The sequence below is a fragment of the Capra hircus genome, chromosome 14, assembly GCF_001704415.2.
Source record: "Capra hircus breed San Clemente chromosome 14, ASM170441v1, whole genome shotgun sequence".
Taxonomy (NCBI): domain Eukaryota; kingdom Metazoa; phylum Chordata; class Mammalia; order Artiodactyla; family Bovidae; genus Capra; species Capra hircus.
In genome coordinates, this window is record NC_030821.1 from 73,802,938 (window position 1) to 73,945,514 (window position 142,577).

The following is a 142,577-nucleotide window of genomic DNA, read 5'->3' on the forward strand; positions in this document are numbered from 1 at the left end:
GAATGAGACGAGCAGCATGGGGCCCACCGAGGCTGAGTGCAGAGCAGAGGAGGGAGAGAGGCAAGAGAAAAAAAGAGATCGGGGAGGCAGCTGGCCCAGAGGCCACGCCAGGACTGGGAATTCCATGCTAAGTCAATGGGCAGGCTTAGGGAGGCTGGCACTGGGAGAATGCCATCACCGTAGTCCTATTCGCCAAGGTTCGCTCTGGTGGCTCTGAGAAGGGTGGTCAGTAACCAACCAACAGGAGTCTGTGGCTAAGGTCCACGTGGGGGTGAAGGCGCTGGACGAGGGCAGACCAGGCTCCAAAGGAGACGCCCTTACTGGTGTGGCAAGTGTGCTACAGAGCATAACGGCCAGGCACCCCGAACCCACCAGGGACAACAAGCACCCAGATGCAGAGAGACAGCCCCAGTACCCAAGGGTGTGTGTGTGAGTGTTAGTCGCTCAGTCATGTCTGGCCCTTTGCGACCCCACGAACTGTAGCCCGCCAGTACGCAAGACTTCAGGCTAAGAGCAGGGGAGGGAATGCCCACAAATTGAAACCAGGGCTTTAATTAGTGGAGGGGGTAATGATGGTATGACGGGCTCCAGTTCTGAGCTCATTGGTGAATTCCTACCATTTCGAGATCAGTGGACTAAAGCCATCCTCCTTTCTTGCAGCCAGAAAGAGAGAGGAGTGAAAGACGACAAATGCAAACCAGAAGCAGAAGCAGCCGGAGGGAACGGGAGGGAGTTGATTTTCTCCACTGGGAACGCTTTCAAAGCCCCTGCCAGCTCCAGGCCCTGAAACTGGATCTCCGCCTCCACCCAGCACCCTCCACTGGCTCCCCCTCCCCACCTTTGAGAAATGCCCAGGGAGGATGACCCCGGCTCCTTCTGTGAGGTTTTACCACCCCCGGTGTGAAATCACAGCCCTGTAACTTTCCCTTTAAGAGCTGTCAGAGCCGGGGAGGCTGGCCAAGCTTGGATTGGAGGTGGGGACAGAGGGAAGAAAGAAAAAAAAAGAGAGAGAGAGAGAGAGAGAGAGAGAGACAGGAAAAGTTTTTCAGAGGAAAATGCAGGGTTTGTCCTTAACCCTGACGTCAGATCTTACTTTAATAAAACCCCCTGAGGGCTGCGGGAAGAGGCATATCTGGCACTTTTGATGGGCCAGGTCAGTCTCGGTCCAACTCCCCCGAGAAGTGGCCGAATCCTTTGGGCTACTCCGTAGATGCCTTGGCCACCGACCTCCAGGCATGAGGTGGTTACTGCCCTGGACGCTGGTGGCAGTGGCAGCAGCAGCTGCAGCGGGCAACACCTTGGCCACGGTGAGTCCTGCCCCGAGGGGCACCGTCCCCATCGGCCCTGCTGTGCGGGTGGGTGGGATGAGAAGGGCTGAAATGTTGGGGGGCAGGCAGGGAAGTGTCCACTGAGGAGCCAGGGAGAGCCCCAGGGTGAGGAGTCAGGCTGCTGAGGACAGCTGGTCCTGGCAGGAGGGGAATCACGGCCAGTACCTTGGGAAACAAACCAAACAGGACTTCTATGCCCTTTATTTCCCACCTGAAATGCAGTAGAAAGGGGGTCCTCGGAGGAAATGGGAGTCAGGGAGCCTGGACTCCAGGCAGAGGTCTGCCCAGACTCGCTGTGTGGCCTTGGGCTAGTCACTCATTCTCTCTGAGCAGCATAAAGTGAGGAAGATTGTTGTTAGACTTCTAGCCTTTGGGTTTGGAAAATGAGTCTCCAAGTGTTGGAGATACTACAAGATGGGGTGGAAAGGACCAAGGAAAGTTGGAAGGAAAAGGCTAGCTTTCAACAAAAGGGCTCACATGTGCCACAGGACTTGTGATGATTCTCCAACCACAACTGCCTTGGGCTTGCACAGCTCTCTGCAGTTTATGAAGCATGCACGTTTGGGTCCTATAGAAGATACCCGCTGGTTCCGGAGGACCCGGAGGGCTCTCTGTCTCCCACCTCCATCCTGGGGCACACCGAGGGGAAGGGAGGAAGGCCTGCACCTCCGAGAAGCCAGGGAGCGAGACACGTGGCAGCACGGAGCCAGGCAGCGGGCTCGGGGCGGGGAGCAGGCACAGGGCGGGCAGGAGGTGGGCAGCTGCAAAGAGCTTCTGAGTCCAAGAGCCCACGGCCCCGGGCCAGGGCCTGCTGCCAGGAGTGAGGCCAAGAGGCTGGCGGAGGGCGGTGGGAGGGAGTTCATTACCCACTCCCACAGACAGCTTTCTTGGGATTTGATGTGCCCCATTTCCAGATGAGGGAACTGAGGCTGGAGGGGGTAAGCTACTTGCCCATGGGCTCAAAGACACAGGTTCTGATTCAATGAGATCTGAGGTTCAGAGCTGACCATAGGCCAGTTGCTCATAGGCGCTAGGAGATGGGTGTTCCTCCAAGCACGGTAGAGTGCATGATGCGGGCAGGTATGGCTGGTGACTCGCTGTTGAATCCTCCCTGCCTTGTGTGGCTCTTGCCTAGTAATTGGTGCTGAACCAAATAAAAAGGACATTAATTCCACTTTACAAATGAAAGAAATAGAGACAGGGCAAGCCGGGGGCTTGCCCAGGGTCTCACTATCAGTAAGTGGAAGCGTTCAAACTTAGATCTTTTTTTGCCAAATGCCACTCTTTCCTGCAGACCCGAGCAACCAGGAGGTGCCACAGGCACCTTTATTTCACAGCTGCTGTGTCTGGGAGGACAGGGGGTGGATGGAGAAGAGGTGAGAGGGGTATGGTAGTGAGGTCTGAGTGAGGAGGCGGAGAGAGAGATGTTGGCGGAGAGGGGTGTCCAAGTACATGGGAACCCCGAGCACCTCCTCAGAAGGGAAGTACTTTCTCCCCTGGGAAAGAGGGGCTACAGGTCCACAGGCTCAGCTGAGGGGACGTGCAGCATAGGAGCTGGGAATCCAGCAGCAAGACGGAGAGAGGACTTCCGAGAGGATACGGGGTACCTCTCCTCTCCCCCTGACCGGGACCTTCTCTGGGGATCTATGGTAATCCCCTAACACTGCTGCATGATTCAGGAGCTCCCCAGACAGAGCCTTAATGCCCCCAGCAAGGGCTGGGAGACACATACTGTCAACCTGCACTTTGCTTTAGAGACAGGTTCCAGCCATGCTCATCATCCCCAAGCTCACATATAAGGGCACTGTGAGTCCACTCAGGGTCCTGGGGGTGTTTAAAGAAAAAAAAAATGATGATAAATGTTTATATAGAAGAAAAAAGTTGGTGAGAACTGCCAAGAAAGCTTCACATCAGAGAGTAAAACATTATCAAAGTTCTGTAATTGAAGGAGGAAGAAGCCAGCGCAGGAAGAGATAAATCCAGGAGCTGGACATGGCGGAGAGCTCAGAAACACAGCCAAGTGTATTCGGGAATGTAACATATGATAAAGGTGAACCACAGGCAGGCCTTGTTTCTCCATCTCTTTGCTTCCCCCCCCCTTTTACATGTATTGAGGACTTCCCATGTGCTAAGAGAAAAGGCCTACATTGTTGGGGGTGGGGGGCATTGCTGCACCAAATGCTATCTATTTATATACATAAGACCTTCCTCAGTTATTTTAAATGATATTTTTTTAAAATTTAATTATCTTTAATTTGAGGATAATTGCTTTACAATAATGTACTGGTTTCTGCCGTACATCAACACGAATCAGTCATCAGTATACATGTCTCCCCTCCCTCCTGAACCTCCCTCCCACCTCCCACCCCATCCCACCCCTCTAGGTTGTCACAGAGCCCCAGTTTGAGTTCCCTGAGTCATACAGCAAATCCCCACTGGCTCTCTGTTTTGTATGGTAGTCTATATGCTTCCAGTCTACTCTCTTATGAGTCTTTATTAAGCATCTCCTAAATGCTCATAGCAACACTGTTAAGCAGATGTAATCATCCTTCTTTGTAGATTAAAAACTCAAGCTCAATACAGTATGGTAAAGTAATTAACCTCCAATAAAAAAAAATAAATTTATATTTAAAAAAAACACTCAAGCTCAGAGAGGTTCAGTAACTTGCCCAAGTCACACAGCTAGCAGTCAGTGGGACTGACATTTGAGCCTAGGTCAGCTCTCAGCAGTGCAGCCTCCTGCCTCCCTGGCCCGTGTCCTTGTGCAGACATGAGAAACACAGGGTCCGCACCCCTACTGAGCCTACTTGGCTGGAGAGGCAGGGAACAGCCTCTCCATGGGAACGAGAGGCGACAGGGGTGATGCCGTCCAGGAGAGCAAGGCTGGGTACAGGCCGTCCACTGGCTGGTCCCTTAACCACTTGGACATCCCCGTCTTCTCTTGTTAATCGCGGCTGACAACCTGAGCCCCCTGCAAGCTCCCTGGGGCCGAGGAGTGAACACAGAGCTGATCGAGGGAAGTGTCTCAGTGGCACAGTACACAAAGAAACTGAAGTCGCTCAGTCATGTCCGACACTTTGAGACCCCATGGAACCTGTAGCCTACCAGGTTCCTCCGTCCATGGGATTTTCCAGGCAAGAAGACTGGAGTGGGTTGCCATTTCCTTCTCCAGGAGATCTTCCCGACCCAGGGATTGAACACAAATGCTGTGCTAATAAATTCTGGGGCACATGTGAGGTCTCTGATAGTCTGTGTAAGGCTGAGACTCACATCTCTTCTCCCACAGAAATGTGTGTGGGTGTGCACAGGGGTACAAGTGCACGTGTGTGTGTATAAGTGACTGTGGCTTGTCTGAAGGTATAGATCCCCATGGCGTCAGGATGCTTGAGCTGGGTGTGAAACGCAAACCTACCCTCAGCCTCTGGAATCGACTATAGGACAATGTGGCTCCGGATAAGTGGCACATTTCCTTCTAAAAGATTGTAGGAGCATCGAGATGCCTTCTTTATACCCCCTGTCTATAGCAGGGACCTGAGCTAGCATTTCAGATCCCACCCCAGGCCCCACACCCGCCAGCTCCCTGCCCAGAGCCCCTTCCAGCAATTTGGATGCTCTGCTCCTGGCTCTGAGCCCCTCCTGCTCACCACTGGCCCAGGATGCTGGCAAGAGTGTGTCTTGGACAGACCCTTCACACCTGGGCATGGCCCTTGGCCAGGGCTCGCCCTTTGGACTGGGCATGAGAACAGTGCTCCGTGGGAGACCAGATCCTGACCTCGGGCTGAGCAGCACCCCCCAGGCTGTCTGCGGACTCCCCTCCCCTCCCCAGGTTTCAGGAAAGGCCCTTGCCCTGTGCCAGCAAAGCAGCCAAACGCCAGGAGGCTGTCTTTGTACAAACAGAAACCCTGGAATTCCTCCCAGGAACCTTTGCCATCTCTCTGAACGCGGGGAGGGGCTGCTACACACCCCGTAGGTTACATGTGGGGGCGGGGAAGTGAGCCAGCCGTGGCCCAGGGTGGGATCCCCGGAGGAGCCGGGAAGGATGCCAACCGCAAACCGGGAATTAAAGCAGGCTAAGAAGGCCCGCAAGAGAACCCTGCAACTGCGGATATTTGGGGCGGGGCTTCAGTGCGTCGGTCAGTCATTCAACTCCTCCCATGTCTCAGAAACATGAATGATGATGAGAGCTGACCCTGACCCAGAGCTCACTGTGTTCTAGGCACCCAATCCCAAGCATCTACATACATCAACTCACTTGAAAACCACACACCTACAAGGCGGGATCATGACAATCTAGACCAGGCTCATTACATCGTCCGACCAGTAGCCACTTGCCACATGAGGTCCTTGAGCCCCTGAAATGTGGCTGACCCCAACTGAGCTGTAAGAGTAAAATCCACAGTGTGAATGTAAGACTGCAAAATTCTCATGGTGATTTTTTCTATTGACACCGTGTTGAAAATACTGATAATTATATTGATAATAATGATAGTACTGTTACTATATCAGGCCAAATGAAGTATATTATTAAAATAAATTTCACCTTTGCTTTTTGGTATGATTGCTGGAAAATATACAATTCCATCTGGAACTCATATTATGTTTGACCAGACTGTTTTGGCCTGAAAAAACACAAGGGTACATAGAAAGGTTATAGTGGGGAGGGGGAAATACTGAGCTCCTCTCCTTCCAAGCTGTGCACCCTCAGACGAGTAACCTAGCCTCTCTGAGCTAGTTTCTTCATCTATAAAAAAGGCATAACGTTAGTACCTGCTTCTTGGGTACTAACCCTCTTGGCATGATTAAAGAGTGAAAGAGAGGTAAAACACACGAAGACCCAGCACAGCCAAGGGGGAGCGGGAACCGACCCTCCTTCCAAACAGCAGGGGAGGGGCATCCCGTCTTAAGTGGGAGCACCGGCTGCAGACAAGAGTGCAGATCCGAACGAGTGATCAGAGGTTTATCAAGGCCCCAGGCTCAGTACCGGGTGGGCAAGAAGAGGGGCAGAACAGTCGGTGGACGGTGCTGGGTTCACTGCTGAGCTGATCTTCAGAAGATCTCAGGGTTTCCAAGTCCTGGACAGCTTCTCAGCACATGTAGAGGGAGTCAAGGAAGATTTCTGGGTTATCAGATAGGAGAGGGAAATACAGATAGTGATGGTGACGATGGTGATGGTGATGATGGTGATGGTGCTGCTGGTGCTGCTGGTGATAGTGGTAATGATGATGGTGATGGTGCTGCTGCTGATGGTGGTAATGATGGTGATGCTAATGGTGGTAATGATGATGGTGCTGATGCTGCTGGTGCTGCTGGTGATGGTGGTAATGATGACGGTGATGGTGCTGCTGCTGATGGTGGTAATGATGGTGATGCTAATGGTGGTAATGATGACGGTGCTGATGCTGCTGGTGCTGCTGGTGATGGTGGTAATGATGATGGTGCTGATGCTGCTGGTGCTGCTGGTGATAGTGGTAATGATGATGGTGATGGTGCTGCTGGTGCTGCTGGTGATGGTGGTAATGATGATGGTGCTGATGCTGCTGGTGCTGCTGGTGATGGTGGTAATGATGACGGTGATGCTGATGGTGGTGCTGCTGATGGTAATGGTAACATGATGGTGGTGATTAAGAGGATGATAGTATGAGATTTGCGTCTTCCAACCCTGAGTCAGGTTGACAATGACTGAGATTTCCTTAGCTCGCCCATTCACTTGTTCCATGGATGCTAACAGGCCTGCTCTGTGCCCAGCCCCATCCTGTTTCTAGAGAAGTGATCATAGTCTGTCAGCTCAGTCTCTACCGTCAAGGATGGCTCATGTGTTGCAGACAGACTTTTAGTTCAGAGGAGTGTGTTGAAAATCTGATAGGGAAGCTTAGAGGACTGCGAGAGAGGGAGAGAGAGAATCAGTTCTGGGGCCCTGAGCCTGAATCCCTGGGGAGACCTCCCCACCCTCACCAGCGTACATGAATTAACAACCTTGATAATTCTTATGCACACATCGTTTCTAAAACCGTTGAACTGAGAGACTCTGGTCTCTCCTCCAGCCTTGACTTCCTGATAATCTGCCAACTCTCCTCCTCCTCCTTCCATCCTGTGGGGCAGGGGTGGGGGAAGAGAGACAGAAGCAGAGAAGGAACAGGGCCTCTCGGGCGTGAGTGATGGGCATTCCAGGGGAGATGATAAAATCTACTCGCTCTGCCCCCTAACCAGGAGGCAAGTCCAGGCTTGGGGCATGGACCGTGACTCTGCTCAGCCTTGGTGGGGATGAGAGCGGGGAGAGAGGGAAAGAGACTCTGGGCCGGAAGGACAGGAAGGGAGGGGCTCTCCCTCCCTCTCCCCATCCCAGAATCTGTGTTGAGTCTCAGGGTGCAGAGAAAGGCCATGTGCCCTGATCTTGCCTAGAGCTGAGTGGGGAGAAGGGAGGAGCTGGTCTGAGGGGGGAGGGAGCATCCTGAGAGCGCTGGAATTTGGATCCTGCTCTTGGAGCAGAAGGATGGACTTGTCCAGGGAGTCAGTCATCCAGTCATCGCTGTCACTTTAGACATTTGATAATACTGAAAATGAAGAGGTTGGACTTGACCCCAAACTTGCTTCCAGCTAGAGCCACGACCTCATCCTAGGGCCACACTCATTCACCCCGGGCCAGGAGTGGGGCTCATTGCTGTGATTCTTAGGGGGGGACTCATGCCACTGCCCCTCCATTAGGAGCACTGCTGGCCTGGCACCCCAAAAGCAGAGGTTCTGGGATGTCCCTCTAGATGTATTTCTTCCCTTCAAGGTGTCTCCAGATATTCTCTCTTTGGCCCACATCTCCTTTTTCGACCCTTAGAGTGTACCCTCTGGTTTCATTAAACTGGGAAACGTACCACCAGCTGAATCTCCCAGGGTCCCACCATCTCAGTGGTACCTGGTCAGGCCTGGTCCCAGATGCTGCAGCAAAGACCAATGCCAGCTCCCCCAGCGCTGCTGAGTGGGCTGTGCAGGTGCCCAGGACTCCAGAGTCTTAACGCTTTTCACCACACTCGATCCTTGAGGTCTTGCAAGCTTGAGAAGCATCCTTGTAAATACCACTGAAGAGCCTGGTACCACCTGCGTCCCCACCTCTGTGAGTAATACCTCCATCTGCCCCCTGTCAGAAACCTGGGGCTGTTTTCCACCCTAACCTCCCCACCCAGTGCCTCCAGCTCCCCACTCCTCCCTGCTGCCAGGAGAAGCTAGACCCTCTTTCGGCTGAGCCCCCTGTCCTAACACCTCACAGGATTCCTGCTGGACCACAAGTGCAAGTCCATACACAAAGCTCGGTGGGAAGAGAATGGATTCTGCTCTTGGAATGAGGTGGAGTCAACCACAGAGTTTGAATTCAGACAGGAGATCACCTTGAGCTTTCTGAGCCTCAGTTTTCTCATCCATGACCCCAGGACACCCACCTCTGAATGGGTCGTGCTGAGTACAGACTGGAGCAGCCTCCTCCAAGACCAGCCTAAGCGTGGTTTCCAGCCTCACCCTTTGGGACCGCCCTCCTTCACCTTCTTTCCAACTTCAGGGGCCATTCTCCCAAACACTCGAGTGTTCCACCTCTGTGTACTTGCCCCTGCTGTCCCTTCTGCCTGAAATGCCCTCCTCACCTTCTCGGTTCGTGGAACAACGTCTTCCTAACCGGTACCCCTCTGAGAAGCTTCCTTCGGCCTCCCCCACCAGCTGGAGCACCTGGCATCCCACCGTGGGCCCCACAGTCCTTGTTCTCACTCGGGGGAAAGAAGCACACCACTCTGCTGGAGCACTCAGCCAGCCCCGCCTCTCCCATGAGCTGCCTTCCAACACCCTCTCCTCCTGCAAGACCAACCCCAGGGCCTTGGCACGTGCTGTGCCTGCCCCCGGCTGTGCAGCTGCTTTCTCCCTTCGGGACCTGACACTGTCTCTACTCAGCTTGCTGTCACTGTAACACTCGGTATAGGTGCCCAGTGCACGGATGAATTAATAAACAGAACCAGAGGCCAACCTGGGTGACTGGGTAGGATGGAGGGGAGAGCAGAGCCGTACCAGCCTTTCTAAGTGGAGGCTTTGTGCTGGGAGGGGGAAGAAGGGACTCTGACAAAGAGGCCTGGAGCTGGTTGCTGAGAGGACTGACCGAGTGAGCTGCAGCCACAGGCTTGCTTCCTGAGCCCAGAACGAGGAGTCAGAAGACTCCGCTCTAGTCCAGGCTTGGGGTTTGGTCTCTGAGCCTCTATCTCTTTCCCTGAAAGTGGAGTCAGAAAGCCGCTCTGCCTGCGCCCTCAGCAGGATGCAGTGGGGGCCCAGGGGCGGTGGCAGCACACAGCCCGGGGCTGAGGCCCAGCTCCCCGCTCCCTGCCTGGCCTCAGCTTCTCATCCGCACAAGGGACCCAAGAGTCCCACTCGCGGAGCCGTAGGGACAGAGGCAGACCGCAGGCCGGGTGCTGAGTGTGTGTCGGAAAGGAGCCTGGGGTCGCGATGAGAGAGTGACGATGGGGGTACTTTGGGGTTGCAAATGTGGCCTTCTCAGCTTTTCTGAGCTCCTGGACCGCAGAAGCTGGTGGGTGGGTGCTGCATGGATGGTGGGGAGTGGGGGGGGCGGCTGTAGTCATCTATCTGTCCTTCCTACTGCTGCCCTTGGTGTTCAAATCTGCCTCCCCCAACACACACAGACACACACAAACACACACATGTACGCACCACCTGTTTCTAGCCCCATACTTCAAGTAGCCGTGTCCTGACACAGGCAAACTTCAGCTCCTAAAGGATCAAAGCGCCAGCCCTCAGGGGGCCCTCACAGTGAGCTGAGGACCACAGCATCGGAGTCACCGGCAGGATCCTGTATCATCCCCACTTTACTGAGCTGGAAACTGAGGCACAGTTTAATGACGTCCCTGCGATCCAGGCTTCAAGAACACACCTGAGCTCCCCACACAGGGCCGGGTGGGGGGTTCACCCCTCCCCAGGGGGTCCTGTGGGCCAGCCCCTTGCCCATGTCCTGTGCTCCCTGCCTGAGTCAGGGCCTCATCCAGGAGGAGGAAGGGGGTGGGCTCAGGCTCCATCCGTGGAGGGAGGGGAGACCTTATCTGAGGCCAGCTTAGCGAGCCGGCGACATCAGAGCCGGATGGCGCCAGAGGGTTGCCTCATCCCAGCCTGCCTTGTCGGGGAGCAAGTGGCTCGCCTGGGGCCAGTCTCAGCATGGGGGCTGGAACCCAGGGACCCCCACTGCAGATCTGAGGGCTGGAACCCAGGGACCCCCCCTCCAGATCTGGGGGCTGGAACCCAGGGACCCCCACTCCAGATCTGGGGACCGGAACCCAGTGACCCCCACTCCAGATCTGGGGGCTGGAACCCAGCGACCCCCCACTGCAGATCTGGTCGTAGGAGCTGAAGATGGTCACCTCTGTTCTACTGGACAACTGGTGCCTCCTCCCTTATATTAAGCAGAACAGGCCTGAACTCAATGCAGGCAACTTCTCCTGCCCATGTCTGTCCTGGCTATTGCTCCAGGGCTGGCCCCTTCCCTGGCTGGCCCATGGCTACCATCACAGCCAGGCCTGGGATGACCGTTCTCCGTTCTTCCCAGTGAGATGAATGCACGGGAAATTGGGCGAGAATGGGTCCCTTGGAGCTCATAGGAGGACGAGACCCACAGTCAGAGCTGAGTGTGTCATTTTCTGGCTGTCTCTAAGCTCGGTGGACATCAGTTTCCCCGTCCATCAAACGGGGACCACCAGTGGCCCTCGAACGATTGTCCCGTGGCATTGGGGATGGATTGACTGACTCAGGAAAAACACCCATCTTCCCCCAGCAGGTTCACACACCCCTCAGGTCCTCTTGCTGTGGCCCCTATCTGCCTTATCTGTGTCCTTGGACCCTAACCCCAGCAACGGTGGCCTCTGGTCATTCCTGCACCATGCCACCCTGCAGCTCCTGCTCACTCCCTGCTCTTGCCATTCCTTGGCTTGGACCCTCTCCCTGCCTTTCTGGTCTATTCTCAGTCATTCTTTAAAGAAGCAGAGCAAATGGTTCTTCCTCCAGGAAGTCCTCCCTGCTTCCACGGCCCCACCCCTTCCCTCCTCATCCAGCTCTTGTAGCCTCTCCTAGACTTTGCTGAGAAAACCCACAGTGGGGCTCCTGAGTGTGATGCCTTGAGAGACTGATATTGGGCTCAAATCCCAACTCTGCCGCTTGTGTGTGGCCTTGGGCAAATGATCAGACCTTTCTGTGGCTCAGTTTACTCATCTGTAAACTGGGGGAGATGACTATACAAACAGCCTATCTCAGGGTTGCCACGAGGATTAGATGACTTAGAGCAGAAACTCATACAAGAGGCGTGCAAGGCACAATGCGGACCGTGTAGGCTTCATTTTGCTCTTGATTCAAAGAAACCATCCGAGTGTTTTTGCAGCTTTGAGACAGTGAAGTTTGATTGTGGACTAAGTATTCGCTACAGAGAAAATTCGTACTGGTATGAAAACTGGTAAATTTTAAAACTCTCCGTAGAGACACTGTCTGAGGAATTTCGGGTAAAATCATGAGGTCTGAGATTTGCCTTGAAATCCTCAAGAATGAGAAAGTATGTGTGTAGGCAGGAGTAACAGGAAACAAGATTGACAGAGGGTTGATAATTACTGAAGCAGAGGTAGGCATGTGAGATTCATTATATTATTCTCCCAAATGTGTAAATGTTTGAACACACCTCTGGCAAAGAATGAACACTTCTAATGTCTGATTATACGTAACCCTGATAGAAACGCCCGTCACTTGCTAGGGTTTTAGCTTACTTATAGCTCTGCCACTGTATGACAGATGTTAGTGACTACTTCCTTCTTTGTTTCAGTTTATTGGCTGCGCGGGGTCTTGGTTGCTGCGTGCTGGCTTTCTCTGTGGGGTGAGCGGGGACTGCTCTCTGCAGCCGTCCATGGGCTGTGCTGGCTTCTCTTGTTGCAGGGCACAGGCCCCAGGGCACGTGGGCTTCAGTAGTTGTTGACGCACAGGGTTTAATTGTCCCGCAGCATGTGGGATCTTTCTGGACCAGGAATTGAACCGGTGTCCCGTGTATTGGCAAGCAGATTCTCAACCACTGGACTACCAGGGAAGTGAGCATTCCCTAAAAAGACCAGATAGTAAATATTCTAAGCTTTGTGGACTATAGGCTCTCCATGGAATATTCTTTTTTGTTTTTTACAACTTTTTAAAAGTGTAGAATCCATTCTGCTACTGCTACTAAGTCACTTCAGTCGTGTCCGACTCTGTGTGACCCCATAGACGGCAGCCCACCGGCTCCCCCGTCCCTGGGATTCTCCAGGCAAGAACACTGGAGTGGGTTGCCATTTCCTCCTCCAATGCATGAAAGTGAAAAGTGAAAGTGAAGTCGCTCAGTCGTGTCCGACCCTCAGCGACCCCATGGACTGCAGCCTTCTAGGCTCCTCTGTCCATGGGATTTTCCAGTCAGGAGTACTGGAGTAATGCCATTGCCTTCTCCAGAATCCATTCTACTTGGTTACAAAAATGCTGTGTGGGGGGATGTCCCAGGGGGCTGGTGTCTGGTCCTTTGCTTTGTAAGGCAGTTGCCTTCTTCATGCTCCTGGCTCCCTGGAAGGCTGGCCGCTCCCTCTGGCTTTGTACTGAGAACTCCGCAGATGCTTTACATACATTTGATAAATGAAAGAATGCCGGAGAGTTTATCGTTTGGAAAGAACTCTGGCTTCTTGCCGCTTCTATCTTCTCCATATAAAGGCTACTTTCCCAACCAGAAGCTCACAAGACTGCCTGTTGATAAAAACCAATTAGCAGAAAATCTCAACAAACCTTCCATCAGCCATGACAGGCAGCCTGGCCAGCGCTGAGTCAGTGCCTGGGTCTCCAGGTCCCTGGAGATCCTGCCGTTGGTGTGGCAGTGAGCGTGGAAGACTCAGCAGGGCTGGGTCCTCTGAACACTCAGGCCAGGTGTCCTGCAGGGGCTGAGCTAAGAGCTGCCCAAGACAGAGGCTCCACTGCAGGGCATCCCTACCTGGGCCCCGGGTATAGATGCCGGGGGGTACATGCTGAGGAGGAGGAGCTCAGAAAATGTGCCCACCAACCCACGTGGTAGCTGCCTGTTACTTACATCAAAGGATATAAGATATAAGGGAAGGGCAGGCCACAGGGTGCCCCCAGCTCTGGGCTCTGGCCTGGGTCCACATCCTCCCACTGCCCCCAGCCCTCTCTTATCAGTGAAGGAATGAGCAGAAACTGCTTCCAAATAGGGAACCCTTTCCTTAAAGCCCGCAGGGCTCAGCTGGGGCCGGCTCAGGCCATTCCTGTCTCAACCCTGCCCCCTGGTGGAGCATTGGGGTATGGCCGCCCACACGTGAGCAAGCTAAACTCTGGACTATTCTGTTCACGGAGCGCTTGCCCGGGGCGTGCCAGGAGCAGCGCTGGGCACTCGGGCGTTGAGAAACAGCATCCTGTCCCTGAAAACTCCCCAAGAGTCTCCCATATCCTCTTTAGGGGACCCCCTGGCAACTTGGGCTCAAGTGCATTGCAGCTGTCACCACCCTACGTTGCAATCTTATAAATGTGTCTGCACTGTGACTGCCTTGGGGTAAGGACCACGCTGTGTCCATCTGAGTACCAGCCCAGCCATGCAGGAGGTGCTTGGTGCATGTGTGTGATGGGAGGATGGAGGAATGAATGTGTGAATACTAATGTGAATGAATGAGGGGGTAGGGCAGCCTGGTGACAAGTCCCCTGAAGGGACATTCTGGGGACACTTTCCCAGCTTCAAAACCCTGAGCAAGTTACTTCAACACCCTGAGCCTCAGTTTCCTCACCTGTGAAATCGGGGTAAGGCTATAACTGCTCATTAGGGCTGCTGGAGGATGTTGTTATCATTACTGCTTTTACACACGAGCACACAGACGCTCAGAGAGGGCGAGTCCAGACCCAGGTCACACAGCCTTGGGAAATGGGTTCTGCTCACTGCAGACGCCCCGCCCTTACCTCCTGGTCCCAGGGCCCCACTCACCGATGAATTGCACACACCTTCCAAGGATGGTGGGGTTCAGCTCCCTCATCTAGCAGGATGATTAAGGTCTCCTGGGTGGCACCCCACCACCGCCAGCCTCCTACTCTCTGCTACCATACCCACCACCACCCATTTGTGTAAACATGAAGTGAAACTGTTGGTAAAAGTCAAAGGATGGATTTACATGTTCCTGGATCTATTTTCAGGGAGTTGGAGAACATCAGAAAATTCAGTCACTGCCCACTTCTAAACATCACCCCCAAATTATACACGCAGGGTTTCCTGTGGGGTCTTCGATTGAACATTCTTCTAGTTTTTCCCTTCTTAAATTTAATCTGCTTAAGTTTGTCCAGTAACTATGACTGAATTGATTGCTTTGAACCTGCCCACCGAGTGCCCGCCTTATCCAGAGGGTGCAGTGTCGGGCACGGTCTCGGTCCATGTGGGTTGCTGTAGGAAAGCACCACACACACTGGGCGGCTTACAGACTCGTTGCCCACAGCTCTGGAGGCTCGAAATCCACGGTCAAGGCCGGCATGGCCACATCCCAGTGAGGCCCCTTTTCATAGCTGGCATCTTCTTGCTGTGTCCTCAGATGGTGGAAGGGATGAGGCACTCTGGGGTCCCTTTCATAAGGGCACTGACCCATGAGGGGTCCACCCACATGACCCAATCACCGCCAGAGGCTCCACCTTGTGGCTCAAATGGTAAAGAATGTGCCTGCCAATGCAGAAGGTGCAGGTTCAGTCCCTGGGTCAGGAAGATCCTCTGGAGGAGGCAATGGCAACCCACTCCAGTATTCTTGCCTGGAGAATCCCATGGACTGAGGAACCTGGTTGCCTACAGTCCATAGGGTTGTAAAGAGTTGGACATGACTGAGCGCACACATATACACCCTAAGACCACCTTTAGAGCAGTTAGAATGCCAACATAGGGATCTGTGGGCGACATAACATTCAGTCCCCAGCAGACATTTAGGGGTCTTACCATGGGGAGCCAGTCTTTTTTTTTTTTAATTTATTTGTTGTTGTTGTTGCTTTTGAGTCTTTCTCACAAAACATGAAAAGCGAAGTAACCCATTTTCAGTTACGGAGCCCAGTGTCACCCCACGAAACCACAGAATGGCGTGTGTTCCACGGGTCGGCCTGGGCTGTTTCGTGTCCAGGCTGATTAAGCTGCCAGTGGGTTAGGCATGTAAGTGCAGTTCTAGAAAAGCCACACATTAAGAAAGGAAAATGGCCTAGAACCTCCCCGCCCCTTACACTCCTCTGGCCCAATTCCCTATGACACGGTTCCCATTCCCACAAGAATCACCAGGGATGCAGGATGAATAATGGATTCCGGGCCCAGCAGAGAAGAGTTGAACCTGAGGATTCCAAGTGGACTCCAGGCACCTATATCTTACAAGGTCCTGAGGTCAGTGGTTCTCACCCTCAGCCACATTCAAGGTCCCGGATCCTGCCCGGGCTGCCTCAGTCGGTGGCCAGGCACCAGTGTTTATTAAAGCTCCTGGGTAGTTCTGACAGGTGGCAACACTTGGGAGCCACATAGGAAGTGACTGTTAGAGACGCTGCCCTGAGGTCAATGCTGATGGAGGCGGCGGCTGAGCGGACAGAACCAGGCAGGGCCTGAGCCCTGGGTGCCTGACCCAGGAAGCATCAGGGCACAACCCCACCCCCTGTCTTCCCCATAAACACAGTGGCATCCTTGGGGAGTCTGCCTTCAGAAGCACATCATAAAAGTGACTTTCATTTGAACAGCTGCGGTTTGGAAGTAGCCCAGGCTGTTCTTGACTCTCTCTGGCCTCCCCGGACGATAGATACTCTCCTTGCTGTTTGGTTGTTATCCTTCCCTTTTTTCACCCTTAGCTTCTGCTGTTAGAAAAAATGACATAAGCCCCACACAGCAGTGAGCTTACAATGGTCCCTGTGCCGAAGCCAAGGGCAAGCGGACGTGCAATGCCATCTTGGGCACTCAAGATGGTTGATGTTTGTGTGTGTGTGTGTGTGTGTGTGTGTGCACGCGCACTCACTTTCCCTGGGATGTGGGTGCTAGACAAGGCGGTCGGGATTCAGAGGGTCATGCACCTATCCCAGGAGACCTCAGGCCCTGCATGTAAAAGGCCTCCCACCCACAGCTCTCATCAAAGACCTCCTAGAGCTGGGAGCTTTCCTACCACTAGATGGCGCCAACTGCAAGGGCTTGGCTCAGAGGATCCCGCCCCTTTCCCTCCAGCGTCCCAAGGCTGCCCTCACCTGCTTCACTCCTCCAAAGAGGGGTTTCCACTGGGGCTTCCCTTGAGAAGCTCTGTGCCTTGGGGCTCCCGGCCGGTAACTGCAAAGCAGGCTTCCTTCTGGGGAGCTGTAACTTGGTATGGAGACAGCAGGAACCCACCCCAGCTCAGCTCAAAGGGTCCAGACCCCCAGGCCCTGCAATGGGCCCTGTGGGTGAGGGAGGTGCGCACAAGCATGGCAGTGCAAGCGCAAAAGTCTTGCTTTTGAGTGTTTGCACACACAGTGCTTCTGTGTACACAATGCCCCCACCCTCCCGACAGCTTCCCCAAGGGGGCATTATTGTGGCCAATTCACAGACTAGGATGTTGAGACTCGGGAAGGTCAGGAACTACAGGAAGGTCAAAACTACACAGAGGGAACCCTCTTCTGACTGTTTTGGATCCCATGCTGTCTTCTTGACCCTCGAACTTGGAAAAGAAAAGGCCCCAAGATGGTAGGTCCTGAAAAGTCAAGGAACTGGTACCAAAGTCCTTTGGAGTCAACAATCCCCCATCCCAGCAGGTGACACCTCCACAGCCCTGCTATGGGTTGTGCACCATGTTTCAGGCCCACAGAGAGGAGTAAGGCGCAGACACTGCCCTTTACAAGCTCACATTCCTGCGAAGGAAGCACTACTTCTAAAGCAACCTGGAAAAGGCATGGAAGCCTTCCTGGAAGAGAGGGCTTTTTTTTGGTCTGCTGTGCCAAGAATAGGTCTCTAGGGTCTAGGAGCTGTCAGAGATGGCCCGGGGGGGGTCTCATAAATCTCCGGGCCTCCAGTGTCACAGTCTGACTAGGACAGGTCTCTCTCCATGGAGTCAGAAAGAGGAGGGGTGTGAGTGCGTGCCTCTGTGTGTGTGGTTTCATTGATTTACGGGTTTGATGTTTTTCTGCCATGTGTTTTTTGAGGAAAAGCAAACAAGTGTAAGCAAACTAAATGACTTCCAGATGAAAACGGACCAGCACTGCCAACCTCAGAGCAATCTGTCCCCCCGCCAGCACTGGAATCCAAGCATAGAGGTGACAAAAACCTCAAATCGAGGTTTGCGTTTTTTACTTTCAAAGGCCCTTTTGCAGATCAACATTTACCGCACTTGTCTTGTGCCAAACCTAGAACCCAGAGCCCAACTAATCCAGCCCTTCAATCTGCACCACCTCTTCTGGCTTCTGGTTCTTACAGCCAAGGGCGCAGGGATGCGGACCACTCACCTCAGCAGAGAGCTTCCTGCGCTGGTGGTCAGAGAGCTCCCGGGGCTGCCCTGGTGCCCCCGCTCTCCACGCAGCCTCACGTCATAATAAATCACCTCTATCGTCGGTCTCTCCCATGAGCCATGGTCCTGTACACACAGGAGATGCTTAACTTCATCTTCAAATGCTTTAAACAGAAGCGAGATGGTGAACTAGCTCAGCAAATGTTCACTGAGTGACTGAAAGAGAGGGCAGAGGTCCAGGGTGCAGAGATGAAAGCTGGGAGCGTCACTGGTTTCTAGGCCGTGATGTGGGCATGTCATTTTGGACACCCTCTGCCTGTTTGGGTCTTGGTTTCCTCTCCAGGAGAAGGAAACAGCAACCCACTCCAGTGCTCTTGCCTGGAAAATCCCAAGGATGGAGAATCCTGGCAGGCTACAGTCCACGGGGTCACAAAGAGTTGAACACGACTGAGTGACTTCACTTTCTTTTTCTTTCTTTTCTTCTCCAGGAAGAGGGAAAAGAATCTGTCTAAATAGCTCAGCATCTGTTTTGTTCAAAGAATGAAATGCAGATCTATAAACCCACAGAACAGGGTTCCTCTGGTTCAGGATGGAGGGGATGGTCTGTGGGGCCCCCCACCTCTGCTAACCTCAGAATTCAGGAGTCAATGCTGAGAAGCCCCAGACAGGAGCCTCTCCAGCAGGGACCACCAGCCTGGGGGTGGGGAAATGGCTGGGAGCTGCCTACAGTCCTCACTCTCCATCCTCAGGCAATTCTCTCTGGGCCGAGGTTTCCTCCAGGGTAAAGAGTGAGGGGCCAAGATGGAGGGGCTAGGCAGATGACTGGATCTCTGAGATACAAGCAGTCTGAAGCTGGTAATACTGGCCCCAGAGCTGCCTCCCTTTCCATCAGTCTCATCTGAAGCACAGAAATGCTCTTTGGGGCTTATCTCCCATTCCCCACGCGCTTGCTGTCTTGTCCATCATATCTGCCAGGATATAGACAAATACATTGCCTGTGGATGGGAATGGGGCTCTGGGAAGGAGCACGGGTGGAGGGAAGTGGAGTGGGTGTCCACCACGCTCAGCACAAAATCAGACCCCTCTCTGCAGGGCTGGTGCTGGACATAGGATCAGTCCTCTCCCCGCGGGGGCACAGCAAGCCAGCAACAGGAGCCACGAGGCTGGACACCTGCTGCCACCGCTGCCCCCTGCAGCCCCTTCCTGGTGCTCAGAGGGGAAAGTAATTAATAATAATGATAATAGGATGACAGGCCGGCTGGCCGAATCCTGGCTGTACATATGCACGTGGTCTATATGTGGAAGCTGTCAAGAAGATACAAATGAACTTATTAACAAAGCAGCAATAGACCCACAGGCATAGAAAACAAATTCACCATTACCAAAGGGAAAAGAGGGGGGGGGGATAAATTAGGTGTTTGGGATTAACAGGTACAGACTATGTACAAAGGGCTTTCCTGAGGGTTCAGCAGTGAAGACTCTGCCTGCCAATGGAGGAGACACAGGTTTGATCTTGGGTCAGGAAGATCCCCTGGAGAAGGAAAAAGACACCCCACTCCAGTATTCTTACCTGGGAAATCCTGTGGATAGAGGAGCCTGGAGGGCTAAGATCCAAGTGGTGGCAAAGAGTCAGACATTTAGCCACTGATCAACCAACCAGCCGACCAACCAGCCTACCAATGCATTAATATGAATCACTCTGTGTAACTGAATGTGTACACAGTATACACATATGCATAATGAATAGTTAATATATATAACTGAATACACGTGAAACTAATCCAACAGTGTAAATCAAGTATAATTAAAATACATATATATGAGTCACCTCTTAAGGACCCTTAGCACAGAGAGGGTGGATCCTTAGGACATAGAGAAAAGGGCGATGGGGTAAAGAGAGAGTCAGGTTTTGGGGCTGCGCCCACAGCGCGGCTCATCAGAAGGCATTTCCTCAAAGCCACAGCTCTCTCATCTGCAAAGGAGGCCGACTCACTGACTTCCCAGGTTGCGGGATGATCAGAGCGGACGGACACACCCATGGGCTCAGAGAGCTGACACGGAGGCTGACCCAGCACGCCCAAGCAGGGGAGTTCGGGCAGCTGGCTTCACGTCTGCTAATGCCAGCTCCTCCATGCTAGTGAGGAGACAGGCGGTGTCTGGCGACCGAAAGCAGGGCCGAGAAATGGAATGTGATGTAAACCTCTGGAACCCCGTGAAGTTGGGGAGGCGGCCGCCAGCCTTTGGCCTGGGACCCCTCTTCCGGGCAGCCTGCTTCACGTCTCCCCTCCCCCCGCAGGCCCTCCCTCCAGCTCCCACAGCCGCGGGCCCCACCCCGGCCCCGCGGGAGGACACCTCGTCACGGCCCCAGTTCTGCAAGTGGCCGTGCGAGTGCCCGGCGGCCCCGCCCCGCTGCCCGCTGGGCGTCAGCCTCGTCACCGACGGCTGCGAGTGCTGTAAGGCGTGTGCCCAGCAGCTGGGGGACAACTGCACAGAGGCTGCGGTCTGCGACCCCCACCGGGGCCTCTACTGCGACTACAGTGGGGACCACCCGAGGTACGCAGTAGGAGTATGTGCACGTAAGTGAGACCCCCCCCACGCCATCGGCCAGCCCCAGACCCCCAGCTCTGGCCCACAGCACCCCGCCTGCCGCCCGTAGCCCTTCCTCTGGCCAGGCTCGTTTCTGCAGGAAGTACCCAATCCCGCTCCCCCTCCGCCCCAGTCCATGATGACGGGCCAGAGGCTGAGCAGGGAGGGATGCGGCATTCCTCCTGCACCTGGACCTTGTCTCCTCTGGCCTATATCCGTGGATGAGTCCAGGGAAGAAGGATCCACCAGGAGAGACCTAAGCCTGGTTCTGTTCTCCCTGGCGTAGAACACTTTGCAGGCCGCCTGTGACCTCCCAGGGGCACCAGGACCCTGCGGAGCTCCAGATAGTTTAGTAACATTGTCAATGAACGTAATCTGGTATTAAAAAATTCAGTAACCTTGAAAGAACAAAAAGCAGCGGCTTGAAACCATCTCTTCCTTCCACCCACCCACGTTCCTCTAGCTCACTGCAGTCACTTTTAACTTTCTTCTGGAAATTGCAACTATTCAATGCATCTCTTCTGTTATATCTTGATCAGCTTAAAATACCAACTGTGTACAATCTATAACTGTGCCTGATCCTATATGATAGCCGATGACTTAGCTCCTTAATACTGCCTGACACCGCCACCCCAGCTTCCAAAATCATTGTCATATTTTCTATTATAAACCACTATTTGACCACTATGTACAATATTAGGACGATGTAAATGGTTTTTGCTGAAGCATGAGGTAGTAAACTTGATCGAATTTCCTTTATTATGAAGTTGTTTGTTTTTCCTGGAGTTTCTACTTGCTTTTGTTCTTTCTTTACTCTTGGTCTTTGTAATAGCCCCATACTGGGGGAGAGGCTGCTGCTTTTTGTTATTTGTTTGCTCTTCAAAGGGTTACCTCATTTCCTTTGTTGTTCCCAGAGACCTCCTTTCTGAGGCTTTCTGGTCTCCTGATTCTGTCTGGGCTGGCCTTGAATCATACGACCTTGAATCATATGAGCATTTATTCAATATACATGACCAGTAGGATGAAAAGAGGTAAATTGGCATCATGAAGTGATGTGAAAGTTGCTCAGTTATCCAACTCTTTGGGACCCCATGGACTATACAGTCCATGGAATTTTCCAGGCCAGAGTACTGGAGTGGGTAGCCATTCCCTTCTCCAGGGGATCTTCCCAACCCAGGGATTGGACCTGGGTCTCCTGCATTCAGGCAGATTCTTTACCGTCTGAGCCACCAGGGAAGCCCAAACAGGCATCATGGCAGCAGCTTAACTTCTGAAAAGTTACACAAAGCCTCATACACTCAAGAACTCCTTCCCTTAAGGCTGAATCAAGGTTTCCTCATGCCTATGACCCTGCATGTTCACACACAGCAGACTCTCTTATCTTCAGCTAACTCATTATATTTCCTGAAGTGTCATTGATGAGGGTTATACATATAATTTCAAGTCAAGATACTTATGGATTTATGGTTAATCTATGAGCACTTTCTACTCTTTTGCCTGCTTCAACCTTCATATCACGTTATCTTGCGTTCCAAGTAACCATCACTGATTCTCCCATCTTTCCATGTTTCCCCCCTTTACGGAGACTTGTTATTAGCCCCACAAACTAGTGTGTTCAAAGAGAAGTTGCAGATTCCTTCTGCAGAGAATCATCTGACATGTTGGTTAAAAATGTTTTTCTGAGCCCCACCCCACTCACTCCAGTTCTTTGGCAGTGGGGGTGTTATCGACAACTTTCAACGAGCTCCCTGGGTGACTCTCATACTCGGCTCTGAGACTGATGGCCAAAGTATACAGTCGCTCACATACTCTCTCCCCACACCCAGGTGAGGATACCAGGCTGAGCCCTCCTACACCTCCACTTCGAGACTGTTTCCTTTCTTTCCCCTTTTACAGCTGTCCTTCAAGGCAACTCACTGACTATATGAGTCTCTAAAGTTGCACTGACACCTCACCACATGCCAGGCACCACAATTTTATAGACATTCTCCCATGGACCCATAGACCCTGCAGACCCACAAGTGCCTCTCCTGCCTGTCTCCTCTCCTGCCTGTCTCCTCTCCCGCCTGTCTCCTCTCCCGCCTGTCTCCTCTCCCACCTGTCTCCTCTCCCGCCTGTCTCCTCTCCTGCCTGTCTCTACCGCCCAGGACCTGGAAAATCACCTCTTTCTACTCCATTCCCCTACCTCCTTATAAGTCACCTCTTTACTCAACATAGCCTCTCGGTTCCCCCTTATCATGAGTCTCCATGTAGCTTCTTTCCTTGCAATTGGAAAGAAGACGGTGGTGGATTTCAGGATACTGGAATAAATATGACATGGGCCTAGGGTTCTCCAGTCACAGAGGTCTACAGACATTGGAATAAATAAGGTTCAACAAGGGGAACACACATTTTCAGAAGTGTTAAATGTCCACATCCATTGTGAAATTCCAAAAACAGAGCTATCATAGGAAGACACAGTGAAAACTTCTTTCCAGGCAGATTTTTACCCAATCACCCACATACATATACACACAGACACAGAGACACATACACACACACACACACACAATTCCCCCATGTTCTATGGAACATCTTCTCAGAAGTACTGCCATAGTGTCTAAATTAATGGAACCCTAATGAAATAAAGAAGAGAGTCCAGGGTCTGAAAACGATAGAGAAGGAGATATTGGGGGCCAGAGGGGAAAAAGAAAGAAGAAGTTATTTACATAGAAAAATCTGTTAGCAAATGGCCAACAACCAACGGACATTCCCCAGGACAGGCTAAATCTGTCCTTAGAGGTGTGCTTGTAATTAGGCCAGGACAAAGCAATAAAAAACAAGTTGCAACACTGCCGTAAATGACTCAAAGAGGGGATGGTGGGGACTATGGCAAACTAATGAATGTAAACTTTAGCCACTGAGGTCAGGCAGAAGAGGGAGCTTGATCTGGTCTAGTCTACTTACCTTTCAAGAGAATCCAGAAAACAAAATCCAGGTTCATGTATGATTTGTAATTCTTGCAACACATTCAAAACATTTTTAAAAAAACACTCTGTGGGCCAAGCTAAATACATCTGTGGGCAGAGAGTGACCTCTGAATTAAACTGTTTGGCTATTTTGGTTGTGCAAACATGAGTCTGCATTCAATGCAGCTGGGTTAGGATTGAGGGCAGTGTGGTTTGCTGGAAGGATCATGAAATTTACAGGCAGACAGACTTGGGTTTTTGAATCCTGGCTCTGCCACTTGCTGGCTACGTGACCATGGGCACATCACTTAAGGAGCTTGATCAAACCAACTCTGTATGATGGTTGAGGCTTAACAAAGAATTTCACAAGAGCCTAAAATGTGATCAGTTGCTCTTGAATATTCCTTCAGATTTCCTTTGTAAATGTTCCCTTAGCTTTGTCCAGGGTTATCCTCAGAGTTTGGGGGGCAGGGCTAGTTTCAAGCTCTGATTCTCCCGTCTGATGAGTAAAGAAAACCCATGCATTGTGTTTGAAGCTAGACAGCCTAAGTTCAAATCTCAGCAACATAATTAACTAACACAATGGGTTTAGGGAAACTGCTTAACCTTTTTAAATGTCAGTTTCCTCATCAAGGAAAATGCAATGAATAATGCCTACCTTTTTGGGTGGTTTGGATGTCAAGTGCCTGATACATGGGAGAAGCCCAATACAGAGGAGGGCTAACCCCACCTGATATCCATCCCTCTGCCCACTGATTCATTCACTCATAATGAACATAGGTTAGTGATGGCACATCAGTGGGGTTACAACAAGGCATGGCCCACTGTCCTTGCTCCCAGGAAGCTGACCAGGGGTGCAGCGAGAAGAGTAAAGGTCTGGATGGCACAGCAAGGCGACTTGAATTCCCAGAAGTCCCTCAGTAAGAGGAAAGCCCACCAGGTCATGCTTGAATGGACCCGAGAGTCTGAATGGTGAAGGAGGCTCGGCCAGCTTCCCCATCTGATCAGAAGCTCGTCCTTCAATCAGCTATAAAGAAATTGAATAAGGAAGGGGTGCCAGAGTCCGCTGGTGGGGCCATCACAGCCACCCACCATCCATCTTTGCCCCCACCTCCCAAACCTCCCAGGAGACTGTGAACAACTTCTGGAGGCAAATGGTCCCAATCTTGGCTGCAAACTGGATTCACGTGCGGAGCTAACAAGGTCAAAAAATAAAAAGCAAAAATACCCAAGCCCAGGTCCACCCCCAGGTACTGGGGTGTGGTGTGGGCATCATGATTTTAAAGAGCTCCCCTGGGTAGTGCCATTGTGTCGCTGGCAATGAGAGCCACTGTGCTAAGGCTCCCAGCACCCAGCAGTGCCCTCGCCACCCAAAGGTCCCACACCCAGGGGCAGAGACTGGCTTCAGCACTCCATCTCCCATCCACCCACACACACGAGCGCGCTCTCTCCCTGGAGTGAGAGGGTGAGGCCAGGCTGACTCAGAACAAAAGATGAGTGATTCACTAGGTGATTCACTCACTGTTTTGCTTTCCTATTTCCCCTCTTTTATTGGTATCCGATGGAAGGAAATGGACAGTGGAGTCAGAGCTTGGGGGGGGGGGGTGCAGCTTCTTCAGACACCAGCTGGGGGGCCTTGAGAAGATAAATCACTGTTCCCCTCACCCACCCAGCTCCTTCCCCTCTCTGCCAAAGAAAGAAAACAAAGCTCTTCTAGGACAGTCACCGAGAGACTGCTTGAGATTACTTATCAGATGGTGCCTGGCTCCAGATCGGACGGGCAGTGTTAGCGCCCTTCCTGTCGGTCCCTCCTCCCCCAGATCAGTCACCTCCCAGGAAAACCAGCAGTCACCCCAGCATCCCCACAGGCTGCAATCCTGTCCCCTCTGCTCCGCTGAGCTGAGCGCTGTCACTTTAGGTGTGTGACTCAACCTCACTGAGATGCAAGTTTGCAGCAGGTGAAAATGCAGGTGATGACATGGTCCCTCTTCCTTCTGGGATGAAGTCAGCAATGCAAGGAAGCCTAACACAAAGCAGGTCAGGTGACCAAGCACCTTCCCTCCTGTGAGATACAGAGATGATGGTGGTGGTGATGGTTCGGCTTCGGGTGAATCCAGGAGATACGCCAGGACTACTGGCAGACAGCCCCTCCTGGGGTGAGTACCCTGGCTGCCCTGGGCTCTCTGTCTGCACTTCTAGACACCGTCCTCAGAATGGGACTGACATGGAAGGCTGGGATGCTGGTCGGAGCCCAGTATCCCCACATCTTTCTTGGAGCTCCAAGCTTGCAGAACCGGCTCCACTCTGAAGTCAACAAGGCATCTCGACTCTAGGGAAGAGTTTGAGGCCACCCACCCCAACATTGCTCTTCTGAGGACAGAGCATCCCTCTCCTTCCAGGCCTCAGGACGTAGAACTAGGAGTCCTTCCCGATTCTCCTCTCATCCTCACATCCCACCTGCCAGCGAGTCCCTCCAAACAGACCCAGAAGCGGGGCCCTTCTCCTCCTGGCAGCCCATCTCTGGTCCGAGCACCACCGCCTCCTACCTGGATTCCCCAGCATGACCTTCTGACTCATCAGGAACCCTGTCAGTCTGTCCTTAACTCAGCACCGTCAAGGTTTTTGTGAAGCATAATTCATATCAGCGATTCATCATTACTCACTGAGCACATACTGTGTATCAACCGGAGTTCCAGGCTCTAAGAGTTTGCGTTTTCCTCTGAGCCTGCAGGGAAGCCCTCTCTCTCTTGCCTTCAGCCCTTCTCCCTCCCTCCCCTACCCTTTCCCACCTCAGGCCTTCCCACTGCCTGCAGTCCCTTCCCTGCCTAGAAGGCTTCTCTCCCAGCACCTGGGCAGCTCAGCTCCCCGCCTCCCTCCCATCTTTGCTGAATCATCATCACCTCTGTGAGGCCCTGGCTACCTGCCTTGTTTACATCTGCAACCTTCCCCCTCCCTCTCCCAGCTCCCTGCTTTCATGTCCCCATCAGTGCTCTGGATGGTCCATTTCTTCTCTGGTGGTTCAGACGCTAAAGAATCTGTCCGCAATGCATGCAGGAGTGTGAAAGAAAAGGCAAAGTGAAGTCGCTCAGTGTCGACTCTTTGCAACCCCATGGACTCTAGCCTACCAGGCTCCTTTGTCCATGGGATTTTCCAGGCAGGAATACTGGAGTGGGTTGCCATTAATGCAGGAGACCTGGGTTCCCTGGATTGGGAAGGTTCCCTGGAGGAGGCATGGCAACCCACTCCAGTATTCTTGCCTGGAGAATCCCCATGGACAGAGGAGCCTGGGCTGCAGTCCATGGGGTCCCAAAGAGTGGGATCCGACTGAGTGACAAGTTCACTGAGGGCGAGGCTTTGGTCTCGTTCCTTCACTACTAAATCCCCAGCTCCTACCACACTCCACAGACAGGCACTGAATGAACCCAGTCTCTTCCAAAGTGTTCTGACGGGTTTCCCATCGCCTCTGCCTCCTCTCACAAACTGTGACCCTTGAGCCGGATAACTGTCAGGACCAGGCTTTGTGCCACTTGCTGGGACAGGACACTGGGCTAGCTGCCCAAGGTCCCAGTCCTGGCCAGGCTGTAGCCTCCCACCCCTTCGTCCAGCCCTCCAGAGGGGCACCGGGTGTTTCTGCGCGGGTTACATGGGCTGCCACACCCTCCGCTCAGGTCCCACCAAACGGGCCAGAGCAGCGGGCCCAGCCCTTCTCCATGATGGGGACCCCTGGAGGTGGGGTGCGGGGGGCGTGAGGCAGTGGCAGGGGGCTGCCCTGCGGGGCCCGCCCAGCCCCTCGGCAGGCCTGACCCTCGGCGCCTGTGTCCGCAGAGGTGGTCGGCGTGGGCTGCGTGCTGGACGGCGTGCGCTACAACAACGGCCAGTCGTTCCAGCCCAACTGCAAGTACAACTGCACGTGCGTGGGCGGCGCGGTGGGCTGCACGCCGCTGTGCCTCCGCGCGCGCCCCCCGCGCCTCTGGTGCCGCCGGCCCCGCCGGGTGAGCTTGCCCGGGCGCTGCTGCGAGCAGTGGGTGTGTGAAGACGACGCCAGGAAGCCCCGCAAGACAGCGCCGCGCCACACGGGCACCTCCGGTGGGTGCGGGGCGCGGGCGCGGAGCGCGGGGAGGGCTGGGTGCGGGGCGCGGGCGCGGAGCGCGGGGAGGGCTGCTCCAGCCCGCGGAGGAGGAGGGGATAGGGAGCGGAGGAGGAGGGGATAGGGAGCGGAGGAGGAGGGGATAGGGAGCGGAGGAGGAGGGGATGGGGGGCTCGGTCCGTCCCCAGCGGGCCTCCTAGAACAGCCGCAGGGAGGGGCCGGGGTGGGGGCGGCGGCGGCTTCCCCACCGCGTCAGTGTGTGTGGCCCAGTGACCTCCTTCTGACCGAGCGCAAGCAGAGCGCCTGCCGAGTGGGTGACCTAGAAACCAAAGCCTTTCATCCTCCTCGGCAAATCCTTCCCCACCGCCGCCTCCCTCCCAGCCCGCCCTCCTCGCTTCCGTCTGTCCTCAAAGGCCTCTGCTGTCTCCCGTCTCCCAGCATCCTCTTCTCTCTCTCTTTCATTCCTGCGCTCCTTGATCCATCTCCCCTGCGCACCTGCTGTCTCTCGGTGCAGGTTCCCCTCCCTGACTTCTGGGTTTGTGTGTTACCAGGAAAGGACCTGCTTCCTCTTCCCAGTCATTGCCTTGTGTATCTTGCTCCGTCCCTCTGTGAGATCAGTCCTTGGTCTCTCTGGCTCTTCACCTGTCTCCACCTCTCAGCTCACTCCCCTTTCCATTTCTCAGACACTTACAACCACTCGCCCGTGTTCTGCTTGCCAGGATACATCCACTGAAAGAACCAGCCAAGGGTTGGGGTTTAGTTCCCACTTCCTGAGGGCTTACTAAGGATGGGGACAGCTGTTGAGCCCTGTCACGTGCCTGAACCTGTATTTTCTATCCACAACCAGGGACAGGAGGCAGGGAGGTGCTGTTGTCAACCCCACTTACAGGTGGGGAGCCTGGGGCTCGGAGGTGGGAGCCAATTTATTGGAAGCTATCCAGATGCTAAGGGGCGGTGCTAAGAGCTGAACTCAGACAGTTTGCCCCTGAAGCCTGCATGTCCCCTTAGCCAGGATGCCCTGAGCATCGCTCAGATGAAGTTCTAGTACTGGGGCAGGCACTTCCCCTGAGCGTCCCCAGATAATGTCATCTCTGCAGGGGCAGGACCGGTATCTTTTACCCTTTTATCCCCAGCACCTTGCAGATGCCTGATGTGTACTCGGTCAATATCTGGACCCTTTTATTGCCATACCAGCCCCGCAGGGCAGATGTTATTGTTCCAGAAAAGAGCCTGAAGCCCAGAGTAAGTTGTCTAGAATCACACAGCCTGTAGGTGGTCGAGCAGGGATTGGACTCAGGTCACCTGTCTCTAAAGATGGTCCTCCCTCTGGAGAAGTATGAGGAACTCATGACAAGTTCTCGTCTCCCTGGGGATCCATGCTAGTTAGAAGCCAACTTGACCTCCAAGCGGAGGGACTGCCCACTCGCTGAGGTTCAGGGACCCCAGCCCTTAGGGTTGTGACGGCAGGGATTGGGGGGCTGATGGAGACTGGGAAATCACTGGGCACCTGGTCCCCATCCTCAGGGAGCACGGGTGAGATAGAGCCATGGCACAAGAACTGCATTGCGTACACCAGCCCCTGGAGCCCCTGTTCCACCAGCTGCGGCCTGGGGGTCTCCACCCGCATCTCCAACGTCAATGCCCGGTGCTGGCCTGAGCAGGAAAGCCGCCTCTGCAACCTGCGGCCGTGTGACGTGGACCTCCGGCCACACATCAAGGTGGGTCTGCCTCCCAGGGAGGGGCAGGCGTCTCAGGTCAGGAAGATCCGCTGGAGAAGGGATAGGCTACCCACTCCAGTATTCTGGCCTGGAGAATCCCATGGACTGTATAGTCCATGTGGTCGGAGAGGGTTGGACACGACTGAGTGACTTTCAGTGAAGATAGCTCTCAGACTGTATAAGCTTCAGGCCCACACATTGCCTGGATCTATTCTTACCCTCATTTCAGGCAGGGTGCTGGTACATAGTTGACCAGAACAGCCATTCATTCAATGAGTTTAGTATGTGCCTACTGGGGCTTCCCTGGTGGCTCAGTGGTAAAGAACTCACCTGCCAATGCAGGAGACATGGGTTCGATCCCTGGGTTGGAAAGATCTCCTGGAGAAGGAAATAGAGACCCACTGCAGTATTCTTGCTTGAGAAATTGCATGGACAGAGGAGCCGGGTGGGCTACATCCCATGGGGGTATCAAAAGAATCGGAATCAACTTAGCAACTAAACCAGAGCCATGTACCAGGCAGAAAGCTAGACTGTAGGGATGCAGAAAGAGCCTCGCCCTTGAGTGGCCCATAGCCCCACAGAGCTCCCTTTAAATAATGCCAGTCCAACTGAATAAGTTGCGTGAAAAGTGTGTGTGAGAGTCTATGGGAGGCAGAGGAGGAGGAGTTTAGGATTAAATGAGTCCAGTCTTGGAGGCCATGATGGCTCTGCCCCTCACCAGCAGGGGGCGCTTGGCAGGCTGAAGGAGCCCACAGAGTCATCCTGTGTTGGAGAAACTGACCTGGGCGTTGGCAAAGCAGAAGGCAGGGAAGAAGGGAAATTGCAGGTTGAGAGAGCTGCACTGCGGCCAGGCAGTCCCTTTGTGCGCTCCGTTTCCTCTTGCATAATGCAGCTGGGTCTCTTTGTCTTTGGGGTGATCCTTCCTAGTTTGAAGATGCTGCAGATCCGAAAGTAAGGTGGGGTGCATGGCGAGTGAAAAGGGAAGAATTGGGGGCTTGGAGGTGAAAATGTTGATCCTCTGAGCATCTCAACTGAAACCTCCTTTCCCGCAGGAAGGGAAGAAGTGTCTGGCCGTGTACCAGCCAGAAGCGCCCGTGAACTTCACGCTGGCCGGCTGCACCAGCACACGCACCTACCGGCCCAAGTACTGTGGGGTCTGCACCGACAGCCGGTGCTGTATCCCCTACAAGTCCAAGACCATCAGCATCTCCTTCCAGTGTCCCGATGGGCCCAACTTCTCCCGCCAGGCCCTGTGGATTAACGCTTGCTTCTGCAATCTGAGCTGTCAGAATCCCAATGATATTTTTGCCGACTTGGACTCCTACCCTGACTTCTCAGAGATTGCCAATTAAGCAGCCACAGAACCTGGGCTCGAGGCCGACCCAGAGCTTATAAAGCAGCCAGCCTTCTGAGGCCCCCACTGAGCCTTCTTTTGTCCGCTTTCCACTCGTTTCCAATGACCCAGATCCAGGCCCAGGCCCGTGACCCCTTGTCCTGTCTCTGCCCACCCAAAGCACCCATCATGGCACGCTCAGGCCCAGACAGTGGGTCTTCTCCTTGGCAGCAGTCCACATACGCTCCAAAGAAAGTGCCCGGCTCTGGACAATACCCGAGCCCGATCCGGCCTGTCTGAGTCCCTGGAAGTCCTGCTGGATCTCGCCCAAGTCCCAAGGAACAGAATCAGCTAGATCTTCAGTATCATTAATTCCTTCTTTAGATACCAAACCACCAAACTCTCTGGGTCCATTCAGAAGGATAGAGGGGATTTAGGACAGTGGAGCTGTCCATTCTTCAGGCCAAGGAGGACCCTAATTAGCAGTTTTGACCACTGCACACCAAAGCTCTGTCTCATTCTAAAGACCTGTGCCTACCATGGTCACTGAATATTGCTAAATGAGGTGAATGGTTGTTTGGTTTTGGTTTTTGGATGGACAGTTGTGTCCATGAATCTGGGCATTGTTGCAGTTAAGTTTCTGTTTACCCATTTCAGTTAAGTTTCTCTTCACCCCTGCACTGTGAAGGGTGTGCATTGGGTTCATCCCACGGAGAAATGCAAGCTGATAAACTTCCTCTTGTTCCTGGGAGAAGTCCCTGGTCAATACACCAGGGTCAGAGTATGGTCAGTCTATTTTCAGAAGGAGCGATTGAGCCCTGCACCGAATCTGCTGCTCCCGGACAAGGCAGGGCACTGGGCAGTCAGCCAGCCTCCTCCTCACTCCTGACCATCTGCGTGCTGGGGGCTCGTGGGACTTGCTGGGTCCCCTGGGACCACATCTCTGACCCCTCAGAGTGGTGTCCTGTGATAGCCTTCTGCTCTGAGGGAGCCTTGGGTCCAGGTTGAGTGTGAGTCAAAACAAGAAGTGGGTTCACAAACCAAGAAGTGGGTCCAGTCTGTGTCCCCCTGGGGTGGCAAGAGTCCCTGGGCCCAGGGCTTGTGTCTTTCTGCCTCGGTGACCCATTTCGCAGACTGATCCATAAAGCTCAGTTCTGGTACAAAGACAGAAGTTTACCGATTGTTTCAAAACCGCAGGATATGTAACAGGGATGAAAAGCCAAAAGGGTTTGATGCTAAAAGGAAGAGAAAGTCGTTATTAATGGAAATGAGGCTATTATTTATTTTATTAGTAAAGTATAAATATTTTCTGCTACATTTCTTTTATTTAGCACCTTCTACATGTCAGACGTTGTTCTCAGCGCTTCATGTGCACCGTTACACTAGCTCGTGGAAACTGGGAGGTCGTGTTGAAAAGTGCCCGTTATTATTTCTGTTCTTACAAATGTGAAATGGAAGCTCAGTAAGGTAAGGGAGCTTGACCGAAGTCACCCAGCTGGTCAGTGGGGTAGTCAGGATGCAAATCCAGGTTGGATTGACTCTCTAACCCGTATCTTCCCTCAACTTCTAGAGCTTCCCTGTGCGTCAGAGCAGGAAAACATGTCAGGATAAGCGACTTCTCACTGTCATTTTTGGTTCTTATTACTGTTTCTCCAGCTTCTTTCCCAAGAGAAGAGTGTATCTGACTTTCAGATTATTTAGATGTCTGAGCATCAGACAGAATGTAGGATAAACCGAAATCCCTGACTCCCGGCCAGATCATTCCCTCCTTCAAATCAGAACCAGCTCTCACCATGTATTTAAAGATGGTTTTGTTACCTGATGCTGCAGACTGAAGGATGGTGCCTTTTTCATGAGGGAATGCTGAGTGGCGAGCAGAGGGATTCCTAGAGAGGGAAAAGGGGTTGAAAATGTGTCCTCCTTACTGTGACCTCCTGAATGCCTGGTGCAAGGCATACAGTGGTGCTCAATGTGTATTTGATGAATAAAGGAAATTGTGTACGTGTCCCTACGTGCGTCCAGAAGATCTCTTTCTTCCAAAGGTACATGACAATCTAATTTTTATCAGCCAAATCTGAAATGCTGTAGAAAAAGAGACATTTAATATCAAAAGAAAGGCACGTGTTCGTTAAAGAAAGAAAAAAAAGCCCAAGAGTTCTTTTGTGAAGAGAATTTTGTTGTTGTTCAGGTGTTCAGTCGTGTCTGACTCTTTTTCAACCCCCATGGGCTGTGGCCCACCAGGCTCCTCTGTCCGTGGGATTTTCCAGGCAAGAATACTGGAGTGGATTGCCATTTCCTTCTCCAGGGGATCTTCCCAACCCAGGGATCGAACCCATGGTTCCTGCATTGGCAGGCAGATTCTTTACCACTGAACCACCAGGGAAGAGAATTTACTCCATGAATAATCTTTCCTGTAGGTCCACGTGGATCATGTTGGATTTTTGTAGAGTGAAATCACCTGCCACTCACAGCTTTCAAGGACCAGGTGAGGGCTGACCCCTTTTGAAATTCAGCAGACACCCAAGAACTAGGTTCTTACTGAATTTGCTTCCCAATTCAGGAAAGTGAACGTGGCTTCCAAGATCATAGGAAGCCTGGATGAGGGACTTGGGGCTTTCATCCCCGGGATGGGTGGGATGGGTGGCCAGAATGCCCTGCTTTGAGAAATGAATCTGTCCTGTGCAGGCCCCGGAGAGGAAGTCTCAGTTTCACATTTTGAAGTCACGGGGAAGGAGACAGAGCCGTGATGCGACCTGCTCCAATAAAAGTTACCAGTCATGATGAAAAAACACCTCTTTATTGAATGCTTACTTGGTGCCAAGCTCTCTGCTAACTTTTGAATTATCTTACTAATCATGGCAGCAATTTTGAGCAAGCATGTCTTCCCCATTTTATAAATGGAAAGTCTGGGACTCAAAGAGGCTGGGAATCAGCCCTCAAAAGTTGAAACCCAGATCTCTGCTTATTCCACTCTGGGCTTGCTATGAGAGATGGTGAAGGACAGGGAAGCCTGGCGTGCTGCTGTCCATGGGGTCAGAGATGCAAAGAGTCAGACATGACCGAGCGACTGGACAGCAACAAGAAGTTGATTTTGGGGAGGCCTCCAGGCAGAGCCTGAATGAGGCCTGTTGGAGTGTCCACTTCTCCAGTCCCTTGTAACCCCATGTCCTGGGATAAGGGAAAGGTAAACGAAAGAATAGTCAACCTTTGGTGGAGAAATTCACATAAGTGCTTAGAGTAACTATCTGTTGCGTGCATAGATGAGCGAGAAAAAGGAGACCTGAATTTACCATGCCACTAATGCGTGCTAACCCTTAGCATAAGCATTTGGTGAGCACTTACCAGGCTTTAGGCTAGGTGCTTTACTGCGTGCCTAATTTAATCCTCAGAGCAAGCCTAAGAGCTGCGGCATTATCATCACTTCCCATTTTAGAGATGGAGCTGAGGCCCTTAGAAAGTATTTGCTCATTGTCTTCACAGCCAGTGAACTGCCGACCAAGGTTGCAGACCGAGGTTAGCCTCAAACCTGAGCCATCTCTCCTGATGCCAAGCCTGGTCAGCCTGCCCCCACCCACCCCTGCAAACCAAAATCACACCTGAGCCATCTCTCCTGATGCCAAGCCCGGTTAGCCTGCCCCCCAACACCCCTGCAAACCAAAATCACACCTGAGCCATCTCTCCTGATGCCAAGCCCGGTCAGCCTGCCCCCACCCACCCCTGCAAACCAAAATCACACCTGAGCCATCTCTCCTGATGCCAAGCCTGGTCAGCCTGCCCCCACCCACCCCTGCAAACCAAAAGGCACCAGGCAAAGGCTTACTGGCACAGCCGCAACATTAACTTTGAAAATGATTCAGAGAGTGATCAAAGAAAGCAGATTCAAACGATATGATTATCTAGGCTCTCATTAACATTTAAATACTGTGTATTCCTACAAATTGCGGGGAAGTAATGCAACCTGTGACTATTACATTAAATTAGGTCACTGATTTTTAAAGACTTATTTTGACCCAAAGTAACTGAAGTAATAACTCTGCCCAGCTGGGAGTCCTGAATGGTCAGAATGGCCTGCTGTGTATTTCTGCATGTGTGTGTATGTGCATATATGTGTGTGTGTGCGTGTGTGTATATCTGTTTTCAAACTATGACTTAATATTTAAGGATTCCGACTGCCATTTTCAGGCCCCCTGGTGGCTCAGACGTTAAAGAATCTACCTGCAATGCAGAAAACCCGGTTTCGATCCCTGGGTCAGGAAGATCTCCTGAAGAAGGGAATGGCAACCCACTCCAGTATTCTTGTCTGGAGAATCCCATGGACAGAGGAGCCTGGTGGGCTACAATCCATGGGGTCACAAAGAGTCAGACACGACTGAGTGGCTAACACCCACACACACACTGCCATTTTTGTAAGTGACTAAAAAATACATGTGAAGAAATGTCTTAGAATTTCCCCATAGAGGGAAAATAGCACTTGGGCAATCTGTCATGTTTTTCAGCATTCCTCATTCTTCTCATGATTTGTGTCGCACAGAACATGTTTATCCAATGTGAAGAGTTTTCATTGCTCTAATTCCCTGTTTATAGCCTTTTGCCTTGAAGCAATAAATCATCAGCAAAGTGACTTACTGGACTGGGTGAGTTTTCCTGTATTTTCCGTTATTATGAGGCAATGATGGAACACTGAACACTTTCAGTAAATGTGCAGATGGTGGACATTAGGCTCCCAGATATTTTATACATGGCAATAAAAATGGCTAAAAGTTTGAAAAAGCACTGAAAAATGGGAATTCTGACATACAGAAAAGACCAGGGGGACAAATGTGTTGAGATTGGAAAACATCTCATGTAAATATAAAATGAGCATTTGGCATTCATTCACTTACTCATTTATTCAATGTCTTTTTATATTCCCAAGAACCCTGTGGGTGGGCTTCCCCGGTGACTCAGTGGTAAACAATCTGCCTACAGTGCAGGAGCTGCAGGAAACTCAGATTTGATCCCTGGGTCTGGAATATCCCCTGGAGAAGGGAATGGCACCCCACTTTAGTATTCTTGCCTGGAGAATCCCATGGACAGAGGAGCCTGGAGGGCTCCAGTCCATGGGGTCCCAAAGAATTGGACACGACTGAAGCCACTTAGCATGCATGTATCCTGTGGGTACCTGGAGGTCTAGGACCATGACTGCATCTTCTAAGCCTAGTACATATCAGGGCTTGGGGAGCAGGGGTTGATGGATGGATAGAGATCTACTGCGCTTCCCTGGTGGCTCAGATGGTAAAGCATTTGCCTGCAATGCGGGAGACCCAGATTCGATCCCTGGTTCGGGAAGATCCCCTGGAGAAGGAAATGGCAACACACTCCAGTATTCTTGCCTGGAAAATTTCATGGACAGAGGAGCCTGGTGGGCTACAGTCCATGCGACTGTCACAAAGAGTCGGACATGACTTTTCTAGAGATCTATTGCCGGGTGCCTTGGGAACCAGGGGAGTGAAATGAAGTGTAAGGAAGTTTGCATAAAGAGGAAGAGGAAGCTGCTAAAGGCTGGCTTATTGATAGCAATGAGAAACATATCACCCTGCCAGCAAAGGAGACAGAATTAAGAACCAGATAAAACAGTAGAAGCAGTTCACTGCCTGGGTGGGACTAATTAACAGGTGGACAAACGTCCCTGCAGGCAATAAAAGCGGTAAGGTCCTCCATGTTGTTAGCCCCAGGAACTAATCCATGTTCTATAATTTGAAGATGCCAACAGGTGGTTGTGTGAGTTATGTGCTCAGCCAACTGTTTTCAAAGGTGAGAGTGATATAGTCCATTTTAGAAATGGCTGCAGAAGCCATTTCATCTCTGTGAGCTTTTTATCTGTGAAGTAAGGATAACTCAACCTCACAGATAAAAGATAAAAAGGGGGAAAGAAACCATAAAATATGCTAAATATGACTTATTAGTGATACCATCTCTGTAGGCTGTCCTTATCATGAAGTCACATGGTCGGTGCTTTCTGCAGAGGGCGGGGGATTCAGGAAATTTTTCAGAGCAGGAATGAACTTTTCTTCAACAGTGAGTTTACCAGTCAATGGATTTAATTTCAAAAGACATAGCAATTCACCTGCTACAACCACATCTATTACTAGGAATCCCTGCCGTGTGTACGTGGGGTAGGGGCTGGAGTAGCATGAACTAACCTCTAACCGCAACAGAGCAGTGACCCAGTTCTATCCCTGGGCCAGGAAAATGCCCTGGAGGAGGAAATGGCAACGCACTCCAGTATTCTGGCCTGGAGAATCTTATGGACAGAGGAGCCTGGTGGACTCCAGTCCATGGGGTTGCAGAGTTGGACACGACTGAGCACAGCATGGCAGGGACCCAGCCAATGACCAGTAGTGAGGTTGTGTCAGCAGTTGTGTGTGAACATAGTATTTCCTCTGACCTAAAGGTGGGCCTCCTAGTTGGCGCTAGTGGTAAAGAACCCACCTGTGAATGCAGGAGACACAAGAAACACAGGTTCAATCCCTGGGTGGGGAAGATGCCCTGGAGAAGGAAATGGCAACCCACTCCAGTGTTCTTGCCTGGAGAATCCCATGCACAGAGGAGCCTGGGTGGTTATAGTCCTTGGGATCATAAAGAGTCAGACACAGCAGAGCATAGCATAGCAAAAGTGGACCAGTTGAAGTCATCTGGATTTTTCTTATCACAGTAGTGGCAATTATCTCGAGATGCTATTATGTTAATAGTTGATTGGACAGTGAATAGACATCTGAATCAGGCTGATCCCATTCTTCTCATTAAGAGACACAAAGACTTGATTGGTTCTGGGTCCCAGAACCAGAAGGTCAAGCCTTTGGGTTAAGACCATAGTTTTATGCTTTAGAGACACAGGGAAATCTGATATTAGAAAGCAGGAGGCTCATCTCCTCACCAATCCCATCTTCAACTCAGAAAGCCACACTTCCCCCTTCTGCCCTTGGATTCCATGTGGGACACAGTTGAAGAGTTTTCATGTAGCCTGAGAAGTCCAAGATGGATTTAGGCTACATCTAGGGCCTCCCAAGTGGCACTAGTAGTAAAGAATCCACCTGCCAATGAAGGAGATGCAAGAGACGTGGGTTCCATCCCTGGGTCGGGAAGATGCCTTGGAGGAGGAAATGGCAACCCACTCCAGTATTCTGACCTGGAGAATCTTATGGACAGAGGAGCCTGGTGGACTGCAGTCTATGGGGTCGCAGAGTTGGACATGACTGAGCACAGTAGGGCAGGGACCCAGCCAATGACCTGTAGTGAGGTTGTGTCTGAGAAGGGGAAGGATGAAGGGGCAGATGGAGGCCTCTGTTGTCCCCTACAGAGCCTGCACGTGGTTGGTCTTGGTGTACACTTGGTCTTCCAGCTGCTGCTGAAACCCAAGGGTCCGGGAATCAAAACCAAAACAAGCAGCTAGGAGAACAGAAATAGGTCCCCAGCTGGCAAACCATCTCTAAATAGCATCCAATACACGCAAACACCTGCAAGAGTTCACTGCTCTCGATGGAAGCCTGAGCTCCCGGGAGCTGATCGTGGGCGGTCTAGGGGGCCGTGTGCCACGTATGGGCCCACTGCGATGGTGATTTCCTGCTGACCCTTCTGTGCCTGCGTTTCCTTTGTTCCTGTCTCTCAACAGGACCCGACACAGAAAAGACATTTACTGTGAATGTAGAAAAAGCATGAGCCTATGTGCTTCTCCTCCAGTGTCTAAAGCAGGGCCCTTAAGCTAGAGGTCCCTGGGCCAGGGATCCCTGGATTAAATCCAGGGGCCGTGTGCTCAGATGAGGGGGAGATGCATCTTTGCTTTTGTCCTTGTCATTGTTCAGGAATTCCGTTGTGTCCAGCTCTTTGCAACTCCAGTGACTGCAGCATGACAGGCTTCCCTGTCCCTCACTCTCTCCTGGGGTTTGCTCAAGTTCACGTCCGTTGAGTCGGCGATGCTATCTAACCATCTCATCTCTAATAGCAATTTAGCATTTCTTCCTACTTAAATGCGGTCCACAAACCCTAACACTGCCAGCTGAAATCACATGCATTTTTCTTATCACAACTGGGGCCATTTTCTTAAGACGTTATTATGCTCATTACTACCTTGAAATTATATTGAGACCTGCCTCCACATTGCTATTTCGTTTATCAATAAAGAAACGCATGATGTTGTCACAGTTGGAACATTGGGAGAATTACACTGCAAAGTGTAAGCAGTGTCTCCTGCAATGCCATTCGCTGGATTTATTGTATGCATTAAAGCTCTTCCTGCCTCCCTGTCTGACATGTGCAGCACACACGGTCACCCTGCCCCCCTTCTCTGCCCCGTCACTTGCTCCATGATGGTGGAGACTGCGAAAGTGTTGACAGCTTATTACAAACGCTAAGAAACTCTTCAAGGCATGTGCAGAAGAGCCAGTATAGAGAAACAAACAGCATGCTCGCTATTTAAAAGGGAGGAGGGTGTTACGTGTGGGCTGCATTTAGTGACTTGCTTCAAAAGAACAAGCATGGAAAAGCAGAAAAAGTGATTCGATATCGGAGACACCTAACAAACATGACCTTGGCCAGGTGATCAAGGTCAACCTCATCCCTGTTAAATCACGTTGACCCGTCATACAGACAGCACAAGGCGAAGAGGATGCCACTGAGTGTCAGCGTTCTTCATTCCCAAAACTCAGAACCCCAAGTGAACCATGAGAACATCAGGCACACAAACCTCAGTCCAGGGTTGTTGGGCAGCTTCTCAAAACCACCAAGGCCATCAAAAGCAAGGAAAGTCTGGGAAATTCTTACAGACCAGAGGGAACAAAGGAGGCAGGATGAAAACAGACAGTGGGGAAAATGGTGAAGTCCCAAGAAAGTATGGAGTTTAGTTAATAGATCAGTGTTAACGCGTTAGTTGTGACCAATGAACCGTAGTGACAAGCGACGTTAATAATCATAGGGGGACCTTGGGGTGGAGTATATGGAAACTCTCTGTACTATCTTTGCAACTGTTTATTTGTTAAAAAAATTTTTACTTTTTGGCCACACCGCACAGCTTGTGGGATCTTAGTTCCCTGATCAGGGACTGAACTCGTGCCCCCTGCCTTGGAAGTGCAGAGTATTGACCACTGGACCACCAGGGAAATCCTCTGTGGTATAAATTTTAAACTAATCTTAAATAAAAATAGAAGATTGTAGTGAAACCTGTTAACATTTTCAAATACAAGCGCAACCAGCATTACAAGCTTATCACTGGTGGTCTTTTCACACACTTTCCTATAATAAAAATAAAATGTAAAAAAAAAAAAGTTTCCTTCTTAATTATAGGCTGAAAAGCTTGATTCCTTTGTCACTGTGTTATTTGGCTACTAAAGTGCCTGAAATGGGGCTGGTCTGAATTGAGATGTACTGTGATGTAAAATGAGTTTCCCAGGGGGCTCAGTGGTAAAGAATCCACCTGCCAAAGCAGGAGCTACAGGAGACATGGGTTTGATCCCTGGGTGGGGAAGATCCCCTGGAGGAGGAAATAGCACCCCACTCCAGTATTCTTGCCTGGGAAATCCCATGGACAGAGGAGCCTGGTGGGCTACAGTTCATGGGGTCCCGAAAGAGTCGGACACAACTGAGCACAGACATGAATGAATGTGATGTGAAAATACAGCCTGGATTTCTCAGTAGGAAGAAAAGAATGCAAGGCACCTCGTTAATTGTTATATTGATTCCATGTTAAAATGTTAATATTTTGGATATCCTGGCTTACATGTATTATTAAAATTCATTTCACTTGTCTCTTTCTACCTTTTCTAATGTGACTACTTGAAGATTTGAAGTTACATCAGTGGTTCGCATGGTATTTTTATTGGACAGTGATGCTCTGAAGAATTCCAAAGGTGAGGGGCATGTGGGCAGGAAGCCCCAGGTAAGGAAAGACCCACCTCAATGCATGATCTCTCAGGTAGGGGAAAAAGACACAAGCCACTGCAAAGTTACAAATTTATTGGTCTGGAAATAAATACAAATATCTCATTAAGAAACTATTCTGGAAAGACTTGTACATAACAGCTTCTTGTTCTGATTCAGCCATTTCTGCCTCCCAGGTGGTAGGTGACAGGTAAACTGAGTCATAAATCCCCCAAGCTGCCTGGAAGGCTTGACTACTTCCTCCCAGTAACCACCAGGCCCCGGTGGCTGATGCACGCTCTTCCATTCATCCTGATCAAAACTTGCTATACGAAGATCCATGGTTAGCCAAAATGAGATCAAAAGGCAGTAAGTAGTACAGGAACTCGACAGCTATGTTGACATTGCCCAGAAATGTCAGTGGTGCCACCCTGCTCAGGGAGGAGTTAGAGGGGCAGGGAAGAGAGGAAGGTGGGAGAGAGAAGGAAATCCCATGGAACACACATTTCAGACTCCGCACATCTTTTGGGCCACCACTCCCCATGTGAATCACACCCCCTAGCTGAAGATTCTGGAAGGTCACCAGGTCAGAAACCTTTGGCAGTCAAGTTCAGATTCACCCCCACATTGTCAGAGATTGGAAGCAGGATTTAACTTAATCACACATGATTCCTGGGAACCAGATGGGATCGACTGAAATCACAACTGCACTGGATTCCATCACAACCACAAGGAATTCCTTACGTCTAATCACCAAAAATGCCACCCCACCCCAACGCCCCTGCCCCGGTGCTGCTGCCTGGAGACACATCACAGCCAGGCCCAGCTGTTTGCAATCTTTCTCTCCATTTCAGAGAAAACAACTACAAATCTACACACTCTTCCCCATGAATGAAATAACCACTCGTTCACGTATTAGGGGTGGGAAGTAGGGCGATGGAGGGAGAGGCAGGCAGCTGATTCAAAGCTTTAAACACACAAATACCAAATGCCTGCCAAGACCGTTTCTTTGAAAAACTGGAAGATTTTGTCCCCTACTTTTGTTGTCCATTAAAAAATGCCAGGAAAACAGGCTTGTAGGCGTCAACCATAAAAAGTGTATATATGCACAAACGTGTAAAAAAAAGTCTATTTCTTCAAGTTAACTATGGAGATTTGCTTTTTCCAAATACTTCGGAGCCTCCATGTCAATTCCACCTCTCTCCCTGCTTCCTGTTTGGCTTTTTTTTTTTTTTAAAAGAGCTCCCCACCACTCCCTGCTCTCCCCCTCCCCAATCAGAAAGGGCTTGGTTTCCAGAATCTGGGTCTGTTTTTTCTTTAGTTGGAGAGGAAACAGGAAGTAGGCGGGCTGGGCTTCCAACGAGGTGTCCCTTTGCGCCAGGATGCTCTGGCCAGGCTAGCCTTGGATAGATCGAGTGTTTACTCTGCGCTGGTTTCTGGCAGTTTGGCGTCTCCGAAGGAGGGTAGGAGGGTGGCCTCTCAGCCCCTCGTTTGGGGGAGGGGGGCACTGAGGTGCATCTTTCCCTTTGGTCCACCCCGCCCTACCCTCACCAGAAAGGGTGACCCCACAAACACCCAATCTCACCGTGTCGTCACCAGAGCTCACTTGTACAAAATAAGCTTTGGATTAATACCGAGTTACGAGTTAACGTGCGGTTGGCAGGCAGGGGTGGGGAGGGGGGCCAGAGGAGGGGCAGCTACAGCGATCGGTCCTAGAGTCCAGGGGCGGCCGGCTGGCCCCGAGGCCGCCTAGCAGGACACCTCCGTGGAGTTGGGCCCAGCACTGCTCCCGGGGCCGCCAGAGTTGGGGATGATGTCCAGCCGCGTGCCCTCGCTGGTGTGCGAGCGGCTGCGGGCGCCCTCGCTGGTGTGCGAGCGGCTGCGGCCGCCCTCCAGGGACGTGACGCTGGAGCCTGACGCTGTGCGAGACCTCATCAAGCGGGTCATGCTGGCGGAGGGCACTGGGGAGAGAGGAGAGAGCTCAGTGAGGGGGGTGGGCGAAGGCTGGAGGCGCTCGCACCTCAGCGACGCAGCCTGCCGCGTGCCCCGCGTGCCGCCTGCCCTTGGAAACTTTGCTCCTGTTTGTCGTTAAGGCATCCAGGTGCTGGGCCCCCTGTCATTTCCGTGCCTACTCACAGAGGTGAAGAGCCAGGCTCAGGCTGGGTGAGGACTGACGGGTCCCACCCTGGCACGAACCCACCAGCTGAGTCTTGATCGCAGCTGTCTGCCACTCGCTTACCAGCTGTGGGACTTGAAAAGTGTCCCTCTCTGAGACCCCGGCCCCATGTGTTAAATCAGAATACTACCATGGACCCCCAGGTATCAGCGCCCAAGTGCGTGCCCACCACCCTGTGATGTCAACAGTCTCTAGAGTCAGGAGGATGTTCATAGTTGGCCCGGCTAATCCCTGCAAGCCACAGGCTGGAAACTGAGGCCACACGGAGCGGTCAGCTGTCACCTCTTCCTGTGGGCAACCTGTGAGCTTCCAGGAACTCTTAATGGCACCATCCATTCCGAAGGACTTAAAATGCCCTTAAACATAGCAGGTGGCTGAGAAGATGGGATGAAGAACCCCATCTGTGCTGGGTTGAAGAGCACTCTCCCAAGTTCATGAGCACCAGAATCTCTGACTATAACCTTATTTGGAAATCGGGTCTTTGCAGATCTGTCTAGATGAATTCATCCTGGTTAGGGTGAGCGCTAATGCGATGGCTGGCTTCCTCCTAAAAGGAGACAGATGCACAGGCGGGGAGCAGCTGAGTGAAGACAGGGCAGAGGTCAGAGTGATGCAGCCACCAGCTAAGGGCTGCTGGCAACCACCAGAAGCTGGGACGAGGGATTGATTCCTCAGAGAATCCTTACAGGGAGCATGACCCTGCCTGCATCTCAGTTTTGGACTTGTAGCCTCTAAAACTGGAATACTGTGAGAGAATACATTTCCGTCGCTTTAAGCAACGGAGGTTTGCTATGGCCACCCTAGGAAACTACTCCATCAGCCGACTGAAGCCTCTTTGTCAAGATCACATTGAATAAAAGACGCCACACACTGAGGCAGTGATAAGTACAAATGCATGGAGGGGTTATGTTATTGGCTCAGTGGGCAATGTTACTGGCTCAATTGGCTCTGTTGGCTCTTTGCCACAGACACTGACAAACAGAATTTATCCTTGCGTACTGAATCTTCTTAAAGAGCCAGCTCCTGAATCCAGGAAAAAATCAGGATCAATCCCACACCTGTTGCTCACATACTTTCTCTGAGCACCCCCTGTTCCTTGATCCCACATCTGGGGTCTTACTGACCCTGCAGGCCTCTGGTGACCCTAGCATGGAGTCATGGAGGCTAAGGGCTTGTCACACTGGCCCGCGGCTGCGAGCAGGCACTGGGAAAATAAACGATTCCTTCCCTCGTCTTTGGTGGATGCCTCTAGCTCTTTCTGTTGTCTTTCCCTATGATCTGCAGGCTGCTTTCTGGAAATAGAAGCCGACATAGCGGGTGGGGGGCAAACAAGGTTGGCCTCCCACTTCCTTTCTCCCCAGAATGCACTTTCAAAGCAGAAATCCAAACCCATGGCAGGTTCAAGACAACTGAGTTGCAGTTTATGCCTGCAAGGAAAACAAAGCCCTTCTCGAGTTACTGCCTTTCCTGCACACTTTCCCAGAGGGGCAGAGACCCACAGGCAGATGTTTTCTGTTGGAAGAGGGCTATTTGGGACATGACTCCTGCCTGGAGCATGAAAATCAGGCTTGCCTGCTCTCAGCTGTGCTAGAAACTAAATGTGGCTGAAGCCAATCTGAAGACTGCGGTCAGTAGACCAAACATAACATTACTATTTTAAATGAGCAAACAGTTTAAGCCTCAGGAAAATAAAGGGAAGAAAAAGGAAGTGACTAGACATTCAGACTTCTTAATTAAGATGGGCACTCGAATTAGAAATCCAGGCAGCAGAGAGAGAGAGCAAAACCAACCACATCGGGGCTGAAACCGTGGCTGACACACCAACATGTACCAACAGTGGATGGTGCCCAGGAGTGTGGTTGAACTTAGGGTTGTCTGTCCCGGTCATGGGACTGCATTGCTGAAAAGGGGCTGTGTGCGTCTGTGAATAAACTGGAACCATAACGCAAAGAGGCTGCAGGCTCTTAGTTATGCTGCTCTTTATCCTTAAATTCTCAAATCTAATGATTTAGCAGACATGCTCTGCCTTGATTATAAGTAACTTTATCACCCATTTGCTCAGAGCTTTGCAGTTTTCGAAGAACTGTCACAGATCCCCACTCTGCTTCTTGCTTAATTTCTGAAAGCCTGTTTCATCATTTGTAAAATGAGGATAAGAGTATCTCCTAGGATTACTGTGATCGTTAAATGAGAAAAAAAAAAAAGGACTTAATGATTCTTCATCACCACCACCACCATCACCACTATCTCACCCGGCACCATCCTCACACCACCACCACCATCATCACCACCATCACCACTATCTCACCCAGTACCATCCTCACACCACCACCACCATCATCGCTTCCAGCACCATCACCGTCACCACCACCATGCCCACCACCACCACCACCACCATTATCATCGCCACCATCCATCCTCACGTCACCAGCACCACCACCACCATGACCAGCATTACCATCCTCACGACAAGTCTCTTAGGGAAGCATGTAATCAAAATTAAAAAAGATTTTCATGGTTTCATGGGCTGTTGTCTTCTTGGTCCTCAGAGGGCTAGTCCTCACCCACACCTTAAAACATTCCCTGGTGTGAAACAGCTTGTGTTCACCAATGGAGGGAGAATGAGCCACTAGGGTATGAGGAGACACTGGAAGCTCTGCATTGCAGCCCACCCTCCATGCCCCTAAATACTTCTTCCTGGACGTGCCCGGCGTGCGAAAAGCTAAAGCTGCCCACGGTGACTCAGAATCCTCGGCCCAATCCGTTTCCAGTTCCCACCGCTGCCCCTAGGTCCACCTCCTGCTGGGAAAGGCCATACTCACTGTATCCCATGCCCTGCACGAAGTACTTGAAGGCCTCGGCCAGCTTGGCCGGCTGCAAGAGAAAAGAGCAAAAGTGCAGTCAGTCACCGGAGGTCCGGATCACTCGGGGCCATCGGGAGCCAGGCCTATGGTCACCTTCATTAAGGAGCTTGGCAAAAGACGGAAACACCACGTGTTGACAGGACAAAAATACAAAAGGAAAGCAAAGAACGGGATGATTATGGAGGACAAACTTAGCTTTGGCCAGGAAGAACGTTCAAATTCACTACATAGCTGGAGGAACTTAGTCAAGTTACATGACCGGTCTGAGCCAGCTTTCTCACCTATATAATATGGGTAGAGTGCTACACCTGCAACTGAGGATTTCTGTGAAGAATATATCATTGGATAAACTGATGTGTCCAGAACAATGACTTTATGAGGTTAGTACCATCTTCATATACATTCCATAGCTGAATAGATTTGGAGAGATAAACAATCCATCCAAGGTCTTCTGGTTAATTAGCGGGCCTGCACATTAATCCAGGATTTTCCAATTCCCAGAGCAGCTTACTCTCACCCCAGTAGCAGGCAGGCTGGTGGCTGGCTGGATGAAAGGATGGTGGATACATGGATAGGTGAAAATGAAAAAAGGTGGATGGAAAGAAGGAGGGAAGATGGATAGATGAATAAGAGGAGGACGGATGGTCTTAAAGAAGGAAGGATGCAAGGATGAAAGGAAAGGAAAAATGGAAAGGAAGAAGGATAGGATGAGAGGATGGATGGATGGATAGAAGGATGGATGAACAGACAAATCTCTTAATCAACTGGGCTACTTTAAATAAAATGAGTTGGGACTGCTGCAAACATACCCCAGTTTGACCAATTACTCTCAAAGTTTCACTAAACCAGGAGGTGATGTTTGGGTAAAGGTCATATTTGAAGGCTAATTAATACTCTCAAATGTAATGTCCTGGGTCTATTCTCACACCCTTTCACTTCACTGGTAAGCCATCATCAGAGTGGCCTTGCCCACCTCCACCAACTCCTGTTACTGTCCTCAAAGAGCCAGGTGATATTTAAAGAAGAGTCTGTGCTAAAAGTGCCCTCTAGGAGTTGCGGGATGATAAGATAAGAACTAGAGTTGCTAGTTGGAGCTGCAGGAAGCCAAGGGCATCTGTGTCAACATGGCAGACAAAACAAGAGGATGGGCTTGGAAACGAGATCTCGGCCCAAACTCAGCTCCCCTGCATGCCCATAGGCAATCTCTGCCGTCTGATAGCCTCAATTCCCCTTCTGTGGCTGCAGTAGAAGGCACGTTCTTCCTCTCTCTAAAGCTTATTGCAGGGATTGAGTGGAATGAAGGATGGGAATGCCCTTTGTAAACACACCCGACTTGCAAGGGCAGGAGAAGGCAGGATTACAGAGCCATTGGTTCTTGTTGGGCTGCTCTCCTGAGGGGCTGGGCTAGTTCAGCTCCTGCCATGACATTTAAAATGTGTTTTGGGACTTCTCTGGTGGTTCAGTGGTTAAGACTCTGCGCTTTCACTGCACAGGCCACAGGTTTGATCCCTGGTTGGGGAGCTAAGATCTCACACCAAAATAAAATAAAATAAAACATGCTTTAATTATGGCTAGGGTTAGAGTCTTCTCATTTCAAATAGAGAAAGGAATAAAGGAGGGAGACAGGAAAGAATAATGGTGCCCCTTCTCTTCAGCCAATTTAAGTTGCACTGTCTCAGCAGGGTGTTGAGCAGGCTGCGTGGATAAATAGCCCATCATAAAATAGTGTGCAACTATTATCTAAGCAGGCTCTACTGGGAACCCATCTGTTCCCTCTGAAACTGAACCATCCCATCCTTCTCTGGCTACTCCCAGCTATAAGTAGGCAAAACCCAACAGCAGATACGAACGTGAAAATACTTTGTTCTTTGCCAGTAGAAACAGAGAGGGACACTGGAGAGGGAGGCTAAGAGAGCCACACAAGGCCACTTGTGCCCCATTACTGCTGCGTGCACACACAGACACACATATGCACACAAAGACACACATACATATACACGTGTATGCACACACATACACATGTGCACACGTGCACACATGCATGCACCCACAGACACATACATATGTGCACGTGCATGCACACACACATATACACATGTGCGTGTACACACATATATATGCACACAGAGACACATACATATGCACACAGAGACACATACATATATACATGTGGGTGCCCACAGACACACACATGCATATACACGTGTGGATGAACACACACACACACACATGTGCACACACACATAGGCACGCACACACACACTTTGGCCCATCTCCTCTCTGTGCTCCTTGCTCTGGCCTTGGGCTCCGGCAGCCGATGGCTACGGCCTTTGGTCTTTGGGGTCAGGCACACCTAGATTCTGGTCCATGACTGCCAAGCTATGTCTGCTCAGCAAATCCCTCCCTGCCTTGAACCCAGTGCCATCTGCTCCACAGAGGCTCCTGCAGGAGGATCCGATACGTCCTGACGTGCAAGCACTTTTACAAATGGTAACAGGTCTACAACGTGTCATCAGACGTCACGGTGCGGGGTCAAGGGGGAGCAGGCAGTGAGGGTAAAGGGGGTAACAGGTCCCAGAGACCCCTGCCCTCCACGTGGGGAGTGGGGACAGGTGTGACTCACCTGGGAGATCTGCGGGAGGCCACCGCAATCTGCCATCTAGGGGAGACAGGGAAACCGGTCAGTGCAAGGCCTAGGTGGAGGGCATGCCGACTCTGTGGACTGGCTACAAGTGGGCATCCACTCTGCCTGCTGCCCTACCCTGGGTCCTGCCCTGTGAGGGGACCTGGGTAGGTTGTGGGTGGGGAAACCCCCACCTCACTCGGCTAGGCTGCTCTGATCACTAACCATGTCGGCATTGAACTCTGCCTTCTCGGCACCATTACTTGCAGCTTATGACACGCCAGGCGCTGTGCTAGGCCCTGTAGGTGGTTTCGCTCTGCCCCTCAAGAACCCTGGAAGGGATGGCTGTCCCACTTTAGAGGCAGAAACTGGGCCAGAGAGAATTGGAGGAACTTGTAAAGTCCTGAGCGGCGTCTGTCTGACCAGAAAGCATTCACTGCACAAGACCCCATATACATGAGGTCTTTAAAGACCCCTCGGAAGGAAAATGCAACATTCAAGGCTTCTGGTCTGATGAGGCTCCTGGTTGGTCATCCTCGGTAAATGCTGTCGCTTCTGAAGGTCCTATTAAATCACCACATCCAAAGTCATCGCTGCCTAAAGCCATTTCAGGCACGTGTGAATATTTATCCAAAGCCTAGGACTCTGGAGCACTTGGGGAGGAAAATGCGGATGGGATGAGGATGGAGAAACAGAGCTGGAAGGTCTTTTCCAGTGAGAGTGAGTGAGGTTGTGGCCAGCCTACAGTCCAGGCTCAAGGTCAAAGTCAGCTAACCCGGGGAGGCCGGAAGGATGTAGTGACAAGACAAGGGAATTGAGCTCCAGGGGCCCATGAAGCAGGGCGGGGTGGTGCAGTGGGCAGAGTCTGTCTAGAATCAGGCCCTGCCCACACAATTCCTGTCCATCCCTCTCCAGAGCACCTTGGCCAGCTGCCCATAAGCTCCTGGACTCCCATACATAGATCCCTTCAACTTTGCAGTCTTGGGTTACCAGCCAGCACTCAGTCGGTGTTGCTGAACAGACAGTCATCATTTCTGTGGTTTCTGACCACCAGTTATACTATAATCAGGCACAACTCAATTCTGCAGAAAATTTTTGGTGTTTCTGAGAAAGAATAAGTGCAACCCCCCATCGTTTTCCCTGTACCTTGAGGAGAGTGGTCTTCGTTGGGTCTAGTTTCGAGTTGCATTCCACCTGGATGGGAAGAAGGAGAAGAAATTTCTAATTTCCTACCTGAAGCCAAAGTTATAAACTTTACCCCCTCGCTGCCACTCTGCTACCACCATCAGAAATTCCAATATTCCTACTGGTATGGAAGAAAGAACACAAGCTGTGGCATTAAACAGATGGCTTTAAATTCTAGCCCTGCTACCATGAGCTGTGTGCTCTTGGACAAGTTACTTAACCTCTCTGAGCCTCAGTTTCCTCATCAGTAAAATAAAGATAGTATCTTTTTCAAAGGGTTGTGATGAAGATTAGCTAAACTGTAGAAGGTGCCACAGAAACAGTCACTAAATAAATGGACTTCTTTAACCAGCTGCTGCCAATGATTCTTCAGATTCAACATCCCCAGTCCTGACAACTATTCTTCACATGAAACCACATCCACCAAACTGGTTTCTTTCTTCAGTTCCTCAGTGACCCTCTTAAAAGTGCATCCAGAAGTGGGAAAAATCCTCACTTGTGATGTCCAGGGTGCCTAAAGTAGAATTATCACCTCTCTTAATGTAAGCAATGTATCTTTACTGATACATCCTACGATTATGTCCAGTGGACTTAAGGTTAAGTGTTAGTTGCTCGTCGTGTCTGACCCTTTTCGACTCCATGGACTATAGCCCTCCAGGCTCCTCTGTTCATGGAATTCTCCAGGCAAGAATACTGGAGTGGGTTGTCATTTCCAGTGGACTAGATTGCATGGTTCATTTGGATACCCCAGGTCTTTACTAAATGAACATTTGCAGACCCTGGACTAGCTCACCTCTCAAAGCACATCACAATTCTAGACTTTTCCCAATAGCCCCTAAGTCTCCCATGTCCCCAGCTGTAGTGACGTTGGAAAGATAGAATCCTTGTTTTACCTTTACAACATCACAGGTGGGAATTAAGGGGTGAACTGAGCCCTTCCTAATCTCTGCTCCCCAGGTCCCTCTCTGCCCTGTCAGATGATAAGGCTCCAACCAGGTCTGAAAGTGCCACCTGACTCCCAAATGGGCAGAGAGTCTCCTGGCCAGGAGTTCAAGTGGCAGCATGCCCATATAAACAAGCCAGTGGGAGGCAGCTCGGCAGGTGAAGGGGCCTGGGAGACGAGTTAGAAGGCCCACTGCCAAGTCACCAGGGAAGGAAGCTGGTGGCTGGGCCCTCTGCCCAAAGTCCAGTATGGCATCCAGAAGATGTCACTTGCTCTGATGGGAGCAGAGGAAGGGCAGAGGGCGGGCAGAGAGACTTCATACAAAGTCAACCAGATCTGGACCATAGATTTAAGCACAAAGCTATTGGTGATTTCTACGTACCACAGCATCCACAGCAGGAGAACTGTCCCCAACCACCAACAGAGCAGGACACCTGGGGGCAGGGAGAGACGGGGAGTTAACACAAGGTTCATTTAAAGATTCTCATGTTCCCAGACCTGCCAGGCTGGGACCAGGATTCTTAAAAAAAAAAAAAAAAAGAAATTATTTTGTTTTCCCCGTACTCTTCTCTCTTTTGCTGCCTTCTTTCTCCACCCTCTGCTTTATTCTTAGGATAAAACGGGTAAGTAGTCATTTACACCCTAGTATGAATTTCAGCCAGAGAATTTCTATGCCCTGATATTTTATTTTTAAGTACTCCTCAAGGAAGGATGAGTAGGATTTTGCCAGTCTTCAAAAACAGAGATAAAAAGGACATACCTAATTAAGGAAATTGCATGTGCCAAATTCAGGTGTCAAATAATATGGTTCATGTAAGGAACTATAATAAGACATAGTCATTACTGGTGGAATCCAGTTGGTCATACCCAGGACTGTCTTTTCCTTCTAGTTTTATAAAGCACTTCAAAGTGGGTCCTGTGCCTTATTTGTCTCCAGACTCTGTGAAGCAAAGCCTCAAACGGTTGGGCGTAGAGTAGGTGTTTCATAAATTCTGTCGGGTGTGGTTATTAGCATGACTTGTTTGAGATCTGAGGTCCCCCCAACCCTAGGTCTCAGGGATGCCCTACAAGCCAAACTCCTGCACAAACAGATGAGTGAGGCTGGGTCATGCCCAATCCCTGGCTAGAATCCACCCAGGTCTTGCCAACTGGGCTGTCCTAGCACCAGGCAGGCAGTCCTGCCAAGCTCAGGGCTAAGATGCTGCCGGCAACGGCCAGCAAAGCTGAAGAGACAGCGCAGAGGGGAAGGGCAACTCACTGCAGGGTGACCGTGTGGGCTCCAGGCATCGGCCGCTCGATCTCCAGGTCCCGCCGGCTGCAGACAGCAAACAGATGCACCATTATAACAGCGTACCCTCCGCTGGAGGGAGCCCCCTTCCACCCAGGCAACCCCCGGAGTCCTGCACTGGCCCCTCTGGCAAACAGCCACCCACATCCCAAGCTGTGTGGGGTCCCACCCCAGCCCCTCTGGGTCCACAGAACTGGCTTCAGGGGCAGCAGGACGCATACATTTCCTGTGGACTCCACCTTATTGTCCTCTGGTTTTTTTTTTTTTTTCTTTTATGCACAAATCACATCCTTCTGCGGAGGCTTCCTCATTCCCACCTGTCCCCCAAGCCACAGCCTTCACCTCCCAAATGCTGTCCAGGGTCTTCTTTTAGTCTGAGTCTTACTCTCACGCCTAACTCGGAGTCCTCTACATAGTAACCAGACCATCTCTTTAGAACTCAGACCTGACCCTTTCACTCCCTCCTAATGCTCCTGTGGTTTCTCACTGTACAGATGGCCACCAGCCTCTCCCTGCCTGGCACCTCCCAGCATGAGACACCCTTTCCCAGCACTCAGCCCGGAGCTGGTCTGGCTGGATTCAAATCAGGCTCCTCCGCTTGCTAGCTGTGTGGCCTCGGGCAGGGTGCTGAACCTCTCTGGGCCTTCGCTTCCCCAGCAGGAGATGACGGTGAGGGCACCCTCATCATGGAGTTTAGGAGGCATCAGTTCTTTCCTGCAGCATGTGGGGCTGTGGGAGCTGCTGCTGGTCTCCTCAGTGCCCACCGCCCAGTCAAAAGCCTGCCCACCCCAGTCCTCGCTAGTGTTTGCTGAATGAATGGGTGCTCAGCCTCCGTGTCTTCAGCTACTCGCTGCGAGTATTACCTGGCCCTCCATCACTGAGAGGCTGGGAGGAAGGTAGGTGGGAAGGGACACAAATGCCCTTTGTAAAGTTGAGTTATTAACATGTGAGGAGACACAGAGCCCAGGAGGCTCATCCCTGACCCCTCTGTGGAGTGGCAGACTGAGTTCCTTGGGGATTCTAGAACCTTTGGCCAACATCAGTGGCCCCAAGCTGTCCCCTTCCCTAGCTGAGCCCCAGACTGTCACCCAGGTATGTTTGAGAGGGCTGCACCCTTGCCAAAAGCCAGGCTAAGTTGCTTCTTACCCTTGGAATGAGTCCCTCACCTCCCAGTAGCCTTTCTGTATTCTTCTCCATGTCCCTCTCAGCTCTCCTCACCTCTGGTCCTTCTTAGGGTCAGCCTCAGCACAGGCACATACGTAAATCCACATGCAAATCATTTGCCATGTGACTGCATGTCACTCGTGCTTGTACCCCTGGTGATCTGGAGTGGAGTTAAGCTCCTTGCAAAGTACACATGTGCTCACTAAGTCATGTCCGCTCTTTGCAACCCCATGGACTGTAGCCGGCCGGGCTCCATTGTCTATGGGATTCTCCAGGCAAGAATATTGGAGTGGGCTGCCATTTCCTACTCCAGGGGGTCGTCCCAACCCAGGGATCGAACCTGTGTCTCCTGTGTCTCCTGCACTGGCGAGGGGATTCTTTACCAATGTGCCACCTGGGAAGCCCCCTTGCAAAGAATCAATACTCAAAACTCCGGGAGGCACCTGACTTCCCGGGGCCCTTACTGGGAACCCTTGTTCTGTTCATCTATATGCTCCAGGGCTGGTATTGACTTTATGCTCCCCGCTCCCTTGCCCCATCTTAGTTCTGGACCTACAAAAGCGGCCATCGTGTGGCTGAACAGCACCGGGTACCTGTTGTAGGCGTTGATGAACAGGTGCAAGTTGCCTGGGTTCATGTCGTTCACGATGTGGTGGCGGTAGGTGTGGACTACCTCCACGTTATTCTGCATTTCCTCCTGCGTAGAGAGAGGAGAATGTCGCTTGTGGGAACTATGGCGCTGGCTGGTCACTACCCTCGCCATTCTTCATCTTATTCAGGTACAAAGTGATGATGGCAATGCCTAATCCATAGGCCTGCTATGGGCCTGAGGGAGGCTTTGTGAAAGTAGAAGCTATACCCAGAAGCAGACTGATGTCTGAATATCAACTGCGAGGAGAGCGATCACCAAGCTGGAGGGGCAAGCATGCCTTTCTGGGCTCAGATTTTGGGAGTTCTGATCTGAACTCAGTCCTTCTGGGTCTGAACTTGGCTCCATCACTGTCCTTTTACTGTACAAGTGTTTTACCTCTCTGAGCCTCAGTTTCCTTTAATAATTAAAAAAAAAAAAGAGTGGGAGTGACATCACCTACTTCAGCAAATTGTAGGATTTAATAAAGGTTGGGCTGTCTAGGAAGCCCATTGTAAACACTGATGTGACTTTAGCAATTACTATTATTTTCTTTTTAATGGAAATAGATGAAAAGAAGTTTTTCATGTTTGCAAAACAAAACTAACCCATGCAATGGGAGTTTGCCGGAAAGAAGCTCAATCTTGATTCCCAAGAGGGCCAACCAGACCTTTGCAGAAGGCCAGCCTCAGCCTTCTCTCTCCCTGGTTCCTTTCTGAATGTGATTTGAGACAAACAAGTTATGAGCTTGTTCTGTTTCTCATTTGTACAATAGAGGATGCTGCAATTTCATGAAAGGGCCTAATGTAATTGACGACAACCAGATCAAGAGTGGGAGGGAGCAAAGAGGGGCCAGTGTCGGCCCAAGGCTGTGTCAAGACAGTCCACGATCACTGAAGCAACAGGGACCAACTAGCTGTTTTCCCAGAAAGAAATCAGGAAAGTCACACTCTGAGGAACTGTGCTGGGGTTACAGATCAAAACAACTGCAGTAAGTTGGGGGCACCAACAGACACCCCAAGTAATTTCAGGTACAGTCAGGCAAAGTTCTCACTCTATACTTGACACCCTCCTTCCAAGAAAATACAGACAGTGGCTCTGATCTTTCCTATATTCCTATGAGGTGCACATTATACACTCAGGGTGGAGAAATGTAATGGAAACTGAAATATAAAAAAACAGGACTTTGGCAGCCTGAAAGGTTGTCCCAGTGATGTGTTCATATCACATTCCTGGACCTTGTGAAGTTAACTTATTTGGAAAAAAAGGTTTTTGCAAATGTAATTAAGTTAAGGATCCAGAGATGAGGTCATCTTGCATTATCCTGGTAGGTTCTAAATCCAGAGATTTAGAACCAGCGTCCTTGTAAGAGAAAGAGGGAGATTTGAAACAGATACAGAGAAAGCTGTGCAGAGATGGAGGCAGAGACTGGAGCGAGGGACTACCCGCCAAGGGATGCTGAAGCTACCGGAAGCCGGAAGAAGCAAGGAAGGACCTTCCCCTAGTCCCAATGGAGGACTGAGGCCCAGCCGACATTTGATTTCAGACTCCTGGCCTCAGAAGTGAGAGAGAATATATGTCTGTTGTTTTAAGATATCCAGCTTGCAGTGCTTTGCTACAGCAGCCACAGCAACGAACACGAGGACCAACACAACGCACGCTGCAGCAGCCCAGCAAACATCCGCTTCCCCGGGGGTCATAAGGTCACGCTCTCCAGCCGCGGAGCAGGCAGTGGTGTGTAGGCCACACACAGGGGACAGAGCACATCACTCCAGGCTGAACGGACAACGAGGGGCACTTCAGACACACATCCGGCCCTCTCCCTCAGCAGGAGGAACAAGGCCAGAGACAGAGGCCACGCTGGCCAGGGGACAAGGCAGAACTACACAGCACTCCCGTGTCACCAGGGGCTTGGCTCAGACCAGCCTCAGTGCACAACAGCCCATCTGAGAGCCAGGTACCAGCGGAGGCACAGGTGGCCAGCATCCTGCATCGGTTACGGGAACCCACGTTGGAGCCAGACTCATGGGCTCCAATCTCAGCCCCTCTCGCTGGCTGTGAGACCTCACACAGGTCACTCAACCTCACTGGTCTCAGTTTCCTCATCCACCACCGGGGGGGAACGTATATATATATATACATATCCATAACTGGGAATAAAAAGTCTTTCTCTCACGAATCACAGAGTCCCTAAGGACTGAGGCTAACACAGTCCGTAGATGTGCTTGCTGTTGGCTTTGTCATAGCCCAGAACTAAAAAGAACCCAACGTCCATCAGTTGGTGAATGGAGACGCAACCTCTGGTCCACCCACACCACAGAACACCACTCAGCACGACAAAGGGATGAACTCTCAATACGCCCATCAACACAGATGGGTCGCAAAATAATTAAGTGGACTGAAAGGAGCCAGATCGAAAAATTAAGGAGCCCACACAGTGTGATGCTGTTTACATAAAACTAGGGAATTCTGGCGAGTCTGCATCGACCCAAAGAGGGTCAGAGGAAAACCAGGAGAAGGCGGCCCCGGGGAGGTCCTGGGGGGAAGCTGTGTCGTTAGTCACCAGGGCTTCAGTGGTGGTTTTTACCGGTGTATACGAATGCCAAAATCTGTCACATTTTATAGCTTCAACATGTGCTGTACTTCAATAAAGCTGTTTTAAAACACTTTTTTAACACTTCTTTGAAGGGAGAGCGAGAGAGAAGGAATGACCTGACGACTGTGGATGAGTCACGACTCGCTGTTTGGGGAGGGTCGGGGGTCGTCCCCTCGCTCCGCGCCCTCTGCGCGGGGCAGCACATGACTGAACAACAGAACGCCAGGTCACACGCTCACCTTCCCGAAGAGGTGCGACACCACCATGTCTGGAAGGGCTTGGGTCCATCCGGAGATCTGGGAGGACAGAAGCGGGCGGGATTAGATCGCAGGCGTTTGTCGCAGCAGCCAGACAGGGTCAGCAAACCCCACTGCCCTGGGGCGGAGCAGCGGCATGGGCTCCCCCGCATCCAAGTCTGGGGTCACCCCCGTGATGGAAGGTGGTCACCCGTCTCCAGTTACCTACGGGGCCTGGAGCCCTGGCAGACGTGGCCTGGCCCTCCATCCATTCCTTATTCTCAGAGCCCGGGGCACAGGAGACATGCAGAAAGTGTGTCTGAACAAAGATCTCACAAGTTCCCAGCTTTCACCTGGCCACAACTCACCGAGTCCTCAGCAAGAGGTGGCGGGAGGTGCAGAGTAAGGTGTTCTCTGTTGCTTCCAAACACACACTAAGTTACTGGTCTACACGACAGGACCCGTGTATGCCCCGCTATCCTTTCTTTCTGTGTCATCCTCCAGATTTTTCCCTCTCAAGCTAGTTTCCTCTCTGAATATTCTGACCTTCTCTTCTTTACCTGCTCCCACTGACAAAGCTAGAGTTCTACAAATGCTAGGCATACAGCAAGAACTCCATAAGTGCTAAGTACACTAAGTGTAAGTGTACATACAGCTAGGTATAAATGCTAAGTATACAGTAGGAGCTCCATAAATGTGTGTTGACCAACTTCAGTGTCAGGCAGGGACTGGTAGGGGAGAGAAGCTCTAGACCTGGGTGTTCCAGCTGTGTGACCCTGGGTTTGGGGGTCGCATCACAGAGCCGCTGGACCTCAGACCTCTCATCATAACCAGGGTGCCGGGAAGCTCAGAGTCATGAGGCCAAGGCGAGGGTTACAAGAGGCAACTACACATGTCCCAGGATCTGACCCCAGTGTCTGACACACACTAGACCCCCAAGAGAGAGGTTTTCTTCTACCAGGGCTGCAGCTGAGAAGGAAAGATACAGCACAAACAGTAGAACCCACAAAAAGCGCTCAGGCCCACATCAGCCAATGGTCAACGGCCCAGCCCCACGTCTGGCACAGGACAGCTACCAAGAAGCCAAACCAGCCCCCTGCAATGTCACTCCCTTTGCTGGAAAACAAAATAAAAAACAGGGAGTGTGTTCTGCTCCTGAATATCATGCCAGCGGGAGGAAAGGGCTCCCGTGTCCTGGCAGAATGTTCCAGGAAGAAATGAAATATCAGAGTGGCCAGGGTGGGGTGGGAGGTTGTGGAGGGGCACAACCCCTTCACACTCCCTGTCCCCAACAGCCACCCCGACCTTGGCAAAAACACACTTTCCAAATGAGAAGCCAGGATAACCCCGGCTTGAAAGTCTTTGTCCTGTTTCCATTGGAAGAGTTTCCCCTTCTCCTTGGCCTTTATGAAAAAAAAAAAACAATGATCATTTTTAAAAGATAAACAAGGAACCAGCCAGAGCTGAGCTTCCCGAGACAGCAAGGGCCCTTGCCTGGGCAGGGATGTGCCTGTTCTCTCTGTGTTTCCTGCCCTGTGGAGATTGGCTCAAGGTGGGCACCTGGCACCTGCTGATGGAGGCGGGGCCCACGGTGAGCCCAGCTCAGGGGTGATCCGAGGACCCCAGAGTCCAAGGGGTCCTCTTCGGCCCCAGTTCTCTCACTGCCCGGCTCTGTGCAACCCTGGACAACATCCTAACCCTGCAACCCTCAGTTTCCTCCTCCATAAGATGGTCACAACAATCCCCACTCCTGGGGTGACTGAGGATTGAATGAGGTCATGCAGATATAGCCACAGAGCGTAGAAAGAGAACCTGATAAACACTCAACACATGTTAGCTAATTATTATTGGCGTAAAACTAAGTGGCATAAAATATATATATATTTTAATTAATCATATGTGGGTGACTGGGGTGGCAGACATTTGTCTTTTGTTTTGTTTGTCTTTTTAGTCTCAGCATCTTAATATAAACCCAACATATGCTACGTCCCCAGTAGATACATCTTAACCCAGGCTCTCCTTATCAAAGCTGGCTGGAGACCCACATCCCACTGGTATTATTGACTTGGACAGTAGTGTCTTGTTGAAATCCAAATGGCACATGGCTGAGATCATGTTCACTATTCAAAGCCAAGCAGAGGAAAGCAGCCTTCTTTGCTGGGGATGGTGGAGGGGGGTGCAAGGAGAGGTTCCTTGCAGTCTGCCCTCCAGGCAGAGTTGGGCACACCTGCCCCTCTGCAGGCAGGGATACCCCTGGCTGACCCAGACCCCCAGGCTCACCTTGGAGGCAGCCCAGTCCATCCAGCCTTCCGCACACGGGTTCACGTTGATGAGCACAAGGCCCTCCACCATCTCGGGGTTGTTGAGCTGCAATTCAAGGCACAAGGTGAGAGAGACAACCCAGCCACAGGAGACTGTGAACTTTAAAATCAAACTAAAGACAGAGAAAAGTCCAAGAGGGTCCGTGTGGACCCCCAGAGCAGGCTGATGCTCTGGATGTGCCCCCCCAACTTCCAAAACTGAGGTTCCAGCATATACTACATGGGACTTCTGAGAGAGCGCAAAGAGGAAACTGTGGGAGGAGTCGAAGCACACAGACTTGGCAGACCTGCCTGGGACAAGTCACTTCACCCCGCGGCCCCTCAGCTTCCCCAGCTGTGAAATGGGCGCATCACACCACGGATGTCATAAATCAGACAAGGTACTCAGCTCTTCAGGAATCAGTAAGAATCCCCTTACTTCTCAGAGATAGAAATCTATGATAGAGTTGAGACTGTATTTTGTGGGCTCAGAGCCTAGACAGCCAGACCATTTTGTATTCATGCTAGCATTCCTAACCTCTAGAAAGTCCAGCAAATAATAGGCCATCAGATTACATATGGTTGAATACAATGTCTGGTCAGGATACAAAGGACCTGAGAGCCTCTGATGTGGACCCCGAGTAATGTCAGTGACGCTCAGTGATGTGAGGCCCTGGTCACAGTCAGGACGATAATAAAGCATCTGTCTAGTGAGGCACTTCAGTGAAGGGGAAAGGGCCACTGCTGTGTACCTAGGGGCACAGCCCTCACATGCCAAGGGCATACAGAACTCTGGACCACACAGCCTCGTGTGAACTGTGGTTCTCCCTTGGGAAATGGAATTATGGTTCATTTCTTTTTCCCTTTTGTGATTTTTTTCTTTATTTGTGGTTTTTCCAATTTTCTGCCTTAATCTTGAATTAATTTTATTTAAAACATATTTTTAAAAAATGTTTCTTTTTAACCAACAAGGACCTACTGCACAGCACATGGAACTCTGCTCAACATTATATGGCAGCCTGGATGGGAGGGGAGTTTGGGGGAGAATGGATACATGCGTGTGTATGGCTGAGTCGCTTAGGCTGTTCACCTGAAACTATTACAACATTGTTAATCAGCTATACTCCAACAGGGGCTTCCCGAGTGGCTCAGATGGTAAAGAATCTGCCTGCAATGTGGGAAGTTCCCCTGGAGAAGGGGATGGCTACCCACTCCAGTACTCTTGCCTGGAAAATCCCTGGACAGAGGAGCCTGGCAGGGGCTATAGTCCATGATATTGCGAAAAGTCGGGCACGACTGAGCAACTAACACACTATACTCCAATACAAAATAAAAAGTTAAAACAAGAAAACTCACAGCAAAGCGAGTGAGGATGTAGGCACCTGCTCCAGTTCCCATTCCAATGATGCTCTTCAGCCTAGAAGCAGAAATAAAAATTCACATCCCAGGCAGGGGAGCGATGTGAGGCCGTGCTGTCCTCGCCCCCTGCCCTGAGGAGCCCCATCTCTCCCAGTGTCTGTCCTGGGCATTCCCGAGGGTGGCTGGCACCACGCCGCCTTACGTGCCCTGGAGGGCCTGCGATGCCACGCACTCTGTGGCCTCACAGAAGACCACAACCTCAGGAAGACTCCTCCCCTCCCTTCACTCTGCTCTTGACCGCGGCCGGGCTCGGACAGCGCCCGATGGTCATTTACGGGAAGGCCGAGTCCCTGGACTGCCTCTCCCCACCCTTCAGCTGTATTTTGGGTTCTAAAATTTGGAAGGCAAGTGAACTGGGCAAGAACTCTGAGGTGTTATCATCACATGAAAGGCTCAAGGAAGAAGGAAATGAGCACTGAAGAAATAAGGGCCTGCAACCCATTCCAGAACATTCCATGGGAAAGAAAAAGCAATAAGAGAAGAGAGGTGAGGAAAGGGTGGGTTGAGTGGCTGCCATCATGGGGTGGATTCCTCAGGGAGAAGAGCCCGACTTGCAAGAAGCACATCGGAGTAAAGAGACTGTGAGAAAGACACTGTCTGCAGAGTGTGACAAGCTGATTTCTTCCCTATCTTTAAACATTCACCTAGAGTTCAGTGGTGGGGCCAGATCAAGGCCCCAGGAGAGACAGAAGCTCGAGGTCACCTTTCTCTGCAAGCTCTTACCCAAACTGCTGCAGGACTCCAGGGAGCATTTCAGCCAACTGGTCCATGGAGGGATACATGTACCTTGGGAGAAGGCACACAGAGGCAGTTAGCGAGAGCTCGGACCCCGGCAGGAATAAACGGTGCAAACTGGGACACGCTTGAAGGGCAGGGACGGTGTGACAACTTGCCTTGTGCACCCAGACTCCTCAGTCTAGTCCCTCCGTGGCCCCTATTCCAGGTACCCCCACAGTGCATCAGCCTGTTCCTCTGAGCAAGGATGCTCTCCATCCTAATCCCCGCAAACCCTCTGCTTTGTAAAGTGGCCCTTTACAAACTGCTTCCTATGTCCCAGGTCCCACACTGAGCATTAGATGAGCATTGCAAACTCATCTGGCTTCCCAGGTGGCGCGGTGCTAAAGAATTCCGCCTGCCAATGCAGGAGACGTAAGAGATGCAGGTTTAGTCCCTGAGTCAGGAAGACCCCCTGGAGTAGGAAAAGGGCAACCTGCTCCAGTATTCTTGCCTGGAAAATTCTATGGGCAGAGGAGCCTGGTGGGCTACAGTCCACGGGGTCACAAAGAGTCAGACACGGCTGAACGACTGAGCACAGCACACAGGCTCATTTAATCTTCACAACAAATCGCTAAGGTTGCTATGGTTTCCTTTGTATAAAGATGATCAACATCACTGAAGCTAAGAGAAAAGTGACTTGGTTTCATAGGTGAACAGGGACTTGGAGCTCAAAGGGTTTCAAAGGAGGTTCCCTGGCAGCCCTGCCGGGAAGTGTTCCTGATCTTACGGAAACCCCCTCTTAACTTCTCTCCCCAAGAGGTGCCCGGGACACAAGGTGGAGAATGCATACCACCCTAACGGGGTGGACACAGTGGGCTAACTCAGCATCAGGAAAGGAGGCCTGGGGAGTTCAAGGCACGAGACGCCTCAATTCACACATCCTCTGGGACCACAAACTTTGCCGACAGAGGGCTGGAGGAGCTCCCCTCTGTTCCAAACTGGCCCACGACAGCAGGTGCACTGGAGGGTGATGGTGTGAGGGCTCACACTGGGGTGGTTAGCCTGCTCCACCTGACACAAAAAGCCGACTCACTGGAAAAAACCCTGAGGCTGGGAAAAACTGAGGGCAGGAGGAGAAGGGGGCGACAGAGGGCGAGATGGCTGGACGGCATCGCCGCCTCGATGGACATGAGTTTGCGCAAACTCCGGGAGACAGTGGAGGACAGGGAAGCCTGGCGTGCTGCAGTCCTTGGGGGTCCAAAGAGTCAGACACAACTTAGGACTGAGCAACAACAACAGCAGGGAGTCTGCCGGCCGCCTGGGTCTGACTTCAGGGCGAGGGCGTCCCCTCTGCCGGATGCAGGAAGCAACAGAGGCTCCCATCACCAGCTCCTCAGCAGGGCCCGGAAGGGATCTCTTGCTCCCACTGTGCCCGCCTTTCCAACGGCGACACGAGTGGTCCAACCCCCAGTCCCACGCGGAGCCACTTCCCCGCCTGGCTCCTTCCTCTCAACCAGCAGCAACCCTATCCACCACGTCACGCTGAACCCAGTTCTCCTTCCCAATCATCTCCCATTTCTAGGCTGGTTCTGCCTCCCCAGAGCTCCATGCCCACACTTACTCAGGAGGCCCCCACGTGCAGGAAGCTGACTCCAGGGTAGGAGGACCAGCCAGGCACCCCCGCCCCCCATCCCTGCTTTGCCAGCTCAGCCTCGGGATGAAGGGCGTGTGCCCTGGAGGGCCAAGGAGACCCCCAACCACAGGAGGCAGACAGGAGCCAGACCTATCCCACCCCCCACCAAGCCAAAGGCTGGAATCGCATGGTGACTTTGAGGAACAAAGACCTGGCACCTTAAGCTCTAGGTCAACTGAATAAAAATTCCTGGGAGTAGAGTCAGGGTTTCAGAATATTTTTAAAATGTCCCCGTCAGGAGCTAAGAGCCACTAGGTCACCCTAACTCTTTCAGTCTGGCCAAGTAAAGATATGCTGACAGACCTTTGTCTTCATCTGCTGCTTTACTAAGTTTATAACATGTATGTTATATCTCTGGGTGTCCCTTCCCTTCCTCTCTGAGAAAGAGTAATGATTTAGGATAAATCGGTGGATACATGTATATGTATGGCTGTCTCTTCACTGTCCACCTGAAACTATCACGACATTGTTAATCAGCTATACCCTGGTACAAAATAAATAGTTTAAAATAAAATAGAATAATCTGAAATACGATGAATATATGTAGATGTATAACTGAATCACTGTGCTGTACACCAGACACTAAGTCACTCAGCCCCATGGACTGTAGCCCACCAGGCTCCTCTTGCCATGGTATTCTCCAGGCAAGAACACTGGAGTGGGTAGCCATTCCCTTCTCCAGGGGATCTTTCCAACCCAGGAATCGAACCCGGGTCTCCTGCAATACAGACAGAATCTTTACCATCTACGCCACCAGGGAAGCCCCAACACAATACTATAAATCATCTGTGCTTAGTTGCTCAATCATTTCTGACTCTTTGAGACCCCATGGACTATAGCCCACCAGGCTCCTATGTCCATGGGATTTCCAAGGCAAGAATACTGGAGTGGGTTACCACTTCCTTCTCTAGGGGATCTTGCCAAAACAGGGATTGAACCTGTGTCTCTAGCATCTCTTGCATTGGCAGGCGGATTCTTTAACACTGTGCCACCTGGGACGTCCTGCAAATCAACTATATTCCAACGAATTTTTTTTTTTTCAGTTAAAAAAAAAACAAAAAGAAAGAAAAGGATAATTCAGAACAGTAACCAAAAAAACGAGATCTCTTTGTGGAGACCAAGAAGGCCTTTTCTGGGAGACTTTAAACCCAAGAACCTGTTCCCACCTTGGTTCGATCACACCGTGGCAGGATTCTGCCTCTCCTGTGTGACCCTGACTGTCCGGTACATTCATTAAGCCTGGCCTCAGTTTCACAGCCAGAACTGAAAGGCTGTGCCAGTCATACACCGCGGGGGAGCAGGAATTGTAGACACCCACGAATAAGGTAGCCTGATGTTCCCAAGAGGGGATGAGCCTTAGATTCAGCAGACTGGGCTCAAATCCGATCACCCCCCTCCTCCAGTTAAAACAGTCGCACAGCCTTGAGCAAGGCAGTCAACCCCTCCATGCCTCAGTTTCTCCATCTAGAGAATGGAGCTAGAAGCACCAGTTATATAAGGATTAAATGCAAATAACATTTGCAAATAAAGATGATTAAGCCTGGACACAGGACGTACTTCATCAATATTACTTCCAACAATGATCTCCCTTTTTCTGCCCAACTTTCTAGTTCTCTCTGCTAACCGTTTCATCTTGTCAAGAACCTCTCCCACTTCAGTCCTGTCTCGATCACAAACACCTATTAAAAAGTCAGCGTAAACGGGCTGCTGTGAGGCCAGGGACAGGGTGTCCAGAGCGGTGGGGGATGGGAGTTAGTGTATGATGCTTGTGGGGCTTCAGTTTAGGCTCATAAAAAAGTCCTGGAGATGATGGTGGTGATGGCTGTACTACAGTGTGAATGTACTTAATGTCAATACACTGAAAAATGGTTAAACACAGTTAAATGTAAGTTATATACATGTTATCATAATAAAAAAGAATGAAGTTAAAACCTAAGGCCTCCCCCCACTGCCTGTTTCCACCCTGCACGGCTTTCCGGCCCCCCTCCCGGGGCCCAAGGCTCTCTGCTCTTACCCCGTGGGGAAGGACGCAGCGCCGTCCTGCTGGCCGGGGGCGTCCACGTGGCAGACGGCAAAGTGCTGGGTGATCTCCTGCATGTCCTCGGAGTTGAAGAGAGGGTTGTAGCAGGTTTTGTCTGGAGAAGAGGCAGGCGAGAGAGCAGAGGAAGAAGTTAGGAGAGAACGAAGTCTGTGTCTGTTCTGTTTCACACCTACACGGCAGATGGAAGGAACTTTCAAGAATGGTCACCTCTTCTTTCCCACTGTCCTCTGCAGATAAAAGGCTAGAAGCCCGCACACCACAGTGAAGAGTAGCCCCGCTCTCTGCAACTAGAGAAAGCCTGCACAGAGCAACGAAGACCCAGCAGAGCCAATAAATAAAATTTTTAAAAAAAGGACCTAGCTTGGGATCTGGTACAGATGGTTATGGCTATGCGGAAGACATGTTGGAAAAGGAGAGATTGATAAAAGAGGAATCAGAGTGAAGGAGGAAAACAGTTTTCGGTGACCGACATCATTCCTAGCCTCAAGGTATTAAGAAGCTATAGCGGGAAAAAAATGTCAGTCAGGCAGTCTGCTGATCAAGAATTGAGCAAACACCTAGCTTGCAACACACACTAGACTAGGAAGGCCTATATTTTCCTCCATAATCATCACAGTACCATTTCTGCTTTCTGTAACTGTAATATTAAGCTGATCTTATTCCGGGCCCCCTCCATCAGTAAAAAGCCCACCTTTGGTAGCACTTCCTGGTAATCATAAGAATCCACAGTCTAAACATTCACAGCAGCAGCATGCAGAATAGTCAAAAGGTGGGAGCAGGGCAAATGCCCAACAGCTCAGAACAGATAAGTAATCCGTGATGGGTCCACACCTCGTGGTCTCATTCAGAGGACAGTACTAATACATGGTACAATGTGGACAAATTACAAAAAAAAAAGCCAGACAGGAAGACCACATTTTGTGTGATTCCACTGATTAAAAAAATGTCCAAAATAAGCAGATCTTAGAGATAGAAGGTAGACTAGTGGTGGCCAGGGGTTGGAGGGTATGGGAGATTGGGAGGGTGACAGATAAAAGGACAGGCTTCCCCGGGGGCTCAGACAGTAAAGAACTTGCTTGCAATGCAGGAGTCCCAGGTTCAATCCCTGAATCAGGAAGATCCCCTGGAGCAAAGAATAGTTACCCACTCCAATATTCTCACTTGAAGAATTCCATGGACAGAGGGTATAGTCTAGGGGGTCACAAAGAGTCAGACATGACTGAGCAACTAACACTTTCACTTCACTTTTCAAAACTGCTCTAAAACGGTGTTGGTGGTTACACAATCCTGTGAAAATATTAAAATCTACAGCTTGCTTTCGTTAAAAGCAGTCCCTGTCACACAGACTGACGCACAGGGTTCCTGAGTTCCCAGCCTCTCCAGGCCCCTGGGCAGCACACTCCAGGCTTGTCCAGTCTGTAGCAAGAATTCTTCCCAGAACATCTCCAGGAAGTCCCCTGCATGCTAAGTTGCTTCAGTCGTGTCCAACTCTTTGCGACCCCATGGACTATAGTCCTCAGGCTCCTCTGTCCATGGGATTCTCCAGGCAAGAATACTGGACAGGGTTGCTACTTCCTGCTCCAGGGAATCTTCCCCACCCACGGACGGAACCTGCATCTCATGAGGTCTCCTGCATTGGCAGGTGGGTTCTTTGTCACTAGCACTACCCGTAGAGAGAGTTCTTCCCGGAACAGCTCCAGAAGTCCCAGCAAAAGAGAAAGAGCTGGACGCCGCCGCACCCACCCTTCCTAGCTGACCGTGTCCCCCAGCCCTAGCGGGAGCTGGCTCACCCAGAACTCCTCGGAACTTACGGTTCATCCCAATGTCGTGGTAGGTCAGGATGACGGGCCGGTTCCCCTTGGGGGTCCCACACAGCGTGACGTGAATGGAGCCATGCAAAGTCTCGATGTCCTGCTCCTGGGGAGAGAATAAACAGACCAGCCTGTCACGTGGGACCCGAAGCCACGGCGTGGCTGTAATTACTGACTACAGACACCCAGCGCGTGCCATTGCGGTTTGCAGAAGCTTCTCATTTGGTCCTGGGCTTTGAGTGGCAGAGCTCTCTCGTCACAGAAATCACTCGCAAAAGCAGAGGTGGATGAGGGGTGACCACAGAAACCCACCCTTCCCATCCCTTGTGGTCAGTGGTCGCCAATCTGAAGACCTTGACTCAAAAATAAAGAAATACACCCAAATTCTCAGGTTCCACCTTGAGAGCGGAAAAGCTCATTATCTGTGCTTTTAACAAAAACTCTCTCCCTTCTCCATCCATCCCTGGCTGAGTGATGCAAGGTCTCATAAGGCTTCCTCTTTGAAGATGCCTGAAGCATCTCCTGGGCTTTACCCTGCTTCTATGAAATAGGAATAATAATAGAGCCTTCTGGGGAGGGTGAGTGCTTTACAGGGGATGATACGGGGTGTATCAGGATCCCTCCTAGTGCCCAGGCCCACCCTCAGCACAGGGGTCCCAGCCTTATGCCCCCCAAAAAACGAGTCCCTCATTTCCCCAGCCCTCTCTTCCTCTAAGTGCTTGCATTACAAGAGCTGGAAAAATCCACAGAGGATGCAGTATGGTCCGGCCCCCACTGGGGGCCACAGGTCATCTGCCAGGCCCAGCCCTGGCTCTAAAGCCACCGTGGGAACAATGGTTCATTGTGGGGGCTGCATTCTCCATTGTTTCTTCAGCTGACCCACACGGTGCCCTCTAAAAATAGGCCAGGCCGGGCAGTGTCCCCAATGGCTTGGGGCATCAGGGTTCAAACCCAAGCTCGGCCTTTTCCCAAGCCCTCTGAGACCCTGGAGATCCATCTATAAGACAGGAGGGAGCCGCCCACCCTGGGTTCCTCAGCAGAGGAGATAACCTTAGACAAGGAAACAGCGCCAGGTGAGAGGGGGCTGTCCTGGACAGGACTCAGGGCAGAGGAGTTAAAGTCCTCTTCCTTGTCGCAGCTTCTCCAGTGGCACAAATCTGCTTCTTAGCCACCTCCCCAAATGGCCTGCAGATTTCCACGGAGAAAGGGTGACTCTGCCCTGCACAGGGTCTGGCCTGGAGGAGGTGCTTAGAGATTTACGCAAAGGAGGTCAACCCAGTCAATTCTAAAGGAAATCAACCCTGAGTATTCATTGGAAGGACTGATGCTGAATCTGAAGCTCCAATACTTTGACCACCTGACATAAACAGTTGACTCACTGGAAAAGACCCTGATGCTGGGAAAGACTGATGCTTGGAAAGGGCAGGAGGAGAAGAGGGTGACAGAGGATAAGATGGTGAGACGGAATCACTGACTCAATGGACATGAGTTTGAGCAAACTCCAAGAGATAGTGAAGGACAGGGAAGCCTGACGTGCTGCAGTCGATGGGGTCCCAAAGAGCTGGGCATGACTGAGCGACTAAATTGAACTGAACCGTAGCCAAAGGTGGACAGAAGATTCAGTTCTGGCTAACGAGATGTCAGCAGAAGTTTCTGGGGCTTTGAGAAGAAATTTTTTTTAAAGAATCAGACTTGGCCTTTTGAGTTTTTCCTTTCACCCATCTGCCTGCCTACTACTTGGAACACAGATGTGATGCTTGGGGATTCAGCAGCCATCTTATGAGCTTAAGGACAAAAGCACCATGCTCAGGATGACAGAGCAGGAAGCTGGAAGAAGTCTGAGACGGGTGACATTTGTAGCCTGCTGTACTAGTCCTCTGGGTCAGCACAAATATCACACCTTACCCTGTTTAGGGCACTGTGCGCTGGATGACATTAATGCCAATGCTACACTCACCCTGTGACCCTGGCCAAGTTACCAGACTCCTCTGAGAATTCCTTCCCTCGGCCATAAACTGAAGTCAGTAACAAACCCATCTGCTTATGGAGATGCTCCTGAGACTAAAAGCGTGGTAGGCACTGCACATTGCAACGTCTCCCTGCAGGCTGGCTGTTCCAGTTGCCTCCCTAGAGACAATTACTGTCAAGCTACAAAGACCAGCTCCCAGGGTTTAAATCAACTGGCTGGATGATCTAGGAGAGCTCTGAGATCTGCTGCCGCCACCTCCCTCCATAATCCGCCTGCTCAGCAGGCCCTGGGGAGACACTGAGCGCGCTGGACTCAAAGAGGATGACACACTTACCCAGGCTCTAAGTCAGCTGGCGCGCTAGGCTGCCCCTCCCCTCAGTCTAGCAAGCCTCGGTCAAGGCACGGCCTGCGGATGGAGGGCACCCTTGGGAACAACAGGCAAAGAAAGCTGGCTTGGGGCTCATAAGATGTAGCATTAAGTCAAGGCTTGTTGAGGCAAGAAAGCCAGATCATGAGAACAGAGGCTCAGGAGAAAATGCCTAGGCTGGCCCCACCACCATCTTTTTGTGAAATAAGGTACCCTCCCCTCATCTTCCCGGTCCCCCGCCTGGGCGCACAGTGGGGACGGGTGGGCCTGGCTGAGCCACTGATCTCGCTCTGCCCACTGGGTAAGGAGCACGTGAGTTATGAAGACTGACAGGAGAGGGGTGCATTGCGGAAGGAATGCAATCGTATTTGCACAGAAGGACACCATCCACTTCTGGGAAAGCTCTACAAAGCCAGGTCTGGACCCTGTGCTCCTAGGACAGCCATTTCACAGAGGACAAAAGCCAGTCCCGGGGGCTGAAGCCTAGCACCCAAAGGTACACAGCTGCAGGTCGTTGAGTGAAGATTCTGAACAGACCCCTGGGCTTCTAAGTCTTGATCTCTGGCCCACTGGGACATCTAAAAGAGAAGGAGATCTCACAGAGGTCATGCCCCCTCCATTTCTCAGCTTTCTTCAATGTTGTCATCACATCGAGAAGCAGTCAAGAAGTCACAGTCAGGAAATGATCTGCAGTGGGTGAAAGGGCGACGGCCTGGGAATTCAGTTGGAGTCTCCAAGGAGGACAGCCTCTCTTGGATTACAGAAAGAGGAAGCGGGGAAGAAGGGCCATACATGGAGCACAGGAAGGGACTCCCCTCATGGTCCAGTGGATAAGAATCTGCCTGCCAAAGCAAGGGACGAGCGTTTGACCCCTAGTCCCAGAGGATCTCACGTGCCAGGGGGCAGAGAAGCCCGTGTGCTGAAACTACAGAAGCGTACAAGGAGGAGCAGCCCCTGCCTGCCTCAACTGGAGAGAGCCTGCGTGCAGCAAGGAAGCCCTAGCGCAACCAAAAACGTAGGATCAGTTCAGTTCAGCCGCTCAGTCATGTCTGACTCTTTGCGACCCCATGGACTGCAGCACGCCAGGCTTCCCTGTCCATCACCAACTCCTGGAATGTGCTCAAACTCATGTCCATCGAGTTGGTGATGCCATCCAGCCAGATGATACGTAAAGCAAAAAAGATTCTAACACATCTCTTTTCAAAAACATAGTCAAACAGAATCCTTGGAGTTGGTTCTTGGACATGAGTGTGCCTTCTCTCCAGATTGCTGGATTCCTGAATAAAGTAATCTTTCCTTTTCAACCAACCCTTGTCTCTCAAGGACTGGCTTTGGAATGGCAAGCAGCCGAACCCAGGGTGCCGAACCTGTCTTCAGTTAACAGCATCACAGCAGATTTTTAAGAATTGATTTACTGCTCTGTTGCTCTCCTATTCTCCCCAATATTCAGAAGTTAGAAACATAAATTAATTTAAAAAATAGCTTATGTAGTCACTAAAAGAAAAAAAAAGATCCTAATGCATCTTTAAAAAAAAAAAAACAGGAGGCGTGCGTGCTGAGTCTGAAGCAGTGACAGTGAGACTGTCATGACCCCTTGGGGACAGTGCTTCTGCCCCCATTGTTACAGATGAGAAGACAGAGCCCCTGGGAGGTCAGGCGATGGGCTGAAGACACAGGGCTACCAGAGGCAGAGCTGACCCGCACCCACCCTGTCCAGGACACCTATTTATTCCTCAGGACCAGGAGATGGGCGTGTACACGAGGTCAGTCTGATGGCCTGGGCTGGACAGACCTGGCGAGCCGATCGGAGCCCCACCACGGGGCTGCTGGCAGGCGAGGCGTTCCCCACCCCTCCACCAGGACAGTGTTCCCAGGAAACCCGGGAGGAGGGCAGAGAGGTTAAGCCTCACTTGGCGCTGACCCAGATGCGTGCCACCGCCATCTGTCACGCTCAGTCTCAGCAGCTTCCTCGGAAGTGAGGCTAGGGGCAGGCAGGGACGGGAAACGGTGGGTTGAGGATTTCCAAGCCTCTGAGTTCTGCCCACCTTCAGTCAGGGGGCAGGAAAACAAGAAGCAATTGTGTGCAAAGAAAGACATTCATAAAAGGTCACCGTTTCCATTTTCCCTGTGAGTTGATCTGCTTCCAAGAGATGGGGGGGCGGAAATCAACGTCCCTACAGGTGGGAATCAGACACCCCCCACCCCTCCGCAGGCCCAGCTCCACCAGACTGGGAGCTCCAGAGCAGAAGCGAGACCCCAGGAGACCCTCCAGCCCCCACCCCTCCTGCCCAGCCTCCTCCATCCCCTCCAACCCCAGGCCCTGCGGGTAACATCAGCTCATTGCCCGGAGATCCCTGGTGAGCACACAAACACAGATTCCCATGGAAACCACATCAAATCAAACCATCCAAATAACTAAAGATCCAGGTGGAAGGAATTAGAAAGAGCAAATCCACCAAGAGGGGCCAAAGGAAGTGACCCAGCCCCTGGGCGTGGGGAGCTACGAGCAGTGAGCTGAGATCTGCCTGTCCCCACCAGCTCGAAGGACTGAGTCAGGCTTTGCCATCTAGCTTATCATTGTGTGACCCTAGGCAAATCCCTTACACCCTCTCTGACCCTGTCCTTTCAATGAGGATGCCAACAATACCTCTTGTAAAGGACTGTTTTGAGGGTTAAGTGAGATGATGCAGGAAAAGAGGTCAGCACAGTGTGTGACATACAGCTAGTGCTCGAGACGTCAGCTCTTACAGCACCCGAATAGACAGAGGGACCACCTTTAAGACTATCACAGTAGTACCCTCTGACCAGTTTCTTAATATCTCCAACACTGGTCTCTTACCTGCAAAGGAAAGGTCACTTCTCACCTTAGCAAGAAAACCCTGAGACAATGGGCGGACACACCAATACCCCCCATCAGGGGCTTTCCACAAAGCCTCCCCACCTGCAGCAGAAGGGGCAGGTCTAGATCATTAAGAATCTGCCAGCTCTGATAGTCCCGGATTCTAGAATTCTAGCCAAAGAAAATAAACCAGAACTCAAAATACTTCCACTTTCCCTACTCATCAAATTTGCAAACACTACGGCTTAGGCTGATGCCAGAACCTTCTCTGCCGAGCCAGATCAAACCACTTCCTTCCTGCAGCCCCAGCACCCCAGGCCAGCAGCCCACCCAGCTCCATGCTCTGAGGGCATCAAATCTCAAGAACTGCTGGCAGAACATCACATGCCTGGCCGGGCACCCATCGACCTGCCGTAAAACAGCACCCTGGACAGAACAAACTGCCCATTTAAGGTGACATCAGCCAGGATGAGATAAGACCCAGATGCCATCTGCTCTGGAGGCTAAGCCGTCTCCTGAGACAGCAGCCATGAGGCTATTTCTCACTGAGGACCTCCGGGCTAACTGCATGTATTTTGATTCATGCACACACATACACACAAAGTTCTTGACCACTTTGGGAAAGGAAACAAGTCTGCCCCCATTTAGCTAAAATGCTGAAGCACCAAATATTCCTCAAAAAATAACACTGGCTGCTTTGGGACACTCACAGTGAAGAAGAGCAGCCTCCTTTAACTCAGCCCCCAAGATCTGCCCAGAAGGGACTGCATTCCATGAGCCTTAAGGACCAACTAAATGAACACGTAAAAGTGGACTGCTATTAAGGCAGGTCGATGGTCCAGTCCTTACATCAGGACCCCATCCAGGGTTTAAACATAAACCCACAGGAGCACTGTTTGGATTACCTACCTGGACAGGTCTTTTCTGATAAAAAATTGCAAAGGTGTACTGACACCTAGTCCATAAAATGTAGATTGGCCATTCTAGGGGTTAGTCCTGCAGTACATGTCCTGGTTGACAGAGTCGATCTGGGGCAGAGTTGGGTTCAATGGGGCCCCTTCACAGCTCTTGGCCATGGGAAAGCCTTGGTTTCCTCATCTGTCAGGCAGGCATGAGGGTGCAAGTCCCAAAAGATTCCAACAAAAGAGCCTGGGAAGGCCTGGGCCTGGCCTGGCTCATCAGAGAAGCTGAGGCCCACCGCAGGCAGGAGCCCCCGTGTGAAGCTGAGGTCAGGGTGTGCAGGCGAGTCCCTGGGCTGGGACGCCCATCAGCTACCCTTGAGCAAGCTGCTGTCAGTCTGCTCCTGGCGCTGTGAGCTGTAACCCGTCAGGACCCAGAGAACATCAGCCTTTACAGTACGATGCATCTTCTGAAGGATGCCCTTCAGAAGTGACTCACACCCACGGTTTTAGAGACTGCTGGAAATCTGCGGGAAACCTTCATAAACATCGTGAGTCAACCGGATGCAGGAGCCAAATCCAAATGAATATAGTTTTATCCAAAGATCTTTTCGGAAGCAACCTTGACAAAGCGTCACTTGGTACTTGGGTTTAGCTCAGATATTGTGGATGCCCCACTCCACCCCACCTCGGCTTCTAAGGACTCAGGAGGAGTGGCTGCAGTCTCAGCTTTATCCCCAATCCCCCTGCCCCGTGACCTCAGGCAAGTGACTGAACCTCTGTGCACTCAGGCTGTCCATCTGTCAGAAGCAGACGGGGTTCGTTGTGAGCAGCAGGAACGCCAAATGGGCAGCTCACTCAGAGCGGTGCTGAGCAATGTACTCCTTTAGAACTGACTTCCCTGGGAATGGGGTCACTGCCTGTCACACTCGCCCTGTATCCCCAGTGCTGAACATGATGCCAGGCACAAAGCAGGCATTTATGAAAGGGACAAAGGCAAGCACAGCTGGAAAAATGCCTCCAGCTCCCAGGAGAGCTCTGGGACCCAGTGGGAGGGCTCGGCCCAGGCTGGTGACCCTCATCCTGCCTCCCGGGCCCCTTGCCCAGGCTTTCGTCCTCTGCGGTCTTCAGGTCCTCACTCTGCTGATGTCCAGAGGATGTAGAACCCCACCCCGACCCCGCCCTAGCCACCCTCAGGTCCACTGGTGCAGACGGGTGGGTGCAGATGGGTGGGTGCCCACGGGTGGGTGCAGACAGGTGGGCATCTACCCTTGTTCTCCGCTCTGCCTCCCACCTGTGCCAGGGATGGGAGCAAGTGGCAGAGCTCTGCAAACGGTCTCGAGTGACACAAAAGTGACGAATTATCTTCACAGGGAACAGGTAAACTATGTCTTTGAGGTTCCTCCATGACCAAAATTTTAGAAATCTATGGCCCACAAAGAGGTCAAACCAGTCCCTCCTATAGGAAATCAACCCTAAATATTCATTGGAAAGACTGATGCTGAAGCTGAAGCTCCAATATTTTGACCATCTGATGCGAAGAGCCAACTCACTGCAAAAGACCCCGATGCTGGGAAAAGACTGAGGGCAGGAGGGGAAGGTGTCGACAGAGGATGAGATGGTTGGATGGCATCATTGACTCAATGGAGCTGAGTTTGAGCAAACTCCAGGAGATAGTGAAGGACAGGGAAGCCTGGTGTGCTGCAGTCCATGGGGTCGCAATGAGTCAGACAGCACTTAGCGAATGAAGAACAAAAACAATAACCAGAAGACCCAATAATTTCACTTTTGGGTACGTACGCAAAAGGACTGAAAGCAGAGTCATGAACGGATGCTGGACACCCGTGTTCACAGCAGCACTAATCACAACACGCAAAGGACGGAGGAAGCAACCCAAATGTCCACTGGTGGATAAAAGGATAAGCAAGATGCAGCCTAGACATAAAACAGAGCAGGACTCAGGCTTAAAAAGGGATGGTGTGCTGGCACTGGCTACAGAATGGGCGAAACGTGAGGACGTTACATTAAGTGAAACAAGCTAATCACAAAGGACAAACCCTGCGTGATGCCACTTACATGGGGTACTGAGAGTAGCTGAACTCCTAGAAACAGGAAGCAGAATGCTGGCTGTCAGAGGATGTAGGGAGGGGGAGGGGGAATTAGTATTTCACAGGGACAGAGTTACAGTTTTGCAAGATGGAAAGAGTTCTGAGGACTCCCCTGGTGGTTCAGGGGCTAAGACTCCACATTCCACGCTCCCAATACAGGGGGCCTGAGTTTGATACCTGATTCAGGGAACTAGACCCCATGTCACAAGTAGGAGTTTGCGTGCTGCAGCTAAGACCCAGCATAACCAAAGTCCATGGGATTTTTCAGGCACGAATACTGGGTGGGTTGCCATTTCCTCCTCCAGGGGATCTTCCCTACCCAGGGATCGAACCAACGTCTACTGCATCTTAAACAAATAAATATTTAAGAAAAAAAATGGGAAGAGTTCTGAGGGTTGCCAAGGGGTAGGAGGTGGGGTGAGGGATGGATTGGGAGTTTGGGGTGAGCAGACATATACGGTTGTGGATATAATGGATAAACACCCAAGGTCCTACCGTATAGCATATAATGGATAAACAGCAAGGTCCTACCATATACCGTATAGGGAACTATACTCAATATCTTGAGCGAAAGCATAATGGAGAGGGAAAGAAAGTGAAAGTCACTCAGTCATGTCTGACTCTTTGTGACCCCAAGGACTATACAATCCATGGAATTCTCCAGGCCAGAATACTGGAGTGGCTAGCCTTTCCCTTCTCCAGGGGATCTTCCCAATCCAGGGATCAAACCCAGGTCTCCTGCATTGCAGGCAGATTCTTTACCAGCTAAGCCACCAGGGAAGCCCAAGAATACTGGAGTGGGTTGCCATTTTCTCCTCCAGGGGATCGTCCCAACCACACATCTCCTGTATTATAGGAGGAGTCTTTGCAGCTAAGCCACCAGAGAACCCCTACGTTACATATGTATTTCAACACAAAGAAACAGTTGGAAAAACCGGGTGTGTTATTGGGCCAGCACTGACTGGGAAACATCACACCAGGTTCCCTCTACACAAGCTGGAGTCTTGGTCCCCATGTGGCAGATGGGGAAACTGAGGCCTGAGGGAGGTGATGCACCTGCTCTGGGCCAGGCAGCCAGGAAAGGGCAAGCCTGGCTCTCGAATATGCCGAGTCTGGTGACTCTGTGGCCTTGACCCTGGGGGAGACGGACATCACAGGGCTGCAGGAAGACAAAACCACAGACCTGATGGCTGCTTCCTGCAGAGGGCGGGGACAGGGACAAGAGCTGCCATTTCAGTGACAGAGAAAGTAGATTCATCTCCCTGCCCAGGGCCCCGCCCAGCCCCGCCCAGCCCCGAATGATCAGCTAGATCCTGGGACTGCCGCCCCAGCCCCACGGCCCTCGGAGCCCACCAGACAGCCAGGGCCACGGCTGCCGTAGCTGTCGTGTCTTTCCAGCCTTTCCACCCTGGGACCCTATTTTCACGATGGTGGGAAATGGCCAGACGAGGATCCGATGTCATCCCTGTTAGCTCCCCCACCGCACAGCATTGCACAAGCGATTCCCCTCTCTCTGTCCTTCAGTTTCTCCAGCTGCAGAAGGAGGGTCTGGATGAGCTAAACCCGAGATGCCTGGAGACAGTCTATCTACCTCCCACTATCCCTGGTGCCCCCACGTGCCCAGTGTCCCGACACAGAGACCAGTGGATGGAGCTCTGACCTGAGGGTGGGGTAGACAGAGACCTCGGCCTGTGGACCACACAGTAAGAGCACAAGCTCCCTCTCTGCTTAGACAGATTTGGGAGTGATGCCCAGTCCCACCCTCCAGCCTCAGTTTCCACTTCTGCTTATGCTATTGTTGAGGTGTTAAGTGAGATACTGGCTGGGGAGCCCTTAGTAGAGGGCCTGGCTCACAGGAAGCATCGCTAAGCCAGCGGCATCAGGCGATGCAGAACAGGAGGCTCTCAAAGCTGGGAGAGAGAAGGCCCGGGGTCTGGTGCCACCTTCCTCTCACTGCAGGGGGACCTCAGGCAAGTGACCAGCCCAGATTCTCCTCTTAAACCAGTGCTATAAAGAGCATGACCGGAGGCCATGTCCCATGAGACCATGCACTCCTTGAGGACCAAGGGCTGTGTACTGGGTGCTAAAGCAGCCAGTGAAGTGAGGGGTTCAGGCCCCCCACCCTCTGATGGCCTAGAAGGGCAGGGAGCTGATAGTCTGCATCACAGTGGGACAAAAGAACCAGACACAGTGGGTGATGGTGGGGGTGGGTGACTAGCCTTTGTCCCAGGGCCTGAGTTACTCACAGCCTCCACTCCTGGCTCAAGTCTCAGACCCTAGGGAGCAGCCCCACTCATCCCATGGCCTACTCTAGGTTCCTCTGCACAAAAGGTGGGCTGAGCCCACCAGGTGGCCCAGCTTCCAGCTCTAGAGGGGCTGCAGATTCAGCCAAGACCACCCCGCTGATGTTCCCACCCGCAATGACCCCAGAGGAGAAAGTGTGCCTGGAAGTCTATCACATTTCCTCCCATTCCCCAGGTACCTGTGCTGGAGGAAGCTGGTGGCTCAGGAGGTCCCCACACCCCGGAGTCTAACGGTCACCTCCACACATCCATCCATGCCTGTAACCTGCATTCTTGCAGAGAGCATGGCCTCTGCTTCCTAAGCAGTAAACACAGCCCTGAACAGCACTTGAGTCTGAGTTACATCCAGGAGAGAGGGGAACATGAAATCCGGTGGGGGGCCCCTGGCTGTGTGACTTGGAGGCACTGCTCATCTGTAATAAGATGATAGCAGAACCCCCCTGCCCCCACCAGGGCTCTTATGAAGAGTAAGTGAACGTATTTGATTAAATAAGGGCAGGGTGCTTAGAACAGTGCTTGGCACAGTTAGGACTCAAAAGCATCCATTCTTACAGTTGTGTTACAGACGGCGGGTAACAGGCTCAGAAGTTCTGAGTGATTTGCTCAAGGGCACATACCTTGAAAAGGTCAGCTAGAATTAAACCCGGTTGACCTGACTCAGAAAGGGTGGGGGGAAAGATGCTTTTGTTCAGGATGCCACGATGTCTCAGTTGCAACCTGACTGTGGCAAGTCTCACTGTCTGGGTAGCTTAGTTTCTTCATTCATAAAATGGGGAGATGCCAGCCCTGGTCTGGGCACATCCACTGCAGAGGTACCGGGAGGCTGGGACAGCAGCGATGCTGTAAACCAGGCTGATGAGTCAGGGAGGCGCTCCTGAAGGATGTGAGTGTATCTCCAGACTCAGCTGCTCTTAACCACAAACTCCTAGGGTGGAAACGACCTGTCACAGCCCAAGCTGTCCCTCTGGCCTGCCCCAGACACCCATTGACAGCAAGAGAGGCTCAAGGGCCCCAGGCTGGAAGGACCTCCCTCGGGCAGGGAGCTTCCCTGCCAGCTCACGGAGCCACCTTCAAGCCAAGCCAGTGCCCCTCTGAAGTAAATGGCACATGGTGGCTGCTAACCATTGCTCAGGCCTCCTGCTCACGGCCCTGACACAGACGCTACCCGGGGGGCTGTGAAAACAGGTTTCACGGTCAAATTGCAAAGAGCACAGTGCTGGCTGTGCAACCACGGGCCAGGCACACCTAACCTCTGAGCCTCAGCTTCCTAAACTTTAAGAATGAAGACAGTGACCCCGGCTGCCTAACGTTATTGGGGTTCAGTGGGGTGTGCCTGCGGAGATCCAGGGCCACACGTCTGCCTGGGTGTCCAGGGCCTGGTGCATGATGATAGTGCAATCGGTGTGTTTTGAACAGGCAATATAACACAGTGGGATGTGTTGGCCTCAGAGGACAAACGGCTGAACAGAAACCAACACCTCCGGTACCCCAGGGGTTCCTGGGGCCCGAGGTCAGGGTGGGCTGCAAGAACAGCCAGGACGACCTGCAAACACGCTAAGGCCCACGCACCTCGCCTGTGCTCTTGCATTCACCTCCCTGACTTCACACCAGCCAGTGCTTCCAACCCCACTCCCTCTCTCCCCTTCCTTCCAAAGACAACGCCAAGATTCACAGCCTCTGATGGATGGCAGGCCAATCTCTGAAATACGAGATTCAGGAGGACCGGTAAGCTCTTTGTGGGGAAGGAGGTGAACGGTATGATAGAGCCGCAGGACTCAGGATGGGCAAGAAGCCGGGGTACCCGTGTGATATGCAAGCAGAGGGCCAGGTGAGCGTGCCAGCCTGTGCCCGGCCTGTATGAGGCCCTGTCTTCTCCGGGAAGCCCACGTGACCTGGATGTGCTCAGGCTTCTGGCCGTGCCCCCAGGGCCCGGTACAGTGTGGGGGCCCACACAGCTTTGGAATAAGGAGTCCAAGACTCACAGTCCCTGAGGTTCTGACCTACCCCTCAGCCAAAAGAGGTCAACCCCCTCTCCTGAAAGCTTGTTCCTGGACAACCCTCCAGAGGCACCACCCCCATCTTGCTCCATGCCAACCCGGAGCAAAGAGGGAGCCGAAGACCACAGAGAAGCTGGTTTCACTTTCCCAAGTGGAGCCAAGAACATCATGCTTCCCCCATCCCCTCACATCACAGGGTCCAAGCCTACCCAACGTCTCGCCATTTCCTTTGCACATGCCTCCCAGCTCTGCCCATCTCTGCAAGGCCAAAGGGGCTGCTGGATCTCTGTCCAGCTTTCACAGAGGCTAACTGGCTCTTGCTTCCTTGGTCAGAACTCAAACCCACCTCTCTCTGGAGAGAAGGAACTGAGTACAGGAAATCGGCTTCCATCTCTCCCCTTTGCCCTAACGTCTGAACACGGATCTAACCCATGGAAGAAAGGGGAGAGGAGAAAACAGAAGAGGCGAGGGGGAAGGGAAGCCACATCTTCTACTTGCCTGAACATCAAACTCCTGCAGGAGGCCGGTGATGGTCTGTGGAGAGACAAGAGAGTTGGTCAGTTTCATCACTTTCCCAGGGCAGAGAAGTAACGTCCGAACACACAGACCTCCCCATGCCCTGAGTCTATCATCCCAACCCTAGGTCCTCTGTGGAGCCTATTTCTTTCCAGGGATACTGTTTATCTCAAAGAATAGCAGTCCAACTAAAAAGCAGACACAGCTGATGGATTCCTCTTTGACTAGCGCCTTGGTGAAAAAGATCTGAAGGTCTAAGCCAACCACAATTGCCTATAAACTGGCCTCGGTCTCCACGCATGTGCTGCACTTTTAAAGCTCGAGCTTGACCGTGTCACTGTCCTTACGTTTCTTCCATGGCAGCCCACCGTCTGGATTGAAATCTACCTCTCATGAGAGGAGAGCAGAGCATTCCCCACCATCCAACAATCCTGACTGTCCAGCTCAAACTCCACCTTTCACCAGAGTTAGTGGCAGGCCTGGCCCAGGAAGATGGGAAAAGGGCTCTCATCCTCCAGGTAGCAGTGAAAGTACAGGTCAAAGTTGGGGCTGGAACCACCCTCAGCCAACACTGGCACCCTTTCCTCCCAGCTCAGGATGGAGTTCAAAAGCTGAGCCCAGCTGGATCCACCACCACCCACCATGAAAGAAGACAGCTCAGCAGAGCAGAAGGAAAAAGAGGTGCTGGAAAGGGGAAGGGGATCTGTTGGAACAGCCAGGGGTTGGGAGTTAAAATTTTAACACCCAACTGCTGAAGGAGATTGAAGTAAGGGGCAAGATAGGGAGTGGGCATGAGACTCAAGAAGATGATATGTGTATGATTATGGCTGATTTGCATTGTTGTATGGCAAAAGCCAACACAACATTGTAAAGCAATTTTCTTCCAATTAAAATATATATATATATATATCAATAGCTTCAAATCTCCTGGGGCCAGGGTTAAGAAGAGAAGGGAGTATGATAAATTCAAGTGGAAGCAAATGGCAGCCAACATACTTTGTGTCTGTGTGTGTGTGTGTGTGTGTGTGTGTGCGCGCGCGTGTGTATTGACAGGAGAGAGTAGAAAAGCTGCTTCGTACAACCCTAACCTTCACAATGTTAACACGAGTGCAGAGGTCATTCAGATTGAGGATGGACATCAGGAAGATCTTCCCAACAGCAAACCTAATTAAAAACACTTTGCTGAGTCAGTCTAAGGAAATGAAGGGCTTACTTCCATTTAAACCTGGAAAGAAAAGGCCAGTATCTACTCAGAGACAGACTGACATGTAACTTGGAGTTAATAACTTCCTAGATATTTATTTCAGAAATAAAATTTTCCAAGGGTAGCACTAGGCTGCCTAAAACTGTATATATGCCGTGTGTAAACATGCATGTACCCTTGGACTCAGCGATGCCACTTGGGGAATTTATCTAAGACCTACACGTGTATGAAATGATGAACATGCAGGATCCAAAGAGTCTATGAATACCTGCAGCTCTGCTGGGAACAGTAACGTGGCCCCAGGGGTCCACATACAGGCCCCTGGTCAAACAAATGTGGTGGAGGACTGTGATGCTGGAAAGACAGAAGCAAGAGCCCTATGGACTGGTGTTGGAAAGGTCTTCAACATAGGTGATTAAATAAACAAGGCAAATGTGGTATACTATTGCATGTGGTTTTTCAAAAGGGGAGGGATAAGAATATGTTAATCTGGGTCTCCCCTGATGGCTCAGTGGTAAAGAATCCACCTGCCCATGCAGGTTAGATCCCTGGTCCTGGAGGGCCCCACATGCCTCAGAGCTGCTAAGCCCGTCACCCCAACTACTGAGCCCATGGTTTAGGGCCCGGGAGCCACAGCTACTGAGACTGTGTGCCCGAGAGCCCCCGCTCTGCAACGAGACAAGCCACTGCAGTGAGAAGCCCGCACCGCAACCAGAAGAAAGCCCAGGTAGCAACAATGAACCAGCAGAGCCAAAAATCAATCAAATAAATAAACAAAATTATTTTTTAAAGATGCTAATATGTATTTGCATCACCTGGGAGTTTTCCTGTTTCTTTGTGTTTTTCTTTTTTCCCAAGACTGTGTCAAAGATGCAGACAGAAGAGGAAATGGATTTGAAGCATACATAGTGAAAAGTATTGGAGTTGGCCACCCCTGGGCCTCTACCTTCCTCACCTTCTTTTTATAAATAAAGTTTTATTAGAACACAGTAAGCCCATTGGCTTCCATACTGCCTAGGGCGGCTTCCAGGCTGTAACTGTAAAACTGAGTAGTTACAACAGAGACCATGGGTCCTCAAAGCCTAAGACACCTTCCAACTCATCCTTTACAGAAGACATCTTCAGACCCCTCGCGTGGGAATGATATCGAGGATTCTACAGCTTCTGCTGGTCTGGCTTCTAATCCTATCCAAAGAACCTTGGGAAATTCTCTTCCCATTAAGATGAATTTCCATTACTATATAATGGAAAATAAAATAGAAAGATGCGTCTCCCCTTCATTAAGGAAAGTCCATGACCTGCACACACTGCTGTATTTAAAATGGATAACCGACCAGGCCCGTATGATACATGCAACTCTGCTCAGTGTCATGTGGCAGCCTGGACTGGAGGGGAGTTTGGGGGCGAATGGATACATGGAAATGTGTGACTGAGTTCCTCCACTGTTGGCCTGAAACTATCACAACACTGTTAATCAGCTATACCCTAATACAAAATAAAAAGCTAAAAAAAGGAAAGTCTGCGAAATAGTGGACTGAAGACAGAGCAGCCATGTGCAGTCATAAAGGAATTAAATGAATAAGTCCATTTACCAGTGGTAGCTGGCCTGAGTTTGGCTCCACGCCCCACGCTTTGTAACCATGTGACCAACAGAGAAGGACAAATTAACCTCCCGGAAACTCAGCTTCCTCTTCTGTAAAATGGGAACAATCACAGAACCTAGGGTCTAATCAGCCACAGCCCTATCCTTTAATTTAGCAGGAAATAACCTATGAAGTATGATTAGTCCAGAAACCAGCATGCAGGGCGAGGCTCATGTATGTTAATTATTACTTTGGAAAGCATTTAGCTGACCTCAAAGTAACCCCACTTTTGAACCCAAGCTTTACATTTTACAAAAGGTGTCTCAGCATAGGCAGCCACAAAACTCAGTGAGAACCGGGATGTGAACGTGGTTGTAAAATACAGTGTCAACCATGCAAACGAAAGGGTTTTTCACATCCATCCACAGCCAGTCCAGGACAGGTCACGCCAGGCTAGGCTATACGGCAGGGGAGTCTGCTTCCAACAAGGAGGTCTTGTTGACTTGAAAGTTTTGGCCAAAAAAGAGGGTGATGATTGTAGCAACACAAGAACACGAGCAGAGCTGGCCCCCTTCCAGGTGGACGAGGCTCTAACCGCTGCACGCGAGTTAGCCCACTCCGTCCTCACCCTGGCGCCACGACACTAGTCCTAGGGTCACTGGTTTTTAAAGTTGGGGACCTGGAGCATGAAGAGGTTGAAGGATTCGCCAGTGGTCACAGAGCAGCAGAGTGTGGCAGGCGGGACCTGAACCTAGGCAGTCTGGTCCCTTAGCCACTAAGCTGGGGCAGAGCCGCTGGGCAACGGGCTTCAGGGGCAGCTTTAGAACTGCAGGATGTCAGAGGCAGAGGTGCTTAGAGGAACTCTGGTCCAGTGCCCCTCTTGTTACAAATGAGATTAGTGAGGGCAGAAAGGCCAGAGGTGGGCGAGGCGCCTTAGCCCTTGCCAGCCAAGCTGGGGCCTGAACTAGAACCTCCTGGCCTTTTGTACTGGACAAGGTGACCTGTGGAAACCACGAAGCAGTGGACATGTGCGTGTGTGTGCATATGTGTGCACACGTGTGTGCATGGATGTGTGTTCCTACTGTGCACATATGTATGTCCATATGTAAGTGGGGATGGGAGGGGGCGTATCCAGGGCTTGTCCACTCACCTCCCCTTTCTCCACCAAAGGCTTCACCTCGGCTAGGTCCACGTCCTGCAGCTCCCGAGACATGTCCTTGTTGTCACGCGCCTGCACAGAGACAGAGGCCAGGGGGTCAGCAATTCTGACTGAGAGGTGTTTCCAGACAGAAGCAAAACTGAGGCCAGGGAGGAAGCCTTCACTCCCCAGACCAGCAGTTTCTACCTCCCGCCCACCACCCCCGGCCCCAGTCTTGCCCCTGGGGATGGAGGGAAGTCTGTTTCCTGGGACAGGAAACTGAGGCTTTTGGACAACTCATCAGTCAGTAAAGACTCCGCCTGCAATGTGGAAGACTCGAGTTCAATCCTTGGGTCAGGAAGATCCCCTGGAGGAGGAAATGGCAACCCACTCCAGTATTCTTGCCTGGAGAATCCCACGGACAGAGGAGCCTGACAAGGCTACAGTCCATGCGGTCACGAGAGGTAGACACAACTTAGCCACTAAACCACCCTGGCACTCAAAACCAGGCCCTGACACCCAGGCCAGGCCCACCCACCACACCAAGGACAGATGTTTCTCTCTGCACTTTAGAAGGAGACCCACGTCGCTGCCACATCCCGAAATCAGACAGCCCCAGCTTGACAAGCAGAAGGGGACAGAAGGTCCTGGAGGCCGGCCACGGGAAGCCATGGCGCTAGCTCCCTTCTCCTTCATCCCCACACCAGTGGGATGTCCCGAACAGAGGGAAAGCCACAGAGACAGCCCCATGGTCATCTCTGGGCAGGGTACTCTGCTCCCTGCTGGGGTGGGGTGGGGCAAGCAGGGAGGAGAAGGGACTATCTCAAGCCAAGATGACAGGACTGAGCATTTGGGAAGACTTTGAAAGAAGAACTTCAAGGCACAAAGCACTTGATGAGCCAGAGTGGGGGCAGGAAAGCAGGGGTGGGGGGCAGGGGTGGGGGCAGAGATCGGGGTGGGCCAGAAGGGGCCCCCCGGGCTCTGATGCCGGGGCAGCTGCAGGAGAACCGGAGCAAGACGGAGCGGATTCCAGCACCGCAACTGGCCGCCCTGGGGCCCGAGGCTTGAGGGATGACAGGCCTTGAGCACACTCCCTCCTGGGGGGCTCAATCAGGGACCTGGAGGCATCAGTGTTCCTTCTTAGGGGTGAAGAGTCAAGCGGAGAGACTGAAGCTCCCCCAGCCCAGTAGTGGGGTGAACTGCAATGAACCCAGAAGGAGGGGTAGGTGCTGCGGGCAGAGCTGCAAAGATGGGAGTGAAGGAGTAAGTGATGGGAGACCCGGGACCCCCACCAGGTCACAGACCCAGACCTTCTAAATCGGGAACTGGGTGAAAACCTGCTACTTTTCAGAGCGGGGACCTCGCCCCAAACTCTCCGTGGCTCCACAGATGTAACAGCCAGCCAGAGAGCACAGGTCTCTGAACTTCTCAATTTCAGCTCCTCTGAGGACCCAGGTCCCTGCACCTAGAGGAACCCTCTTTGTAAAACACCTCTCAGGGGTCAGCGGGTGACAGAGCAGGGCCGCCCCGCACGCCACCCACCCCCCACACCAGCACATGGTACTCCGTGGGCAGATCCCCTGGGACGCTCTGGTCTGGGCCCCCAGTAGATAACCAGCCCCACAAAAATGCCTTTATGCAGCCTCTGGAGTCTAGGCTCCAGAACATTCTGAAAACAAAGTCGGTTTTATATTTTCGAGCATTCCTGGGCAGCTGCCAGCTCGGAGGCAGGAGGCATGAAAAGCCAAGGTCTGCCGGCCTTGCTAACTCAGCGTGTTCACGGTCCCGAGACCCTGGCCGTGAGACACCTCGCCTACACAGGCCGGGGAGCCTTCCAGAGGCTCACGGCTCTGGCAACGCTAAGAGCTTGTCACAGGGGCTCCTTCAGAACCCAGGGGTGAAGTCAGGGTCTCTGGCTATTCCTGGGCCTCCGTCCCCACCTGCCAGCTCCCCAGGACAGGTAGGTAGCCTACCTGGCTCATTCCCTTCCCTCCCTGCAGCTCCTAGCATCACAACAGACAGAATAAACAGACAGATGAACAGCCTTTATGCAGCTTCACAGCAACTGATCACTCAGTTGTGTCCGACTCTGCAATCCCAAGGACTGTTGCCTGCCAGGTTCTCCTGTCCCTGAAATTCTCCAGGCAAGAATACAGGAGCAGGGTGCCACTTCCTCCTCCAGGGGGATCTTCCCAACCCAGGGATCGAACCAGCATCTCGTGCATCGCCTGCGGTGGCAGGCTGGTTCTTTACCACTGCGCCACCTGAGAGGCCCACGTTTGCGTTTACATTCACTCTTACGTGGTTTAGTAAACCGCACGAGTGAAATGCCTTGAAAACAGGTCCACGTGTATTGCAGGCTGCAGCTCAGCCCAGTGTGGTCAGGTCTCCTTGGCTGGCTTGACTCCAGTGTGATCCCACTGGAGGATCAGCCTTCACCTGGCCTCTCACCCTCCCTCAGAACCAGAAAGAGTTCAGGTCCAGCCTTCCTGGCTTCTTGAACATGCTCCCGGAGAAATCCCTTTACCCCACACCTTCCTTTCCTCCTACAACTCAGCTTCCCAGACCTCAGGAGACAGTGGCTTGAAAACCAGTGAATTCCCCTTAAACATCAGTATTTGAGAACTGCTCCTTTTTGGAAGCTGGAGGAGGCCTCAGGGAGACGCACCCCTCATGTGCTCAGGGCCCTGGGGAGACTCAGAGGGGAGCTCACAGAGGACTATCACAGTGTTTGTGCAGACGAGGGTGCTTCGGTCCCCTCATCCGGCGAGGTCCAGAGACATTCTTGATCAGCACCACTGGGAGATGCTGCTAGCATCCAGCTCATGCAGACCAGGGCGGCTGCTGACCACGCCACGGGGGCACAGGGCACCCACGGCAGAATTATCTGGCCCCAGGAGTGAAGCGGCTGAAATGCCCTGGGCCCAGACCAAGAAGCAGCCAGTGAGAACCCCAGGGCTCTGAAGTCTGCAGGGCGACCAGATAAAGCAGAGGACACTCCAGGTTCTCCTCGTCCCCGGGGGATGGGCGTGGGTAGGAGGTGTGGTTCCCGCAGGCCTGGGGCAGCCTGTGGCTCATAACTGTAACTGGACACGTCCCGACAGGTGAGCTCAGCCAGGACCTCCAGCCAGGTCACTGCCTGCGATTCCCAAGACCACCCAAATGGGCTGTAGAAGGTGCACCCTGAGCCCCGGGCCCCCCACACCCCCCACCCCGCCTCTCTGAGCTAGGGTGCTCTCAGTCCAACTCAGCAGACTTAGGCCCTTTGAAGCCCCTTAACCCCGTCTCTGTTGCATCCATCAATAAACTTTGCAAACTTTTGTCTCAGAAGCTGTGGGTTTAAAGGAAACCTTATAAGGAAGTTCAATATATAAAACTGTTTTTAAGAAGAAAGCTGACACGTTTTAGATAAAGCCAGGGACACCTCGTGTTCCCCCTCCCTATCGTCTGCCCCCCACGAGGCAAGACCAGCCCTCAGAGCCCTTCTGAGCTCCAGGAAGCATGTGCTGTAGGAAGGTTTACTCGGAGGTAGTTTTCCTGCACAGCAATTGTATGTGCCAGACACTGAGTGAATCGAGAAAGGACCTATCACAGCTCTGTGATGAGACCTGACTATGTGACAAGTCAGGCGTAGACAGGAGGTGACCTGGTTTCGGTGCCAGGGCTGGTGCCCCCTGCCCTGTCCCCTTCAGGCTCCACTCAGAGGGTGCCCACACCTGGGGTCACCCCCCGCAGCCAACCTGCAGCCCCACTGGGCTCGACAAGCTCTCTCCTTGGGTTTGAGACCAAGCGCCGGATGCCAAGCCTGCCCTTCTCCACTGCCTCCTGAAAAGTCCCAGCACAGGATGTAGGGCTGCAGAGGGCCAAGGCAACCCTGCAGGGGGCGGAGGGTTGCAGGTGGCAGTCCTGCAGGGGGCCAGGCAGCACCGGGCATAGTGATGGAAGCCTGGGTGTCTGACTCCCAGCCCCCTACGCCATCCTGTAGGGTGGACTCTGTCTCAGCACAGAGGGAAGCCACTCCACACAGGAAATGAGGTCGGGACAGGTCTCCTGCCAAAACCCCACTCAATGCACACAGCAGGGCTCCAGGTCACAACGCCAGCTGCCAGACTGATTTATACCACTTCTTCCTTTCCCACCTGCCTGCCCAGAAGGAATTCTGAGAAAATCAATACTGCAGAAGTGAAAGGCAGCCAGGAGTTAGTGGGGAGGTGGGGGGAGATCTGAGGGTCATACCTGAACATTACCATTGATTAGTTCTGTGATCTAACCTCTGAGCCTCAGTCTGCTCATCTGTAAAATGGGCATAACAACTCCTGCTCCTGGCGAGTAGTGGGGGGCCTTCAATGCAACCATGGCACACAGAATCGGGCAAACAGCTGCTTCATTGATCAGTGCACTTCCCTGGTTGCCTCAGAGACCCAGGGCGATCTGTGGGGACACGGTCTGTATTTTAAACATTCTTAATCCCTCAGTGGCCCAGCAAGGATGGGACACAGAAAAAGGTTCAGCAGGTGTCACATGGGTTTCCAGCAATCAGACCCAATGTGCTACCACTCGGGTCAATGAGTAACAAAGGCCCAAGGGGCAGGCGCGGGTTGGGGGGGCAGGCAAATACCTTTCCAGTTCAACGGACCCAGGAGCCAGTCAGCAATGAGCTGGACTCCCTGGGTTCCAGCAAAGCCAAGACTGAGATTTGCTTGGAGGAGTGAAGAAGGTGACCTCGGGGACTGGGAAGGCAGCGGGCGAAGGCATCTCAGGCTATGAGGCCACGTGAGAGCTGTTAGTCGGTCACCCTGAGAGCGAGGGGACACACAGCGCCTGGGATTCTCACAAGCCCTGATGGAGCAGCGGGAACGCTGTTTAGGAGCTGGGGCGTGGGAACCCTGCCCCTCCCAGCCACATGACTGTTACCAAGCCATTCATCCCCTCCCTGGGCCTCGGCTTCCCATCTACAAAATATGTGGCAAGTGTTCTACAGACACCGTTGTTCTCGTTTAGTTGCTAAGCCGTGTCCAGCTCTTGTGACCTGCCAGGCTCCTCTGTCCATGGAATTCTTCAGGCAAGAATACTGGAGCAGGTTGCCATTTCCTTCCCCAGAGGATCTTCCTGACCCAGGGATCGAACCTGTGTCTCCTGCGTTGGCAGGTAGACTCTTTACTGCTCAGCCACCTGAGAAGCCCTCTGTGCACATCACATAGTCCCCAAGACCCCGGACGGATGGGAGCCCAGGCAGGAAGGTGCTGCATGCAGACGAAAGGGAGGTGCCCCCGGGGTGCTGTGAGGGCCTCTTGCAGCATGGCTCTGCTCAGGCCATCTGCCCTGGGAACCTGGAGGACGCTCTTCTCCCAGCCTGGACCTCCTCCTCGTCCCTAAGACTGGAGTCCTCCACCAGCTCTGGCATTCCTCCAACAAGCCACCTGGAGGGGGCATCTGCCCTTCCTCTTTGGCAAATTCTGGGCTGGGCCCCTAAAGCCCCTCTGAGGCGGGGGCGGGGGTGTCTAGCACAGAAACACCCAGAGTGTGCTTGGGGAGCCCCCAGCCTCACCCTCCACAGACACAGACGATGACAGCGACAAGAACTTCACGGTGCCTCCTAGGCTCCAGACTCCATCTCCCCTTTGAGCTTTCCAGTAGCCCTAGAAGGTGGACCCCATCATGTCACCATACGACGGGGAAATGGAGGCACAGAGAGATTAAGAAACGGACCTCAAGTCACCAAGCATCAAGACGGCACAGTTTAAAAAAAACAACGTTAAAAGGGACAGTTGACCATGAACCCAGCTTGCTCTAAACAGACACACATCCAAGTGCCCAGCCCCAGGCAGGAGGTTCTAAGGATGGGCCCTGTGCTCCCGGGAGACTTCTCCTGTGTGGATCAGCTGGCAGAGTCATGTGCTTCTCTCCCACCATGCACAGCCCCCTTGAGTCACCACCAGAGGCCCAGGCTGCGGGCAAAGTCCACATCTTAGAACTTCTCCAGTCACAACATGCAGAAGGGATCCGCCATATTCAATACTTGAAAAAAAAGGTTCACTGCATTATTCTATTTGTTCCTGGAGGAGGTCCCTGGGAGAATGTGGATTGGATCACCTCGGCTTACCAATGGGTAATCTGAGGCTCAAACGCCAAGGCCTATGTGACTTCCTAAAGGCCTAGACTCCATCCTTCGCAGTGGGTGCAGGTGGGCAGGGCAGGGGCAGGCAGGGCAGGGGCCGGCAGGGCAGGGGCAGGCAGACCACAGCCTCCCGGAGTCCTCCAGTGAAGCAGAGAGAGGGGAACCAGGAACGACTGTTGATAAGCTTGCATTGATTGGGACTGTCAGCCACTGGCCCAGATTTTGTCCCGTCCAGAACACGCCCGGTTTTCAAGCCACGTGAAAGCAGTGTTTTTTTTCCAGCACACTGAGCTCTTTATAGGACAGAATTTAAAAGGCAGGCAGGGGATCAATGGATGCTGCTGATGTTCGCCATAACATCCTCTCCGAGTACAGTCAACTCCAGAAGGTTTGAGAGAATAGTGCCCCGTCTGCATTAACCTCCAGAAAAGTAGCCTTGGGGTGCACCTTGCCTCCCCGCACCTTGCTATGGACATGTCTTTTGGTCCTTTCTTTGCCAAAGAGATTCTGAAATCAAGCTACCAGGCAGTCCATGTTTTCTGGACCTTCTGAAACCCAAGCCTTCATGGAGGGTGAAGAAGCTGATGGCTTCTCAACGTTTTTCTTATGCAATCAACCTAGTAAACAATATGACAGGACTCACTGGACCTTCTAGAAAGTTCCCCAGGTGAGGGGAAGGGAGGTAGAAAACAGGGCTTTCAAAAGTCAATAAAATGAAAAAAGATGATCAGACAATCAGAATTCCTTCAGGAGGCCCCGGGTGCTTCTGCTTGGAGGCTGAACCTCAGCAGCATCCAACAGGCTGTCTGATATTGAAAGAATAAAAAAGAAATCACTAAAGAGAAGGCACCCCCCCCCCCAGCTGCATCCATTCCCTGGGTACCAGGCTGGAGACCAAAGGCAACTTCTCTGTCTTGGGCCAGAGCACAGAACTAGCAAGAAAGTCTGGGACACAATAGCAGGAAGAGGGAGGGGCCTGTACGTGGTCTTCACCCCACCCGCTTCTCCACAGCACGACCCAGGACCTTCCTGTTGGTTCTCCGTGCAGGTCTGGGAGCCCAGCCACCTGTCTGGCAGAGAGAAGACCAGACCGTCTGCGGGGACGCGCAGGATAACGGAAGTCTAAAGGAGGATGCTGGGTGGGTGAGAGGCTTTTTCTGTGAATCTGCAAGACAAACACAAGCAGCGCTGGAAGGTCTGTGAGATAATGTATAAAAAGCACACAGAGAGAGCCAGTGATAGCATGGGACGTGGAGGCAGATTCCTCCTACACAACCCTTTGTCCCCGAGACGGGACAATCGCCACACTGAAAGAATCTTTCCCCGAATTGGTCTTGCTGCTCTTACCCTCTGGATGACCTTCGGATCTTTCCTACACAAGAGGGCCCACTGTTATTTCCTTAGTAAATGGAGGTATCCTTTGGACCAACATTGCTTCCCTGGTGGCTCAGACAGTATGGAATCTGCTTACAATGCAGGAGACCTGAGTTCAATCTCTGGGTCGGGAAGATTCCCCAGAGAAGGGAGTGGCCACCCACTCCAGTATTCTTGCCTGGAGAATTCCATGGACAGAGGAGCCTGGTGGGCTGCAATCCATGGGGTCACAAAGAGTCAGATGCTACTGAGCAACTATACTACTGCTACTTGAACCAATATTAACTGATTGCCTACTAAGTGCACTCTCAGGTCTACAGGAAAAGGGTAATTAAGCAGACACAACCCAGAATGATCCAAGAAGGGCACCCCACCCAGTCGGCCTGCCTGGAGGGGGAAGTCAGGGAGGCCTTTCTGGAGAAAGCAGGCAAGTTCAATGACTAACCAGAAGAGAGGAGGAGGGGGAGGGTTCCCAGCTAAGAGAGTCAGAATTACCTACCTCTTCGGAATGACTCTCACACCCTCATTCAGAGAGGGCTGCCCAGAACCTTCTCAAAGCCAATTGGTAGAGTTAGGGGTAAAGATGGGGGAACAGAATGGAGCCCTGTTCTTCCTAAAAAAGGTCCCCATCCACCTCTAAGCAGAGCAGTACACGGGCATATCGTTTATATGTACAGAGCTCTCCACAGGTTTAAGGAGGAAAAAAAAAATCTATAAAACAAAAGATGAATCCCCCAGACTGCTAAGCAGTCCCACTTCCTACCATCTCATTTGGAGGAATGCCTCTACTGGACTGGAAATGCCTGGAGATGGAGCCCGGGTGGGCAGGTCTTCGGTAAATATACGGAATGAAGATCAGGACTGGGTGGAAGAGAGACCTGTGTGTGGATCCACACTCTGTAATCAGGTCTATTCGGCAGCGCCAAGTCAGAGTGCCAGGGTTGCCAGGTCTCGTCTCACAGGGCGTCTGCCCTGGAGCACTGGGGTCTGCACACTCGCGATTAGGGCCCCCCACTCCTCCCGCACACCCCGCTCCAACAAGCCTGGACTGGCGCAGCAGGGGTCAAGCGAGTGTCCAGGGAATTGACCTCCGCCAACTCCGCAGCGGAGACCCCCAACCTGCCTGTGTCTGTCTCCAAATTTAAAGAGAAAGAAAGGGCAGGCTGGGCCCAGACTGAGATCAGGGAGTCAGGAAAGGCTGCCTGAAATGAAGCCAAGAAACCAAAGACGGATCGAGGAGGGCCTGGGCAGCCTCGAAGGATAACGCTTCAGGGAATGGTCCATGGTGGCCACGGGTAATGGAGCCCCATCACTTGATTCTGGACAAGCAAGGGACCTGCTCAACCCTCAGTCTTCTGATCTGAGAAGTAGCAAGGATGTCTCCTGTCTCAAAGGAACAAGGAGATGCCTTGAAATCACAAGGCACTTTAACCGAATAAAAGCTACTTACTCCAGACCCTGGAGATAGCAGAAATGTGGCCCTCCCTCTTTTGCTCTCCCTCAGCCATCATTCTGGAGCAAATATCCTCCTCTCTGGCAGTACACTCTAGCCCAATTCAGCCCAGAAAGGGCTGAAACAATGCAGATTCCTCGCGCATCCCAGACCTACCAGGCCTGGAAACCTGCATTTCAGACAAAGTTCCATTATATTTTTATACAATCTGCATAAGCTTAGCTTTCTGTAAAAACTTCAAGAAGCAAAACATGAATCCAGCATTTGCAGGCCTTCCCCAGGCGATGCTTTGAGAATGCCATTTGTGGAAATGATTGACCACAAGTTCCCTCATTGTGGCCTCATGGGCAAGTACCGTCCTCAACTCTTGCCGTAACTCAATTAACATTTACACGTCCCAGAGAGACAGTACCTGTTATTCCCATTTTTCAGGGGGGGAATCTGAGGCCAGAGCTCTGGCTGGCCTCTCTGCTCTTTTCACTCATGCCTTTTTGCAGTCACCCCAACATGCCATCATGAAAAAAGAACAAAGACTTTCAGGTCTGACACTCTGGGTTCTCAGCCTGCACCTCCCACTTCCAGTCACATAGCCCACAAGCAAGTCCCTTAAACGTTCTTGGCCTTGGTTTTCCCATCCATTCAATGGAGCCAAGACAGCACAGGCAGAGCTCTCATGAGGATGAGAGGGGCTGTGGGATACACCTGCTGATTCGGAGAGAGAGAAAGGTCCTGTCCCTTCCCAGCCCCCTCTGCCTGAGTCAGGGCCCCTCCCTGCTAGAATCTTAGATGCTGAGTCATCATCCTGGCTTCCCTTCTGAAGCACAGGGCCTTTTGAGTCACGCTTTGGATAGGATTCTCTGGATCCTGGAGGAACTGCAGCTTCAGGCCATCAGAAAAACACAATGAGATCTTTCTTCCCCATCCGTGCTGAGGCCGCTTAGGAGATTTTAGTGCACTAAGGGCAGGGGACGTGTGTGTCTAGGGGGCAGGGCGGGGAGGGCTTTGTTCACATCTGGGGTCCAACCTGGACAGCCCAAATCTGGGCCACCACCACTCAGCAGAGCTGCAGCCCTTTCTCACTACGCTGATTCTGCTCCTGTTTCAAGAACTCCTGATTCAGACTGAAAATCAATTGACCCATCAATCGCCCACATTCTGTCTGGAAAGTTTCCCCGCCAGAAACACAGTGAGGATCCAACTCATTTTCTGACAGCAGAAAATACATCTCTCAAGACTTGAGACCCCTGTTCACCACCTTCCATCACAGCCAGGAAACTCAGGCTGACTTCCAGGTTTGGCTCCTTCTCGGCAAGTCATTCCCTGCCTTTGGGTCTCAGTTTCCATCTGTAAACTGGGCAGAAGTTGGACCAGGAACTTGTGTGAATTTTTAATTTCTCCAAATTATTAAACCAACAGATAGCAAGCCTGGATTTGCTTCTCAGGAAAAGAGACCCCAAAAGATCCTCCAAGGTCTCCTTGGAAAGCGTAGTCACATGCTATCACCAAAAATTTAACTGCCTGAGGGATCACAGAGGAATGGGGCCATTCAGTTGATTCAGTGTCTGTATTTGATCTCCTCCCAAGGGCCTGGCCCTGGGCCAGGTGCCAGGTGCCAAAGCGAGGCAGGGAACGCCTTCCTTCTCGCTCTGAGAGGAGTGACAATGATGAGAGACAAGGTGCCACAAAGCTACTAAGTCCCGGGTCTGGGGATATCTGGCTTCGCTCCTGACTCCAGAGCACTGTCCCTTTAAAGGTATCCTATCACTTCCTGACCACCCCTGTGCCCCCTCCTCCCCTGACCCCCACCCTGGCCTACCCCAACTGTTACCACCGCAGAGGGCTGGGGTCTGCACCCTTGTCTGCATTTCTGCCCTGGCTGGGGAACCCCTTAAGCCAGGTGCAGGGGGTTGCATGCTCTGTACCTTGCTTATTTCAGTTCACCTTTGTGAAACTCAGTCAAGATTCCAGCATTTCTATCCAGGAGGAAGCTGGGCTGGAAGGTCTGCCTTGGGACTGCATTTTTCATGGCAAGAACACACTCTGTTTCTTTAGGAGGTGAAGTATGGCTGATGGCTAAAGCCCTCCTGCCTGGCCACTGGCTGAACTCTCTCTGAATCTTTCATCTTTCCCAGTAACTCAAAGGAACCAAACAAACTCAAGTGCCCAGGACATTTGGGAAGAAGAGATGGTCTGGGCACAAGACAATCGCGCCCTCCCCAACTAGGTTTGCCTCCCTCACCAGCTGCCGGGCACCTCCCCCGTCCAAGCCACAAGTCGGTGCTGCCCCAGACCTAGAGGGATGTCTCACAGCAGAGGCGACAGACGGGCGAGTGGGGGAGGTGGGGCGGAGTAAGGCAAATAGCCACCAAATCCCAGCTTCAGCCACTAATGTGACCCAAGCGGTGACAGCGCGTTTCCCCCGGAGCCCCCCACGGTGCACACGCCCTGCCCCCGGCTGAATCCGAGACCGCGGCGGATCTCCCAGGAAGGGCCGAGCAAATCCAGCTGTTCTCCTCCCCCCGGAGGGCAGGAGAGAGAAGGGAAGCTGGGGAGAGTGGGCGGAGGCGAAAATGACGCCACTCGAAGCCCCAGCCAGCGCAGAGCGGCCAGAAGCCACACGACCCCTGTGGTCCAGGCCACCGCTTGCGCGCCGCCACAGCGCCCACCCTGGGCCACCTCGGGGGGCGCACCCTGCCCAGCGACGCTCGCCAACCCTCGCTCCCGCGCGTGTCGCACGCGCTGGAACACTAGGACCCTTCCCCAATACACACACGCGCGCGCGAGCGCGCGCGCGCGCGCACACACACAAGCGTGCTCCACCCCGACTTCCAGGCTGAATGGGCCCCCGCCCCTCAGACACACACTGGTTGAGGGCAGAGTCTGGGAAGCAGACACACCCACGTCCCCTTCTCGAGCCTCGTCCCTAGCGCCGCTCACTCCTAGCCATCTCCTTTCTACAGGCGCACTCAATCCTTCCTTCCCCAGACACCCCACTCCAGGGACACACCCCACCTCCACCCTCAAACACACACACTCCTGGTCTCGCCTCCTCCCACGTCCAGCGCGCGATCTGGCCCGGAGCGCCCGTGTGAGCCAGGAGGGCCTTGGGAAGCAGCGATCAAGGTGTTGGGGCTCTCCACCCCCTACCCCGATCCTCAGGATCCCACTTATCCTCAGCTAGGGGAAAGGTGAACCCGGACCTTTTTTTCCCTCTTGCGGCAGAATCAAACACCCCCACTCCATCAGTGCTCGCGCCCCCAAAGCCCCTCCTGGCGCTCGCCCTGGGGCCACTGGGAGACCGAGTGCTTGCAGCTCCGGGAGTAGGGGAGGGCTGGCCACAAAGGGCGGTCCAGCAGAGGCAGGAGCACCCACAGGCGACCGATCCCTCCCCTCCTGGCGGGAAGAGGGCGTCGGGCTTACCTAAGGACAAGGGAGAAAAGTGAAAAGGACCCGGAGCTAGGCTGGAGGCGCCCAGAGGGAGCGAGGAGAGCGGCGAAGAGAGAAGTGCGCTCCAGAGCCGGAGCTGGGAGCCAGGCGAGGTTTGTTTATGCCTGGGAGGAAGGCGATTTTATAGGCGCCGCGGCCCCGCCCCCCGCGCCTCGCCCCGCCCCCGTCCCCCAGGCCCCCTCGCCGCGGGGACACACCCCTCGCCGCTCCCTCCTCCCGGGCGCTCCTCCCGCTCCCTTGGGCGCGCCTGGCCCTGCTGGGGCAGCGCGCGGGGGGCGCCAGCCCGAGCCGCCGCCTGTTGCGCAAGCCCGCGTGGAGGCGAGGCGGGGAGCGGCCCTCCTGGTCCCGGCAGCCGTTCCGCAGCGCTGTCCCTTTCCCAGTCCGGAAGGCCGGGGCCTGGGTGTGTGCAGCGAGCGTGTGTGCACCGGGGATCCATTTGGGCGCGGGTGCGTGTGCTTGGGCGCGCTCGCGCGTGTGCGTGTGGACTTCCGTGTGTCTCTGTGTGACCGAGTGGCCCCCATCTCCATCTCAGAGTTTCTTCTTCCTAGTCCCCTTGCGCCACGCCTGCACCTCCGTTAGGAGCGACTCCCCCACTTCCTCCGGGTCTTAGATCCCAAGTCCTGAGTAGCTGCCTCCTTTGCTTCCTGGAGACCCGCTCCCTGCAATTCTCACCCCATGACCCTTCCTTGATGCATCTGCTTTCCGTTGAAACACAGACTCTCGCTTAATCACGTCCATCTTGCTTGGGCACCTTCACGCAACCCCAGTTCCCTAGTTCTAAGCCCACCTGCCCTTTCCCACCCTGCGTCCTTCTCCCCGCCCCCAGAACCCTGGCAGGAAAGGAAGGTTCTCACTCCTTCCTCGCCTGGTTCCCAGAGCTTGTACTGAGCACTCTTTCCGCGCTTAGCCGCCTTGTCTACCTGTTCCCAGCTCGCTCTGCTTATCAATATCCCCCGCGGAACTTTTTTTTTTTAGAAGGTATGGGCCAGGGCTCCATCCCAGGACGGTTTGATCAGAATCTGAGGGAATGCAGCCCAAGCGTCTTTTAAGAGCTTCCCAGATGGTTCTAATGTGCAACCCGGGTGAGCCTCACCGTACGGGGAGAATATTATTTTATGGGTGAAGGAAGACCCTACCGTTGTCCCCAGGCCCCTTGCCCAGACTTGTGTTTGCTTGCATCTGCCCTCCTCTTCCAGCCCTCTGCCTGATGGTGGTAAACCTCTTCCCTCCACCAGCCCAGATTTTGCTCAAGACAGGGCCCTGGTTCTCCTCTGTGCAGCCCACTGGCCTCCAGGGGCCCTGGTATTTACCTATTCTGTCATTCCACAAATATTTATTGAGCCACTACTTTGAGCCAAGTTCTGCGCTCAGCTGCTGGAGAAAAGGACTGAAAAGCTGAGGAGCCCCAAGATTCAGTTTCCCCATTCACCCAAAGAGAAGGTTAAACTGGGCTCATTTCTTGGGTAACTGGATTGAGCACCTGCTCAGCCTCTGATGTATACACTGGGGCACGGTAATGAACAAAATTGGGCCAGCTTTCTTTCACTCCACTCACACACATCTATTTCCCCTTACCTCCCCTATTTCCCCTTTTCCCCATTTCCCCTTACCTCCCCTATTTCGACTCTCAACATTGAGCTGCTCTGTTTATTACCTGGCAAAAGATATAGAGGCTCAAGTTCAAAAGTGGAGTAGGCCACTACTTCCTCAGTAACAAATGGGAGCCCTGGCATGTGGACTGGAGAAGGGCACTTTGCCAGGAGAAGCCACTTCCACCTCTTTGAGGAAGACTTGGGGGGTGGAGCACTCAGGGCAGTCCAGACCTGCAGTGGGCTCTGTCCAATGGCAGAGGAGGCTTGTGCTTAGGAACCCAAGCCTTCTGGAAAACAATGAGCAGAGAGCAAGTGGGCGGATCAGGGAGACAAGATACCAGAGACAAAGAGGAGAAAAGAAGAATTGTACCGGAGTCGGGGCTGGGGTGGGGGGTGGGTAGCATTTTCTGAGACCAGTGGCATTCTCCAACCAGGGTGAAAGAAGATCATTGCAGAATCCAAAGCAGCTCGGAAAAGTTCTGAAGGAGGTGTCCTCTAGATCACAGACTCCGCCTCATGGGTCCAACACAGCCAGTTTTCCCTTCAGTGCTGCAATACTCTGCTGTTTCTGCAATGCTCTGAGTGCCCAGATGAAGCCGTTTTCCCACATCCACTTGTAGGAAGGAAGGACTTGGGGGCAACCCTGGATGGGCACCCAGGTAGAAGGTGCTCCCTCTGTGAAGTGGCCCCAGGGCACTGAGAGCTTCCTGCACCACTGGTCCCCCAGTGCAGGTCAGCTGAGACAGCAGAAGCTCTCAGAGCCAAACGTGGGTGCAATTGTATTGAACCGTTTAAATTATTTCTCTTTCTCGCTGGTCAGCAACAGAATTAGATTTGCTTAGTGAACGCACACGTGGTGCAGATCCATCATCGAATCAGATTGGATTTTCTGGACTAACGTCCCTGGAAATTTCTAGTTAGCAGCACGGAAAATTTTGTTTCATAGACTATTCTCACTAGAAGGACCAGAGGCATCATCCATTCCCAAGCTTCTTCCTTGGAGTTCATGGGTACTTGGGGCTGAGAGAGACCTAAAGCTAGAGTTCATGGGAAGAATGCTTGATTTCACCACACGGGTGCTGTGGTCTCTTGGGCAGTTATCCCACCTGTCTCGACATTCATCATGAATGTGGAGGAGATGGGTGAGAGGAGCCGCTGGACCTTCTGGCCACAGTGTATGAGTCCCCTGATGCGGTTCCATGTTTTTTAATATGAAAAAGAGTCCCTGAAACGCTGGCATCCCTTCGTTCTAGTATAGGGCTCCCCTCCATATCTCCCTCTTTGTGAATCAGTCTAATCTACGAGTACACACTCACAGCAATCAATGACCCATCCTAAGAATCGCCTCTTACCCCAAGTTCCCCTCCAGTTACTGTCGCCTCTTCCTCCCCAAACTTCTCTAAATAGATGCCCATCCACATAGCCTCCACTTCCTCAAGATATCTCCCCTTCCTTTAACTTTTTTAGCATTTATCAAGTTCCTCAGGAGTCAGTCCTGGCTTAATAAATCTACAAAGCTCTTTAAGGAAAACAATAGCCTTCTTTGCACCCACACACCACTTCCTCGACCCCCTCTCCCCTCCCCTCTCCCCCTCTCCCCTCCCCTCTCCCCCTCTCCCCTCCCCTCTCCCCCTCTCCCCTCCCCCCTCCCCCTCCCCCCTCCTAGGCAGCTAGGACTTTCCTCTCTGCAGATCATTTGTATCTCATCTCTGCTCTCACCAGTTTTTCTGGCCCTAGCATGTTCTGTAATTTGCTGCCTCGGCCTCCTCATCAGGAAGCTGTACATAATAACAGAGCTACCTTCTAGGGTTGTTATAAGAAATACCAGTTAATACACGTAAAGAAAAGAAAGTGAAGTTGCTCAGTCGTGTCCAACTCTTTGTGACCCCATGGACTATAGCCTACCAGGTTCCTCCATCCATGGGATTTTCAAGGCAACAATACTGGCTGCTGCTGCTGCTGCTAAGTCGCTTCAGTCGTGTCCAACTCTGTGCGACCCCATAGATGGCAGCCCCCCAGGCTCCCCCATCCCTGGGATTCTCCAGGCAAGAACACTGGTGTGGGTTGCTATTTCCTTCTTCAGGGGATCTTCCTAACCTAGGGATCGAACCCAGGTCTCCTGCAATGTAGGCAGATGCTTTACCATCTGAGCCACTAGGAAAGTCAGATAAGAACCTGTGAAACATCCTAGAACAATGCCTGGCATGTACAAAGTCCTTGATAGAATGTTAGCCATCATCATCAACACCATCATCATCTCCTCCCATCTCTCCTGGCATCTTTCAAAGTACCCGATTCATTCAGAAAGCCAGTAAGCAGTGGTCAAATAAGTGAGCAAAGGCAAGTGTTTCTTCCTGAACTCTCCCTTCTTTCTGCAGCCCTGCTTGGATTTCATGGGGAGGGGAAGGGATCTTTCTGCTTGTTTCGGGAGCCCAAGTAGAAGGATCATATCTGTGGACCTCTGAACATTTTCCCAGTCCTCTGAGAGCATCCTTGACGTGTAATGTCCAGCTGTGAGCAATGGGGAAAATCTGCAAAAGGAAAACAATTTCACAGGCGGTTGGATGTTCGCCTTTGGTTCAGGGTACATAGTAAATCTTCCATTTTTAATAGACATGAAGAGGTATATATAACTTTTGGCTCACAATAACCAGTTTCTCTTTGCTCCTGGTTTGTAATGATTTGTCAGGAGTGCTGTAACAGCTTACCACCAAAAGAGTGGCTTAAAATAACAGAAATGTATTTTATCCCGGTTTCAGAGGCTGGAGGTCCACCATCAGGGAGTCAGTGGGGTCAGCCTCCCTCTGACACCTCCAGGGTGGAATCCTCCCCCTCCCTCCTCTCCCAGCTCCTGGTGCTTGCAGGCAAGCCTTGGTGCTCCCTGGCCTGGGGCTGCGTCACTCTGATCTCCGCCTCTGCCATCACAGGGCCTTCTTTCCTTGTGTCTCTCTCTGTCTCTGTATCTCTCCTTGTGACATGGGGACACCAGTCATATGGGCTGAAGGGCCCACCCTAATCCAGTATGACCCCTTCTGAACCTCACTGATTACATCTGCAAACGTAATCATCTGCATCTGTATTTCCAAATGAGATCACATTCTGAGGTTCTGGGCTAGAAATTAATTTGGAGAAGGAGTGATGACGGGATTCAACCCAGGGTTTCGTTAATATGTGTTTACCAAATATTTTTCGTGCATTTACAGAGAGACCCACTTACTGGCCTGCTCAGGGCCACCCTGATGAAGCTGCTCTCTGATGCTCCCGCGATAGTTCTCGCCAGGCTTTCCACCAGCCAGCCCACTTCCGTCATCCCTTGCTTGGCTGACATCTTGAATAACCTAAATCATAGGTCCTGCCTAGTTAAACCTTTTATTGCTTTTGCTGCCTGCCAAGTTCACCACTCCTCCCCAGTGTGGCAATGGAGATGCCCCCTAACATGTCCAGGCATTTTTCTCCCTCCTTCAACCACTGGGTTACTCACCACTTTCTCTAGAGCAGACCCTCACATCAGCACCTCTGAACCTTTGTCCAAGCTGTCTTCTCCTTCTAGAAAGCCCTCCCACATTCCCTTCTCTGAAGTTGCCACTCATCTGGGGAAAACATGGATTTAATCCTGAAAGGACCTGCCCGAGAACAAAGATAGCGTGGGGCAGAACTGAGCACTGGGAGATACTGACAGCTGAGATATCATCAGGTCGTTCACCTCCATGTCAGCGCTTCCATGTCCTGCCCCTGAAATCAGGCACGTGGGTATGACTTGCCCTGTCAATGAATGGGAGGGGAAGTGATTTGTGTCACTTCCGGATGGGGACTTTAACAGCTGGCCTGTGATTCATCTCCTATCCCCATCACTCTCAACTCTGGCCACACGGACCATTCTGGGTGGTGGAGGGTCTGTCCAACAGAACCCAGAAGGAGGGAACTCAGAGCACAGTACCCAGCTGACTAAAATCATCATGTGACAAGGGGAAAAAATAGACCTTGTTGCCGCATACCAGTAGCATCCAGAAGGGGGTTGTCACTGCAGCCCAGCACAGTCCATCCTGACTGGGTCACCCTCCAGCAAGGCTATGATAAACATCAACTCTTCCAGTAAACCTCTCATGCTCCTCTCCAACCAGATTCACCTGTTTAAAGAATCCAGTACATAGTTATTGAGCATTTAAAATCCATCGGGCACTATGTGAGATGCTAGCGATAAATGGATGAAAATGGCATGACTATATAATTGGAGTTGTTAGGAGTGTTGTTAAGGACCAGGGTCTTAAAAGACTATGCGACCCAAAATCTCACCTACTCTTGAGGTTCTAGAAAAGCCCTCCTGAAAAAGGGATGTTTGAAACTGGCAGCCATTAGACTAGGCATGGATAAGCATGTCCTCACCACCTCCTGCCCCCAGAGCTTTGTGTGTTTCCCTTCCTTGTTATTAGCTAGAAATATTTAGTGGATATGTAGCATAAACATAATTTCAAGTGGCTTAAGCAACAAAGGGGTGGGGCATACTTACGGGCTCACACAGCAGTAATATCCAGAGGAGGGTTAGCTTCAGGAATGGCTGGATCCAGGGCCTGATGTTATCAGATCTCTGCCTCTCCAGCTCGTAGTATCTTCCAGATCAGTTTACTCCATGTTGACTTAGTTCTCAGGTGGGCTGTTTGCATGTTAAGTCGAAGGCTGTCAGTTAATTTTAGGTTACTTAGTTAGAGAAGTCCTAAAGTCTGAAGAGGACCGAGCCCTGGGAAACTTTCCCCATTTTCCCTGAGAGGTCCTGGGAGCTTTGAGGAGCCCGCAGGCGCATTTGGCAATCACTCATTCTGAGATCGCTGGCCCTTCATGCTCCACCCACGTTCCTGGCTTGACTGTCTCCACCACCACCTCCAGCTGCACTTTCCAGCCTAACCTGCCTGCCTGCCCTGCCCATTCTGGCTCCTTTATCCTCTGGGTTTTGCTTGTACCTCTGAGGACAGAGCTTCCTACAAAAAGGGGCAACAACTTCTCTGAGTTGGGACTATACCGTCTTGCACAGGACAGGAAAATCTTTAAATAATATCTGCTCATTGAATGGAAGAAAAGAGGAAGGAAAAGAAAGAAGGAAGATGATTTGCACTTATGTACAGACAGTTGGCTTAAAACTATTATAACAGAGCTGGACCCTATGGGCCTTCCCAGCACAGACACCCACCCCCCACCCCCCATGTCATCTACCTGCCTCCTGACTGTCGAAAAACTTTAGCCAAAGACTAAACTTAATCAGAGAAGTGAGAAAATGCAAAAGCAAAGGAAAGCGATCAAATAAGACCAAATAATAGTGTACCCATTAAACAAAGTCAGGGACCTTCAGTTCCTCCTCAAGGACCACAGATAATACTCTGAGCCATATTCTTTGAGCTGTTTTACAGATACTAAAACTCCCAAGAGGTGGAATAAGTTAATTATACTAAGGCTTCCCTGGTAGCTCAGCTGGTAAAGAATCCACAGGCAATGCAGGAGACCCTGGCTCAAGTTCCTGGGTCAGGAAGATCCCCTGGAGGAGAACTTGGCAACCCACTCCAGTATTCTTGCCTGGAGAATCCCCATGGGCAAAGGAGCCTGGAGGGCTACAGTCCATGGGATTGCAAAGAGCGACTAAGCACACGTTAAGTGACCACAAGCACGTAGACCCCAGACAGGTCAGAACTGGAAGGCTGATGATGTTGACTCTCAGTTACCTCACCACCAACCAATCAGAAGAATGTCCACGAGCTGATCACACACCCCACAACCCTTTCCTTGGCATGTAACCCTTTCCTTCTTTCCCTTGTATAATCTCTGAGCAAAACATGGGAAGTAGGGAGTTGATTTTGGGGGGACATGTGTCCACCTTCTCCCCAGGATTGCCAGCTTTTCAGTCAAGCTATCTTTTCTTTTTACTCAACACTTATCTGTCAGTATTGGATTCTTGAGCCAGGAGCAAACCTCAGTTCAGTAACATGATCATTCATCATCCAGGTTTAGGAGATAGGATGGTTCTTTGACATTTCCTAAACTTTAATGTGCTCTTCTTGCCTCTGAGGCTTCAGACAACTTATCTCTGCAGGTGCTCGATGGCATCCTGGATGATCCTTAGGATTGTCTTTGTTGGTGGAGAAGTTACAGCGGGAGTTGCAGGGCCTCCTGGGGGCTCCTTGCTGACCACTCCCCCTCACCACCGCCAGCTGGGACCAGGTTCAACAAATGCAAAAGGATTTTTTTGGGGTGGCAACCATGCAATTTACTTCCCAGACAGATTAGAGAAGAAATGTCACATGACTTTGCATTCCTTGTGTTAAATTAAATCTCAGCCAGCCCCCCGCCATTGCTGGACCTAGTGGCAAATTATCCTGTTTGGCTCAGTGTTATTGCCATTAGGAAGGAGTGTTCATTGCTTTATTTTCACCCCTTACAATGCTTTCTGGAAAACCTGAAGGAGTTTTAGGTTCACTCCTTTGCTGGGAGCCTCTCAAAGCGCAGCTCAGCACAGCCCTGACTCTGCAGGCGTTGTGCCTCGTTCTCTCTGGACAGGGACTGAAATTTGCCCCTCCCCCGCAAGCATTCAAGCAACAGGTGCCTTTGCTCACCTCCAGGGTCATGTGCAAGAGGAGGGTGCTCTGCAGTGGCCTGGAGGAATACAGTGTAGGCATTCCCCTTGTGAGCTGCACGGAACCAGACGGCAGATGTAGGCTTGTACCAGGGAGAGTGGGCTGGAGTAGGCTGAGTCAGGTTATTTTCACGGTACAGGGCGGATAAGGCACAGCTGCCCCACTCCTAAGCAAAAGGCGAAGGGATATAGTGGGAAAACCAACAAGCCTTTACTTAAAGAAAACCCAACCAGGTTCCCCTGAGCAGGTGGACAGGTTTGTACCTTGTATTCTTTCTAGAGGCCTTCCCAGGTGGCACTAGTGGTAAAGAACCCGCCTGCCAATGCAGGAGATGGAAGAGACACGGGTTCCATCCCTGAGTCAGGAGGATCCCCTGGAGGAGGGCCTGGCAACCCACTCCGGTGTTCTTGCCTGGAGAATCCCATGGACAGAGGAGCCTGGCCGGCTGTGCTCCATAAGGCCATAGAGTCAGGGATGACTGAGGGACTTAGCACACACATTCTTCCTCCAAGTGCAGAGCGCAGGCTTATCAGAGGGAAGAGCACCTGTTCTGTGGGGAGTGTGGGTGTTTTTAGCCCCATTTCACAGATGAGGAAGCTGAGTTCCAGACTGATACCACAAAGCCATCTAACTCATGTCCCTGGCCTGGGAAGGTGGCCCTGGTGACCTGCAGTCTGCATGATTGCTGGACAGGGAGCTGGTGACCTGAATAGATTGTCTCCAAGGAGGAAGACAGCCAGGAAGTGTCTGGAGAGGAGAAAAAGTGGCTGCCGAGTACCTCTAGCCTCCCAGGGAAGCAAGGGACAGAGCCCCAGAGCCGCCTGGGGTGCAGCAGGGTGGAGCTCGAGTTGCTCAGTCTGCCCACAGCGGACAAACGAGCCCTCCTTTATATCAAGTCCAAATGCATGTTTGTCCAGGTAGATGCTGACTCAACCTTGGGCACTTGAGCACCAGTGGCAGTGGACCGTGGCTTAATTCTGAGCCTGTTAAAACCCGAGGAGTGCTATAGAATGGGTGTTACTCCCATAGTAAGAAACAAAAGGTGTTTCAGAAACAAATATCCCATGTAAAACTACTAGAAAATTCAAAGAAACTCTAAATACATACACACACACATGCAACCAACAAAATAAGTTTAGAAAATTTAAAAAAAGCAAACCACCATGCAGAAACAATCCCTATTAATATTTTAGTGGATGTCCTTCCATTTTACTATGAGTATGTGTGGGTAAATAAATATTTACAATTGTATGATAATGTGTGTGCCTGCTAAGTCACTTCAGTCATGTCTGACTCTGCAACACTATGGATTGTATCCTGCCAGGCTCCTCTGTCCATGGGCTTCTCCAGGCAGGAATACTGAGTACACACATGTATCCAGTTTTCTACTGGGTTGACTATCCTTGTATATGCTTCCCCAAACCCATCTTTGTATAATGCTACAGAGCAAAACCTCTGGACCAGCATATATAGGTACATATATACATACATGTGTGTACTCAGTCACTCAGTTGTGTCCAACTCTTTGTGACCCCATGGACTGTAGCCCATCAGGCTCCACTGTCCATGGAATTTTCTAGGCAAGAATACTGGAGTGGGTCACCGTTTCCTACTCCAGGGAATCATCCCAGGGACCAAACCCATGTCTCCTAGCATCTCCTGTATTGGCAGGTGAATTCTTCTAACTCCACCAGCTGGGAAGCCATATATACACATATAATTTTTTTAAAGGACTTTGCTCAGTGCAGTAAGCCACCTTCCAACAGGCAGTGTGAGGACTGGGTCCTGCCAGTTGTGTGTGGGCACATCCTTGGCCCAGGACTGTCTGCCCATCTGATAGGCGCACACTGGTACCTCATTGTTGTCTCAACGCATTTGCAGTCTTTGTTTAGTGATGAGGCGGAATGATGTCATTTATTTTATGTGTTTATACTTGGCCTCCCAGGATTAGAAGTGAGAGGTCCAATTATTAAGACATGTCATCTCAAGAGTTTGTCTGTCCCACCTCTGTGTTCATCTCTAAGAAATAAAAATCCCATCTCACCTCCCCTCTCTCTTACCTCATGTCCAGAGCCCTCTTTCAGCTCCCAGGCTTGAAGCCAAACTCTGTATAATGACTTTAGGCAAGGTCCTTGGCTCTGCTAGTGGGGAGCTATGGGAACCAGACTGGTACTCCGTCTATGAGCCTCATGCTCCTCGACAGACCAGCGCTTAGCAAATGAGAGAGTAATTTAAGAGGAAGAGAATTTGAATTTTTTTTTTTCAGAGACTACCTATTGAACACCTATTATATGCTAGGTACTGCGTTAGACACTATGTATTGGGCTGGCCAGAGAAGGCAATGGCACCCCACTCCAGTACTCTTGCCTGGAAAATCCCATAGGCAGAGGAGCCTGGTAGACTGCAGTCCATGGGGTCTCGAAGAGTCAGACATGACTGAGTGACTTCACTTTCACTTTTCACTTTCATGCATTGGAGAAGGAAATGGAAACCCACTCCATGTTCTTGCCTGGAGAATCCCAGGGACAGGGGAGCCTGGTGGGCTGCCATCTATGGGGTCGCACAGAGTCAGACACAACTGAAGTGACTTAGCAGCAGCAGCAGCAGCAGCAGTAGCAGCAGCAGCAGCAGCAACAGCATTGAGCTGGCCAAAAAGCTTATTTGGGTTTTTCAGTGAAATGTTACAGGAAAACCCAATTATTTTATTTCTGTTTTTTTACTGCAAAGCAAGTATTACAATCCCCATTTTACACTCAAGGAAACTGAGGCTCAGAGAGGGGTGGTAACCTGTCCAAGGACCCACAGCTAGGAAGATTAAGTAGTCTGGCTGATTCCCAACAACCTGATGTCTCTGGAAGGCCTGGCACTCTCAGCAGCTCTGCTCAGTATGTGGAATGACCATCACTGTTAAACAGCGCCTTTGTTGATCGGTCGCTAAGTCATGTCTGACTCTTTGCAACCCCATGGACTGCAGCACGCCAGGCTCCTCTGTTCTCTGCTATCTCCCAGACTTTTACTCAAATTTATGTCCATTGAGTCAGTGATGCTACTGAACCATCTTATCCTCTGCCACCCCCTTCTGCTTTGGCCTTCAGTCTTTCCCAGAATCAGGGTCTTTTCCAATGAGTCGGCTCTTTGCATCAAGTGGCCAAAGTATTGGAGCTTTAGCATGAGTCCTTCCAATGAACATTTAGAGTTGATTTCCTTTAGGATTGATTAGCTTGATCTTCTTGCAGTCCAAGGGGCTCTCAAGGGCTTCTCCAGGACCAAAGAACACCTGGGAAATATTATACCTCAGTCTGAGAATTTTCTTGGAGAACCTCGTCCTTCTTCCATGGTGTTACCATTGCTGTTTGTTGCACACCTACATCCATGCTGATGGAGAGACTGCTTCATACCCGATGGAAACTCAGACTATCTAATCTGAGGGCTCTTAGAAGGGAAAGAGGCTTTCAATGACTAAATGTCAATTCTACACCAGAGTCCTACACACATCATCACACACAGTTAGTAGTCTAACCTCAAAGAAGATGTATATCTCCATTTTGCAGATGGGGAAGTTGAGGCTCAGAAAAATCCTGGTCCAAAGATTCCTGGCTAACGATAACAGCTAATATGTATTCAGCACATAGGCCCTGGGGATTGTGATAAACCATTTGCGTGGAGTATTCATAATCTTCAACACATCTCCAAGACTCAGGGCACATTTTTGTCACGTCTACTTCATAAATGGAAATACTAAGACAGAAAAAAAAAATTAAGTAATTTGCTCAGGATGGCCTAGCTAGTAGAGCTGGAATCAAACCCAGGAGGTCTGGCTCCCAAATCTGTCCCTAACCACTATGTCTGGAGGGCTCCCAAACCATCAAGTGCCTTCTAATGCTAGGGGCTCTATAAACACTCTTTTATATTAATATAATGTTGATGGGAAGAGATGCTTGGTACTTTCTCTCAGTAGTTAGAGGACCTGACAACCAGAGAGAATGCATCTGGTCCTGAGTCCCAGACTAGAGCCCGCCAGGCTCCTCTGTCCATGGAATTCTCCAGGCAAGAGTAGTAGAGTGGGTAACCATTCCCTTCTGCAGGGAAGCCTTCTGACCCAGGGATCGAACCTGGTCTCCTTCATTGCAGGCAGATTCTCAACCAGCTGAGCCATTAGGGAAGCCCGTCTTTGAATCCAGGCTTCCCACAATCCCAGCCCATGCCACCTCTTCTCAAGCGGAGAGAGGGCATGGCTGGTGATGTCATGCCTGCCCGCCCCGCCGGGGCCGCACTCTGGGAAGGAGTGATGATGTGTTTAATCATTAAGTGAGTAACCGTGGGCAGCTCCCTCTGGCCGATTATTAATAGAAGCTGGGGAAGGTGGGCAGGCTCACCACCTGACCAGTGGTTTCTGGCGTCAACTGGATGACTCAGATTTTAGGCTGTCTCTCTTGACACATCTCCTGGCTGGGGGCTGGCCCTCGCACCTCTGGGTCACCCCACTCCCAAGGCAAATTGCTCCTTGCTCCTCGTTTACATGATCTGTTCCCAGGCTGGCTGTAGGAACTGAAGCATCCAGCCCATGAGACCTGGGTTTAAATCCTGGGATAACTTAGCCAAATCATCTGACCTCTTGGAATCTCAGTGTCCTCATCTTTGAAACGGGCATGACAACATCTACGTCATGAGACCTGGTGGAAATAATCTCATAGCAGACACTCGGGGAACCGCCACGATTAAGATGAGCTAGTCTGAGGCTGCCCTACTAGGAATCTGGTTGCCACGGAGCTTAATGGCCTCTGGCCCTTTGAACATACTGTTCCCTTTGCTGTGAATGTCTTTTCCTGGCCTCTTACTCTTCTTCTCCATGTGGGGCATTACAGTTTTATAAGGAAATATAATTATCACAGGGCTTCCCTGGTGGCTCAGCCATAAAGAATCTGCCTGCCAATGAAGGAGATGCAAGTTCAACCCCTGGGTCTGGAAGATCCCCTGGAGAAGGGAATGGCAACCCACTCCTGTATGCTCGCCTGGAAAATCCCACGGGCAGAGGAGCCTGGTGGGCTACAGTCCTTGGGGCCACAAAGGGTCAGACACAATTTAGTGACTGAGCGCACATGCGTGATTTACTGCAATGTTAAATAGTAGGATTCTTTTTAATTTTTTCCGTAAGTTTCTAGAGGAAAACACTGATTGTGTTGAGCCTTCTCAACCCAGCATTAAGGTTCCTGGGCTTAAAGCAAGACACAGCCCCTACTGGCTTTTGTTTTGGTAAAGCCTGAGCAAGTAAAATTTTGTGCCAAGAACACCAGAAGGGGAGGAGAGAACCTAGAAGGCGTAACGGAGAGAGCTCTTTGCCTGGGTGGGGCCAGGGGCTAGTGTTCTGTTAGTAGCCAGCACACTTGACCCCGTGTCTTAAGGGGAGGGGAGGGTGGAAGATCCTCAACCTGCCCTCTCCAGAGGGTCCAGGTGTCCAGGCAGCAGCCTGGCCCTGAAGGAAGCTTCTGTTACCCAGGTGCCTAGCTGCTCCATAACCCAACCCTGGAACCTTGGTGTGACGATGGCATGTGGACACTGGGTGCCTGCTAGGACTGAGGTTGGACATCCCCCAGGGCTGGTAAAAAGGGAGCTGCCAGTCACATTTGATCTGACTTCAAGAAAATAAGGAAAATGGACCTTTCCTGTGCATCTGAGTGTGTGGCCGGGGATGTGGACACCACCCCTGCAGGGGGGCTCCACATCCCTGCAGGAGACAAGTGCTCCTGGAAAGAGTGTGCCTGAGGCCACAGGCGGGACGCTCGTCTGACTGACGAGGCAGCCTCCTTGACGCCCAGCCCTGCGCTTTCTAATTCAATAGCCAGTGGCCATGTGTGGCTATTTCAGAATTAATTCCAGGGAAATGAAAGATTAGCCATGTTTTCAAGGCCTTGTAATAGCCCCACGTGACCAGTGGCTACCGCCCCAGCCAGCAAGTATTTCCATCACAACAGGAAGCGCTCCACTGATCTCGGTGATTCCCTGAGAGGCCGCTTTCTCTCCTCTGCCTGAAACAGGTGAAGTCCTCTGTCCTTTTCAGGGGCAGTTTTAATTATTTCCAATCACCAGTGTGGAAGAGCTTAGAGAAAAGCAGAGGGGGCAATGAAAATTTACAAAGAGGAAGTGTTCATACAAATGGTCTCTACCTGGCCTGAGCAGGTATTTGTGGTTACTTTGTTCTCTGAGACACACCCAAGGGTTCCCCTTCTCAGACCTTTCAGGATGCTCTCTAGGGTGAGGTCTCCATTGTCATGTTCCCTCGTGGTGCCGCTGAAGGGGGGTTCTGGGCTGGTAAGATCACAATGAAGTCTTATTTTTTGTTTGCAGGGCTGTTTTCTTATTTGGGGTGCTAGTTCTTTGAGAGAACCCTCTCGGTCACCTATGTCTCCCCAACATGCAGAGCCTGGCTGGCACACTGCTTCTGTTGCTGCTGCTGCTAAGTCGCTTCAGTCGCGTCCGACTCTGTGCGACCCCATAGACGGCAGCCCATCAGGCTCCTCTGTCCCTGGGATTCTCCAGGCAAGAACACTGGAGTGGGTTGCCATTTCCTTCTTCACAGAGGACATTTAATAAACATTGACAGGGTGGATGCAAACACGGCCGGATGACAGGCTGACTTTGATCTCTGATGTAATTAGATTTAAACTTCATCATCTCCAGGAAATCTTTGCCAACTACAGCCTCCCACTCTGGGCAGAATCATAGGTATTTAAGAGCCAGAATTGCTCTCTGTAGGGGTCCAAGATATCCGCATTGCTTTCTTAGGCTCGGCTTCCCTGATAGCCCCGTTGGTAAAGAATCCGCCTGCAATGTGGGAGACCCCGGTTCGATTCCTGCATAGAGAAGATCCTCTGGAGAAGAGATAGGCTACCCACTCCAGTATTCTTGGGCTTCCCTTGTGGCTCAGCTGGTAAAGAATCCGCCTGTGATGTGGGAGACCTGGGTTTGATCCCTGGGTTGGGAAGATTCCCTGGAGGAGGGAAAGAAGTGGCTTTGGAGTTATAGGTAGGAGAGCAGGGAAATCAGTGATCAGAAAATGGGGAGGGTCTGTGGGATGAGTCAGAACTCAGTAGGCAAAAGAGACGAGACAGATGTATGTGGGCGGGGCATTTGGGGCGGCGAAGCCCTTGCGTCTGGCCCAGGGCAGGTGCTGGAAGGGCGTCTCACCTGGTTCTCTGACACCCTACCCTGCTCGCAGGCTCAGTCCTGTCCTGCTCGTCAGCCACGTTCCGCACGCAGGCTGCGTCAGCCTCAGCAGAGGCAGCTACACCTCTGGCCCAGGTCACCTGCCGAGCGGAAGTGACTGAGACTCTCACTCCTCTCCTTCCCTTCTTCCTTCCAGAAATCCCTCATTTTCACACTTGGGCACTCACTTTGTTTTTCAGCACTTCCATCTAGATATTAGAGAGCTATCCCTTGAAAACAACTTCTGACTTCTTCCCAGAAGCATTTAAAACAGCATTTCTTCACTCACCCATTTGCCCAGCAATATTCCCTTCTAAGCAGAGCACTCTGTATTCCACTGAGCGCTAGCCATTGCGAAATGGAGAGGGAAACTGTCTTTGAAATCTGGTGGGGCAGGTGGAGAGAAATCGTCTTCATAATTATAGTTCCCTTGAAGTGAAGTGAAGTGAAGTCGCTCAGTCGTATCTGACTCTTTGCGACCCCATGGACTGTAGCCCACCAGGCTTCCCATGGGATTTTCCAGGCACGGATACTGCATGAATACTGGAGTGGGTTGCCATTTCCTTCCCAGGGGATCTTCCCAACCCAGGTCTCTGGCGTTGCAGGCAGACACTCTACCGCCTGAGCCACCAGGGAAGCCTAGATTGTGTCAGGTCCCGTTCTGAGTATTGTTGCTAGTTGAAGCCTCAGAACAGTCTTATGAGGGAGATCCTGTTATCATCTCAGTTTTATAAATGAGGAAAACGGGCACAGAACGGGTGTGAAAAGACGTCCCACGATTTGTATTCGTTTTCTAGGGCTGCCATGGCAGAGAAGCACAGACTGGGCGGCCTCAACAGAAGAAATGTGCTTTGGCAGTCCTGCAGGTTAAAAGTTGAAGATCAGGGTGTGGCAGGACTGATTTCTCAAGGCTTCTCTCCTTGGCTTACAGATTGCTGTCTTCCTGTCTCCTCATGTGGTCTTCCAGTCTTCTGTATCTCCCTGTTCTAATCTCCTCTTCTTGTAGGAATACCCATGGTATTGAATTGGGACCCATTGTAATGACTTCATTTTACCTTAATTATCTCTTTAAAGGGGGCTTCCCTGGTGGCTCAGCGGTAAAGAATCTGCCTGCCTAGCTGGAGACCCGGGTTCGATCCTTGGTCTGGGAAGATCCCCTGGAGAAAGAAATGGGAAACCACTCCAGTATTCTTGCCTGGGAAATCCCATGGACAGAGGAGCCTGGTGAGCTACAGTCCATGGGGTCACAAAAGACTTAGCGACTAAACAACAAGAACCTCTTTAAAGACCCTGGCTTCAAATATCGTCCCATGCTGAAGCCCTGGAAGTTAGGACTTCACCATATACTGGGGGCCACAGTGGCAGGGCCAGGATTTGAACCCAGACAGGCAGTTCCAGAATCCATGTGCTTGGGCCATGCACTGCCCCTTACAGAGAATCACCACGGTGGGTGCCAGAGCCACAGAGATCTCCTAACCTGTGATTGCAGCAGACCCAGAGTAGGCAGCGCCAGGAGGCAGTGGGAGGGACTGACGGTTGGTGTCCTCCAAGCCCCCCTCAACAGCTCTTCAAACCCTGGTATCCCACATTCTCTGGGAATTCTCAAGCTGAAAAAGGACCTCCTTCCAGGGAATCTTCTTTCACCTGTCACATCAGCAGAGTGACAGACAGACGTATAAACAGAAGAAAAGTTGCTGCCCCACCAGGGCCCTGCTGGGTGCTCCTCCTGAGAAATCCAACTTAAAGAATAACCCTGCAGTGAGTGCTTGTTATCCCAGAGAGGAAACAATGGAAACCGGGTTCTCTGTGCTCCTACCTTTCCCCACATCTCAGCGACATCTCAGCAGAGAATATTCTAACTAGCAGGTGTGTACGAGCTGCTGGATTCAAGAATTCTATGGATGAGGATAGAGTGAGGATCTGATAAAGGGTGTGTTGATTAAAGCCATAAAACCCGATCAAAAGTCAGAGCTAGGACACCCAACTGGACTGTGAACCTACAGAGGCAGGGACCCTGTCTGTCTCAGTCACTCTGAATCCCCTGGATGCAAAACCAAATGAGCAGAAAGTAAACCTTCTGTATATATTTGTACACATTTATTTGAAGAATGAATGAATGAACAGTGAATAAATTATTTCCCAGCCCTAGTTTCTTTTGCTTGTTTTAGTCTCAAACCACTCCAGAAAGAATGAGTCCTATCCATTCTACTCCTCATCCTCCTTGATGGAACACCAGATTTTAACACAAAACCAGCCAGAATAAATCTGATATCTCCCAGTTTCCCTTGTATAGACTAAGTTTGGGGCAATACTAAGTTTCAAGTAAAAGTAGTTGAGATTGAAGAAATATGTTTAAGGAAGAAAGCATGTACAAATTAATTCTCTTCCTCCTTAATGATGTGTGTGTTAGTATGTGTGTGTGTGTGCGCGCGTGCACAAGCTCAGTTGTATCTGACTCTTTGCTTCCCTATGGATTATAGCCTCCGAGGCTCCTTTATCCATGGAATTTCCCAGGCAAGAATACTGGGGTGGGTTGCCATTTTCTCATCGAGGGGAACTTTCCAACCCAGGGACTGAAATCTTATCTCTTATGTCTCCACTAGTGGATTATTTATCACTAGTGCCACTGGATGAAATGCAATAGCTGGAGCTCCAGCAGCCATGCTGGACCATGAAGACACCTTAGGAATGAAATGTAGCATAGAACAATAAAGAGAAGGAACCTGGGATATTGATACCATGGGGCACCATACCAGCTCCAAACAGCTCCTCTGGACACCTTGGACATGCGATAGAAGTAAATTTCTATATTGCTTAAACTTCTGTTATTTGGGTGTTCCCCCCCGCCCCATTACTCAGAATTGAACAAAACTGTTTCAAGTCTCAGTGGAAAAATCTATTCATCAGAGAGGCCACGTGGAGAATTAGTCAAAATCTCAGGCTATATATTTAGCTGTACTTTCTAAAGAATCACCCTGTACAAGTTACTCTACCTTTTAGGGTTTCAGTTCAGGGTTTGTAATTACTTCTGTCACATCAGATTGGTGGGCAGATTAAAGTGAGCTGCATCGTATAAATACGTAGCACACAGCTCACTGTGAAGCCCGGGCGGTGGGGTGCTCCAATAGAGATCCCACCCTGAGCACCCAGGCCCCAGCATGGACAGAATTCTAGTCAACGGGACTAGAATCATCTTTTGTCAGATGGCGATGATGATGATAATGATGACGCTTTCCTTTCTGTCACAGATAACCATGAGTCAGCCCGGCCTTGACAACGGGACAGCCCAGAACTCCTGGCAGAGCCTTCATCAGAGCACGCAGAAGGCTGCCAGGAAGGAGAAGACACTTGGGAACGCCCTTGACTGTCCAGCCTTTGCCAGCTCAGAGAGTTCTCTAGAAAGGTGGGTGGGCCTAAGGAGAACTGGGCTGACTGCTGCACCACACTGCAGCAATCAGAACAACACAAAAGCTAACCGCAGGACTCTGTGCATCCAAATTAAAAAATGTTTTCTACTCTGTGCCCCCAAATTGTCCAACACTTCAAGTTATAGGGACAAGGAGAAATCTGGCTCAGCCAGGTTTAGTCTGGAGGGCTTTGTTCTGTCTCCAGGCTGTTATTAAAGAAAGTGAAAGTGTTACTCACTCAGTTGTGTCAGATTCTTTGCGACCCCATGGACTGTAGCCCACCAGGCTCCTCTGTCCATGGAATCCTCCAGGCAAGAATACTGGAGTGGGTTGCCATTCCCTTCTTCGGGGGATCTTCCCGATCCAGGGATTCAATCCAGCTCTCCTGCATCGCAGGCAGATTCTTTATCGTCTGAGCCACCAGTGATTGTAATCGGGCAGGTAATGCATTCTCTTGGTTTACCTGCTCAGGAAGCTTGGGGAAAACATTTTAGCTGTTAAACCTTAATTTTGTCACTTGTACAATGGGGATACTAATACCTGCCCTCAAAGGTTGCTAATATATGAAATACATTTTTCCGGCAAGCAGTATATACTTAGTAAATATTCTCTTACCTTCCCTTACCCCCAAGAGCCACAACAGTGGGGTCCTAGAGGACACAGAATTTATTTCAAGGGCACAAATGGAGGAGGATGTGTACTTGTCCTATGTGACCCCCTGACAGCAGGTGAGCCTGGTGAGGGCAGAACTCACACCAGGTGAGACGGACATCCCACGTACAGCAGCACCTATCAGGAAAGCTCTGCTCCCTGTCCTGGCCCACATCACACCACAGAGAAGCATTTCAAGGTGAATTAAATGTTGAGTACTGATAATTTGGAAGTAGTAATATCTTTTGATTTTTTAAATTACATGTTTAAATTTTATATTTTAACTTCTTATAGATTCTGAGAAATCAGAGCTAGCAAGATTGTAACAGGACTTTGGAGACCTGTCTAGAATGGATAAATGTATTTCATCTCTCCTGCATGGTGGTGGATGAGAAATGGCTGCCTGGAGCACACTGCATCGAGAATTCTCCTTGTCATAGCAACTAGTGATGTCTGCCTGGGCATAGGGCAGAAGTGTGACCATAGACACATGGTCTAGATATTTGCCATCCCTGGGTTAGTCTCTTCCTAACATCTAGTTAAATGTCATGAAGTTAGGTAATAGCTAGGTATTAATAGTAGTTCAGAGACCTTGCCTTGGTGAAGGAGACCTTCCAGGTAGAACTGGAAGTGAAAGATACATTAACACTCGTTCGTGTGTTAAGTTATCCAGAATTGAGCACAGAAGACCAAGTACATTGCATACATTGTTTCTGATCCCTCCAACAGCTCTGCAGTGAGGCAAGAGTATACTCATTTTACAGATTAGGAAATTGAGTTTCTGAGAGTTTCAGTAACTTGCCAGAAGTGTACTGAATTAAGTGGCGGAGCTGGAATCTTCTGTTCAGCCATACTGTGTTCCCATGGGGCAAAGGAGTGGCCCCTTCGACTAGACCATTACAGAAGCTCTCATTTCTTCGGGCCTTGCAGAGTTTCCCAGGCAACCCCCTCAGCCTCTGCTTGGCTTTGACTCTGGGACGTAATATTGGCTTTCAACAGACAGCTGGGTGGTTCTTCTGGGGGTTGGGAAACGCCCGTGTTTGGTCCCAGACAATTCAGTCTGAGCCAGACACACGTTCTCCACGGACTCACCTATAGAAAGTCATTTCTCTGCTTGCAGAGGCAGGGCCGGATGCTGACTCAGGGCTGCCTGGATGATGGGGGTTGCTTATTTCAGCAGGACTGGGAGTGTTAAAGCCTGTGTTCTCTCCACCCACTCCTGACCAGTGGGCCAAGAACCTGGGGGGTCAGAGCAGGCTTATGAGGGGAGCCTCTGGTCCCTGTCACCTGCACCCTTTCTTCTTTGTATAGCCTTTGTGCTAATTTTGCAAATGTTTTCATGTGTAGTAACTTTGAACGGAGAATACATTTTAATAGCTTAACAAAATAAGCAACATAAAAAGGTACAAATGAAAGTTTCCTATTCCTTCTCCTGTCCCAACTGTTCCCTCCCCCCACTGTAATAACCACTTTTGTCACGTTTGTGCATGTCTTGTCTAACTTTGCAGAGGGAACACTCACATGTCTGAACATATATGTTTATCAGCACACTTCTGCTAGGCAAAAGTTAGCATACTGTGTGTATCATCCTAGAAAGTGTGTAAGTATATGCTCACCTACTCACTTGTACCTAACCCTTTGTGGCCCCATGGACTGTAGCCCCCCAGGCTCCTCTGCCGATGGAATTTTCCAGGCAAGAATACTGGAGGTGGGGGGGTGTCATTTCCTACTCCAGGGGATCTTCCCAACCCAGGGATCAAACCCTGGTCTCTTGAGTCACCTGCATTAGCAGGCAAGTTCTTTACCACTATAACTAGTTCCACCTGGGAAGCTTTATTTCAAGTAACAATATATCCTGAAGCTCTTTCCTCATAAAACATAAAATTTCCCCCCCCCTTTTTTTTTCTGACATTGCATTTGCTGTTCAGTCGCTCAGTTGTGTCCAACTCTTTGCAACCCCATGGACTATATAGCGCACCAGGCTTCCCTGTCCTTCACCATATCCCAGAGCTTGCTCAAACTCACGTCCATTCAGTCGCTGATACCATTCAATCATCTTGTCCTCTGTCATCCCCTTCTCCTCCTGCCTTCACAGATTACTAGCATCGGGGTCTTTTCTGATGAGTTGGCTCTTCACATCAGGTGGCCAAAGTATTGGATCTTCAGCATCAGTGCTTCGAATGAATATTCAGGACTGATCTCCTTTAGGATGGACTGTTTGGATCTCCTTGCTATCCAAGGGACTCTCAAGAGTCTTCTCCAACACCACAGTTCAAAAGCATCAATTCTTCAGTGTTCTTTATGGTCCAACTCGCATCCATACATGACTACTGGAAAAACCATAGCTTTGACATGATGTTGCATAAATTCTGTTGAATAGATAACTAGATTATTTGTCTTCTCTTGATAGACATCAAGTACATTTCCAACTTTTTTTTTTCCCTACAAATAATTCTGTAGTAATACATGTCACATAGAAACTGAGCAAATTTGTCAGTTGGATGAATTCCAGGAAGTGGGATTGCTGGTCCAATGGGTATAAACTTTTATAATTTTGCTGGTATTGTCAAATTGCCCTTCATAAAGTTTGAAAGAATTTAAATACTCACCAGCAAAGTACAAGTTGCCACCCAATCTCACCAACAGAATTTATTCAGTTCAGTTCAGTTTGGTCGCTCAGTCATGTCCGACTCTTTGCAACCCCATGAACTGCAGCACGCTAGGCCGCCCTGTCCATCACCAACAGAACGTATTATTAATATTTAAATTTTTAAATAAATCTGATCAGTGAAAAATGGTGTCTCAGTATTATTTTAATATAATTATCTCTTATTTTATGTCAAGCTGTACATCTTTTTTATATTTTTAAAAGCCCCTTGCCCATTTGGGTGTTTTTTTTTTTAATTTTTGTTGTTTATTTCTGAGAGCTCTTTATTTTTTTGATAAATTAAAAGCTTAGTCTATGACATGAGTTGCAAATATTTTGCCCTGTTTGGTTTTTACGTTTTTTTTTTTCTATTTTGGTCTTTTGATTTTGCTAAGGGTTTTTGTTTTGTTGTGTAGAAATTTTAAAAACTTTTATATAGTAACATTTATCAATCAATTATTTTATGAACATTGGATTTTGAACCATAGTTAAATAAGCCTGCTTACTCCATATTTTCTTGTGGTGTTATTATGGTTTAAATTTTTACATGTAAGTATTTTATCCATTTGGAGTTTATTTATGGTAGTACATGAAGTAAGGTGTGTTTAAAAAATGCCCAGTTGTCTCACTACCCTTTACACTATTTTTCTCTGCTGATTTAAGATGCCACATTTACTGTATCTTATACGAAGTTACAGAACATATTTGGTTTTATTTATCAACTTTCTCACCTGTTTAATTTGACTACGTATCAGCACTGCACTAATTTAATTAACAATAGTTAAATTAATTTATTATTGAGCTTCCTAACATATTTTAATATCTGATAAAATTAGACCTCTTTCATGGCTCTTATTTTTAAATGAGTTTTCCTTGTTTACAATATCACCTTTTAGAATCAGCTAGTCTACTTCTCAAACTAAAACAAAAATTTAGAATTCTTATTGACACTGCATTAACGTTAGAAGTCAACCTAGAGAGAATCACCACCTTATGAAAGGGAATCTACCTGACCAGACAGAGCATGTCTTTTTGTTTTTCACATCTACCTTTATGTCTTTCCATAGAGTTTTATACTTTTTACCTAATAGGTCTTGCTTATTTCTTTTCCAGTTTATTACTAGACATTTTATCTTTTTATTGTAATTGCTCATTTACTTTTTTTTTTTCCCTCTACTATATCTATTTTATGAGTCAGGATTAGTCAGTCAGGAACAAGAAATCCTGTTAGGTATTTTAGTTCAAGAGGATATCATGTGGGAATTAGTTTCAGACTTACTGGAAGTGTCGAGGAGCAAGAGAAGAAGGGATTTTACCTTGAGATCAGGAAGCTGCTAACGCGGGAGCCTGGAGCTCAGAGCCTGCCCTGCCTCTTGTACTGGAAGTCCAACCACTGCCCATGCTGGACCTCCAATGAGGGGCCGCACACTGGGGTTTCTGGAGTTCTCAGCTGCCTCTCCCACTCCCTGCAACCCCAGCCTCTTGCGAATGCCTCCCACTGAGAGAAACTAATAGGAACAAGGCTGCTAAGAGAGGCTAGAAAGTGTCTTCTAGCTCCCAAAGTTCACAACAGAGTAGAGAAGGGAGGTGTGGAGCTAAGAGATTAAGGTTTTCTAAAAGGTACTCACTGTTTATAGGTCTGTATAAAAATTGTTTACTTTTATATTATTTTTTATCTGACTGCTTTACTCAATTCAGTTCAGTCACTCAGTCGTGTCCGACTCTTTTCGACCCCATGGACTGCAGCACGCCAGGCCTCCATGTCCATCACCAACTTCCGGAGCTTGCTCATACTCATGTCCATTGAGTCGGTGATGCCATCCAACCATCTTATCCTCTGTCATCCCCTTCTCCTCCTGCCTTCAATCTTTCCCAGCATCAGTGTCTTTTCTAAGTCACTTCTTTTCTAAGTCAGTTCTTCACATCAGGTGGCCAAAGTATTGGAGTTTCAGCTTCAGCATCAGTCCTTCCAATGAATATTCAGGACTAATTTCCTTTAGGATTTACTGGCTGGATGGCCTTGTAGTCCAGGGGACTCTCAAGAATCTTTTCCAACACCACAGTTCAAAAGCATCCATTCTTTGGTGCTCAGCTTTCTTTATGGTCCACTCTCACATCCATACATAACTACTGGAAAAACCATAGCTTTGACTAGGTGGATCTTTGTTGGGAAAGTAATGTCTCTGCTTTTTAATATGCTGTCTAGGTTGGTCATAGCTCTTCTTCCAAGGAGCAGGTGTCTTTTAATTTCATGGCTGCAGTCACCATCTGCAGTCATTTTGGAGCCCAAGAAAATAAAGTCTATCATTGTTTCCATTGTTTCCTCATCTATTTATCATGAAATGATGGGACCAGATGACATGAACGTTAAGTTTTAAGCCAGCTTTTTCACTCTCCTCTTTCACCTTCATCAAGAGGCTTTTTAGTTCTTCTTCGATTTCTGCCATAAGGGTGGTGTCATCTGTATATCTGAGATTATTAATATTTTTCCCGGCAATCTTGATTCCAGCTTGTGCTTCATCCAGCCCGGCATCATGTACTCTGCATATAAGTTAAATAAGCAGGGCGACAACATACAGCCTTGACGTACTCCTTTCCCAATTTGGAACCAGTCTGTTGCTCCATGTCCAGTTCTCACTGTTGCTTCCTGACCTCCACACAGGTTTCTCATGAGATTGCTTTACTGGACCCTCATAATGTTTGCAGTACTGGTTCATCTGAATGTCTTTGTTTTCCAGATATACAATCATAGTTTCTTCAGAGTTGTTGTGTCAGGTTTTCCTTCCCCAAGTCTCTCTTTCTACATTTCCTTTAGAAATATTCACTGAGTAATTAATTGCCTTGTACCTCCATTGCTACTGTTCAGTTGCTAAGTAGTGTCCAACTCTGCAACCCTGTGAGCGCTAGCACACCAAGCTTCCCTGTCTTTCATTATCTCCTGGAGTTTGCTCAGACTCATGTCCATTGTGTCAGCGATGCCATCCAACCATCCCATCCTCTGTCATCCACTTCTCCTCTTGCCCTCAGTCTTTCTCAGCATCAGGGTCTTTTCCAGTGAATTGGCTCTTTGCATCAGGTAGCCCAAGTATTGAAGCTTCATTTTCAGTAATAGTCCTTCCAATGAATATTCAGGGTTGGTTTCATTTAGGGATAACTGGTTTCATCTCCTTGCTGTCCAAGGGACCCTCAAGAGTCTTCTCCAACACCACAGTTCAAAAGCATCAATTCTTCAGTGTTCAACCTTCTTTATGGTCCAACTCTCACATCTGTACATGACCACTGGGAAAACCATGAAGACATTAAACAAAATTGATGATCATGAAGGGCCTTGTTGCTCTTGCCTTTAATAGGACTGAATCTGTGTTTCCTTTTGAGTAGAGTGACATATGGTGCATGTTAAAGAAATATCCGTCCATTACTATATTATTACTTTTTAAAAATTCCAGATTATTATTGACTCTGTCAAATGGATTTTCTGTTTCCCTAGAAATAATCTTACAATGTTTTCTCCTAGATCAATTAATGTAATACATTATATTGAAAGATTTTATAATATTCAACACATGCTAAAATATTTAGATACATTTTTCCACGTCACAATGTGCTTTTAATGTGCTGCTAGATTTTATTTGTTAATGTATTATTTGGGCATCCAGAACCTACTTCCCTTTTGCATAGACACTTGAAGGGGTTTATGCATGGAGTTAATATTCCCTGAATTTTCTGGACTGCAGCTACCATGTAAATTGAGGGAAACTTGTGCTTTGTTGATTCTGGCTTCTTTTCAAGGGTTGTTCACTGTTTTTAAAAATCACATCATTCCTATAAGTGCTGCACATCACCTACAGAACACACCCAGGTTGATCTGTGCCTGTAATTATTCACAGTGATTTTTATTTATGTGCTACTGGGCGTAGTCACTCAGTCGTGTCTGACTATCTGCGATCCCAGTGACTGTAGCCTGCCAGGCTCCTCTGTCCATGTAATTCTCCAGGCAAGAATACCAGAGTGCGTTGCCATTTCCTGTTCCAGGGGATCTTCCCAACCCAGGGACTGAACCTGTGTCTTGTGTCTCCTGCACTGGTGAACAACTTCTTTACCACTAGCTCCTCCTGGGAAGTCATTTTTTTATGTATAGATGCAGGCGAGCCGATTGCTTCATTACGTTTTCGGATATGGTCCTGCCTGAGCCTTTACATATCAAAATGCATATCACTGTATTGCAGAACATTTCGCTCTTATTCCTCCTTTGTATTAAAGTTAGAGCATCATGTATATTTTCTTAAAAACAGAACACCTGAGACTATCACAGCATTGTTAAGCAACTCTGCTGCTGCAGTCAGTCGTGTCTGACTCTGTGCGACCCCATAGACGGCAGCCCACCAGGCTCCCCCGTCCCTGGGATTCTCCAGGCAAGAACACTGGAGTGGCCTGCCATTTCCTTCTCCAATGCAGGAAAGTGAAAAGTGAAAGTGAAGTCGCTCAGTCGTGTCCGACCCTTACGATCCCATGGACTGCAGCCTACCAGGATCCTCCGTCCATGGGATTCTCCAGGCAAGAGTACTGGAGTGGGGTGCCAATGCCTTCTCCGAATAATCAACTCTATTCCAGCCTAAAATAAAAAGCTAAAAAAATCATACATGCAAGGAGATTATGCTATGATTCTGATTTCAAGGTAGACAGAATATTTACATTTAAAGGGGGCATGGAGGCATTGTTGTTGTTATGTAGTCGCTAAGCCATGTCCAACTCTTCCGCATTTCATGGACTGTAACCTGTCAGTCTCTTCTGTCCATGGGATTTCCCAGGCAAGAGTACTGGAGAAGGTTGCCATTTCTTTCTCCAAGTGATCTCTCTGACATAGGGATCAAACCCAGGTCTCCTGCATTGGCAGGTGGATTCTTCACCACTGAGCCACCAGGGAAACCCATGGAGTCGCTAGTTTCTGATAGAAATAAACAGATCAGGAGGAAGAAGCCCCGAGGCAGAAGGTCGTGGTGGAATCTTAGGCATGTAAACACCGCTTCCATGCCTTACAAGGGAAGTTACTTGATGCTCCTCCAGTAATTTCTCCCTGGCCTCCATGCTGCACTTTCTCCTGGCCTTTAAGATTCCAGCAATATCAATGTTTCTTTGCCCTTAAAAGGCTTCAGAAATAATTAAGGGTTTTTGCACTTCAGGATACGGGTTGCCTATCTTTGTCCTTTAAAGGGCAAGGGGTCCGGCTGCTGCTGCTGCTGTTAAGTCACTTCAGTCATGTCCATCTCTGTGCGACCCCATAGACGGCAGCCCACCAGGTTCCTCTGTCCCTGGGATTCTCCAGGCAAGAATACTGGAGTGGGTTGCCATTTCCTTCTCCAATGCATGCATGTGAAAAGTGAAAGGGAAGTTGCTCAGTCGTGTCCAACTCTTAGCAACCCCGTGGACTATAGCCTACCAGGTTCCTCCATCCATGGGGTTTTCCAGGCAAGAGTACTGGAGTGGGGTGCCATTGCCTTCTCCGAAGGGGTCTGACAGGGAGACAGAAGAGCTCAGTTTGAGTCTCCTCGTGCGGCTCACTTTGGGAGCCTGCCATTCTCTGAGCTTCTGTTTCTCCACCTGTAAAAGCAAGAATTATATTAACAGCTCCATCTCAGAGGGGGCAGTATTTAGGGATCTGAGAAGGACCCTGTGAACACAAGGCTGCTTTCTGCAGAGTCTGAGGCCCCAGGTACTGGAGGGAGTGAGTCAGGCCACTCTGGAGAGTAAGGCGTGCTGGGAAGTCTTCCCTACCCGCTGTGTGATCCGCCTCTTACCTACTTCCTCATCCACAGACAGAACACAGGACTTCACTCACCAGATGTGTCCTAAGGCCCGTTTGCCCACAGAAGTCCCATGAGATTAATTGAAGGGTAAGCTTGTTCACGGAAGGGGGAAGCACTTTAATTCAGAAAAAATAACCTCTATTCTAATAACCAAAAGAAGGTAAACCCCAAGTGTTCTGCATGTCTAGAAACAGCCTTGGGAGGAAATATGACTCCCAGGGAGGAAGGTGATGGTGGCCACTTCCACGGGCTGTGCAAGCTCCCAGGCAGGATCCCCATGTCTGAGCTGTGAGCAAAAGGCCAGCCCAGAACCATCCATCTCTCACTGGTTGAGCATGTCCCCTGAGCCAAGCCCCTCAGGTTACTCCAGGTCAATGAGGTGTTGGGCACAGAGAAAACCAAGCAGAGGATGACTGAAATAGCCCCCAAAGTTACCAGAGCACAGGGCAGGCCGTTGTTAGGAGGGTCGGGAAAGAGACCCTTTACTTGAGAGAACCGTTTTAGATTAAAAGAAGGATTAGAAGGCATGGTCGTTCTAGACAGTGGGAACTGCAAAGGCATGGACGCACGAGAAGGTGCTGTAAGATTGACTAGCAACAGATTTATTGGGCATACAGCATGTGGGTTGGAAAATCTAGAATTGGGTTTGATTGGGTAGATGGGGGCTGGTCAGGAAGGGCCTTGTAGATTCTCATAAGGTTTTTTTTTTTTTTCCTGGCTGCACCATGCAGCATGCAAGAGCTTAGTTCCCAAGCAGGGACCAAATCTGTGCCCTGGCATTGGAAGCAGAGTCTTAATCACTAGGCAGCCAGAGAAGTCCCTCATAAGGAGTTTTGATTGCCCTTTGGGCAGTTGGGAACCACCGAGGAACTGTAATCAGGAGAAGACATAGATTTGTGCTTTCAAAAGAGCATGGCGATTCCCTGGTGATCCAGAGGTTAACACTTCACCTTCCAGTTCGGGGAGTATGGGTCTGATCCCTGGTTGGGAAGCTAAGATCCCACCTACCTTGCAGCCAAAAACCCAAAACATGAAAAAAGGCAATATTGTAACAAATTCAATAAAGACTTCTTAAAAAAAAAAATGGTCCACATCAAAAGAAAAAACTCTTAAAAAAAAGAGTTTGGTGTCTTGTGCAATGGAAGCACAGAGCAGGGAGACAGCTGGTGATCCTTGCAAAGAGACCATGGAAAGTGAACTGAGACTGTGGCCATGGGGACCGCGAAGAGGAGGCAAGGCAGAAAAGTGCCAGAGAGAACAGCGCAATTGGAGCGTAGCCTGAAATGGCTCTCGCCAGCTGGTCCCCTAGCAGAGAACATTTGCCCAGAGGCAAATGTAACTGATACAGCTGAGGCTCTGAGACACAAAACGATGTTGAGTTTTATATGGGTGGCGCTTGATGGGGGAGAGTGTCACATGAATCTTTGGACCAATCCTGAGAGCTGGCTGGTCCAGGATATTTGCTCTTCAGAGAGAGATAGTGGCTTGCTCAAGGTCACACCTCCGGAAACCAAACTGTGGTTCCATCTATTTACTAGCGGGGACCCCGAAGGGCAGAAGTGTGAGGAGCCATCCTAGACCTCTCGGCTGCCTGGTGCTGTGTCACTGACATGCATTTCAGCATCTAAGGAAGGGCGTGGATTGTCCTGACCCGAGCCCTGCTTGGACGTCACAGCATCATGAGCCTCGCGTGCTATCGTGGGAGAAGACACAGAGACATCACTCTGAGCAGAAGGGTCTTTGGTTACCATAGTGACTGGGGATGGTGAGAGAAGCCTCTTATTCTCGCTGTTAAAAAAAAAAAGAAAGAGGTGTGGTTCCTTCTGTGATAAGCTATCAAATGCCTCCTGTTCACCCCAGTCTGGATGCCTCTCCTGTCTTCCTTTTGGCTTGCGAATTTCTCACTCCTGCTAAATAGGTCAGTTGAGGTGGAAACATCAATTGCCTGAGCTGTCAGATGCAGAGGTTCCTGCCCAGCCTTCCTCACCTGGCCAAGCGCATGCACACTTCAGAGCCCAACTCAGATGTCCCCTCCTCTTTAAAGCCTCCCCCGCCGTGCGTGCCTGCTCCGTGACCCCTACAACACGCCCTTGGCTGGCTGATGAGGTCACTGTCTCTGGATCTGTCCTGCAGCACTGATGTGACCTTGCCTGGCACCTGTTTCCATGGGGTCTCCCCTAGTCTCTGAGCGGTGCATCCTTTGTATCTTTCTACCTGGGATGTGACTGCCACCAAATTATTGAAGGAGTCAGTGAACACGTGAATCAATCCATGCACAAATTTAAAGAATGCTAGCAAAATACTATAATGAGAACAGTCTTTGGTACATTTTAAATATTTTATTACAATATTTTTATAAAATACACACACTGGATCCAAAAAAAAAAAAAAAATAGACCCTATAGTGCCTGATTTAGTTAGTTCAGGCTACTATAACAAAAATACCATAGACTGGGAGGCTTAAACAACAATCGCCAATTTCTTACAGGTCTGGAAGCTGTGAATGCCAAGATCAAGGCCCTGATAGGGGAAAGCTCATTTCCTGGCTTGTCGCTGGCTGACTTCTCACTGTGTCTTCGTGTGGTGGGAGAGGGTGAAGAAGCCCTCTGGGGTCTGTCCCATAAGGGTGCTAATCTCATTCATCAGGTCCCCAACCTCATGACCCAGTTACCTCCTAAAGGCCCTGCCTTCTGATACCATCACACTCGGGGTTAGGAAATGAATTTGCAGGACACATTCAGTCCGTAACACCGCCCAAGGGTGTAAAATGAAAAGTGAGTCTTTTTCCCCCTCCCAAACCACTTCCCACATGTCCCAGTCCCCAAAGTGGTTTCTTATAATTTTAGAAAGTTCCCTTTTATATGTTTTACATAAGTGGGAACATGCTGTACAAGGTGATCAACTAGAAGAAATAAAACAAAGCAAAATAAAAGCTTTTTATTCTGATAGTAATATCATGTATCTAGATCAGTCTTTATTCAGAGTTTTAGACTTCTACTTTACAGGTACATAATAATTTAGAGGATGAAATGGTAAGATAGCTTCACCTACTCAATAGACATGAACTTGGGGTCGCAAAGAGTTGGACACAACTGAGCGACTGAACTGAACTGAAATGAACTGAGTAAACTCTTGGAGATAGTGAAGGACAGGGAAGCCTGGTGTGCTGCAGTCCATAGCGTCACAAAGAGTCGGACATGACTATTTGTTATACTATACACACTGTGTTATATTGGTTGGCCAGAAAGTCATTTGGGTCTTTCCGTAACATCTGATGGAAAAACCCAAACTAACTTTTTGGCCAACCCAGTACTTAACAATTAATATGTCTATTTTCTCCAAAGACCATGAAAATGCTTTTAGGGCAGAGATTGTATCTTGCATAACCACTGCTCCCCATGTCTATTCAATATTTTTGTGGAATGAATGAGTAGGTGAATGTCTGAAATATCAGATCTGGACAACATGAGGTAGGAAGGGTTGGCAAATATTTTCTGATGCCAAGTCAGCAGCCTAACCACCAGGTTCATTAAGATATTTACTGCATTGTGTTGTACCAAATCAATGCAACAATTTTAGTCCACAATTAAAGGATAGTCAACACACTTTCAATCTTTTACTATGGAAAAAAACAGTGCATGCTTTTCTGAGTACTTCCTTACCAAAAAGTACTGGAAAATCCTAAATGTGGAAATGCTGAATCAAAAGATTTATCATTTTTGGAGATTTCTATTCCATCTTATCAAAATTCTCCTCTGGGAAATCCACAGAAATTTTTTACTCCAACAATGGTCTATGAGTCTTGGCAATACGCTCTTCCATTCTTGGGTGAGGAAAAATTAGGTAAAATTTAAATGTGTATTTCTTCCATTATGCTGAGTTGAATATATGTTTCTATATCTGTTGGCAATCTGTGCCTCTTAAATGAATTATTTGTTCTCATTCATTGTCCGTTTTTCTGTTGGGATTTTGTTTAATTTTTCATTGAGGCAGAAGGTTACTTTGGTGTTTCCAATGAACCATGTCTTCTGGTCTTTGTGTCTTTGTTCCCTTCCCCCCTTAAACTTGGGGTGCTCAGCTGACCTGCTTCAACTGATAAAGTGAGGCAGAAGTAACACTGAATCAGTTTCAAGGCTCAGCCTTCAGAGACCCGAGGCTCTCTAGCTTTAGCTCTCTTTGAAGTCAGCTGCCAGGCAACAAGTCCAGCCACCATGACACCACCATTTTGTCAGCGGCCCAGTCTAGCCACATGGACAAGCCCCGAGGAAGAAAACCGAGGCTCCAGCCTAGCTCTGGCTTGGCTTCTGACAGCCAGCCAGGTGAGTGGCCACCTTGGAAGTGGGTCCTGCAGCCCATTCCAGCCTCTCCTCAGTGGTGAGCAGACACACAGCGGGGAGAGCAGTCAGCCCTGCCAAACCCATAGAAGGATCAACAGCAGACAAATCGAATGGTTATTTCAAGCCGCTAGTTTGCAGTAATTTGTTACACCCCAATAACGAACCAAAAAGCCTACTATTTATGCAAACCCTATAGATTACAGCTTGCATATGGAAGATATTAAGTGTCCGAAGTCAACTATCATGGTTCATCTTATTTTCTCCAGAATTTGTTTGGCATTTTTATTACAGCTGATTGATTTGATCAAATCTATTCCTTTCTCTCTGTATGGGGTCAGCTTTTCGAGGTCATGCTTAAAGCTCCTGCTCAACTCAGTAAAGTACAATAATGCTTACTGATATTTATGCTACTGTCTTATGTCTTTACTTTTATATGTGAATTTTAACATTTTCATCAATCTAAAAATTAAATTGAAACAGGGCAGAGGTAGAGGAAAAGTGAGCCAGTGCCCAGAGCTTTCCCTGGGTCTGATATGAGATGCTAGTAGAGGCGGGCGGGATGGAACAGCACAGTAGGCTGAAGGGGGGCAGGGGCAGGTGACACCGAGGGGGAGGGTCGGGAATAATCCAATGTCCTCACCTGCCCAGGTCCTCTGGGCTCCCTCTGTGTGACAGGTCCTCGTCCCCAGAGTCCACCTTCTGCTCAGGCTCCCCTGCATCCCCACTGCATGTATCACCTCTCTGTCGCTAAAAGATCACCAAGAGGCCCTTTACTAACACCACCAGTTCTGAAGACAGTCATGTCCAGCCCAGCTGGGAACCAACTATAGGTGGACGAGGGGACAGTGAACAGCCCCAGGGTGTGGGGCATCTTTCATGATGTCTGGCCTATTCCAGCCTAGCAGCCAAAGTCAGGGAATAAATAGAGAACAAAAAAAGATGTAAGCAGGAGGCACAACTCTAGGTGAAAAGAATCTCAAAATACATCATACACAGTGCACTGTATGGATCTTGATTGGACTCTGATTTGGAAAAAAAAAATTGCAAAAGTGATCTGGGAGACAATTCTGTATTTTTAACTATGGGTTGGGTATTAGATGATATTAGAAATTTCTCACCAATGATCTCAGGTGAGGTGTTGGAGTGTGGTTAGGTGAGAAAAAGGCCTTTCGTTTTAGAACATATTTGTTGAAATATTCAGGGGTAAGTGGTCATGACATCTGCATCTTACTTTCCAGTGGGCCAGCAAATAAAAAAGCAAAAATAACAGTAAAATGCAAACAGTATTGAATCTTCAGAAGTAGTTACAAGAATAATAAGAAATGAAATGCAAGCAAGGAGCCAAGGAAAATGAGATACAGTCTCTCTGGGTCCTCTCTTGGTCTTTTATTAAGATTCTCAAGAAAATGCTGGTCTGTCTCAGTGGTAATACAGGGTGTGGGCCCCTCGTGGGGCCAAGTTTCAAAGTGGACAGGTGGCAGCATCATCAGGGTCTGGGCATGGCAGAGGGAGGGTCCTCCTTCCTGGAGCTGAACTTCAGATCTTATGGATCCTACAGACTCATTGGAAAAGACCCTGAAGCTGAGTAGAAGGCAGGAGGAGAAGGGGACGACAGAGGATAAGATGGCTGGATGGCATCACCGACTCGATGGACGTGAGTTTGAGTAAGCTCCGGGAGTTGGTGATGGGCAGGGAAGCCTGGAATGCTGCAGTCCGTGGGGTCTCAAAGAGTCAGACACAACTGAACGACTGAACTGACTCATCTAGGGTGGCCCTCAGCTGAAATGTAAGGAATCTCTCTGAGGACTGTACCAGCCTGGGCTGGGAGCCCGGCAAGCCCACCAGCGGGATGATTCGAGTGAAAGGGTGTAGATCCGTGTGCTACTCCTTCGCCCACCGCAGGAGGCCTGCTGGGAACAAGAGCTGTTCCACACGACCTCTCTGCCCTCCCCTCTGCCCTGTCCAGTCCATCGATCACCACGTCATGCCTCTGAGCCTGGCAATCGTTTTGTAGGGCTTAGCCGAAAAAGTGGGACACAGATCACTATTGATTACTGGAGACAAAGAGCATTTTCCCATGGGTCTGGAAAGGTCATTGGCCGTTCATTTACTCATTCGCCCATTTATTCCTCCACCCGAAAACCTGGTGCTGCTCAAGTGCTGCGGACCTGAGGGTTAGAAGCTGAATGAGAGCTGGTACTGCCCTGGAAGTACTCACCATCGTCACAAGCACAAACGGTGATTGAGTCCATTACGGGCTATGCCTTTAGAGGTCAGCATGGCACAGAATAAAGAGGAGGCACCTTACCCACCCCCGCAGGGTGTGGAAAGGAAAAGGTGAAGGCAGGGAAATTAATGAGCAGGGCAGACAGGCTTGGGATAATCTCCGGAATAATCATAGTGATCTTTATTGAGGTTCTTACATCAGTGCGGCAGCATCACCTTCTTTAATCCTCTCAACAAGGGTTAAAGACCTGATTCTCTTCCCCCATCACACAGAGTGGACATCAAGGTTGAGAGAGGTCAAGTAACTTTCCCTTAAGGCAAGAGATGCGGATGAGATCTGAACCCACCTGCAAGGCTGCCTGCTCAGCTCATGAGCTAGGCTCCTGCCATCAAACGCCGCTGCCTCTGCAAGGAAGGGGAGAGGTGGGGAGGCAGAAACACAAGAGCCGAGATAGGGAGAGATGCCCAATAGAAGGGCACCAAGTTTGGAGAGCAAAACAAAGGGTGCCAGGGCAAGGGTTAAGACCTAAGGGGGCTTTATGAGTTCATTTTGCAGGGGTGGAGACTATTCCTGAGGTTAAAGGAATTGTCAAAGACACACAGCCCCAGCGGCCGAGCAAGAATTCAGGCCCACACTCTGAGCATGAAGACCTACAGCTCTGAACCCTACTGGGGTGGCTTGTCAGGTACTGGTTGGTCTTGAGTGGAGCCAAGGTCAGCTGGGCAGTAGAGTGGGAGGTATGAGTTGGGAGTGGGGAGCAAGTATCTGTTCTTTTTTTTTTTCTAGTTAAATAAAAAACTGAATAGCAAAAGTGCTGCCTCAGCGCTAAGCCCACATGTGCACAAGGACACGTACAAACGCATTGGCTGGGCTGACTGGTTGAACTCCTCTGAGATGAGACTAAAGCCGGCAAATATTTAACCAGGGAGGGGACAGGTATGTGCTGGGCTTCCCAGAGCCCGCAGGACCCAGGCCGAGCTCTGATCCCAGGCACCCCTGAAAACTGCTGAGTGTGGTCCCTGCCTGAGGATGCCTTCCCTCCCCCTCCTCACCTCCCTGCTTCTGGGCAGCTCCAAGCCTCCATTTCTGGGCCCTCAGTACTGGTCAGCACAGAGGCAGACATTCCCCATGATCAGAGCAGAAACTGTTTACTGTAGAGGTTTTCAGGGCTAGGACTTCTCTTTTACAGATGGGGAAACTGAGGCCCACAGAAGGGAATCCCTTACCTAGGGTTACACTAGCGGGAGAGAGAGAAAGACTCAGTCTCCTGACACCCCGTCTTGGCCTCATCCTTCTGTCTTCATGTGCTCAAGCTGCTGTAACGAAAGGCCGTAGACCAGGTTTCTTAAGCAACGAAGAATTGATTTCTCACACTTCTGCAGGCTGGGAAGTCCAAGGTCAAGGCAGATGCTGTTCCTGTTGAGAGCTCTCTTCCTGGTGTGCATATTGCCACTTTCCTGCTGTGTCTGCACAACATGATGAGAGCCCTTTCTCTTCTACTTTTCATAAGGGTGTTAATTCATCATAAGAAGTCCATTCTCAAGACCTCACAAGTGAGGAGTGAGAAATCCCCATGAACTTCAGAACATACACAGGAGCCATGCGTGTGAAGGGGCAGACCACATGCCAGTGGCTGTGCAGGCAACAGAGAAAGCATGGGACATTGGATGGACCTGGGGGTTGCCAAAGAAACCGGAAAGCTTGGAGGACCAGCTAAGACAAGAGGCTGAAACGGGAGGGATGCGCATGCTCAGTCATGTCTGACTCTGTGACACCATGGATTATGGCCTGCCAGGCTCCCCTGTCCAGGGGATTTTCCAGGCAAGAATACTAGAGTGTGTAGCCATTCCCTTCTCCAGGGGATCTTCCCAACCCAGGGATTGAACCCAGGTCTCCCACGTTCCAAGCAGATTCTTTAGTCTCTGAGCCACCAGCGAAGCCCTCATTAACCCTGACCAACTTCTAAAAGCCCCTTTTTCAATCATCACCACTTCGGAAGTAGAACTTTCACATGAATTCTGGGGGGACACAAACATTCAGTCTATAGAACTCCCCAAGGTTAGGAGGATACCTTGGGCCCCATCGCTTCTTCATTCTTCTGCAAATTCTCTTCCCCACCACTCTTATTATCTAAAACATTCTGTTTTCTCCCGGGACTCCAGTTCCCTCCTCAGTGGGTGAGGAGTCTTCGTATTTCATCTCTGCAACTCTGAGCTGGCCTGTGCCAGGTGCAGACTGGGCACCCGGTGGTGGTGGTGAAGTCACTAAGTTGTGTCCAACTCTTGTGACCCATGGACTGTAGCCCTCCAGGCCCCTCTGTCCGTGGGATTTCCCAGGCAAGAACACTGGAGGGGGTGCCATGTCCTTCTGCACAGACTGGGTGCTAGAGTTGTTCAACCCATTTACCTTTCTCTTTCCATGTATCCCACATTCTGCTTCCAGATTGATGTTTCTGTGGATATGTTGGGAGAAATGTAGACTGTGGTTGAGCATGTGCAAAGACCCTGAGGCATGAGTGTTCACTACAAAAAAGCCTGGAAGAATTTGGAGGCCAGTGTTGGATGCAGAGAGCAAAGGGGAGAGTCACAGGCAGGTGCGTTATTCTGGGGCTGTCTTAATGAAATGCCCCAGACTGGGTGGCTTAAACAACAGAAATGTACTGCCTTTGGCCACTAAAAGTCTGAGATCACTGTGCCAACCTGGTTGATTCCTTCTGAGGCCTCTCTTCCGGGCTTGCAGATGGTCATTTTTCTCCTCCCTGTGTCTTTACAAACTCTTTCCTCTATATGTGTGTGTACGTGTTTGTGTCTTCATCTCCTATTCTTATAAGGACACATGCCATATTAGGGCCTCCTCACAGTGACCTGATTTTTACTCTGCCTTTTTAAAGGGCTTCCCAGGTGGTTCAGTGGTAAAGAATCCACCTGTCAATGCAGAAGACGTAGGAGATGCAAGTTGAATCCCTGGATCAGGAAGATTCCCTGGAGAAGGAAACGGCAACGCACTCCAGTATTCTTGCCTGGAGAATCCCATGGGCAGAGGAGCCTGGAGGGCTATAGTCCATGTGGTCACCTTTTTAAAGACCCTGTCTCCAAATACAGTCACATTCTGAGATCCTGGGAGTTAGAATTTCAATATATGGATTTGAAGGGAGGGGACACAATTCAGCTCATGACAGGCAGGGCCTTGGAAGGACTTGTAGGTCCAGAAAGGGAGTTTGGACTTTATTCTAAGTTGATGTAAGGCCAGCAGAGGATTGGGAATTAAGTAGTAGATTTACTTTTTAAAAAGCTTCCTTGGCTGCTGCATGAGGGTTAGAATTTACAGGATTAAAGTTTGAAGCAAAGATGAGCCATTGGAGGAGACTGGTTGAAAGAGGACGGTGGGTGCCAGGACTAGTCTAGGGTCACAAAATGTGTAGAATCCAGGTCTATTCCCTGGGAAGTTTGGATTCAACTCTCGCTCAGCCTCTCAATGGCTGGATGACTCTGGCCAGACTCCATGTCTCTTGGGATCTGTTGCAAAGTCTGTAAAATCAGAATCTAGAGGACCACTCACTGCTTTGCCAGCACCCCAGGAGATGATGTGTGGCGAGTGTCCTGTGGATATGCGTTCGAAGGTGGGGTCCTCAGGACACTATCCCCAGGCTGAGTGTCCGTCCCAGCACCCGTGATGGGCATGGTCCAGCCCCCGTGGGCAGCCAGCCTCTGTGCTTCACGGAGTGGGTTCATTCTGACACCCGGAAGCTCTGTTAGATTTTGAACCCTGGGCCTCCCCCTGGAAAATGTCCAGCCTTACGCCTCCGTCTTATGTCTTTGGGTCACAAGAGCCAGCCCATACCAGTTCCAGCCTGTGGTGGGACCCCCAGGAGTTGGAGTTTGAACCAAGCCCCGCCTCCTAGAGACGGTGACCCTGGCTGCCACATCACGCTCGTGTCTGCATCTTGCTTTGCTCAGACATAAAATAATGACAGCAATAATTACCTGTTGTGAAGGATCAATGAGATAACACCTACTGTATGGTTAGCACAGTGCCTGGTACATGGTAAACACCTGATCAAGGTTAAAGATTTTATGATCTCAGTTCTACTGGTGAGCAAAAATGAAAGTTACTCAAACTCTTACCTGGGAGGCTTCTCACAAGCCTGAAGATGGGGGAAGGGAATTCAGTGGATCTTGTATCTTTCATTTCATCTTCGCCTCCAGTGGAAGCCTTGGATGGCTGTCTCATGGGCTGTGGTTTCTATCATTATTAAGGTTGCTGGTTTCTTTTCCAGTAAATACACTCTTACACTGAATACAAGGAATATACTCTTCACATGACCAGCATCCCTGTGCGTCATGCCATAAGCCATCATCAAAGGCCCCCTCCCAGGACCCCTCTCCAAGTGATGAGGATTCTACGGTCCCTCCCACTCAGCACGGCTTCCTCCAGGCAAGATCATTTTCTGTCCCCAGGACAGACTTGCCAGGGACCAGCCTCTGCTCAGCCTATGAGCCTCTGTTCACGGAGACAGAGCTGAAGGCTCCCTCACAACATTTTCTGAGGCACAGTTTCAAGGCTGTAAATCAAACCACAGAGCACAAAAATGATCCCCAGGTGAATTCCTTAAACCCTCCCGGTTACACCAGGAAGTGAGGCTCAGTTTGCAGTGGCCCTGACATTTCTCTAACACCCTTCTCTGCTCGTAATAAGGGGAAACGCAGTGTGCCCAGAACCTTCCCCGGGAGCTGGGTCTAGCTCGAATTTAATACCTCGTTTGCTTTTGATGGTGTTTATTTTTACCAATGATTTCGATTTACGACCAGTGAAACAGCTTCTCCACTTAGAATACTGATGCAATGTTTTCTTTAAATTTTTATGTTTCAGTTTATATAAGGGATCCATTAATTTTTTTTTTTTAATGTGAAGTAATAAATTTCACCAAATGTGCTCGGGTGATGGTAAAAATCACAAATGTAATATGCCAAAGACTGCCATTTGGGAAACATTACTCAAACACAAACATGAATCCAGGCGGGGAAAACGATGGCCCAGAAGGAGACGCCAGGCAATCAGGACGTGGAGAAGCTGGGACCACCCAGGGTGTCACGTGTATTGTGCGCTTACTCTCTTCGGTTAGAGCTTCTCCAGAGGCTCAGTGGTAAATAATCAGTCTGCCTTTGCAGGAGACACGGATCTGATCCTTGGGTTGGGAAGATCCCCCGAGGGATGAAATGGCAATCCATTCCAGTATTCTTGCCTGGGAAACCCATGGACAGAGAAGCCTGGCAAGCTATAGTCCATGGGGTCACAAAAGAGCCAGACATGATGTAAGAACTAAACAACAAAAACAACTTTCCCCCGTTACTCTTGCCACCAGCCTGCAAGATGCTACTTTCCCTGTTGTGGTTGTGAAAACCAGGTTCAGAGGGGTTCCATGACTTTCCCAAAGTCATACAGCTGAATGATGTGGGGACAGGCCAGATGACTTGTCCCCTGGGTCAAGTGGGTCAGTCTTTCCACCTCGGCCCGAAGTCTCCTTGTTCCCCTCCCCTGCACATTTGCGGAGCTGACTTCAAACGCTCTGAGCTGTCTTTTCTGAGCATGTCCTGTCCTTGGCAGTAACTCTGGTCCTGGTCACACTGACTCCACGTAAGACATGGAATTCCTCATTGAGCTGACCCTCCACAAAGTGCTGATCTGTTTCCTAAAACTGCACCAGACTCTATTTTCTCTTGCAAGAGGTCACGTCTGGCCACCCAGAATTCTTGCACTAAGAAGCACCTGCTTGGACCTTGGGACTTACATTAACTTGACTTTGTACCCAGCCTTGTGTGTTGCCTGACTCTCCACCTGAGTGCACTGATACCCAGAGTGCTGCTGGCCTTCCAGCTCAGTCCTCCCCTACCCCGCCCTTGCCCTATAATTCCAGAGACGCCTCCATCTCCCTTGACCCTGGTATCTCTGTAGCAGACTGTACCCCTTATCTCTGGGCTCTCTCCTGTTGCTGGAAGCATTAGCCACCAGCGGTCACAATGGGTTCCTTCAAAGAGGTAGGACTGGGGGATGGAGGGAAGGCAGGACTATCTGGTTCTTCTCCAGAGAGACCCTACTCCCAGGCATGCACACCCTTGGCCTCAAGAGCAGGACAGAGGGAAGAGTCTGGGCTGAGAAACTGGAAGCCTCATTCCTGGATCGCTCACTCACTCCTAGGGACTTTGAGCAAGATGTGGTCATTTGGTTTATTCATCTGTAAAATGGGGAGGAGCTTCAGGAATTGCCATCTCAAGGTCTTCATGTGGCCCACAAACACTCTTCTGTTCCATTCTTGCTTGTGCCCCACCCCCAGAGCAGTTTAAAAAATCAAAACTGTTCAAATGAAAAATCCAACTGTCCAGATGTTTCCTTGAAAAGAGAGACTGGCACCACTGACTTCACCTCCTGCAGGACAGAGGTAGCTGCAGTAGAGTTCTGGCCGTCCCAGGGGGTGGGACGCTGGCTCTCCAGACCTCCGCTCCCTACCCGCTGGGGTGCCCCCAGGCCCAGGGTCAGCTGTCTTTAACACTGTTCTGATGGTTTGTTATAAAGGAGGAATAGTTCTTGGTATCGCTCTAAGATGAATGAGGGAAAAAGCTGAACACAGAATTTACCTAGGAAAGGGAAATGTTCCCTTTCTCTCCTTCTTTTACAATATTTTGGTTTGGTTTGGTTTGGTCTGGTGTGTGGACATGCATGCACACGAATGTACTCACTCATGCACACATGCACACATGCCTGGCAATGACAGCTCCTCTTATTTAACGTGCAAAGTGGGCCCTTCGTTTCCTTGCCCACAAGGCCTCGGAGAAGGCTGCTGCCCGGGGCTGGGAGGGCTGGAGGTCCCTTCCCAGGGGACAGGCTCTGCAGCAGTTGGCTGACTGCATGGCAGCCCAGAGGGTCAGCCGCCAGGAGGCTGAGTCCAGAACGCACTGCTTTGTTGTGTAATTAACACACAGTGTTCATTTTTAGGGCCTGTCTTGGGAACGAGAGCCAAGAGCATTCCTATGGGGTCAGAAGGGAGGGTGTTTACTGTCAGGCTGGAGAAGGCACTTCCTCCGATAAGCCCCTTGGGTAGTGCTTTCAAGATCCAGGACTCAGTAGATTCTCAACAGGCACCTAGTGCATGTGGGGCCTGGACCCGACCTGGAGAGCAGGGCCAGCAGTTAGATGGCATCCTGTCCTGAGGGAGCTCCAGGGATGTGGGGGACCTGCCCTGTAAGATGACCACCCCTGAGGGGTGAGGACAGTGGCAGTGAGGAGCCCAGGGAACTGGAGGCACTGGGGGTGGGGAGACTGGCAATCTGGGGCAGTGGATCCAGAGGAGACAGGAGAAGGGTGAGTTTTCTCCTCTTCGAGGGCTATTTACAAGCATCTTCTTTTGGAATCACAATGATTTCTTTCCCCGACTGCAAGTATAATTCATTCTCTTTTCAAAAAAAAAAAAAAAAAGTGTGTGTTCAAGCATAAACGTTCATCTGAGATAACCAATGCCCAGTGTTGGCTGCATACGTTTCTCCTGTATTTTCTTCTAGGTCTCAGCTTAAGACTCCTGGGGGTCACTTTGCTCCAGGCCTGACAGCATCAAGTGGTTGCACTTAATCCTCACAACAACTCCATGTGGATGGTGCTACCTGAATGCCCATTTCTACATGGGGAAACTGAGGCACGGTGCAAGTGAGTCACTCAGTCCAGGTTACACAGGAAGGAAGTGGCAGAATCAGGACCCCTGGCTCCAGGTCTGGGCTCTTAACCCTGAGGCATAGGAAGTCAAGATACTCACCCATCCTCACCCACATTTATCAGCTGGTCTTGTTCTAGAATGCTTGGACTTAAGCCCCACTCTCTGCTGCCTTCAACATAATGATTAAGCCCATACACCTACACTGAAGTATTATTTCCCCAAATGGGCTCATGGTGCACTAAATATCCCATATCTCAGGTCAATCTTGTGCCACTTTCACTCTTAACTAGAAGCAAATCTGCTCTTCAGTTCGAAATCTGTTTGACACTCCAAATTCGAACATACTGCCATTGATCTGACCCGTCTCTTCTTTATGGTGTTTTTGGGGCAGTTTCCAACTTTCTTAAACACAAGGCTCCCACAGAGACCTTGGCCAAGGCTGATGAGCATTTCGGCTGGACTGGTTCCTGGAAGAGGGACCTCGGGGTCAACAGTGTGGACCCGCAGCCCAGAGAGGTCTGCCAAGCCGCCCAGGAAAAACTGCTGAGTGCTCACTTCCCTCTGCTGGAGCAGGAAGGTCTGAGCCGGGTGGTGTTTAAATGCCTCTCCCGGCCTCCACGCACTTTGCTCTCATCTGTGCTCTCGGATGCCCTTGAGAAGGTCATAAAAATAACCAACAAAGCCTGTGATGTGGTCAGCCACTACAGGAGGACAGGCTGGTTTGGAGGTACTCAGGTGTAAGTTACAAGGAGGGCCCCCTTCCTCCTTGCAGCCCCCAGCCAGCAGGCACAGTCCAGAGAGCAGAATTCAAGCTGGACTTCAGCCTCCACTTCCGCCCCTGTGCAGTGTACACGTCACTATAGTTAGGGCAGTGAGCTGGATCCTGGATGCCTGGATTCAAATCCCACCTCTAAGTCCTACGAGTCATGTGCTCTTGGACAAGCCACTTAACTCTACATGTCAATTTCCTGGTGTGAAATAGATGCCTGTTGTAATAATACTGCCTCTCTGCCTGGCCAGCAGCGGTGAGAATTAAGCTGAAATATCGAAAGCCTTTAGAGACGTATACAATAAAGATTCAGTAGATGATTGCCACCGGGCAGTTAATCATCCCCTGGGCAGTTATTAGGGTTTGGCCATCCCTTCCAGAGGCTTTGTTTTTCTCTAGCATTAAGGCTTCTTTTCGCCTTCAAGGCTGCATGTTTTATTGGAAAGATACAAGACTTGGGAATCAGAGAGAAAGGTGCTGGGATCTGACTCTCCCCTTCAATCCATGTGACTTCAACCGACTCTCTTTTCTAGTCTGATCTTTACATCTCAGAGTTTTGTGTATATGTACTTAAGACCTATCCACGCACCTAGCCAAGAGGGGCCCCACAAATGCTGGTTCCTCTGTCAATTCAAGAAACCAAGACAATAGAGGGTAGGAGGTGGAGAATTCGGGACGAGGAGGGAGGAGGAATGTGTGGATAGATCCCAAGAGGAGCTTGTATTTTTGGCTCACAGGGGAGCCTTTCCAAAGCCATCGATGGTGGCCATATCCTGCCTTGTCAGCATCCCCAAAACCCACCGCAGAGCTATCCAGATGCCAAAGCACTAGCGGCCTCAATACACCAGGGCACAGCACATCCTCTCCTCCAGCCCCCTCATCCTTCAAGACCCAACCTTGTGCCGCCTCCTCCTGGAAGCGTGGACCTTTCTCCAAACTGGGATCATCACCTCCTGGGATCTCCCCTGGCTCTTCTTTTGTACCTTTTTTCAGGGACTTCATTCCACTCATATTTCAGCCAGCTGGAGCTGCTGTTCTCCCTGGGAGACAGAAGTTTCCAGAAGGAAGAGGCTGGTGTAATACAAGGCAGGTGGGGATGGGGGCATTGGAGTCATGACTTACCATCAGGCAATTCCAGAGACAAAGCACTTAGCCTCTCTGCCTTAGCAGGAGTGGGGCCACACTTGGCGAGCACCCCACCCTGCTCTGTAGTTGGTGGGCTGTGTGCATTCCTTGGATTCTTGGAGCCAGTGAGTTCTTCTCCCTCTTCTGCTTTTGTAGAGAAGGAGGGGAGACTCAGAGGTAGCAAAAGCTGTGTCCAAGGACACACAGACTATAAGAGGCAGAGCTGGAACCTGAACGCAATTTTACAAGTACATGCCCCCAAAGTGTCACCTCGTTCAGAGGCGGGGGACTCAGGAGAGGCTTTGGATGGGGGCTAGTTCAGTCATTTCAATTGCTTGGTTGTGCCTGACTCTTTGCGATCCCATGGACTGCAGCACACCAGGCCTCCCTGTCCATCACCAACTCCCAGAGTTTACTCAAACTTATGTCCATTGAGTCAGTGATGCCATCCAACCAACTCATCCTCTGTCATCCCCTTCTCCTGCCTTCAATCTTTCCCAGCATCATTGGTCTTTCCCAATGAGTCAGTTCTTCACATCAGGTGGCCAAAGTGTTGGAGTTTCATCTTTAGCATCAGTTCTTTCAATGAATATTCAGGGTTGCTTTCCTTCATATATCCTATAAAACAGGGGTCTCCAACCTCTGAGCTCTAATGCCTGAGGATCTGAGGTAGAGCTGATGTAATAATAATAATAAAGTGCACAATAAATGCCATGCATGTAAATCATCCTGAAACTACTCCTTTCCTGACCCTGGTCTGTGGAAAAACTGTCTTCCACCAGACAAGGCCCTGGTGCTAAAAATGTTGGGGACCACTGCTCTAGAACACAGCACAAGACTTTCAAATAAGGAATTGACCTGGCAGCAGCACACAGAGGTTCACGGCCTTGCGTCATCATAATTCGAGTTTTTGAGTCTGGGTGGAGCAAATGACACCAAGCGCCGCACCCCTGGCCCCCACCAATGCCTTGCCAAGCTGGGGGACACCCCAGAAGAGAAGGAGCAAGGAGCGATTGTCCCAAGTCAGGAGGGGCGCGCTTACCTCCTGGCTCCACCCTCAGGCAGCCGTTCTCCCATGAGCCTTGGGAACCTGTTTTGCTGAGAGAATCTGGAAGCAGCATGAGTGAAGGCCCTGTTCCCATGGCAACTGTCGTCAGAGATGAGGAAACTGTAGTTTAGGAAGGTGAAAGGGCCCCTGGAATTCCAACTCAGGTGCGCTGGCAGTGTTTTTAAACACCAGACTTGATGGCTGAGGTTCATCTGCCCTAAGCTATCCAGGCATTAGGGAACAGTCACAGAATGACTATGGTTTCGAAACTGTTAAACTATAGTGTAGATAAATGCTTTGCAAATACTGGTGGGCATCAGAATCACCTGGAGTGTGTGTGATCTTCCCTAACTCAGATCACACGCCTGCCCTGCATGACGCACGCACATGGGGTGTTTATGGGAGAAATTAAGACCCAGGGCTTCCCTGGCGGTCCAGTGGTTAAGAATGCAGGGGGCACAGGCTCGATCCCTAGTCCAGGAAGACCCCACATGCTGCGGGGCAACTAAGCCCATGCACCACAACTCCTGAGCCTGCGCTCTGCAGCTAGAGAGTAGCGCTGGATCACTGTGACTACAGAAAGCCTGCATGTAGCAACGAAGACCCAGCACAGCCAATAAGTAAATATTTATTTAAAAAGCAGAACAAGAAGCATGCATCACCTGGGTCTGTGTCCTCCAGGCTGCCTGTCTTCAACTGTTCATAACGTTACTGGAGTTGATTTCTGCCAAGTAGGTAGCAGCCTGCCCATTATAGTTTGCTTGTTTTATGACTTCTACTTACAAACTGAGTCAAAATCTAACCCGACAAGGCCTGAACCAGTAAACAGCCTGTGGAATGGCAAACGTTGCAGCTTGTCCCTGCAGTGACCACATACAGTGCCTCCGGCTGGCTGATGCAGAGATATGGTGCTCCCCACCCCCTGAAGAGGAGGCATTTCTTTTTTGAAAATGATGCAAAGATAGATGGAAGAACTATATTCCAGCTCAGATGGTAAAGAATCTGCCTGCAAGGCAGGAGACCCAGGTTCGATCCCTGGGTCAGGAAGATCCCCTGGAGGCAGAAAGGGCAACCCACTCCAGTATTCTTGCCTGGAGAATCCCAAGGAGGGAGGAGCCTGGCGGGCTACAGTCCACAGACTTGTCCAAGAATCGGACATGAATGAGTGACTGACACTTTCTTTCTTTCACTGGCTCCTTCCTTTAAGTGGATTCGTGTAAGGGAAGAGCATTCCAGTCACAGGTCCCTAGACCAATATTAAAGCACTGTCTGTGTGATCTTAGAGCAAGTTACTAAACGTCTCTGAGCATTGCTATCTATCTCCAGCTCGCGTGATTCCACAATATCCATCACCTGGGCAGGGAGAAATAAAAAGACAGAAAAAGCAAAAACAGTACTGGCAGATGGATGCTGCTTAATTTATGTTAATTTTTTTTCTTTGCTTCACTCTTAGAGATAATTTTATCAGTGCTTTTTTCAGAAACGCGTTTTGGTCTGGAGAGACATGTGCTCGTAAGATGTCGCTCCTGGGGATGTGATAAAAGTCACTCTCCCACGAGGCTTTCTGCCTTGTTAATCTGTATCTAGGAGCTTACTAGATGGCTGCCTGTTGCATTATTCAAGCTGACAGTGTTTCTTTACAGCATACTCCTGGAGCGAGGAGCTGGGAAGTTAAAGAGAGCCTGGTCCAGTCTGCAGGAGCTCACAGACCAGCCGGAGAGGGGCAGCTTCAGCCAGAATGGACAAGCATCCCAGTGGAAATCCCCGTAGGGCTACTGCTTCAGACTGTGGGAACTGGGGATACACTCTGGGGGATGCATCTTCAGTGACTTCAAATATGAGCGAGACTGTTATAGGCAGAACTGGGGAAAAAATGATAAATGCTTTGCAGATACTAGTTGACATCAGAATCACCTGGTTGTCACTAAGTCATATCTGATTGCTTTTTGACCCTATGGGCTGTAGCCCACCAGGCTTTTCTGTCCATGGGATTTTCCAGGCAAGAATACTGGAGTGGGTTGCCATTTCCTCCTCAAGGGGATCTTCTTGACTCAGGGATCGAACCCACGTCTCC

General features: G+C 50.6%; 2 protein-coding genes and 1 long non-coding RNA gene across 4 annotated transcripts; 1 reads left to right on the forward strand and 2 right to left on the reverse strand.

Annotated features, from left to right (window-relative positions):
* On the forward strand, positions 785-32,495 carry WISP1 (WNT1 inducible signaling pathway protein 1). The gene is made up of 5 exons (XM_018058588.1): positions 785-1,307; positions 20,109-20,388; positions 27,172-27,432; positions 28,958-29,151; positions 30,204-32,495. Exons 1-5 carry the CDS (start codon positions 1,236-1,238, stop codon positions 30,501-30,503), a joined length of 1,107 nt encoding a protein of 368 aa, XP_017914077.1. The 5' UTR covers positions 785-1,235; the 3' UTR covers positions 30,504-32,495.
* Positions 40,455-95,468, reverse strand: NDRG1 (N-myc downstream regulated 1). Of its 2 annotated transcripts, none has more exons than XM_018058589.1 (16): positions 95,348-95,468; positions 82,995-83,075; positions 79,040-79,075; positions 66,060-66,165; positions 64,222-64,342; positions 60,521-60,583; positions 59,735-59,795; positions 58,359-58,445; positions 56,082-56,138; positions 53,212-53,315; positions 51,425-51,481; positions 50,549-50,600; positions 49,185-49,232; positions 48,039-48,074; positions 45,374-45,425; positions 40,455-42,336 (listed from the first exon to the last, which is right to left on the reverse strand). In XM_018058589.1, exons 2-16 carry the CDS (start codon positions 83,055-83,057, stop codon positions 42,125-42,127), a joined length of 1,155 nt encoding a protein of 384 aa, XP_017914078.1. In that variant the 5' UTR covers positions 83,058-83,075; positions 95,348-95,468; the 3' UTR covers positions 40,455-42,124. The 2 variants fall into 2 exon arrangements, with proteins under 2 accessions (XP_017914078.1, XP_017914079.1); XM_018058590.1 differs by lacking the exon at positions 95,348-95,468 and having other exon boundaries at positions 40,455-42,205; positions 42,236-42,336.
* Positions 99,035-101,807, reverse strand: LOC106502828. The gene is made up of 3 exons (XR_001296483.2): positions 101,474-101,807; positions 100,962-101,093; positions 99,035-99,497 (listed from the first exon to the last, which is right to left on the reverse strand). It is a non-coding gene; the product is annotated as an uncharacterized LOC106502828 (long non-coding RNA).

What these genes read in the sequence shown, in the direction of transcription:
- WISP1 (XM_018058588.1), top strand. Translation starts at nt 1,236, where the DNA reads ATGAGGTGGTTACTGCCCTGGACGCTGGTGGCAGTGGCAGCAGCAGCT. An exon ending in CGGGCAACACCTTGGCCACG is followed by an intron (nt 1,308 to 20,108) that starts GTGAGTCCTGCC and finishes CTCCCCCCGCAG; the next exon opens with GCCCTCCCTCCAGCTCCCAC. An exon ending in CGCAGTAGGAGTATGTGCAC is followed by an intron (nt 20,389 to 27,171) that starts GTAAGTGAGACC and finishes CTGTGTCCGCAG; the next exon opens with AGGTGGTCGGCGTGGGCTGC.
- NDRG1 (XM_018058589.1), bottom strand. Translation starts at nt 83,057, where the DNA reads ATGTCTCGGGAGCTGCAGGACGTGGACCTAGCCGAGGTGAAGCCTTTG. An exon ending in ACATCCTCACTCGCTTTGCT is followed by an intron (nt 58,446 to 59,734) that starts GTGAGTTTTCTT and finishes CTTGAATTGCAG; the next exon opens with CTCAACAACCCCGAGATGGT. An exon ending in CGAAGACCACTCTCCTCAAG is followed by an intron (nt 48,075 to 49,184) that starts GTACAGGGAAAA and finishes TGTCTCCCCTAG; the next exon opens with ATGGCAGATTGCGGTGGCCT.